At 32.3% G+C, this 140,425-nt stretch overlaps 19 protein-coding genes and 1 long non-coding RNA gene across 29 annotated transcripts; 9 read left to right on the forward strand and 11 right to left on the reverse strand.

The window, feature by feature from the left end:
* Nucleotides 1–627: 627 nt before the first annotated feature.
* LOC108452007 (uncharacterized) lies at nucleotides 628–1,683 on the reverse strand. Its single transcript, XM_017749735.2, has 3 exons — nucleotides 1,189–1,683; nucleotides 982–1,026; nucleotides 628–734 (listed from the first exon to the last, which is right to left on the reverse strand). Exons 1-3 carry the CDS (start codon nucleotides 1,569–1,571, stop codon nucleotides 677–679), a joined length of 486 nt encoding a protein of 161 aa, XP_017605224.1. The 5' UTR covers nucleotides 1,572–1,683; the 3' UTR covers nucleotides 628–676.
* Nucleotides 1,684–2,083: 400 nt separating this feature from the next.
* On the reverse strand, nucleotides 2,084–8,286 carry LOC108449937 (protein HIGH CHLOROPHYLL FLUORESCENCE PHENOTYPE 173, chloroplastic). The gene is made up of 13 exons (XM_017747329.2): nucleotides 7,432–8,286; nucleotides 7,004–7,216; nucleotides 6,430–6,634; nucleotides 6,223–6,298; nucleotides 5,959–6,094; nucleotides 5,719–5,823; nucleotides 4,257–4,337; nucleotides 3,704–3,793; nucleotides 3,536–3,601; nucleotides 2,902–2,958; nucleotides 2,740–2,817; nucleotides 2,617–2,664; nucleotides 2,084–2,523 (listed from the first exon to the last, which is right to left on the reverse strand). Exons 1-13 carry the CDS (start codon nucleotides 7,981–7,983, stop codon nucleotides 2,452–2,454), a joined length of 1,779 nt encoding a protein of 592 aa, XP_017602818.1. The 5' UTR covers nucleotides 7,984–8,286; the 3' UTR covers nucleotides 2,084–2,451.
* A 344-nt stretch (nucleotides 8,287–8,630) lies between these two features.
* LOC108453179 (histone acetyltransferase HAC1-like) lies at nucleotides 8,631–19,568 on the reverse strand. Of its 3 annotated transcripts, none has more exons than XM_053028303.1 (18): nucleotides 19,192–19,567; nucleotides 18,487–18,900; nucleotides 17,446–17,560; nucleotides 16,990–17,284; nucleotides 16,444–16,908; nucleotides 14,517–16,306; nucleotides 14,042–14,338; nucleotides 13,658–13,936; nucleotides 13,014–13,142; nucleotides 12,676–12,876; nucleotides 12,401–12,543; nucleotides 11,989–12,298; nucleotides 11,666–11,805; nucleotides 10,622–10,700; nucleotides 10,111–10,503; nucleotides 9,492–9,709; nucleotides 9,272–9,365; nucleotides 8,631–9,191 (listed from the first exon to the last, which is right to left on the reverse strand). In XM_053028303.1, exons 2-18 carry the CDS (start codon nucleotides 18,705–18,707, stop codon nucleotides 9,177–9,179), a joined length of 5,184 nt encoding a protein of 1,727 aa, XP_052884263.1. In that variant the 5' UTR covers nucleotides 18,708–18,900; nucleotides 19,192–19,567; the 3' UTR covers nucleotides 8,631–9,176. The 3 variants fall into 3 exon arrangements, with proteins under 3 accessions (XP_052884263.1, XP_052884262.1, XP_017606623.1); XM_053028302.1 differs by having other exon boundaries at nucleotides 9,265–9,365; XM_017751134.2 differs by having other exon boundaries at nucleotides 8,631–9,365; nucleotides 19,192–19,568.
* A 1,779-nt stretch (nucleotides 19,569–21,347) lies between these two features.
* LOC108450236 (uncharacterized) lies at nucleotides 21,348–24,039 on the reverse strand. Of its 2 annotated transcripts, none has more exons than XM_017747769.2 (5): nucleotides 23,613–24,039; nucleotides 22,996–23,213; nucleotides 22,101–22,229; nucleotides 21,715–21,846; nucleotides 21,348–21,620 (listed from the first exon to the last, which is right to left on the reverse strand). In XM_017747769.2, the coding sequence occupies exons 1-5, from the start codon at nucleotides 23,953–23,955 to the stop codon at nucleotides 21,507–21,509; spliced, it is 936 nt and encodes a 311-aa protein (XP_017603258.1). In that variant the 5' UTR covers nucleotides 23,956–24,039; the 3' UTR covers nucleotides 21,348–21,506. The 2 variants fall into 2 exon arrangements, with proteins under 2 accessions (XP_017603258.1, XP_017603259.1); XM_017747770.2 differs by having other exon boundaries at nucleotides 22,996–23,196; nucleotides 23,613–23,862.
* Nucleotides 24,040–25,238: 1,199 nt separating this feature from the next.
* On the forward strand, nucleotides 25,239–27,955 carry LOC108452137 (tubby-like protein 8). Its single transcript, XM_017749891.2, has 8 exons — nucleotides 25,239–26,025; nucleotides 26,243–26,357; nucleotides 26,563–26,739; nucleotides 26,835–26,890; nucleotides 26,968–27,064; nucleotides 27,199–27,288; nucleotides 27,384–27,479; nucleotides 27,640–27,955. The coding sequence occupies exons 1-8, from the start codon at nucleotides 25,547–25,549 to the stop codon at nucleotides 27,781–27,783; spliced, it is 1,254 nt and encodes a 417-aa protein (XP_017605380.1). The 5' UTR covers nucleotides 25,239–25,546; the 3' UTR covers nucleotides 27,784–27,955.
* A 4,399-nt stretch (nucleotides 27,956–32,354) lies between these two features.
* LOC108451875 (AP2-like ethylene-responsive transcription factor At1g16060) lies at nucleotides 32,355–35,396 on the forward strand. The gene is made up of 8 exons (XM_017749573.2): nucleotides 32,355–32,785; nucleotides 32,959–33,041; nucleotides 33,184–33,192; nucleotides 33,353–33,441; nucleotides 33,548–33,621; nucleotides 33,757–33,807; nucleotides 33,909–33,985; nucleotides 34,628–35,396. Exons 1-8 carry the CDS (start codon nucleotides 32,637–32,639, stop codon nucleotides 35,158–35,160), a joined length of 1,065 nt encoding a protein of 354 aa, XP_017605062.1. The 5' UTR covers nucleotides 32,355–32,636; the 3' UTR covers nucleotides 35,161–35,396.
* Nucleotides 35,397–36,399: 1,003 nt separating this feature from the next.
* LOC108453473 (probable folate-biopterin transporter 3) lies at nucleotides 36,400–40,878 on the forward strand. Its single transcript, XM_017751590.2, has 5 exons — nucleotides 36,400–37,069; nucleotides 37,353–37,612; nucleotides 38,415–38,510; nucleotides 38,591–38,761; nucleotides 39,398–40,878. Exons 1-5 carry the CDS (start codon nucleotides 36,682–36,684, stop codon nucleotides 39,986–39,988), a joined length of 1,506 nt encoding a protein of 501 aa, XP_017607079.1. The 5' UTR covers nucleotides 36,400–36,681; the 3' UTR covers nucleotides 39,989–40,878.
* On the reverse strand, nucleotides 40,457–43,296 carry LOC108453474 (aspartyl protease family protein At5g10770). The gene is made up of 2 exons (XM_017751591.2): nucleotides 42,762–43,296; nucleotides 40,457–42,096 (listed from the first exon to the last, which is right to left on the reverse strand). Exons 1-2 carry the CDS (start codon nucleotides 42,916–42,918, stop codon nucleotides 40,826–40,828), a joined length of 1,428 nt encoding a protein of 475 aa, XP_017607080.1. The 5' UTR covers nucleotides 42,919–43,296; the 3' UTR covers nucleotides 40,457–40,825.
* Nucleotides 43,297–45,054: 1,758 nt separating this feature from the next.
* Nucleotides 45,055–49,343, reverse strand: LOC108450759 (uncharacterized). The gene is made up of 8 exons (XM_017748519.2): nucleotides 49,004–49,343; nucleotides 48,851–48,916; nucleotides 48,736–48,778; nucleotides 48,598–48,652; nucleotides 48,385–48,433; nucleotides 47,890–47,957; nucleotides 47,137–47,245; nucleotides 45,055–45,462 (listed from the first exon to the last, which is right to left on the reverse strand). Exons 1-8 carry the CDS (start codon nucleotides 49,169–49,171, stop codon nucleotides 45,346–45,348), a joined length of 675 nt encoding a protein of 224 aa, XP_017604008.1. The 5' UTR covers nucleotides 49,172–49,343; the 3' UTR covers nucleotides 45,055–45,345.
* A 4,108-nt stretch (nucleotides 49,344–53,451) lies between these two features.
* Nucleotides 53,452–54,150, reverse strand: LOC108451514 (actin cytoskeleton-regulatory complex protein PAN1-like). Its single transcript, XM_017749197.1, has one exon. It carries the CDS (start codon nucleotides 54,148–54,150, stop codon nucleotides 53,452–53,454), a length of 699 nt encoding a protein of 232 aa, XP_017604686.1.
* A 1,901-nt stretch (nucleotides 54,151–56,051) lies between these two features.
* On the forward strand, nucleotides 56,052–57,187 carry LOC108452757 (uncharacterized). Its single transcript, XM_017750550.2, has 2 exons — nucleotides 56,052–56,794; nucleotides 56,905–57,187. The coding sequence occupies exons 1-2, from the start codon at nucleotides 56,487–56,489 to the stop codon at nucleotides 56,921–56,923; spliced, it is 327 nt and encodes a 108-aa protein (XP_017606039.1). The 5' UTR covers nucleotides 56,052–56,486; the 3' UTR covers nucleotides 56,924–57,187.
* A 2,030-nt stretch (nucleotides 57,188–59,217) lies between these two features.
* LOC108452388 (uncharacterized) lies at nucleotides 59,218–60,197 on the forward strand. Its single transcript, XM_017750172.2, has 2 exons — nucleotides 59,218–59,575; nucleotides 59,651–60,197. The coding sequence occupies exons 1-2, from the start codon at nucleotides 59,434–59,436 to the stop codon at nucleotides 59,923–59,925; spliced, it is 417 nt and encodes a 138-aa protein (XP_017605661.1). The 5' UTR covers nucleotides 59,218–59,433; the 3' UTR covers nucleotides 59,926–60,197.
* A 2,972-nt stretch (nucleotides 60,198–63,169) lies between these two features.
* Nucleotides 63,170–67,696, reverse strand: LOC108453565 (shikimate O-hydroxycinnamoyltransferase). Of its 4 annotated transcripts, none has more exons than XM_017751734.2 (3): nucleotides 67,567–67,696; nucleotides 66,432–66,893; nucleotides 63,170–64,354 (listed from the first exon to the last, which is right to left on the reverse strand). In XM_017751734.2, the coding sequence occupies exons 2-3, from the start codon at nucleotides 66,837–66,839 to the stop codon at nucleotides 63,467–63,469; spliced, it is 1,296 nt and encodes a 431-aa protein (XP_017607223.1). In that variant the 5' UTR covers nucleotides 66,840–66,893; nucleotides 67,567–67,696; the 3' UTR covers nucleotides 63,170–63,466. The 4 variants fall into 4 exon arrangements, with proteins under 4 accessions (XP_017607223.1, XP_017607224.1, XP_052884103.1 ...); XM_017751735.2 differs by having other exon boundaries at nucleotides 67,369–67,641; XM_053028143.1 differs by lacking the exon at nucleotides 67,567–67,696 and adding an exon at nucleotides 66,973–67,094.
* Nucleotides 67,697–75,113: 7,417 nt separating this feature from the next.
* Nucleotides 75,114–83,405, forward strand: LOC108453423 (probable protein phosphatase 2C 21). 4 transcript variants are annotated; one of them, XM_017751516.2, is made up of 12 exons: nucleotides 75,629–75,853; nucleotides 75,957–76,071; nucleotides 76,554–76,673; nucleotides 77,924–77,987; nucleotides 79,475–79,583; nucleotides 80,110–80,263; nucleotides 81,247–81,372; nucleotides 81,811–81,934; nucleotides 82,011–82,087; nucleotides 82,351–82,403; nucleotides 82,815–82,869; nucleotides 82,951–83,405. In XM_017751516.2, exons 3-12 carry the CDS (start codon nucleotides 76,557–76,559, stop codon nucleotides 83,101–83,103), a joined length of 1,032 nt encoding a protein of 343 aa, XP_017607005.1. In that variant the 5' UTR covers nucleotides 75,629–75,853; nucleotides 75,957–76,071; nucleotides 76,554–76,556; the 3' UTR covers nucleotides 83,104–83,405. The 4 variants fall into 4 exon arrangements, 3 of the variants coding, with proteins under 3 accessions (XP_052884365.1, XP_017607005.1, XP_017607004.1); XM_053028405.1 differs by lacking the exons at nucleotides 75,629–75,853; nucleotides 75,957–76,071 and adding an exon at nucleotides 75,114–75,254; XR_001866555.2 differs by lacking the exon at nucleotides 75,957–76,071 and having other exon boundaries at nucleotides 75,656–75,853; nucleotides 82,351–82,496; nucleotides 82,951–82,995.
* A 900-nt stretch (nucleotides 83,406–84,305) lies between these two features.
* Nucleotides 84,306–85,058, reverse strand: LOC108453424 (uncharacterized). Its single transcript, XM_017751518.2, has 2 exons — nucleotides 84,913–85,058; nucleotides 84,306–84,769 (listed from the first exon to the last, which is right to left on the reverse strand). Exons 1-2 carry the CDS (start codon nucleotides 84,963–84,965, stop codon nucleotides 84,541–84,543), a joined length of 282 nt encoding a protein of 93 aa, XP_017607007.1. The 5' UTR covers nucleotides 84,966–85,058; the 3' UTR covers nucleotides 84,306–84,540.
* Nucleotides 85,059–104,003: 18,945 nt separating this feature from the next.
* LOC108450558 (chaperone protein dnaJ 8, chloroplastic) lies at nucleotides 104,004–105,259 on the forward strand. The gene is made up of 3 exons (XM_017748236.2): nucleotides 104,004–104,425; nucleotides 104,542–104,610; nucleotides 104,912–105,259. The coding sequence occupies exons 1-3, from the start codon at nucleotides 104,219–104,221 to the stop codon at nucleotides 105,080–105,082; spliced, it is 447 nt and encodes a 148-aa protein (XP_017603725.1). The 5' UTR covers nucleotides 104,004–104,218; the 3' UTR covers nucleotides 105,083–105,259.
* Nucleotides 105,260–106,319: 1,060 nt separating this feature from the next.
* Nucleotides 106,320–108,520, reverse strand: LOC108452044 (12-oxophytodienoate reductase 2). Its single transcript, XM_017749774.2, has 5 exons — nucleotides 108,282–108,520; nucleotides 107,892–108,032; nucleotides 107,666–107,796; nucleotides 107,142–107,318; nucleotides 106,320–107,040 (listed from the first exon to the last, which is right to left on the reverse strand). The coding sequence occupies exons 1-5, from the start codon at nucleotides 108,347–108,349 to the stop codon at nucleotides 106,442–106,444; spliced, it is 1,116 nt and encodes a 371-aa protein (XP_017605263.1). The 5' UTR covers nucleotides 108,350–108,520; the 3' UTR covers nucleotides 106,320–106,441.
* Nucleotides 108,521–124,707: 16,187 nt separating this feature from the next.
* Nucleotides 124,708–126,714, forward strand: LOC128292848 (uncharacterized). The gene is made up of 2 exons (XR_008282799.1): nucleotides 124,708–124,788; nucleotides 126,258–126,714. It is a non-coding gene; the product is annotated as an uncharacterized LOC128292848 (long non-coding RNA).
* A 1,531-nt stretch (nucleotides 126,715–128,245) lies between these two features.
* Nucleotides 128,246–129,245, forward strand: LOC108450339 (lamin-like protein). The gene is made up of 2 exons (XM_017747908.2): nucleotides 128,246–128,565; nucleotides 128,776–129,245. The coding sequence occupies exons 1-2, from the start codon at nucleotides 128,397–128,399 to the stop codon at nucleotides 129,123–129,125; spliced, it is 519 nt and encodes a 172-aa protein (XP_017603397.1). The 5' UTR covers nucleotides 128,246–128,396; the 3' UTR covers nucleotides 129,126–129,245.
* Nucleotides 129,246–131,881: 2,636 nt separating this feature from the next.
* On the reverse strand, nucleotides 131,882–134,536 carry LOC108450290 (putative receptor-like protein kinase At1g80870). The gene has a single exon (XM_017747848.2). The coding sequence runs from the start codon at nucleotides 134,284–134,286 to the stop codon at nucleotides 132,130–132,132; it is 2,157 nt and encodes a 718-aa protein (XP_017603337.1). The 5' UTR covers nucleotides 134,287–134,536; the 3' UTR covers nucleotides 131,882–132,129.
* Nucleotides 134,537–140,425: the final 5,889 nt, after the last annotated feature.

The raw sequence follows: 140,425 nt of genomic DNA on the forward strand, positions 1-140,425 counted from the left end.
GATGAAACTCAATGATTGCCTACATTGATTAAAATAATTCACTGAACAATGTGCGACAAGAATATCAATTTGTATAAAAAAAAATTTCTGAAGTAATTATCATCTCCCTTTATACAAGCATAGATATCCAATAAATATCTATTTAGATATTCACATTGCTTAACAATAAACATCTTCAAATAATCACAACTCTTTATTAATAACAAAGTGATATAACTATTGGTAACTAAAAGACATATATCACTTTTGATCCTTCCCTTATAATTTTTAGATCATTTGTAAGTATTAAAATGTTCTGGTCTAACAGGTCTTCACCCTCCCACCCCTTCAAAACAGTGTCGGACTGTCTTTGGTTAATACGATTCCAGATTGATTTCGACTAGTGAGATACAATAATCCAGAGTGAATATTAACCAATTTCAAATCATTTCAGAACACGCACAAAAAAAGAGTTAATTATTCTCTTGAACAACCATTCTCCTAAATTGCCTCTATCACAAGCTATCTAACATGTCTCAATGCATGAATGTAGGTTCAGTTGCATGTTATAGATTTTAACATTACCGTCTGACCGATGGTTACTAAAGTCAGCAACGGGAATTCACATAAAATCGAATCAAGAATGAATGAATGAAAAATCTTTTTATGTTGCTGTAAAAGAATCATCATATACAATTCAAGGTCCATCATCCCAATCTCCAATCAAATTACAAATATCGGAACACTCCACCAAGCTGCACATGAAAAGATGAGTCTTCATAAGTAGATTGAAATTATTGGACCAGAACTTGGAGAAAATTAACATCCAAAGCACAATTGAACTATGATGCAATATTCTCTGCCAACGGTTATTAAGAGTATAGGCAGTTTGCATGCAAAACTATTCTTTCATTCGTATAATTGATATAATTGAATAGTGATGCTGGTAATAGTATTAAGTATATATAGTGAATGCTAATATGAGAAATAAAGAAATGGTACCAGTAATTCCGACTTCGAAACCCTTCCTTAAAAACCACCAATGGTCTGTCGAGAATGAAATAGACAATCAAATTTTCACAAAAGTAATGCGTTAATGCAGAATAGGAGTAGTGTAAGGAACCATAGCAAAGGTTGTATTGCAGCCAGTGGCTCTTTAGGGCCTTGAGCTAGCAAAATGAGATGGATCCTTGGAAAGAATTCAAGTACCTTCTTATATTAAAAGGACCTTCTCCAGGAGAGCCATCACCCCCTCTAATGCAAGTGGTAACACATTTGATAGTGCATGTCTCAGCTTTCCTAGACTTTGGTCGCTGGATTCTAGGCTTTTTGCAATCCTTGGCGGATGAGCACTCTCCTGAAAGTGTTTGGGGTATGTTGGATAGTGTTTCCGAGTCTTGAGGCACTTCAGCTGGCGTAGCTGCGGAGACTAAAACAGCAGCAGCCGCAAGGAAGCTACCTGCAAGGTTGCATCTGCGGCTGAATCTGGTGAGGTTGTTACTACTTTTGCTGGAAACCTTCTTGTTGTTGCTGTTGACACAGTACAATGAAGTTTTAACACGGAAAGCTGCACCAGGGCCATAAATTAGCATTATGGTTAAATAATGTTTAGCTCTTTCTTGCTATCAATTCTGTTGCTTCATTTTAGCAGGGTTAAAGAGAACAAGAGCTGTCACATTTCCCTTATCTCTTGAGCTATATTTTCATGTTGTTGGTGGTCCTTGCTTGCAGAGTTATCATGTGTCACTTTGTTGATCCACGTGTTCACCTTTGTTTTTGTGGCTGGCCTGTAATCACCACACTAAGATTAGAGTCACCGCATAACCCATCCGTGGAAGTATAAGATTTGGGCCAAGTTGCACGCGAGTATGATCCCATAGCAAGCAACATCATCAATCTTCAAGCATGTGGAAATGAAAGAATAATATATATTCCTTGAATTTGATCATTTTCATTGCTAGTTCCCTGTGTCACTTGGCTTATTGAGATCTTGTCATAGGAGGAAGGGATAAAGGATCCAATGCATTAACATTATAATCAAATTAATATGTTTTTTAAAACATCACAGCTGAATGAATTCACTGACTATTTTATGCACATCTCATTCCAAAGAACATGTCAACACTGTTCAATTTGAATTATGTAACATTTCATGATGGTTTACATCACAGTGAACCATAAATTGGAAAAAAAGACAACTCATTATTTAGAGCTTTTGCTCCATGTACACTATATGTTATCCACCATACATACATGCATACACATTTTCTATACGAGACTACACACGGATTTACAGTAAACAAAAACTATGCGTAACATTGAGGACAAACATCATCTGAGCAAATGAGAACATAAAAAATTTGTTGCTGACTTCCAAAGAGATCATTATGGGACTTCCATCTTCTTGTTTAAGCAGTTCCGACAGGATGCCGTTTCTCAGAGGTTGATAACATGTTATCCCTTAAATGAATATCAAGTGTTTTTTTCCAAAACAGACAAGGCCGGAGTTAAATAATTATTTGCTTTGTCAGGCAAATGGGCAACCTGTAGAAAGGGAAAGTATAGCTGCTTCAGTTCAACTCAGTATGGTTACTAATCAATTAAAAGCTATTATGCAAGGTTTTATTTTGTCCTCACCAGCTCATAAAGTTCCCTCCCTTGCTCAGCAACATATTCATGACAGACCTGCACACAATCAATCAAGTTTCTGTTAGTTCTGCCATTCTTGAAATGAATCTTGTGTTAATCAGCGTTACCCACATCAAAGCTCTTATTTCTTGCTGTCGAATCATGCAATGCTTTCACGCATATATCAGCCACATCAGCACAACTAATTCCCTGATCAAAGGAAGAGAGTGGTAAGGCAGAATGGTAACTTTGTAGCCTTTATTACAGTCTACAACAATAGTAGTACATTCTCACCTGAGAAATCCTGTTTCCCTGATCGAATATAAGTGCACGTTGGCCACCAGGTTCTTCCTGTAAGAATGAAACTTTGATTCAGTACATATTTTGGCCATTAAAAAGCCAAGATTAGATATGGACAAAGTTTGAAAACATTTGGTAGGGTAGACTCCTACTTGGCCACTTCCCATTGTAACATGCAAGAGTTACTTCACAGATTTTCTTTTGTAAAACTAACATACAACCCTCTAACCGCTATTTGTGAAGGGACTAGAGCACATTAGCTAGTATAAACACCAATCACACACTGATTTGAAATGTTCCAAATTGTGCACATGTAGTTGGAAATGCCTCAGGACATATCTTGGAGACTCTGTTTCATTGCAAATTTTTTACTGCCTTATGCCCTTATCCTTTTTCTTTTCGAGAATAACACATACACTGAAACAATGAGCTCGAGTAGTATATAAGCATGTTCAATGATTCAAAAGAGTTAATATTATAATCACATTTGTAAAGGGCTAGCCAAGATAACCACCACCTTCACTACCCCCAGAATAAACTGAAACAAAAATAAAAGGAAAAACGCCTTAGGTTTACACCATTACATGTAAATTTCGACAGGTTGCCAAGAATGATATAGCAGCATTACCATTAGTGGACCAGGGCGAATTATTGTGTACCCGAGACCAGATCTTCTCAATGAATCCTCACCAGCCTGAACAATACTCAATCATGACAACATAATACGTAAGAAAAGGATTACAGATAAGGAATTGTTCTCGCATTAATAGAAACAGAAGCATAAGACAAGACTGACCCTCTTGGCTTTCAAAACTTGCTCCCTTCGGTTTGGCTCAACTCCTAATCCCGTGCATGATACTAAAATAAAATCTGTTTCCTGTCCAGTCTGCAGAATATCAGGGTAAATTTATTTAGAATTGGGGAAAATTGCTGATTTTCTTCAAAATACAGCATAATTACTAGAGCTTTAACATTGTCCTTTATAATATGGTAACCACTTTCATGCATGTGCACACAGGAATGTCCCAGCTTGCACACAACACACAAGTGGAATGAAGCAAACTCAATGGAAAGAGCAAACTCAAGAACACTGATCTTTTGCAGCCCAATCCGTATTTCCTTAACATAAATATATTACAGGCAGAGGCTCAAAGCAACAATGCCTTTTTTGCAATTAACTCATCAAAGTTCATGACTACCATATCACATGATTCATACCAGGACAAATGTTACCAAAAAGGTTTAACAGTGCTCATTTCTGACGTTATAGCACAAATGATGGTATAAACAACAAAGTACCACTGAAGGTCCATCTGTTGACAATGGATGAATATACATAAAACACTTACAGGCAAGGCTTTTATATATTCTAATATAAGCTTGAAACTTCGGGGGTCTTGCTTCATTCCTGCTGATCCTTCAACAGGCCTCTGCAGGAAGGATATAATATTAGAATCTTTAAAAGCAGAATAGTGATTATTTGATGAAGGGGAACAAGAAATTGATAAATCATCAGAAATCACTGCCACAACAGTATGAATGCTGATGTGGGGACAGTGCTGATGTTGCGCTAGAACAAAAAAATGGTCACTAAATTCAATTGTTAATCATCTTTAAGACTTGATTACACCACATCTTGCCCAATTAGGAGATGTTTATGGAATAAATGAAAACAATAGCTAGATTTTCGTTAGAGTGTGGCAGAGAAATATGGGAAACAAATAAACTCTCACGGTCTCATCAGCAAAAAGAGAGTGATGGCATGAGTCATTAAAAATGTATAACTGCACTCTTCCTAGAGACCATAAAACCTGAGAAGCTATCATTAAAAAAAAGTCATAAAACTGCTAAAACAAGAATAGTTAAAAAATTAGGTAACAAAAACACAGAGTTTCCACTTGTAGCAGAAAGCAAAATTTCTGCACACAACTGTAACATGCATAAGACATAAGTTTTCAAGTAAAACTTTTTGAGTATGTTCGTGACCACAAAGTTCCAACATGCAAGCTCATGATATCTTATCTAAGTATTAGTGTCCCGTTCACATGGTGATATGCAAGCAGAAATTATCATTCAAGTCGATTAGAAACTGAAGTTCCTACATCAAGGGTTCATAATGTGTGATAAACTCTCACTACACAGTGATCTACATGTTTCAGACAGTAATGAAAATATCTGTCCCAGGAAAGATAACATTCAGTGTTCACCAAATTTAGTCCACACTAGTGTAAAATCATAACATAGGAAAACAAATCCTTTTTCTGATGTATTTTTGATAGATTTGTGTTTATTATATGATTCCGTAAATTTATATTAAGTTCATTTGACACTCCACAATGGATGGCCATATAGATTTTCAAGAAGTAACAAACAACAGTGAGACCATACAGATGATTAAGATGCCATGATTTCTCCTTGGTTCAGAAATCATTTACAACATTCAACATGATACCAAGCTAGCACTCACAAGACCATAGGCATCTATTACTATTAGCTAATAACTTTTACTGTTTTAACCCTCATATTCAGCCACAAATAGAGAAAAAAAAAAAAAAAGACTCCACATGACAAGACCTAAATTAACATTTCCTTAGGCAGATTGTGGAATTCCATATGACAAGTACGAACTGGCAGCCCACTTGATAATAGTAAAAAAAGTCGATCTTGAAAATCTGATGATCCAAAAACACATCCGTTTACCAAATTACCATTCAAATAGTTATTACTTTGAGAATAAATGCAGGTAAGGGTCCGATATACTTTTACAGGTGTTTACTAGGTGAAATAGTGCAATTTTCAAAACATACAAACCTGTCTTCGTGGCTCAAAACGTATAGTTAATGTATGTACAAGGAATGGATCTAATGGTAGATCATCTGGTTTCACAGGACGGAAGGATGAAAATGGTACTCTGACCTGTCAATCACAGTAAAAAGGAAAATGTGTCATCCAATTGATACCTCTCACCACAATGTTAAGAAAAAGAAGATCTGATGCATAGAATGGTTATAACGGAAAGCCCAAAGGTTTCTCAGGATGAGAGATCATTACCCTACAAAATCCTATTTTTGTGTTTATTCTGGCAAAATATAATTTGCTTTGAGTTGTATCTGCTGAAGGACCAGCTTCAAGAATTACAACATATGATCTTCCATTACCACCAACAGATAGAACAAGACCTTCATACCTGAACACCGAATTCACTTGAGTGAGGTGCACTTAAAGGTAGAGTCAATGTATCTGTTAATAACAAATCAAATAACAGCCAGCTTCTGCTAAGAAGCAAGGTATATAGATAATAGAACTATCATATACCTGTCAAGTGTGGAACCTAAAGGAAGTGAAAGCTTTTTCGACAGTTCAACATACCCACCTCTGGTGAAAACGTAGCCTTCATTTGAGAATCAAAAACAGAGTTAAAGATAGAATAACCAATATTTATCACAGGTAATAACCACACAAGAAGGGTGTAAATCTTCATTGCTTCAAGCTAGGCGAAATGAGATTGTAACTGCAACTGACCTGAGAAAACAGCTTGTCCTGTCTCAGTGTACTCAAATTTGGCATCCATTCCACCATCATACTTTGAAGCAATCACATCCTGGAAATAAGTACCTTGACGTACTTCCCATCCATGTAATGAATCTTCAGATTTGAACTTAGTTATCAAAAGCTTGCTTTTGCTGCTTTTCCCTGCCCGAAGTTGTGCCAGTTTATTATTGTAGTCCTGCAGAGAACGTTAGATACCAATTCACCAAAGCTACTTTTGGGAAGAAACATAGATTGACTATGAATCAATCCACCATAACTAAAAATTTTATCAGAATCCTTGCTGAACAAGATAATCTAGCCGCATAGACAGATAATGTTAAAACGAGTTCACTCGAGAAATACCCAAGTGTAGGACCAGCAGAGGAATTAAATTTATCGGGAGAAAAAAGGGTCATCTACTGCCTCTAGAGTAGTGATGATTTGTTTTGAGCATTATGAGGCATGGAACACCACAAAAAAAAAAAAAAAGAGCTAGCCTTGGAAGAATCCATTGCACTCAAATGTGCATATAATATTAAAGATGGAGTAGAAAAGAGGGACAAACCTGAAGTGCTTTGGTAAGGTTTGAAACACCTTGATGGTCAACTCTATAAAGATCCCCAGTAATAGTGGACCGAGCAGTGGCACAGTAGATAATCTTGTTGCAACCTTCTACTGCAGCTTGAAGGGAGGAAGGGTCACCCACATCCCCTATTACTATCTCAACTGACCTGGGTAGCATGTCCAACACATCTTGATCTGCGTTCCTCACCAAAGCCTTCAATCACGGAATTAAAGGGAAGGCATTAATCAAAATAAAAGTTACAAAATTAAAGAATCCCCAATCTATAATCTATCACATAGTCTATTTTTACCCCTTTTAGGCATTGAAAATACGTGGAAAACTAATATTTGAAGTACAAAGAAATGTAAAAATAGCGTTTTATAAGAGGAATAGAAGAAAAGAGAAGAAATTGGTAAAAGCAAAGCAACCTTGACAGTGTAGCCTCTGAGCATGAGCTTACGAACAACAATGCGACCAATGCGGCTGGTGGCACCAACAACAAGGACAGTGGTGTTTTGAGCACCAGGAATGGCAAACTCACACATGGGTCCTTCTCTAATAAGCAAAGCATCCAAAGCTTCCCTGTCATCTGCACGAGTAGTCCTTGAAATCTGCCCCAACCCAGAAAACTTCCTCCAAACATCGTCGAATATTTGCCTGGATTTACGTCCCAACCCCACTGGATTCACGTCGTCCAAACTCAATGAAACTTGCTGCTGCTGTTGTTGTTGTGGCTGCGGCTGTTCCTCTTCTGACATGGATTCAGTTGTTGTTGTAACGGGAGTTGGAGAAGAAGGTTTTTTAACTTTGGGTTTTCTCTTCTTGTTGCCTTTGCCAGTGTCGGGAGAGGCAGCAGCGCGAGGGACAAAGAAGGTAGTACGCTGACAAGGAGAGGACCATTTCATCCAGTTGGGGTAGCTGTTAAGACTGTTCCTTAAACTGGTTGAAGGACTTATTGCTGTTGCAGTTGCAGCGCTCATTGCTGCTTTTTTTTTTTCTCAATTCAATCCACTGGAAGGTTAAAGAACAGGGAAAAAAGCCCTGAAAACAGAAATTACATACATATATATGTGTATTATTGCGAAGTGGATAATTATGAAAAGATGATATTTCTTTTTCTGGAAAAGAAATTAAGAAGAAAGGTCGGGTGGTGGAGGGCTGAGAGATCAAAATCAAAGGAAGAAGCCAAACAAAGGCAAATGAAAACCACAAAAAGAGTTTCGGGAACAATTAGTACGTAATGTTTGAGCCAATAAGCGCGCCACGTTGAGTCACTTGTTTCCTTTCATTCCTTGGACACGACATGAACCGGATCAAATTACGGAAAGCATTCAGATTTAATTTTTTTTAAAAATTTGTTGATAATTAAATTCAAATAATTTTATTTTATACCGATAATAAATAAAATTGAGTTGCAATCCCTAAATGCTGCAATTGAAAATGACAACTTAAGGCAGATCACATATGATCAAAGTTAATTTGGTTGATTACAATTTCACCTCATTTCAGATCCTGACGTTATTGCTTTACATTGAGTGACGGAATTGAAAAAAGAAATTCTTACGTTGGGCGGGCCATAATATAAACAGAATTCCATAGTACTCGTGTTAAAAATGAATTGATGCAGTTCTCCAATGCTTCTACTTATTTTTCCATCTTAAACATAAAGAAGCCTTTCTACAAAAAGGGGTGTCAATGTTCCAAGAACAAAAGGGAAAAAAACCGGAAAAAAAAAAAAAGATATTGAAACTAAGCTCCTTCAATCCAACATTCCTCTGTAAGAAGCAATTTCGACAGATTTAGAACAATTATAACACATTCGCCACCAAAGGGATGGCAATGAATACAAAAAATAAAAAACTAAAAATAATAACCAGATCACGGCATTGACACACATCTATAATTTGAGCTCCAAGGAGAGGCAAGGCGAGGCAAGGCGGCATAGTAAGCAACTGTTGCAGGCTGATCAGATCTATAAAAACTTCATCAACTTGGTTTTAGGGAATCTGGTCACGCGTTTTATGAATGAAAGAATTGTGCGCTAAGAAGCCATCACTAATCAATCTGTTTGTAGTTTTCTATGCCTGTATACCCTTCTGAGCTTCTAGAGATCCACCGGCTTTCCCCATCAGCGCCTAGTTGCAAGAAGTGAACCAATGGAGCAGCACGAAAACTATTTTCTACCTGCCTTTCTAGGAGGGAGCATTTTCATCAAAATCCAAATTTATATTTACAATTTGGTTTTAGTTACGCAGAGTTACCAGCAACCTCTGCTGCTCTTTGTCTCATCATCTCCATCACAGCAGCCCTTCGCCGAGAATCAGACTGCTGTTGAAGCCTCCTCAAATGTTCCTTTAGATCTCTGTATTCATTTTAAAAAATAAATAAATAAATAAAAGTGTCAAATTTAAATTATATCACTTAGCCTAAACAGAGAAAGGGGCATAACATATGGCTGCTCAAGAGGGTTAGAGGCTTATGCATGTACCTGCAACGTGGTACATGGCATTCAGATTCTTTGCATGCTCGAGCATGAAGTTGTAGTAGATACCACATTTTCTTGCAAAGTACACAACCACCAGAAGCACGTTTTTTGCATTGTATTCCATGGCGGAAAAGCCCCTTCACTTTCCGACAATTTGGGTATTGGCAATGTGCAGAACGACATTGTGATGCATGAACCAAAAGGTCAAGCATTTTCCTCAGCTGCAAATTTCAAGAACCAATCTTGTTATGGTCATATACTCAATTTTCCAGCCATCTACTCACCAAATCAGAAGGAAAATAATATATTTGGGGAACATAAATACATTACTTAGCATATTTCAATAGACAAGTGCAAGTGCCAATATCATCTCAGAAACATCCAGTTAGGGAGTTCTTTAGTCACACGTTCCTATTTTATCAAGTCATTTACAGACAAACACCATTTCTGATTTTCTATTTGATGTTGATATACACAATTGACCAGCAGGAAAAACAGATATATGTAGATGCATTTATGTTTTTATGAGAATTCCCCGATTAACCACACTCAACTAACCAAAGAGTTAAGACAATCTTTTTTATTATGGAAGAGTTCAATAAATTTATTAGAAATGATCTACCTGCACAACCCGTAGTTGCCTTGCCTCTTTATTTTGTGCATCACGTTCAGCCAAGGATGGATGATTCGTTAACTTATGAGGATGATCAATGCCCCCATCCTTGTAGTAACAGGAGTTGCACACATCATAATCAGGACACACTTCACAGCGCCAGCCTTGACCAGTTTCAATGTCCAGATGGCATACATTACAGGTTGTGACAAATGCAGGGGCAGTTGGATTGTGCAGATGGTAAAGAACCATCATTGAGGAATGTTTGGCCCGCCTTAGGGTATCATACTGATAATGATTCCCTTGACAAAGACTCAAAAATGCCTGCCTAGTATCGAAGAATTCACTCTCAAGAATTTCATCTCTATCCTTTGTATCAGTAGGTACATCAGTAATTTCAACCTGCACCGGAACAATTTTCCACAAAATTCAATTAGCAAAGAAATGACAGTCAGCATACAGAACCAGCATCAGGCACAAACACTCGAAGTAAATTACTGTAACACTTTGACAAACTTACTGGATAGAGAACATGTTTTTCCCTCTGATTGAAGGGATGTCTCTCTCTTTCTTCACGTTTCTGCTCTGTTTCATAGCACCTGTGAAGGGATAAAGAAGCAACCATCAAATCCATTTATCCAGGACATTTTCTCCTAGTTGACAGTAGCAGAGTGAAATAAGAACAGAAAAGATTAAAGATATGAATTGCGTCATTAAGCTTCTAATCAGAAGGGGAGTTGAATACTGAAACAGGAAATATAACCAGTTCTAAGAGCTCAAGGATCAGTCTTCTTTTCCCTAAAAGCAGAGGAACAAATAATCTGATTTAAACTGAGGGGAAAAACCTCTCTATAACATCAGTTGAGTAAATTCATACTATTAAAATCAACATGTCAACTGCCAGGACCAGGGTAATGGTAACTACCTAGACATTCTTTTCTTTCTCCCCAAAATATGAATATTCTCTTTTGCCAAAAACATCATGAATGACCAGCCAACAGTGGGATCTTTCACAACTAAAATAGTGGCACCATGGGTTGAAAGTTTAGCATGCTTTCTATTACTGTAAAGCTGAGCAATCTAATTAATGCTTATATAGAATGTAATGCCCAATTCTGAGCAAAAATAAAAGTAAAAACCACAAAAATAATGCCAAGGAGTTATATGTCTAGCATACCAATGGATTAGTAACAATTCATGATTTGCATATGAAAGTGAGCTGCACTTGCAACCATCAGAATCAAATATAAACAAACATTTCTAGAACGCGGAAAAAGATTGAACCCTATCAGAGATTCAAGCTTGTAAAACAGAAAATAGAAACACTGTAATAGAGATGCTTAACTATGTCCTTGAAAGAGAGCATACTCCTCCATCGTGCATAGATCTGATTGAAAATTTAGTAGTTTGTGCTACAAAATCATAGTACTATTTATAGACCAACTGATAAAACCATTGCCTGCTAGAGTTTTACACGAGTATAATTCTACAGTCATACACAGGCAAACAGAGGAGTCAACTATACGAGATAATAATACAAAGCCAAACAGAGTAGCAGCCATACCTATCACAAATCTGAAAGTTCTTGCACTGATTACAGACCCAGCGGCTTCCAGATACCATCAGGATACAACAATGAGTGCAACAATGCTGCAAGTGAACCATGATAAAATCCTCTTTCATTGGAGAAATGGTCTCACCAAGCTGAGTGCAGGAAAAAGGAGGGGAAAGAGTAACATAACCAGTTAGAGTCCCTTGGGTCATGATATGGAAAGGTCAAGACTAAGATAGCAAGATTGTAATTTCCAAATCTACCGGTTTAGTGCTTTACAAAGAACAAAATCATAGGGGGGAAAAGGCAGAAACATTAGGAAGAAAAGAAATTACTTTATGCATCAGCAGCAGATCCTTTGATGCATTAGAAGAGAGATCAGCCTGACCAGATGCTTTCAAAGCCCTTTTTGTTAGGGTCTTTTTGATTGTTCCTTTTTTATTCAGCTTTCTGCCATCTTCTTGACGAAGCTGAATAATTAGATCTTCAGCAGCCCCAGGCCAGTAATCACCATCAAAATATGGCAGCCTAGCTGCTGTTACCTTTGCCTTACATTCACCCGTAGTTTGGAAGAAATGATCATATAAATTAGTAAGATCAACTACAATGTTTTCCTTGGAAGCTTTCCTTAACATTGCTAAATACCTGAAACAGCATTCACAGATACCAGGGAAATTAATAATAATGGACTAATAAAATATAACATGTGATGAAAAGGAATTAAAAAAAACAAACTATTTGCCTCACCATTCCCGCAGTTTATCTGATTTGGGTGTTTTCTGAATTTCTGGATGACAATATATGATATAATCTTCACCCTTTAGTGGAGGGCAAGCCCATATATAGCAACTTGTAAAACCACGCTTCTTGCAATATTCAAGGTATCCAATCTGAAAAATTGAGGCGTAGATCCAACATGTTAGACAATGATCTCAACCAAATAGATATCACTACTATATGTAGAAATGAAAATGGTGACAATAATTATCACCAAGCAGAATCCAATAAGAGTTTCAACTTACAAGGATTTCATGGTAAACAAATGTACGGAGAGCCTCTCCGGTAACTGCTTTAACCTCAGGACGGAAATACTTGACTGAGTCTAGGTATGACAGATAAACACGGCGCTGATTAGGGAATGCACATTCTGATCCAAATTCTTGAACATACATCCCAAACAAGCATACTTCAACCCCTTCAATCTTCTGAAACAATAAAACTACCTAAAAGAGAAAAACATAACTTGATAAGCATTTGATAATTACAACAAAAGTGCCATTTTCAGCATACAAGCATCTTACAAAATCTATCAAAAAATGTAAATAAAGCATACATTCAACTTAATTAGTTAAGGCCAAACCTTTGATTTATATGGAAACTCTAGCGGATAATTCTCTTCTTGAAAGATTTCAAGAAACCGTGGCTTCACTTCCAGCTTTTTGTCAACCGATGAAACAACTCTAACCACAAGTGCCTCAGCACCAGGAACCTGGAAAAAACAAAGAAAAAAGGAAATAAGCTTGTTATGCATCCCAAGTCCATGAGAAGTCACTGGAAGTTATTTTGAAAGACCAGAAATGAAATCAACAATAAGAAGAAATTCCATGTAAAGAAGGAAGTTAATGGGCCCAAGTTGAAGAAATCAGAAGTTTTAAGTTCTCCCCCTATAGATAATAAGCTTAGTGACTATCTGACCTATAACTGGCTAGTGGATTGCAAAAGTTGGTAAGATCCAGTCACCCCCTTTTTTTAAATTCTCCTAACCATACAAAAAACAAACTTCATGCAGAAAGCTCAATCAACAGCAAAAAATATGCTTCAACTTGTATCATTTCTACAGCTTTTGTTTCTACAGCATATAACTAGGAACAAGCAAGCTTATTTGATTATGACCACATTTCTTCTTCTGTTTTTTCCTTATTCATCGTTTTGTCAGTACGTGCGTAGCAAAAGGATAACCACATACAACAAAGAATCAACTGCCATCATGAGAATATTAATCACCTCATCATAACTCTTTCCTTGAACTTTGGCCCTCTCTTGTCTTTCCTGTTTCAGTCTCCTAAATAATCGCTGCTCTATGTGGTCACTGAGGATTGTTCTTGGCAAATCTTTGGCGCCAAGAACAGCACTCTGAGGTAAGGGCTTCCGCTCCCCTCTTTCAACCTCTTCAATATAGCAATTGGGGCATGTATATTCAGCTTGCCCACCATCATTCCTTCTACCATTAAATAAAGCACAAATTTGATGCTGCCAAGCCTCACACTTATCACATTGAACCCACTGCACAATTTTATTTAAGACAAACAAAAATGTAAGAAAAAATGTTAGGGCTGACCATGAAACATAATAATAAAGTATGTATTGTGTTGTTACTATCATGCATACCCATTCTTCAGTCTCTTCATCATTTTTCTTCTTCTCAAGCCTTGCCTTAGGAATGGCAGTTCCATCAACAACAATGCTATCTCCACGAGATTCATTGTGGCATGGAATACAAAAATAATGTCGTGTATCACCAGCACCCACTGTGTAGTACATTGCATTGCGCTTAATGCGAGCACCACAATGGCTACAATAAATAGGTGGTGGTTCAAAAGTGAGTCTCTCAACTGCACATAACTGACAGGAGTTCTCACTCATAGAGTGCTCCATTGCTTGATTCTTTTCAGCTTTCGCTTTACTCTGTAAAAGAAAAAAAAGAAAAATGACTATCATCAATATACCATGTTCAGTCACCAAGTCCATTTCTGGCCTACCAAGTAGTATGCTTGCATGTATATAACCTCCTAGAGCTTGCAATGATCTACATAATGCTACAAACAGTATCTAAAACAAATCGCAACATTAAAATATAGTATACCTGGCCAACCCATTGTCTGAGACCTGTAATATGCTCCCGAACTTGCTCCGGGGTGAACAGTTCAGTCAGTGACACCCCTTTTATTTTTGGTTTCCCAGACTTATTTCCAGCTGCACCTTCAGAAGACTGTGTAACATTCTCTGGTTTAACCAAGTCAGGTTCCTTCTCAATCTCAGCATTTTCTTGCTTACGAAGACCACCAAATTCATCACTTGTAATAGGCTCAGCATCAGATTTCTGTTTGCTAATGTCTTCCAAAACATCCTTCATCTCAGTAATAATAGGACTACCTTTAACAGAACTCATGGGGACATCCGTCTTCACTTCCATAGGCTCAGATTTAACTGGCATACGCCTGTCAACATATCTGTAATCTTGACGCTGGATATCCTGAGATATGTGAGTTTCAGTAACAACACAACCTGATGCTAAAGGACCTTCACTTTTAGCAATAACAGATTGAGAAGATTGTTCTATCTTCATGCGTTTTAATGAAGGCTGTATGTCTACAGAAGTGTCAATTGCTGCAGATGTAGAAGTTATTCTAGTTGAAATGTCTCCCGAACTAGATGTTTTCGTCGATATACTGTCCGATGATGGCAAAACGGAAGTAGAGTTTAGACAGGCACGTGCCTTCTGAGCCTGTACATAATTGTTAACAGGAACACAAACAGGGCAGGCTGGATATCTACAAGTCTTGTGATGACGGATCAATATCTTGGAGTGATGGCAACGAGGATAAGAACATTGAGATGATTGACATGAATCCATATGAGATAACAATTTTCGTACAGTAAAGCAATAGCCATCACACTTGCCCTCAGATGCTTTACATCTACGAGCATGGCGCAGTAACAAAAGCCACCTCACTTGATTTCGGAATTGCCTGTCATGGCTCCCACTTCCAGATTTAGAGATAGCACCCCTTGAATTTGAAATATCTGATGAGCTTTTAGGAATAGTGGATGCATCGGCAGAAAAATTATTACATTGAGCTTCATCCTGCCCAGATATTCTCTGCTGGAAATCCTCTTGGACGTGCTGCTCGCGTGACATGTTCACTGGCATTTGAGACTGCTCTTGTGAGTGAGGGAGCCACTGGCCCTGCACAGCTGATTCTGGCGGTGCTCCAGCTGAAAGTTTATAATCATTTTGTGACTCCGGAACCAATTGGTGTTGGTGCAACATCTGTTGCATTTGTTGAGAATTTTGTGGAAGTGATGAATGCATATCCTGCTGACTAGAGATCTGTTCAGCATGATTCTGCAGGAATTGACTCCGCGATTCAGGAAGCTGAAATTGTCCAGGAGCTTGTTGATGTAGAACCTCACCATGGAGTTCCGCTCCAGGCTCATGCTTCACTTGACTACCTATATCAGAAGCCATCTGAGGCTGACTATAACCACTATTATTGCTTATCAAATTTTGATGCTGCTGATTTTGCTGTGGATGGTGTTGCTGTTGCAGAAACTGCTGTTGCTGGAACTGAAGGGACTGCTGCTGGAACTGTTGCAGCTGATTAGCTTGAAGGACATTGTCTCTTGAAGAAACCGGAGGTTGGAAATTCATCTTCTCAAAATGATCCATGGACTGCGGATTCATATGGGCAGCCGATTGCATACCATGTAAATTCGACTGATTGCTTATCAAAGAAGAATTTGCTCTGGATATAGAGTGCAAATTGACTGGATCTGAATTCTGAGAGTTTGTTATAGATCCAACAGATGTTGCAGAACCATACAAGTTTCCAGACCCGAAAGAATCAGCATTGTTCATTCCATATCCATCACCTGACACAAATCAAAACAAATATATATTTGCTTTCCTTAAGAAAAACGTGAATATTTCAATAATAAATCACATATTCAGATTCATTATTACTAAATTAAAAGGTGATAGAGAGGAAGAAATAAATTCATAAGGTTACCTTGCATCAGGGGTCGCTGATGTTGATCAAAGTGTTGTTGCAAAGGTTTTGGTGAATTAGCAAAAGGCGTGGTAGTCTGATATCCTCCAGAAGTTCCTGGTTCATTAATGATGAGCATATTGTTGCCCATCATCCCCAATGCACCATTTAGGGAAGCATTAGGAAACCCAAAAGTTTTCTGCTGCAAACCAGACCTGATGCCACTACCTATTTGGCTGCCAAGGGTGTGCAAAATACGACTGTTTTGACCACCATGTTGCTTTTGCTGCTGTGGCTGAGATGACATCGTTGATTCAACAGTTGAAAGTCCAACATTATTGCAAGACTGATTATTAATGCTATTGTTATTACTATTCAATCCAGGAGTGGGAATCATTTGGCTTGCCATTCTTTGCACACCAATTGATGACATTCCACCAGAAGCAATATGAAAATTTGCACTTGGATACCCATTAGATATATTTCCTACAAAAGTACCAATCTGTTACCCTCGGAAAAAAATGGTATTAAAATATAATTGTAAAAGAAGGTAAGGCTCAAATTTACCTTCAGATCTACTGAAGGAACCACTATTCATGCCAGCAGTAGGCAACAGACTTCCTGTATTGACATTCGTAGGAGGTATACTTGCATTGGCAGCACTGATAGATGTATCTATAGAAGATGTAACCATGAGGCTAGGATTGCCACTGTGTGACATGCCAGGGGTCGGTATCATTGTACCAACTGGTGCTGATCCCGAATTAACAAGCTGAGCATGTCTTTGGTTGTGCACATTTCTACTATTCCTTATTAGAATCTGTAGACGTTGCTCTAAAGTACTCAAATTGGTGTAATCCTCCTAGAAAACAAACTTCAAGTGTTAAAATTCGCCCCGGTTTTTTTTCTCTTTCGGGGGATTAAGAAAGTTGTACTCATACAAATAAATGTGATCAGATGAATGCAAAGTAATGTGCTTCTACAGAGTGAAACAAATAAATTTACAAGTGTAATGGGTCCAACCTTTGTGCGAGCAATCTTAAATAAACCTTCTTCCAACCGTCTTGCAAAATCCTGAAACTTGATCATTGATGCCTCGGTAATAGGATGTTGCTGGCGTGATTTTAAAAACTTAATGCTGGAAAAGAAGAGATAAAAATTGCATTAGTTAACCAAAAAGAACGCTACACATAGATATTATAACAAAAATTTCTAAGATGGAAATGCCCTCCATCTTGATACATAGATTGATCGTATATAGAAGCTAAATAGCAATAATGATGATATAAAATCAATGACAAAAGAAAATTTCTATTACATGTAATATAAATATTCATCTGCATATCAATGAGAAATTATATAATAAAGATAGGATAATAACATACACAGACGCCACGTAATTGAAGTCTTAACACACACACACACACATGGAGATAGGTAGAGAGAGGGAGAGAGTTCTACAACTTGGAATTGAACCAGAACATCAATATATATCCCAAAAAGAATCAACATTATCAACAAAGTCATAATATCCTACACAAACAGATGGACAACTATTTAAACCAAAAGATCTTTGTCAGTCTTTCTTCGCACTACAAGCTGACCTATGAATTTATGTGAAATGTCAACATCTAAATCCTACAGTCTTCATGCAATTGAGTTATTTTGTATGGTAACTTTTAAGCATATTTAGTAGTAGCAGAAAATCAAATACAAACATTATCTCAAGTCTCAACTAAATGGTGCAAATTACACTGGTATAGAACTAACAAAAACAAAAATGCCACCATTCATAACAAAAGAATGTTACTAAAAGGCAACCAAGCATTCAGCAGCAAAAGCAAACCCCAAACATGTACAATTGTATCTGCAGACACACAAAAAGAAAACAAGGAAAGGCATACAAATGTTGGTATTAAACAGCACTCAGACACCATTCACTCAACGCCCAAGACAGATTATATTTCAAATTTCTCCTTAATTCAAAATGAATCAGATAGCATATACCAGCATTTAATACAACACAGAAAAAGAAACCAAAACTATTGGTATACAAAATCTTACATTTCTCCCCGCATGTAATCACGTGTTCTCATCAGGTCAGGATCCATATTCAACATATTATGTGAAGGACCACTAGTGCCAAGAACACCAGAAACACCTCCAGCAACCCCTAAATTCTGCATCTGGGAAGGCTGAAGCAGGTTCCCATTTTGCTGGGGTAACCCCCCTTGATTAGGAACCTGTCCAGATATCTGTCCTGACATATGCGTCTGCACATTCATTTCTTTCTATATTCCTTCTTCGTTTTCGCCTTGCTTTGGTAACTACCACTACTAGAAAAAAACCCATAACTTATTCCACAATCTTGCTGTAAAATCGTACCATCCACCACCACTCATGCTTACTTTTTTTCCCCCTCCTCTAATTGTCATTTCGAATACTGCAGTTTTACAGCATATCTGTATCTTATGTACCCTGCTTATAGACATACAGGAAAATTGAATAAATTAACCCAAATTTCTATGATTCAATCTCAATTTAAAAAACTTCACATTGTTTAGCAACATTGAAACTGAAATTAGCTAACAATGAAAATTAGGGGAATTTCGATCAACGAAGCAAGAAAATCCCCAATTTGGGAATTCCTGGATAAAATGCAATACTAATTAGTGAATTAAGCACTAAGCAATAACTAACCCTAGGTTAATATATGAAAAGATAATAATTTCCTAAAACAATCAAGAAAAGAAAACCCTAAAAACAAACCTGAGGAAAAATACAAAATCAAAGCAGAAGCAAGAGAAGCTACGAATGAAGCCTCAGGAATTCCGATGGTAAGACCCAGAATCGCGAGGACGATGATGGCGATCGGAAAATAAGAAGGGAACAAAACACCGCCTGAATCGCACGTGCGTTCAATACCGAGACACAGATGAAGAAAAAAAAAGATCGAAAAGAGAAAGGGAAAGTACGGGCGACCGGAATTAATTTTTCTGGGGTTGGGGTCTGAAATTTTTTTAAAAATAATAAATAATAATTTGAGATTAATCTTTTTTTGTTCTTTTTTCCTACAGCGAAAATTGAAATTTTAAGTATGCATTTATAGCTTATTTGACGATAAGTTTACTTATTTGACGTCGATGATTTTTTTTTATTTTCTTTTTGAAGTAATTTTTTTCTTTTAATTCCTTCAGGGTTCTTTTTAAAAATATTTTTTAATTTCTTAATTTTTTTAAAGGAGGATAATAATGATAGTTGTAAGTTGTAAATAATTAGACGCGCGGCTCCAAAGAAAGCTGCCGCAGGTGAATTTACTTCAATGCTTCATTTTCTTTTTCCTTTTGATATTATTCAATGGAAAATAGTAAGTAGGGGTAATATTGAAGATGCATAAATTATAAGAAATGAAAATGGAGGATACTAGATTAATAATTAATTATTAATTTTAAAAATAATTAATTGATTAGGCCCAATTTTCCTTCTTTTTTTTTAATTACACCTTTTCTCGGACTTTTATAGAGCTTGTATGCCACATTCTCATTTGTTTCTTCTTCTTCTTTTTAAATGATTATCATTTACTCCTTAACTCCATTCTATTTAATTTTGTATATTTTTATTATTTTCAGTTAATTTATCCCTCTGAGTTGAATCAATACATCATCAAAATTTCAATAATAATAATAATTGATTCTTAATTTAACTAATTTTTATTACCAACTAATTAATTCAACCAATTAATTCCATTTTAATTATATTGATTTCATGTTCATTTGTAATTACACGTTAATAAACTTTATAAACTAGTTTATTTTCATTAATGTTAATTCAGGGGGCATTTGAGAAAACAAAACAATAAAGAAAACAAATAAATAGAACATAAAAGAAAATATTTGATATGTCGATTGAGTCTTAACTCATTAAAAATATGTATTATTGTCAGTGCAGGAGTATGCAAATTTGATTGCATTGAAACGTATTACCCTCCTACTTAAGGATTTGAGAGGGACTATATATCTACATATATGATAAAAAAACTATAATATTTGGAATTAAAAGACTACTAATAAGTTGACTTATTTTTCTCGCATGAGTTAAATCCATCAATGATAGAAAGAAACATGTAATTTTATTTTTTGAAATTTTTGATATAATAAATTATTAAGAATTTTTAATAAATTAATTAAATAATTTAATGATGTTTATTTTCAAAGTGTTACAAAACTCAAAAATAAATTTTAAAATGCTTTGATTTATTACCAAATTTCAAACAAAGAGTTTTAGAAGGGTAATGTATAATCTTGAGTTACCGATACATTTACTAAAGTATAGATAAAACAATCTAAAAGACAAAGTATTGATAATAAAAATTTTCGTGCTTTTTACTTTTAAAAATATAATCTCAAACATTATCATTATGTTTTTTTTATTAAATTCTAATAATACCAAATAATTTTTAGATTAAATATAAATTATTTATATTTACAACTTGACACTTAAATTGTATTACTATTATTAAATTGTTTATAAAATTGTTATTTAAAAGCAAAAAATGAGTTTCTTTTTTTCTATATGATTTATGTTTATTTATTAATTACATTACATTAAACTATTTATCGAATTTTAAAAGCTATAATTAAACCGTGAAATAAAAATGTAAAAAGGGAACATCAATAATGCATATTCATGTGTTGTGTACAAGTTCAACATATGTGATTTTATATGTTGTTTACTCTTAACTATTAACGGGATCAACATGTACGTACGTATGTATGTATGTATGTATGTATATACATGAGGAATTAGTGTAAAATTAAGTAGTTTCCCCAGTGACAAGTTAAGCAGATTAACCAAAAAAGCAATGAAAAGAATCTTCTATTAAAGAAATGAAGAGATGGTGAGGGAGTCAAGAGACTGGAGAAAGCTTTGATTAAAAGCTCTGTAGATTTGTATATAATATATAAAGGTTCTCTTGACATGCAAAAACAAGTTAAATTCGCAAAACAAGTCATATTCTGATTATACGGCTCGTAGAAGCAAAACTACGATCGATGATTACCCTTACAAGTATGAGAGTTCATCTCCTACACAACATTTAGCTCTTTGAGCCATGCTGTATGCAGAGGGCATGGATCTGGTTTTCCCTCCACAACTGCCTTCTCAGAGATTGAGTAGAACCATCCATTCCTCCACTTGAACTGTATGAATATGAACAATAATGTCTTAGAAAGGAAAGCACAAATTATGATATTCATAAAGTATATTCCTATATCGTGACCTGCAGTTTTTTACCTCTTTAACTGCTGTTGGGAAGTGGGCCACAGCTCGAGAATAAGCACATAGCCTATCCTCCATAGCTTCTTCAAATGTTATACCTTTCTCCGCTGCAGCAGCAGATGCGAGCTCTGCAATGAGGCTTGACACCTGTAAACTTAGATTTCAGGTCTTACGGTCAACTTATAGATACATAATCAGCAAGGCTGAGAGATTTGAAGAACAAATAGTTTAAATAACAATATTTCTGTATCTATTCACCTCATGCCATAGTTTTGCCAGTTCTAAAACGATTGAAACGATATTTTCGTTTGAGATTTTATTTTTAGGAAATAAAATGGGAATGGTGTGCACTTCCACAAAATTAATGATCCAACTATATGCTACTGAAAAGAAAGCTGCACCTCAGAGCGGTATTCCTTCTCTACAACGCCTACAGTTGCCCCAGGATGACGAGCTCCAACAAGCATGAATGCACAAATCCATATGAGCTTCTCCAACATCTGCTTCTGAAATGCTTCTTTGTCAAGAACCTGGTCAGACAAACCCGAAGAAAATACAGAATAAAATTTGTTAGTGGCACTTAAGGCTTGCTCTCAATAGTCAATTTATTTCTCCAATGTGATCTCTAAAGTCAATTTATTTCTCCAATGTGATCTCTAAACTTACAACTTTATACTGCTTTAATCCACTAGTTAGTAGAACCATCCACCATGACATGAACACTCTTAATCACCAATAAGGAAACAATCCCACAAGAACAATAATCAATTGGCCAAATCAAATAATGATTCAATTATTGCCCAACTTCCTCTTTCACCATGCCTCCATCTATATGAATGTCAGAAAATTTCAGTCCCTTTCTTGTATCTATGGGTGTTGCGTATTTCCCTTCCTTCCAAAGGCGGGAGGAAAACACTCTTTCATTTCACTTAAATTAATAATTTTATTTTGAACTTTACCCCTAAATTTCCTTCCTCTTTTTCCTTTTTTTTTCTTTCCTTGCTTTTCTCCATTCCTACCAAAAATAATACCCTTTGGCCAAAAAAAAAATGTTTGAGCATGAACTTGACATGAAGAAAATGTTCATTAGCCAGTAGTGCACCTTTTGGAGGATAAGACTCATGTTACCCGGGCTTGTATGTTTGTGTCTAATACCTGAGTTCGACACAAATTTCGACATAGCTATGGAAATGATGCTCCAAATACATTGAAAAACTTTAAAAAAGAAAAAGAAAAGAAGAAGGTATAACTGTGTCAGACAGTAAAATAGGATAATAGAAAAAATATATCTTTTACCTTGCAAGAGAGGCCTCCAGCATTTAATCTGGTAGCTATAGCAGATGCCCATATCCCATATGCTGCAGTTAGACCTTCAGGATTTGTGTCAGTCTTGCCATCGATAGGAGGTTCTCCAAGCTTCGCTACAGCAAAATATGCCAGCACCTGCTCTGCATCATTAAGACCTTTGCTTTGAAGCCATGGCTCCAGCATGCCATTCTGGAAAAAAACCAAATCTGCTATAGATCATCAACACCCAGTGGTTGATCAAATAATTTTGAATTGAATAAAAAAAACTGGAAGTCAAATGAGAACGAATAAACATGGCATTAGTACATAAATTACGGAGGAAATAAGCACGAATAACAACGTAAGTCAACTATGTAATGATACTCAATTTTCATCCACTTGCTTTAAAAAAGTTCATTGAAACTTGAAAGACCAACAAGGAACAGAGCATTATTAAATTTCCACATAAAGCTCCAAACTCCATTGAAGCAACTGTTTATAAGGAATATAAAAAGGGGATTCCTCATAATCATCCATAGACAATTAATCAAAAACATAACAAAAGATGAAACCATTTTAAATTAACCAAAATGAGCAAAGAGCAGGTATGATTGAGGCAGAGGTACCGTTCCAACGAGATTTAGGAGTAGCCTCAAGCACAGCCTCAAGATCATCATTCCTAGTACAAACCAATATAGGACCTTCAAAATCAATAGGTACAGCTTCACCTCTCTTCACCAGCAAATCATCTCCCTTGCCCATATCTTGCAATGCCTTTCCCACTCTTCCACCACCAACAATAATTGCTGGCACCACCTCGGTAGCAGTAGTCGTAGGGGGAGCAGCCATAACAATGGAGGTGGACTTCTTTGGAGTGAAAAAGCGTGTAGCAGTGAAAAGAGCGAATTTAGGAAAAATAGGTTTGGGCGAATGGATCCAAAGGAGAGAAGAGGTAGAGAGTGTGGCCATGACGGTGGGTTGGTTGGTTGGTTTGGTGGTGGGCTTAGAGGCATGGGTGCTTTGTGGCTTTTGTTTATTGAGTGATAAGCGACAAGAAAGAAGAAGAGAACCACTCGATTCATGGGGTGGCCTTATCGCTTCCTGAATTCTATCCGAAGTATGAAATTCGGGAGGTAAGAATCAGCCCCGGGTGCTAGTGTGCTTATGGCCAGACAAAAAGCCTCCCCAACAAACCATGTCGGATCTCTGGACCGGGCTACTTGCTTGGCCCAGGAAATTTGATCTTGGACAAAAGTTCTTGAACTCAGCTATCCGATTTTAAATAAATTTAAACTAAAATTCATTTTATGTGTCAAAATAATAATTTAGCAACCAGCAGAACTTTAGGTTCTATAGTCTCTTTTAATGGCAATAATTTTTTAGTGGACTTAGGTGTACTCATAACTCAAAGATTATTCTAATTCTAAATAAGTTCAATTGTTTCAATTTGTTATGATAATTCTTATTACTAATTCGAAATCTAGACATAATCTTAAACTATCGACCCATGCAGAAGAATCTGGGTCTCATAAGTTAGAGACATTAAGGGCTCATGGAGAGAGCTTACGAACTAGGTTTACATGCATGTTACTGGGAGTTTGTAGATTGAGAGTGCGAAGTCAAATATGTGATATGATAAATGTGTTAAATCTAGAGAAATATACATATTGACTTATATGAAACCTACCTAGAATGTCATTTCGATAAATAGTAACCGTCTTTTATAAATACTTGATTCCTCTCATCATGAGGGCACACAACAAAAACACTGAACAAATATAAAATAAATGTAGATGGTTATTACTCATTACACTAGTAAATATATTATAATAAAAATATTATTATTCGTTGTATTTTATAAAATTGGTTTTTTTTTCCCTCTATTTGATGTTAATATTTTTGTCTAGGTAAAAGTAGAGAGTTTAAAATATTTTCCATACCTGATTGCTCCTGTGGATTATGCCTAGCATAGAATTTAATGAAGTAGTGAACAGTTACATCTCGCAGTCCCTGTTCATCCAGAACTCTTGAAATGGCAACCAAAAAGTGACCCCATTTAACATTCAAAACCCAATAGCTATTATAGGCCCTTAACCATAAAAATCATATTTCCTTTTTAGAATTTCAAAAGAATTATTTATTTGGAATCATAAATTGGTAAAATAGACCAAAAAATGGAGTAATTGATTCAGTCCATCCGAATATTTCCTTACATTTTTTATATTTAAAAGTTTCAAAACTCTGTTCCCGCTTCTTGTCCATGTAAACAAAATAGTCAACCCAAATAATCAGTAATTAAGAACCGGTTGTCTTTCTTAATTTCCACCGTAATCCCTCCATACACAAAGGGACAACGAGCTTTAAACAGTTACCGTTAACCTTTACCAAACTGCGCATCTCAAATTCCACACATTTCCCTATACCTTTTTCTTTTTTCAAATTCAAAACCCTTTCCTTTCAATTCAGTTTGAAACCTTCATTTCTCAAACAAAGGACTGGCTCTCAAGCAAGCTGACCAAAACCCAGAGTTCTAAATCTGGTCCTCCGTTCTCAAACAACAATGGGTGAGTTGAAGGATCCTTTAGTTCAACGCCAAGAATCATGCAATGCTCCGTATGTTAATCCTCTCATTGACCTCAAACACAACCGCAGCTGCAGTGAAGGGAACCCTGCATCATTTTCAGACAACAAGGAAAATGTTGTCTTTGGTGCTGGCAAAGAAAATGCAGCTCCTTCAACAAATAATGGGTCTTCTTCTTCTGAAGTTGCTAAAAAGACTACTACCCATTTGAAATCGCTGTCCACTATTGGTACTTTCGATGCTTCCAAAGAAGTTACAAGTTACAAGTCTCTCTCCACAGGGAAGGTCTTGAAAGAATCGTCCCTTCAGTTCTGTATGCAAATGAATGAACCTGACAAGGCTTTTGGGTGCAAGTTATGGGACCCCATAGATTCAGACAATTCTGCTTCTTTGAATATTTGGGATTACTCGGATTCCGAAGCCGCCCCGGCTTCTTCTTGGTCTACATTGCCCAATAGGTCAGTCTCTGAACATAGCCTACTGCTTTTGCTGCTAATTCATGTCATGTGTTTCTAACAAGTTTTTCTAATCACTTATAATATGTTGGATGGTTAAAGTTTCAAGTCTAGTTGATATTTAGTTACATGTACAAAGAGGAGAAGCTTGTTTAAACTGGGAAAGATGTTTTGTGTACCCTTTTTATTGATGTGTTGTATTTGGTGGCTTTTGTTTTAGGGCTTTGTTGTGCAGGCCGTTGCCACTGGACATAGGAAGATGTACTTGCGTTATTGTGAAAGAACCCTTACCTGATGGGTTCCATGGCGGCACTCTGTATTCACTTTATACCAATGTAAGATCTCTTTTGACTTGTTAAGAACCCTGGTAACCTTTTTCAGTTTTTTTCTGTAAGATCATCTGGATCACCACTTAGAATCCTTTCATTTTTATGTAATGAAACATATAATGAGCTGCACTAATTCTTTAGTTCAGATTGTGCAAGACGCATTTACCAATACTCTTTTACATTTGATCTATTTGGAATTTCAACACGACAGGAAGGTAAAGGACGACAGGATCGGAAGCTAGCGGTGGCTCATCACAAACGACGGAATGGGAAATCAGTGTATGCCATAGCTCAGACTACCAAAGGAATACTGTCTAATTCTGATGATAGTTGCGTTGGACTCATGACGGCTAACCTCCTTGGATCAAAATACCATATATGGAATCAGGTTTGATCTCTAAAAGGTTAAACCTTCTATAAAATGGCCATCAAATATAGGAAACAATCCTTGCTTCAATTGGTTAATAACTTGCTTGGTTGCAGAATGGTCGAACCAAGTCATCAAACAAACAATCTAATCCTCTCTTAGGTGTTGTAAGGTAACCCTAACATCCCATCTCTGTCTAAGTTCATTTCCTTTTCATTCTCTCCCTTTTGATTTTATTTACTTCTTTAGGTTCATGCCAACCATAGCGACATGGACCGGGAGTTACCGAAGCATGAAGGCATATATACCTAAGCACCAATCAATGCAGCTCAAGAATGTGGCTCAGGTAGCTCAAAGGATTCACTTTCTCGATCATCCTTGACGGGGTGTTTATTTCCCCTGTGTTATTTTGGATACTCTATTACTATGGAGTTAAAAGAGAAAATAAGATAGATAAATCTCTTTGCTTTTTTTATGTAGATGCAACACATTAATGGACTACCTAAGGACTGGGAGGAGAAAATGGACAAAATCCACAAGTTGTTCTCAAGGATTCCTCGTTACAACAAAGTAAGAGTGTGTAAACCTGTATTTCTCATCATAGAAAACTGAGGTTTCGGACTTGGGTTTCTGTCTAACCCTGTTATTGCTTTCTGTTGAGTCAGATGTTGAAACAATACGAATTAGACTTCAGAGAAAGGGGAAGGGCTGCTGGACTCAGAATTCAAAGCTCAGTAAAGAATTTTCAGCTGACATTGGAGGTATCATAACGTTTTTAAACACTACTATTAGCTATGTATATACTGCAAATACATTTGTACACAAACACTTGCAAAATGACTTAACGCAGGGATACATGCAAAATATGCATGCATGTGATGGGAAACTTATATAAATTTAACTCTGGAATTGGTTTTCTAGGAGAACGGAAGGCAAACAATTCTTCAGCTTGGAAGAGTGGATAGACACAAGTATGTTATGGATTTCAGGTATCCACTAACAGGTTACCAAGCATTTTGTATATGCTTGGCTTCAGTTGATTCAAAGCTTTGTTGCACTATGTAATTGAAGAATCCCCCAACATTTTGCTCCTAGTTCAACCTCTGAACCGAAGTGTCTTTCCTAGTTAAAAAAAAATTGACCATTTTTTGTAAGAAAGTGACAAGCTATGTAAACAAGCTTGGATGATGATGCTTCAGGTTTTTAAGAATCATAGCTCGAATCCTAATTCTACGTACTCCATTTATTACTAAGGTAGCATTCGGTGCTTTTGCATGTTATAATTCCAAGGGAATGTAACTTTTTTGGAATATAAGTACGACTTACTAGGAAGGTATTAATTAAAATCTTAAAAAAATTAGTTTATTAAGAATACAATGATAATTTATGAATTTACTCATATTAAATAAAAATAATGTTCATGGATTTAATTATTTTTACCAAATATTTAATAATAAATATTAATTGTTATTTTATTTTTCTTAATTTATAATGTTAATTAAAAGGAAAATTGTCCTACATATCTTTCTTGAATGTAAGTAATATATATATAACTTATTTTGGAATAAATTTTAAAAAATTATGTATATATAATACTTAGAAGAATTTATTGAAGTAATAGAGAAAATGGAGTAAGACAAATGGTATCCTAAATCAATAAGTTAATCTTATCTTAATATTTTTTAATTTTATAATTTCACATATTTTATAATGAGAATTACATTAATATATTTATAAAAAAGTAACTCTAATAAAAAATTCAAAAAAGTAAATTAAATTTGACATTTCAAATGTTAGGATCACTTTTCAACTCATTAAATTATTAAGAAAATGATCATTTTCTATCGTACTAAACGTTAAATAATATCTAGCAATGTCATGTTTCTCTCTAATTGTTTTGTTTAATTTGGATTAATTTCTTCCTTATGTCGATGAATTCAACTCCCACTTTGCTAAGCAGTCACCATTCTTCCCATGCTGAAGTAATCGCCATCCATGCTCAAACTATTATTTTAATAAAAATAATAATAGTTTTATTTAAATTTAATCATAATATATAAATATTAATATTAATATTAAAATATTGTTTTAATAGTTATAACGAACTATTGCTATCCATTCACGGCCCAACCCATCCTCCTGACCACATATATCGCTACCGACAACCATAAACCAACGACCTTATGAAAACCAATTCAACAAATAAAACGACGCAACGTTTATCTGAAAGAAAAAAAAAAAAAACACCCCAACAACTAGGCAACGTTAGCTTGCAATTTGCATGCCTCACAACTTACAAAAGCAAAAATGCAGACCCATACTTTGAAAATAAATAAAAAGCACGCCCAAAATTAAATAAATGGCTCAGGCTTGGCAACAGCTACCAAATTACAACACTGATGTTTCCTTTTCTTTAATTAATTCACTTACCCAAATGCTTCTCCCCTAATTTCCTTTTTTTCACTTTAATTATTATCAATCAAGTTTCTTAGCCATCAAACGTGATACACCAATAAATTAGATTTATTATATTTAATGTCGATTTTATACGTTCCTTTTCTTTCTTTCTTTTAAAAAAAATTAAATTCATGAGTAGAGATTGAGTTTACAATTTCCTGTTTAGTTCCAGTTTCTTTATTTACTCTTTACATGAAAATAAAGAATGAATAATTATATTTAAGAAATACATAAGGTCGGTAAAAAAGAATTTACATATCAATATTAATTTTGAATAACTAAATATTGTAGCTGATAGATGGACAAACCATTAAAACGTGATAATAAAAATATGATTTGACGGAAAATATTAAACACAATATAATATATCAATGTTTTAAATTTTATATAATATGAATTATTAATATATATATATATATTTTGAAAGAATGAATTATTAACCCATTAGAATTTATTCAAATATAAAATAGGTGGATACAGAAATTATGATATCTAACCTTTGTGGGCATTTAATTTAACAAGAAAAAGTAGATGTACGCTACCTACCTAAGAATTTCCATTTCATTAATTAACACCGCATGCGTAGCGTTTTCAATTTTCAACCTTCAACTCCTAACAGCAAAAATTGTTGGTTTAACTGGGCAGCTCTCATAGATGTCATTTGGTCTTTAACACATGCAACTCACCATGCATGCATCACACTGCAAATCATAATTCCCTATTTTCTTACTAATGAAATTAGAGATAGATTTAAATGTTTATAATAAGCAGCCTTCTTTTGAAAAACAAAATCATAAGATGTGGGTTTAAAATGAATTTTTTTTTCATCTTCACGTTTTACAGATAAGGACAAGGTTTGGAATCTTTTGAATGGGACCAAAATAAATATATATAATTTCAAGAGTCAAAGTTAAAATTTTTAACTAAGCCAAAAAAAAACTAAATAATATCTTTTAACAATGTAGTGTAGAAGAACCTTTTATTTTTCATATATATCATACCAATAAAAGAAAATATATCTTCAATGTATAATTGCTACTTATTTTGCATATGTAAATACTAAAGTTTTTTTTTTTCTCGAGGTTCTAGATGTTTTAGATTTATTCTAGAATAGTTATTTTTACGTCTGTTCTTTAACATTTATTTATAAATTGATAAACTTATAATTTAATGAGCTTATTGATTTTATGGAAATTTACTTTATACAATACTTCATAAATCAGTTAATTTTTTATTGTATTTATTATAATATTTTTTATAGAATTCGTTTATTTATTATATCGACCTATTGATTTTTAAATATATATAACCTAACAAGAGATATTATTATAACTCTCTAATTCCGTTGTGAAATTGAAAAGTCCCATTAATTAATAGTATATTAGAGAAACTTTCAAAGTTTATTGGGATTTAGTAACTGTGATAAGTTATGTTGTTCTATAAGAAAATAATAATAATAATAGTTTTAGGATCCGCCACTCTCAGCAATAAAAGAAATAGAAGAAAAAATGCAAGTTTATTTATTTAGTTATTTATTTCACGTAGTTAGAAAAAGATGCGCAAAACCAAAAATCGATTTTTTTTAAATAAACATTTAATAGTTATAATATAAGACATATTACTTGTGTAATAAATATTGAAGTTAAAATTAACCACTAATTAGTAAGATATGAAATGAAATTTAAACATGAGTACGTGACATAAAAATCTAAAAATAATCCTATAAAATCAAAACACATTTTATAGTTAAAAAATGAAAATTATATAAATATCCAAATATATCCAAGTCCATCTGAAACAAATTATTAATGTATAAAATTTTACATAAATTGATTAACTTTTAAATAAAAAAATGCCAACATGAAAAGAAACATATATTTTCTCTAGAATCATTACAACAAATAATGCAAAGATCCATAAAGTATTTTCTAAACTGAAACATGATAACAATTTTTATAAACAGGAGCTTGATTGAGAAACAATATAATGATATAAGCACACAATTTAATTTTAAATTGAATCACTTTAATAAACTGTGCAAATACAATACAAAAATGATATGCACAAAATTGTATATATCAATATGTCAAAGATTTATATAAAACAAACTAATTACGCAAATAACATTAACACAACTCAATTACAAACCATGTTAGAATTCAACATAAAAACGAATCATTATGTTTTCAACACAAAAAAACTTTGTAATAATTTCCACTCGAACAGAATAAAAAGTTAAAAACACAGTTTTTTTTTTTTTAAATGACTTTCACCTGAAAATACCAAAGAAGGTAATTAAGAAGGTAACTTTTAAGTTCTTGTATAGATTTCGCTTTTTGAAAATACTTCGAAAGAGAAAATACAAAAAGGAAAGACGTATTTGATATGCCACTTTCATTCTTAGTAATGAAAACCAAAATTCTTGCTCGTGAATCATGCGTCATCTATATATTTTTTCTGTATACAAGGAAAAATCGTGATCTTGAGTTCTGGCTATTATTTATTTATTATAAATTCCATTTTTTTTTGAAATTATTGGAATAAACCGTATGTTTCTTTTGAGAGAAAAAAGGTTTTATACGCATTGGAAAACAGGAAGCAAATGCCCATGAGCAACAGTCAAATTCCACTTTAAGTCCCTAAAAGTTTGTGTCCCTTTCCATTATAGTTCACTTATAAAGATAATACTTTACATAAATAGAAATGTCGATTAAAAAATATGATTATTAATGAAGCAGTATGTTTCCATTCATAACTGATTTATTTAATGGAAGATTAAATTTATTAATATATAAGAAAAGCTTGAAGATAATAATAAAAATGTTGCACTAATTAATTTATGTGAACGAGTGCAGATAATATTTTTTAATGAATTTTATATTTTTAAAAAATGCTGGGAGAGAAATGTTAAACAAAGACTAATTTCAACTGAGGACTTAGAGGTCAAAATGTGAATTAAACACAATTTGATGCATTGTTCAAAAATTCTAAATCATTTCAGATATTAAGGTTTTTTTTTTAAAAAAGAAATGATCAGTTAACTCAAATTAAATCTTTAAACTGATTGTAATCAAATAAGTCTAAATATATAAATATGGATAATCACACAAAATCAAATAGTCAAAGCAAGCTAAAGTAGCAGTGTCAATCAATCTCAGTCAAAAAATAAAATTAAAAATAAAATGATGATATTATTTATCTCGGAGAGCATAACTTCAAACCGAAGCAAAAAGAGAGTAGAGAAAAAACCGCTTCAAGACGGCCAACACATCCTTGTATCAACACTCTCTCTCCCCTTCTATTTTTTTTTTCCCCTCAAACAAAGACCTCAACCTTTGTTTTGTCCTGGATCCTTTGAAATCGTATTCTCATTCTTTTGCCCCACCCATTCTTAAGGTTTTCAGAGTGAGGGTGTGTGTTTGTTACTCTTGACCTCAGCTTTTTCTGTTTTTAGTTTTTTGATGGCGAAAATCTCACATCAAAACCAGAAGAACGGTTCGGATAATGAAAAAACTGCTGCACAACCTACAACCAAACTCAAGCGCACTCGTAAAACTGTTCCCCGTCACTCTCCTCCCCAACGTAGCTCCACCTATCGAGGCGTTACTAGGTAATTATTCATACATATACATATATAGTTATAAGGGATTGGTGATCTTTCTTGGCGATTTTGTTCATTCAATATATACGGACAGTCTCAATTCTAATTTTATTTTTGCTTTTTCTTTTGTTTTGTTTTTTCTTGGCATTCTGTTTTGATTTCTCGATGGTTTCATTAATCAGGCACCGATGGACAGGGAGATTTGAAGCTCATTTGTGGGATAAGAATTGCTGGAATGAATCGCAGAACAAAAAAGGAAGACAAGGTAATAATAATAACTATCCTTCTTCCTCACCCAATTTTCCTTTGTTTTTCTTTATACAATCAAACTAATAGTTCAAATTGAATTCTGTAAATTTCATGGTTGGTTTGGCTTGATGACGAGATCGAAACTGAAATTAATGCAGTGTATTTAGGTGAGTTTTGATCACCTTGATGATCTTTCTTTTTCCCCTCACCCTGTTTAATACACTTGTCATTGTCAATAGCTATGTCGAAATTGTAGAATCCATTGATTTTTGCCTGTATCAGAATTTGATGGAATTCATTTTTTTCGATGTATTGATATTTGATTAGGTGCTTATGCGGATGAAGAAGCGGCTGCTCATGCATATGACTTGGCTGCATTGAAGTACTGGGGACAAGATACTGTCCTTAATTTCCCAGTATGTTCATTTCAATGTTGGATTTTTCTTCTTATATACACAGGCTTTATATGTTTCTTTTTTGGGCAAAAGATAATTCACTTTTGGTTTACTAATTCTGTTGTAGTTATCCACTTATGAAAAAGAACTCAAGGAAATGGAGAGTCAATCAAAAGAAGAATACATTGGATCTTTGAGGAGGTAATACTTCAAAAAAAAAAAAAAAGAATAGTGTAAAGAATACCATTAATCAAAACTTTATCGTTTAGAGAACATATATATATATATATATAAAATAATTAGAATTTTTAATTCATTTATATTTAATATTTAAAGGAAAAGCAGTGGATTTGCTCGTGGGGTCTCAAAATATAGAGGCGTAGCCAGGTTTGATCCTAACTCATAGAATTAGATTTAAAATTTAAATTTGTGGGGTTTATTATTATGGCCATTTAAAACTTAAAAAAAAAAAAAACTTAATTTTGTAGGCACCACCACAATGGAAGATGGGAAGCTCGGATTGGCAGAGTATTTGGCAACAAGTATCTCTATCTTGGGACATATGGTAATTTTTTATTAGTTAATTGCTTTCTAAATTGCCAAATAAATTAGTAGGAGGCTTTACGTTATAAAATCAAAATACATGGTTATATGTGTGTAAAAGGAAAACGATGAGAATGAATTGTAATAAAATCCAGTTGGTTGAGATATTGTTTACCAAACTTCAACAGCCTCGCCTACTGAGCTATTTAAGATTTGAAAAAGTCAATTCAACTAAATCTCCAACTCTCCACCCATATCTGCATGCATATTTAGTTCTCCTTTATTATATACATTAATTAATTTAGATGGTTTTAGTTGGTTCGTGTCTTCTTTTCTAAACATTTCACATCACTCTGCAGGTTTGGTTATCAAATTTCATCATCTATACCATTTTTATCCCTAAATTACTCTTACTTTTTCTTTAAAACTTTCATATTTAATATAAGTTGATATGTTGTTAGTCAGCTATAATTCGCCAATTGCTAAAACATCTAGTCATTATATATATATTTTATTTATTTATTAATTTATTGATGATGTGTTTTAATATAATTCATTATACTATAAAGTGTAATAAATAATTATTTATTTTTAAAAATATATTATTATGTGTCATAATTTGTTATAATTCTTTCTGTAATGTTGATATTTGTTTATTTTTCAGCAACACAAGAAGAAGCAGCGATGGCATATGACATGGCTGCTATAGAATACAGAGGACTCAATGCGGTTACGAATTTTGACCTAAGTCGTTATATCGATTGGTTACATCCAAATGACCAAAGTGATTCCAATAACTCTTCAAACCCTCAACAAAACTTTAATGGTGACACTAATTCAACCCCGAGTCCTAATCATGACACGAAGTTAGAGATTTCCATCCAATCTCAAACTTACTGTACAAGTGAAACGCGACTAAACGACAGCAATAGCAATGGCAGCAGTAGCTCAGCATCATCGGCACTAGGGCATTTGCTGAAATCATCAAAAATTAAGGAAATGTTAGATAGGACATCGGAGGCTGCATGTCCATCAACGCCGCCGGAACCTAACGTACCTCGTCGGAGCTTTCCGGATTATATTCAAACATACTTTGATTGTCAAGACTCTAGCAGCTACACTGAGGATGATGATATTATTTTTGGCGACCTAGATTCATTGGCGATACCCATGTTTCATTGCGAGCTTGATGGTTAGATTTGAAAAAGAAAAAACAAGTTAAGGATTTAGTGGCAATGCATAATTAAGTTTGCAGGAAGGGAGTTTGTTTATTTGTATTGGTTCATTAAATGTAGATAAGGCTAGGAGATAAAGACATTCATTTTATCAAATATTTTTAAATAAAAAAGAATTGGCACCATGGAGCTTGAATTTTACATAGTTCTTTCTGAGTTATGTAAAATTTTCATTCCTTCCGCTAGTGAGTTATCATATTTTATTACTGTTTGAGCTTATATAAACATAAAAAAAATTATATTTTTCATTTTTATGTTATAAGAAAATAGATATAAAATATATTTTCAAATAAAAAATTATTCTTAAAAATAGAATATAAAAATTATCAAAATATATTAACTTTAAATATATTTACACATATTATATTTAAGTCTAAAAGTTACACCTATTGTAAGATTGAAATTAAAAATCACGGTCTAAAAATAAAAATTTACCATTTCAAAAAAATTATATAAATATTTGTCATATATTAGGAGATTGGTGGAAGCAAAGGGGTAAAAGCTTTGGACGACAACACTTTTCTATTGATAGTGGTGTGCCATACTATGCGGTGTATGCCTATATTTTCGGCTAACAACATAAAGGCTTGGACTCTCACGTACTTGAAAATTGAAAAGGTGTAAAACAAGAATATAATTACACGAATAATACGAGGCAACTCCCCCTTTATCAAAGGAAAGAAGAATCAACTCTAATTGCTGTGAAAAGGTTAGGTTGGGATAGGGTTGTTATGCCAATTACTCACCCTTACCAAATTAAAGGGACATTAAAGGATTAGTCTATTTTTCTACAATTTTATTGTGGAAGTGGGCTTGGGTTTATTGGGCCTTAATTGGGTCCAAGTTTTAGGCCCTTTCAACGCCATGACATTGTCTAGTCGTGGATGCGGATCTAAAGTGCCAGAAATCAATTTTATATACGGAAAAGAAAGTGGACAACGGGTTTTGCAATTTGCAGAAGTTATAATGTTGCACATATAGGTGACACCAAGCGTAGTATCTAAAACACATGTCAGACATTTTGGAGGAGTTTGGTAAGCTTTAATTACAGGGTATTCATAGCGAGTGGTTTTGAGTTTTGACAGGTGCAAGCTTGATTTTTTATCTAAAATGTAATTTTAAGTGATAATGTGAATTTACTTACATCTATTAAACAACATATTTATAGTTTTAATATATAGTACTATTAGTATAAATAAATTATAAATAGGAAAGCTCACAAATTTGTTATGGATATATGGGAATTACGTTAACAACACTACCGTATTATTCAAGACAAGAAAAGGACATTCAAAGCAGGACATCCCTAATTCAATTTTGATTTCCTTGTTTACATATATTGAACCATCCACCTCCTCCTCTTTCATCAAACCGTCCAAAATTCTCGGGTCTTGTCTGATCTTTCTCCAACTCTGGGGTCCCAAACCCCCCATGTTTTGAACAGATTCATTTGCCCAAATCAAAACAGAATCCAGTTTTTGCAATGATGGAAGAACGGGAAGACAGCGAGACAAAGCCACTTCATCAGGATGCAGGAGGTAGCCATGTGAGAAGGATTAACCCCAAGAAAGGTATTCTGGAAATGATGTTAAGACCAATACGATGGTTAAGAATGTTGAGTGAAGAGTTGCATTGGAGCTTTGTGTTGGGAGTGGTGATAGTTTACGGAATCAGTCAGGGTTTTGGTGTTGGCTTGAGTAGAGTTAGCACACAGTACTACATGAAAGATGAGCAGAAGGTACAACCCTCTCAAGCGCAGGTCTTGATTGGGATAATCCATTTTCCTTGGATTGTTAAGCCTCTTTGGGGCCTCCTTACTGATATTGTCCCCATTCTTGGTTACCGGAGACGGCCTTATTTCATTTTTGCTGGTAAATTATGAATAACCCAAGCCATAGTTTTTCTTTTTTCTTTTTGGTTATTTATTATTGGATTTTTTTAATCTTCTTGTCCATGGCGTCCTGTTACCTGAATTTTTGTTTCTGATGGGTAATGGATATATCATGGAATCTTTCCAACTTCTTTTTATAATCCGGCGTAGACAAAAGAAGGAAAATAAGAGCAAAGAAAAAGGATGGAAGATAGAAAGCCCGATGTACCTTATTATATATGATCAGTGCAATTTTTTGACAGATTTATTTATGATTATTTCAGGGTTTCTTGGTGTGATCTCAATGCTAATTCTATCACTCCATAAGAATCTGCATCTTGGTTTTGCCTTGTTATCGCTGGTGGCAGGAAGTGCTGGTATTGCAATTGCTGATGTGGCTATTGATGCCTGTGTCACACAACATGCTATAAGTCATACTTACCTTGCTGGTGATATGCAGAGCTTGTGTGGGATGAGCTCTTCTATTGGAGCATTGTTAGGATTCTCGCTTAGTGGCTTCTTTGTTCACCTAGTTGGAGCTAAGGTTTCCTTTCTACCCAGTATTTTATTAGTAATTGATTTGCGTTATTCTAGATTTGATGGTTTTCAGATTATTTGAAAAATTCAATACAATTAACTGAATTGGGCATTTGATCAAACAGTTCCAATTGAATTATTAATTTTAACTAGTAAATCTTATGCTGCATTCCTAGCATTTAAGTAATAGATTTAATTAAATTGTTTGGGAAAAATGAAACCAAAACTCGTTGTGCCATTGAATTTCAATTACCTCCATCTTTACAATACTAAAATTATTTATAAAATTTGAGAGTAGTTGATTAATAACAGAGCATCATAGAGAGGAATTCTGAATAATATTAAGGGTTGATAGGGTCTATGATGAAGCCAATATCAAGTGACTAAGGAGTTGAATCTTAATTTTCAAAACTTTGTCCAGGCATAAAAGACCTCACAGCCTTAGCCTGGCTTATTTTCTCTTCTTTGAAAGCTACTAATTATTCAAGGCATGTAATCTCACAACTTGATTGAAATCCAGACTTTGCTAACCTCATAAGAATTTATATTTTCTGTCTTTCTCTGTTTTTATGTCTCTCTTTCTCTTTTCATACAATAATGCAGAATCTTTTGTAAATATTACCGATGTTGTGACAATATATCCATAATAGAAGATTTTACACAATAAAGAAATTTTGATATAAGAGTTATTTTTCATCAGTAACCACTCAAGTTAGGATAGGTTGACAAGGTATTCTGTGTACCTGTTATTAGGCCATAAAGTTCTTTCTGTATTGCATGAGTCATTGAAGGTGTTACTTTTCCTACAGGGTGTATTTGGGTTGCTTGCAATCCCTGCTAGCCTAGTTGTTTTGGTTGGAATCTTGTTGAGAGAATCCCAAGTGCGCAACTTTGCTTATAGAAGAGTAAGTATTTTCTTTGCAAGCTCTGCATTAATCTTTCAGTTCTTCCCTGGATATATTGAAATGTTGGAAATTGAAATTAGGTAAAGGAGAAAATTGTAGATGCTAGCAAGGCTATGTGGACAACACTGAAATGCCGGGATGTTTGGCGACCGTGTTTATACATGTATTTGTCTCTTGCACTAGGCTTACATATCCATGAAGGGATGTTCTACTGGTATACAGATGCAAAGGAGGGTCCATCTTTCTCACAGGTAGCACCATTTCTTTTTATATTTCATATGGTTCAGTAATAACACTGCCTTTGGAGTTGGCAAGTGGGCTCTTGAGCTGGATTCAAGTAGCAGTTTGTTGCACCTAATTTCAATCGTTGGGCTTGTTTGGGCATCAGGGTGCCCAAATTTAAGTTATGTTAGGTTGAAGTTATTTTCATGTTGACTTTTAAAGTTGATTCAGCATTCATTATGTTGGTTATTTTGTGGGTGAAGTCAGGTCATCCTTTGACAATTACAGTAGCAGGTATTGGTATTGGTTTGGTCATTTTGGTTTTAGGTTGCTTGGTTTTATGTTATTTAAATTCAAGTTGTTAATTTCTCACTTTTAAAGTTACTTTGGGTAGGGTTGCGTCTAATTAGTGATGGATCTGCTTACACCACCTCTTTAGGTACATTTCACAGTTAGTCCATGTGTATATTATTGGTTAGTGTTTCTTTGCACCTTCTACCTTTGTGATCTTAATGTTTTCATTATTTAATTTATGCAGTCTAGACTCTGGGAATAACCTTAAGTAGTCAACATGAAAAAGAAAGTGATATAAGCATTTTGACTGTTTTTTCCCCAATATCTAATAAATCTCTTGGTTGTAAGCTGCAATTGTATGCATTTTGCAGGAAGTTGTTGGATCCATATTCTCTGTTGGTGCCGTGGGCTCTCTTTTTGGGGTCCTTCTGTACCAAAACTTCTTGAAAAACCATCCTTTTCGTGATATACTTTTTTGGGCCCAGCTGTTGCATGGTGTTTCTGGATTGCTGGATTTGGTATTGGTGTTGCGTATAAATTTGAAACTTGGTATGCCAGATTATTTCTTTGTGGTGGTTGATGAAGCAGTTTCTCGTATGATTGGGCGTATTAAATGGATGCCTTTTCTCGTACTTAGCTCCAAGCTTTGCCCATCTGGTATAGAAGGCACTTTCTTCGCTCTAATCATGTCAATTGATCATATAGGATTGCTTTCATCAGCCTGGTCAGGAGGCCTAGTGCTCCACATGTTGAATGTTACACGTACACAATTTGACAACCTTTGGATAGCCATTGTTATCCGGAGCCTGTTAAGACTTATTCCAATCGGGTTCCTATTTTTGATACCTAGAAGTGATCCGAACTTGTCCATCCTTCCATCTGAGATGTTGAGGACAAAAAGGGGCAATGATGTACTTGAACCTGAGAATATTGAAATGGCTACTCTTGTCAATAGCATCTGACTTGAACCTGGGCTGGTATTTAAGGCATAACCTCTCCAAAAGTGAACATCGTTTTTCTTTTTGAGAAGTTATTGTAACAATTATGTTTTAGAATGTTTGAGACTTAGACATGCGAGGACGTCTTCTTTTTTGTCCCTATGCAGTATTATGTTTCCGGAGGTATGGTTGCCTTTGAATCATTTGCTGAAGCATCTGAACCTGTGCTCAAGGGAGTTCTTATTATCTGGAAATTCTGGCTTTACTCAGTTGCCACTTTGCCTGTAGCATTAGAAATGTTGAGTCCGGACAGTTTCAAGATATGTTGCAGGTCCTCTCTCCATCTGTCTCTCACTCTCTGCTTCAACTTAATTGATTTCATCTGATCTCTGATTCTAGTGGTTATGTGTGTATTGTATAATATGTGCATTTCGGCTAAAATGGCAATGGAATTAGTTACATTGTCATTGCTTTGTCAGAGACACAAACTGATTTACACACTGAAAATCTTTCTTCATACATTGAAATAAATAGTACAAGGATATTCATTTAACATGAAAATTAAACTCTTGCCTCTGCTGTCGAAGTAGTGTTATTTCTGGCAATAGCTGCCAACCCCCCCAACCCCCATTTTTAACATTTACTAACCACTCAGGAAATCTTGAGTGGCTAACATAATCTGTACCTTCAATTCTCCCTGTGGAGTAATATGTATATAATATGAATTAAGAAAGATGGTAGGGTATAGGTATTGTTAATTGCCAACACATCACTTGGCTTAGAAAAGATGATGGTTATATGTGTATATATATATATATATATGTATCTCCAAAGCTGCCAACCATTGCTATTTTTTTCTGCTCAAGTAAAACTGCAACTTTCCTGCGCAAATCCCAACTTAGACCCCTTTGTATCATATATAACCCTTTGGTTTCTTTGCTGGTAATTTGCAATGATACCTATTTCGTCTTCGAATGAGAGGCTTGCAAGAGCCAAACAAACCTGAGATGCATCTGTCTTTACAAAGTAAAAGACCCCGGTGATATCCACCTTCATCTCAGCATTACCCTCAAACTGCAATTTTATTGTAGGAACATTCACTTCTTGGTATGCACTAAGGTTAAAGCAAGTATCCAAGATCGAGAAAGCCGGTGCAGTAGGAAAACTGGAGAATTGTTTCTGAAACTCTGCCTTGAAGGCCCTGTACATTGTTGGAGGAAGCCTTGTGATAACCGTCCCGGAATCAATAAGCATCGAGCTTTTGCCAAAGCTTAAATCTTGCAGTGTCACCCCACCAACACTGATACCAGTAAGGTTGAGGAAATAAAAAGTTGATAGCTTGGGATTTGGGATCATTCTGGTATAAGAAATGGGGCTTGAAGTATTGTAAACTGATGAATTGCCTCCCAAAACTAATGAACCTGATGCTCCAGATTGTGTTGATGGCAAACAATAGGAGAAAAACCCACCAAATATTGCTTTAGTTTGAGAAACCAGAGAGATTGAACTCCTCCCTAGACCCAACAGACCTGAAGTTCCACCGAACAGACCATTATTGTTCCGGCCGCACCCAAATATGAAATTGTCCACTGGAGTCTTCCCTAGATTGAGTTGATCATTAGCTAATTCACCACGAGTGTAGGATCCGTCGCCATAGCTAACAACATAGTTACAGGTGGGCGGGTTTTCCCCACAGATTCCGGTGTTTCCAGTAGCAAATGCAAGTGATTGACACTCAGATGAATTGCATGGGACTGTTCGGTAGGAAGGAGATGCAGTAGGGTTGAAAAGAGGTTCTTTTTGGCTATAACATGATTTGCAAGGCTGGCATTGAACCCAAGTCAAATCACTTCCGGTATCAACAATCACCGTCATTTTCCGACCAGCTATTTCGACTGTAACAATGTAGTTTAGCGTCCCGAGTTCGACTCCAGAAGTTAAGGGAAGTCTATCATCGGAAACATCATGTGTTTGGGTAGAGGCCATGTTTTTGATCCGGGCTTGCAATGACTGAACTCTTAGATCATCCAAAATCAAGCGTTTTTGAAGCAACTTGTTCCAGTCTTTGACCCCTCCTCCGTAACAATAGTCCTGGTGCTTCATTTCCAATATGGTTGCACCTTTCTCCTGTCCTAAACATCCATAATGAAAGGGGATGTTACTATGCCCACCCTTAATCAAACATAATTTTGCATGAAGAAAGATCAAAGCATTACAATGCCAAAAAGGCAAAACCAATGGAATAAAAGAAAGCAGAAGGTTGATATGCAAGAAAAGAAAAAGAGGCACGTATATATGGATTTCAATGGTTTTCAATCCTGTCCATTGACCAAAAGCAGTCAACACAATTAGGTAATATAAATTGAAAATTAGAGATATTTATTTTTTATATACGGAGAGTATTAAAAGAGAAGTGAGACTCTTCAAATTAGAAGCACATATAAGCCAATTATAGATTAAATAATGTAATGAAAACCAAAGTCAAGCTTAAAGTACAGTTTAAATAGTTTTCCTTCCACTATATGGAGTAAATAAAAAGAGAGTGATAAAGAGTAAGGCAATAATGGCTGTCTCCCGCAAGGCATGAAGCCATGATAGCAGTTATGGGTCCTTTTTCCTTTCCTAGCAGGATAAAAAAAAGAAGAAGAAGAAGAAGCTGAGACAGAGATACATATCTCTCCAAGGTGGAAAATAAAACAGGGGTGAAGCTTTGGCTAGCAATGTAATGTAACGAATCCTGTTCATTTCGTTTGATAAAAAGTAAGAACATACATTAAAAGAAAAAGTAACTACTTACTTGATTTATGAGACAAACAAGTAGAATCAACAGTGTCCCATGGAAGGTGGAGAAGCTGCTTGTCTCCATAACAGTGAACCTCATTGTGATAGTGAAGGAGGAGTACAAGTAGTGAAAGCATAAAAGGGAGAAGAGCCATTCCTTTCATTAACAACATTGCTGAGCTGAGAGTGATGAAAAGAAAAAAGAGATGAAGAGGAAGAGGAAGAGAACAAAAGAGGAAGGGCTGGCTAAAGGTCCCACTGCTGCATCTCGAATTATTGGGGATTCACATGCTTATACTTACCAACACACTAACACCACCCCCTTCTAAACTTCTTCTCCTTTCTTTGGATTTAAATAGATTCAACTCCAACCCCATATTATTATATCATCCTTCTTTCATAATTTTTTAAATTTCTTTTGTCCCTCATATTTATGAGATTAAACCAGTTGCATGCGACGTAAGCGAAATTACATTCTCTATTATATTCGAAGGATAAAACAATGCCTGCTAGCCTCATGTAGACTAGACTATACTTAAGTTATTAGGTTGAGATTATGACTACTTATATTCTTTTAATCTTAATTATAACATTTATAAACTTCACGGACTAAATAATAATAATAAAAAAAAAGAAAAAGAAAATTGGTTTTTTATGCTTTAAAAAAGGAAATTGTGAGATTGTTTGTTGTAAGAAAGGGACTTATCTCTTCACGGAATCTACTGTAACAGCTTACACCCTTTGAGGGACAGACAGGCTCTTTTGGTGCGTTTTTTATGTTCCCCGCCTTTTATTATTTGCTGTTTTCTGCAAGTGGAATATTTTATTTTTATTACTGAATATCATATATGGATTCTGCCTTCAAAAAAAAAGAAAAAAAATTGGATTCCAAATTTATATAATCATTTTTGGATAAGAAGATCAGATTAATTTGCTGCTATTACACTAACACACTTCTTTATATTAACCTTTTTATTTACACAAGTTAAAATCACTACTGATTTTGAATGTTATGCTACTATAATTTATTTGAAATTTAGAAACATAACTTTACTTCCCTTTTCTATAAGAAAAAACAAAACCTTTCAATTTTACGGTTTTATTTAATTTAATTATATATTAAATTATATAACACCTATGTTATTCGTCCAAAAGAAATTTTATTATATATTAAATTATATAACATCCATATTATTCGTTAAAAAAAAACACCCATGTTATAAATGAAAGAGAAAATTTACATAAAATATATAAAATCAACAAGTTTGAACATACAACTAAAAAATTATAATAAAATTTTCAACTTAACTATTTATCTATTTTAATTTTTTAAAATAGTAGTTTAAGCTAAAAGGATATAATATTCTTATATTAAATTTATTGTTTTCTTAATTTAATTTAATTAATATCGGATTGACTTGTGACACTAACTTAGTCAAACATTTAATAATAACAAAATATAGATAATGTACAATAGTATGATTTGATTGAATTGATCACCAATTAAATTTCATCGATTGAATTGATTCATTTTGTTGATTGAATGTGTTTTTTTTAAATCTAATTGCTTTTCTTTTATATATAAAATGACTATTGATTCATTTCGTTAATTGAAAATTTATTTTTTAAATCTAAAATGCTTTTTTTTATATAAAATGTCTATTTCTACCAAAAATTTCCAACTCTTTTATCACAGAAAATACACATTTAAATACTCTCAAACATATATTGTTTTGATTATTAAAATAGAAATAATGCCAATCGAGCTAAGATTTAATATTTTAATTAATTAAAAACAAAATATTTATTTTATATAATATAAATCCTGTTCAAATAATTATGAAATTTTAAATTATAAATTGAAAATAAAATAAAAATTTTAAATCATTATCTTTTGTTTTTGATAAAATATTAGAATATTGTAGTATTAGATGAAATAGAATGGAATTGAATACGCGGCGGCTGGTAATAGGCGGAAGCTGCTTTCACCGCTGCCCAAGTGTTTTTCAATTCAACCATGATGAATGGTGTGAACAATTTGACTTTTACAATATCTTATACAAGTGGTGGTGGCGGTGTGTATTCAGCCTTTTGTGGATCCACATCAAATTCACTTCATCTTTTTCAGATTTTGTTCATAACTTGAAATGTATTTTTTATTAATATTTCAGTAAATCCAATCTCAAAACACTTTAATCTAAGGTCCGGTCTACATAAAGTAAACCCGTGAACACATAAGGCTTGAAATGGAGTGATGATGGTGATTGATGTTGTACCACAATCCACCCAATAGCAACCATTTAATCCAGTTGTTTTAACATGATTCTTTGAGCTAGTGTTTGTACATCCAAATGCCATCATAAAAACTAGCACAGGCTTTCTTAGATACAAAGAAAACACATCCATCCATCAAGGATTGCAAGGTTGTAAGTTAAATTGATATTATCCAATAAAGAATAAACTGATTTAGTATATTTTTCAGCAACTTAAAGAGAATATATATATATATATATATAATCGCAAAATCGGACAAAACAACTATACCAGTCATTGCTTCGTAGCTCAGCAAAGGGGAAACTGAAACGGAAAAAGAGTACCATCTACTCTGCTTTGAGTTGCTTTCGTCCAGTATGCATTATTAGTGCAAGACCAAAGGATCCCACCATCCCAACCACGTAACCAGCCATTGCTCCATAACTCACACAGATTGGCCAATCCTATCAAGGAAAGTAATTGAGTACGTCAAGCCTCTAATATATTTATACATATAATCGCAATGCTATATCCAAACAAACATGTCAAATTTGCAATACACTCAACAAACATGAATAGTATCTTATATACCTGACAATATAAAATAAAAGAAAAAAATGTTTTGCCAAAGCTTAATGGTTAGGAGGGAGAGATATAGATCAATATCCCACTTTCATATTTGCATAACTACAGCCATGTGACAACCCTTCTTCTTCATGCATAATTTGTAAGTCATAATAGAGGAGGTAGCCACTAAAGGTAGAAATGTCGGCTTCTAAGGGGCTGCCTAATGTCAATTGCACATTAACAAAGCAACAAGAATCAGCAAAGCTCAATGCAGATAGGATGTTTCCGAACACTAGTGCTTTACAAGTATTGGGTGCGGAATGTAAGGGAGACAACAATCCTTTTTCTTTGTGAGAGTACATCGAAGCAATATGCAAAAGATAACCACAGCTACACAGAGTAATGCAGTTCCATATAAAGCCCTGAAGTGCAATGTCATTTGGTCCGTATACATGAGAATAGTGATGGACATAGATCACAAGATACAGAGTGTAGAAGATAGACTCTTGAACTTCGTCTATGGAGTCATGCATCTTAAATCCCTCAAGACCAAGATCTTCCGCCACATCCAAAGGAGATGAAATGAATCATACACAATAAAAAACCAAAAATAACAGCAATCACAAGAATATGCCTGAATATATCTCATACATTAGGTGAACAAAGCAAAAGTACATCACTCATTGAAAAAAATGCTACACAAACAAGTAAGATTAATATGAAAGGAAAGGAAGTAATATTAATATGAAAGGAAAGGCATACTTTGATTATCCCAGAATTAAGTTAAGACTGTAAACAAGGATATAGGCTCAGGCATGCCACCAAGATACGATTGCAAATAAAAAATTTAACCAAATTGACCAAGTGCATCTAACAAGTTTTAAAATTTTCCCAACATTAATGTTCGACTTCATCTGCACCTGGAGGAACAGAAATTATTCAATAAATCTATTCGACAGAATGCATACAGAAGTTTGGGCATAACTCCAGATGATTTTAGTAATTTGTGCAATGTCTCAACCTCCAGTGGGACTGGAATCTGTTGTCACATTCTATACAAGTTTCATTCAATAATACATTTGTAAGATCCACTTGCTTAACAAAAACACCTGATGAAGGGATATCAGCTCTATTAATTGGAAAAATGTCTTTGAAACATAAGTGTTTGTAGGAGACATGTTGAAGTAATATATACAGAATCAGCTGGTTGCTCCACCAGCAGTTAAACCCACTTCTCCATATGCCTTAACCATGTTAGACTCGGGGCAAATATTGAATATACAAGTATTGGTTTATTATAAGGACTAGTTTCAAAATAATGATTCTAAGGTTTGAATTCATTAATCCCATCAAAAACTTAATGAAGAATCCAATCGTAAATGGAAAGGGGTTCGACGTATGGAAAAAGGGAATAGTATATCTAACAAGTATGCAAATTTTGAGCACAGGAATGAACAACGATAGCATGAGAAATCCTTTTCTGTTTTACTCATTAGCGATAAAGAAACATAAGAACTTAATGTGAAAACGAAAATTGTAAGTCACAATGAATTATAGGGGGGAGATGGTACCTGCCAAGGGCGTTCCCAATCAAGTGGCATAGGCCAAGCACCAAACCAAGCTCCAATTACAGCTCCATGTGCTGGTAGACAAAGCATAAATTCCAAAGGTCCATTTGGCCTAAGAGAATGATATCAAACATCTATATCAACACATAGTAAAACCCATGCACAAATCAATCAAACATTATTCAGGTAAAAATGAGAATCTAGATGGACAAGACAGCAATCTCTTTATACAGATAACCAAATTTTCTATTGAAACACTCGCCTATTACTACAATTTATGTTGCAAACCTAACTGTAAGTACCATAAAGCTTTGATACTAAAAACAGTATGCTCTGAAAATTTACTCTCATTTCAACCTGTAAGCTCAAGCTTTAGGTCCACAAATATGCCATAACATAATTAAGCCGGAAAATTGCTAATCAAGTTTGAAAGGCCGCCCCACTACTATCTCTTTGACTCACCAGCCCTCTTCTCCAAACATACAAATACACCAAATTAAAGGTAAAACTTTCAACGTGGCTATTTGAGAAGATTTATCTCTCTGTATAAAAGGTTGTAGATATTGCAAACAATGAAGCTAGCTGTTTCACTTGTGAGTTGGTACACAAAAACTAATAAAGTAATAATATGATAAAGATAAAAATGGTTACTGATGCCAAGTCCCATTTACCATGCAAAATGAACAAACATATTAAAACAAGAAGCACAATGCTTATGGAAAATGAGGAGCCAGCATTTACACAAGAAACGCTTACTTTGTACATGCAAATATGCGACACCAATCTGTCCAACTTGAACCATAAACACAAGCTGTGGGCACAAACTGCAAAAAGGCACCAAAATGTAATTTAGTGCGAGTATGGAATATAAAGGTTCATGTTACTAGTAATTTAGATGAACATAATACAACTAAAATTCAAATAATTAAGTCATAACAGAAACTCATCAATACTGCCTATTGACTAAGAGGAAACATGAATAAAATATAAATCAACACTGCATCCAAGATACAACTGCAAACATGGAAAAAAAAGCGAATCACAGCGATGATATACCTTTGGGATTTTATAAACAAAATTAAATAAAATAAATCTGTAAAAGGAAACATATTGCTATATGAGTATACATGTCGAACACCCTATGGAGTTGAGTATTAAGCATTCAAATATGTAAGCTAATGCTGAAAGTTCCTAAATGATGTCACAATATATACTATAAATAGACAGTGGTACTAAAACTTGGAGACTTACAGTGAATGAAGACATCAGAAGAGACCAGTTAACTGTCTTTTCTAAGTATCTGCATCCAACAAGAGAGGAACATAATTAATGCCCAATTTCGCAATAACTAACTTCTAAACCATGATGAAAACTGAAAAGTAAGGCCATTGGGCATCCTTAGATAATATTGTCGCAATCGTAGTAATGCTAAGGTGTGGATTATATCCACCCTAGATCACGTACTGCAAGCCGACGGGTGCACCCAAAGCTAATGCTCCAAGCGCATTTAATAGAGCCCCTAGAAATTGAAAGACACACAAATTACACAACTATATTGCTAAAATTATAGTATTCAAGTGTCATTATCAGCTTAACACTAACCAATAGGAAGTCCCAGCAGACCTCGGGCAATAGCTGTGAAATACTGTAAAAACCCAAAATAAAACAATTAAAAAACAGTAAATAGAAATAAAATTCATCGAAATTATTGACTAACCGAGCATTTCTCCGGTTTCTGTCTACAGCAACTGAAAAGAAGGATAACAACTGGGAATTCAATAGCCTAACAAAGAAAAATAAATCATTAGAAACAAAAAGAAACTAGCGACAATGAACAAAGTAAAGAAAGTTGAGGGGGAAAAAAAGGTACCCAGATCAAACAAAGAGTTTTTGTAGGATCAAAGACGAGATTGAGGGAATAGACATGGTGGGCCACCCAAAACCCAGCGACCAAGGCTAGTCCGCAGCAAACATGGATAAAAAATACTTGGGAAGATGATATTGTCGATTGGGGATTCTTCTCCAACTCCTCCTTCATTTCCTTGTAAGATCTTTTCCTTTTCTTTGTACTTCTTTTTTACTATGCTCTAATTGGAAATTTAAAATATCCCGGGGTTTGAGACTTCGACTCGGCCCGGTTTTGGTCGGGACAGACTTCGGATCGTCTCTAATTGCTTTGACTGTTAAATTGTTAATACCATCATTAATTTTTAAATTTTCAGCCAAAATTTATGATATAATTATATTTATGTATGAAAATTTAAAAGGTTCTAATATTCTCTAAATTTTTGTATTATTTATATATTTAAAATTTGATATTCCTACTTTTAACTTTAAAAATTTAATCTTTTTATGTTTTTGAGTTTAAAATGTAATTCTATTTGTTAATACTATTAAAATTTATTTATTAAATTAATTGGTATAACAAGTTAAAATTTTAAAAAATTTATTTGGTATTCATGTAACAAAATGATATTGTAATTAATTTGAATTTAATAGAAAATTTTAACAGTGTTAAAAATTTTAAAATTTATACCAAAATTTTGATCGAAATAAAGTATTTAGATTAACTAATGATATTATAAGAGTTGAAGTGATAAAGATTAAATTTTAGATTTGAGCGAAGTATAGAGATCAAAACTGAAATTTAAGTATTTTTATATAATCTCAAGAAAGTAAAGGGATTAGAATTGAAAATTAGCCGTAAAAAAATGGAAAATGAACAGATATAGGTATTGGGCGGTACTGTTGTGGGAGTATAACTTATTATTAGGGATTATTTTGGCCCAACAGTAGAATGCAATTGTGGGTTTAGTAGTACATGTCATTTGTGAAAGTTAGGGCGTTCCCGCTCGGAAAATCGATTAATATCCAGTTAATGAACAAATATGGGTAAAGGTAATGTAATGATGATGATAGCCAGCCTTATGATTGTGGCGGCAGGAAAGATTTTTCCTTTTCGCTTGGTTCTTGTAGTTTGATTGCTTTAGGTCTGTTTTTTCTTTTGTCTAACACAATCTAAAGTACTAAATACCTTATTCAATGTCAGATTCTAGTAGGAAGATCTACCATCAGTCCAACGTTTGAATCGGTATAATTAATATGCTGTACATACAACAATCTTTGAACAGATGTAATTAACACGTTAATGTTATATATGCTTAGTCTACTGACACATACAACAATCTTTGAACAGATGTAATTAACACGTTAATGTTATATATGCTTAGTCTACTGACACACTTTTATTGTATATCTATATATTTTTTGGAAGCAAGTGACAAATATAACTTCAATTTGTCTCCATTATATACCAGTTTATAGTGCTCGCCCAACTCGAATTCTTTATGTGAATTTAACTTGGTACATCTAGAATAAGTAAACCCTATTTGGGATTACAGTAGCCAATACATAGAAACAGTACTAAACACTAAGCTACTATTAGAACATCGGGCACTTCCTATTTGTCATCACATTTTGCTATATAGAAAAGCTTTACTGGTTGTGGGTTTAGAGAGATGATATGCTCAAATATTCGGTGAGAAATTGACACCTGAGAAGCGCTGGTTAGGGAGTGGAGGTAGGTAATGAAAACTTGAAGACGTTCATTTTGGGGGTGTATTTTCAATATCATGGATATGCCACTACCAGATGGAGTAATACTGCCGATCCCATTATTATTCTTTGATGATGGTCGTATTGGGGGAGGATGCACTGAGCTCTGTATTGGCGGAATTGCCTTCTCGGGAGATGCATGTAATGAGGTTGATGATGGCACCATTGGAGGAGGATGCATTTTCTGTTTTGATGGAACTGCTGGTGTAGGAGATGCATGGAATGAGGTTGGTGATGGCATTATTGGAGGAGGATGCACTGAACTCTGTTTTGATGGAACCGCTGGCATGGGAAATGCATGTAATGAGGTCGATGATGGCATTGTTAGAGGAGGATGCATTGAGATCTCTCTTCTGATGGAACTGCCGCTGTAGGCGGCAACGGCACTGTGCCTAGCGGTGTAGGAGGTGAAAATAAATTTGATGAAGGTATAATTAGCTTAGCGCATGGATTTACAGTTTCATCGTTGTGATCAATTATGTGGTCTACTTGTTGCTGCTCAGTTGTTGTTGATCGATGCTTCCTTTGGAGTTGGAGCACTACTCGTAATCCATCCAATACCCTCAAACATCAATTCAAAGATTGCTGATGATGATGACAATCTTATTGCCATGAGTGGTTTTGGTGATGATATTGTTGAAGATGGAGGTGGTAGGCTTGAGATCCTTCCACCAATATTCAGAATTATCAACTCATCGTTCAAGGACAGCCCTGTAGCAAGCATCCTAAGGGGAAAATAAATATAAATAAATAAACCAATAATATTAAATTCCTTGTATATATATTACCAGGAAAAACTCTTGCTTGAACATCAATAGGAAGAAAGTAGTGAGAGAGCTGATTTTGGAAGCAGGCAAAAGCATTAATTATGATAAGAACAAAATGAGTTGTAAATAAAGTATTTATATATATATGAAACTATATTTACGCATTTACATAGATATTATGTCAATATCAAGCTAATTAATTTTATTTTATTTTTACATTTAAAAAAAAATACGCCTTTGAATACATGTTGTAGAGTCATGAAAAGGGCAGCAGTGTTTAACTAACTTAAGAGCATGGTTAGCCAATAGGACAGCAAAGGGGAACGGGGGAGAAAATGGTGGTGGTGTGGAAAAGTAATAGAGAGCTGAGTTTAGTCATCTCATATGAATCCTATTTCTCCATTATTAATCCAAAAAAAAATTACATGCATCGACTTCACGTGTTAATATGAAAGGAAGAAAAGTCTTGTTCTCACCTCCGATTAAATCATTTATATTTTTTAAACCAAGCCTATATATGCATGAGATGAATGGAAAGAGTCAAATACATTGTTAACTCTCTTAGCTGTGAAGAAGACTTCAAATATATATATATATATATATATCTACGGAAAATTAATTTTAAATTATTTAAGAACTTTCTTGTTGGGCCAAAGTAGTGATATTACAATCGGGCAGTGCTACCGGGTTTGATAGTATTATAATTTGGGATTTGGCTCAATGGTGGAACGCAGTTGTGGGTTTCCAGTTCGTTGAAGGTATGCATGCTGATAGTCAGCCATCTGGACTGTGGCCATGGGGAAGACTTTTCTTTCGCTTGATCTTTCTACTTTGATATATGTCCGAATTTTATTTCTTTATTGAGATTTAGTTTTGATCCAAATTGTTAAATATTTTGTTCAACATTTTTATTGTATATATATTTTGAAAGCAAAGTAACAACACTATAAACCCTGTTTGAGATTATAGTACAAAGCCCGACACTTACTGCACTCATAACATTTGACACATTTTGCTATAAAATGCGTTGCATGTTTTAAGTTAAAATATGGATAAATCAGGAATTGCCACTATGCCCTGGGAGTACATAACAAAATTAAAAGATTTTTTTTTCTTCTAATTTTATTGATAGAAATGTGATAAAACAAGGCTATAACGGGTCATAAATTACACCTTACAACCATAACACGGATCCTAAAAGATAAATGATTGAGAGAAAGAACACAGTGAAATCATCACAGCAAAAAGAAAACAGAAATCACAAAGAAAGACTCGATATTCATTAAGCTATGAAACAGAAAATTTATGGAAAACTGGACACCTGAACTAGCGCCGGTTTGGAAGTGGAGGTGGGTGATGAAATCAAGAAACTTGAAGATGGTCATTTGAGGGTGTGTTATCATGGATATGACACTATTTCCGAATGAAGTAGTACTTCTGATCCCATCAATCATCTGATCCTTATTCTCTGGTAATGGCATTATTGGAGGAGGAGGATGCACTGAGTTCTGGTTCGGTGGAACTGCTGATTTAGGCGGTGAAAATAAATTTTCTGGGAGGGGAGTTGCATGTGGGCTGGTTGGTGATGGCATTATTGGGGAAGGATGCGCTAAGCTTTGTATGGGTGGACATGCTGGAATAGGCGACAACAACATGGCTCTTGGTGCTGGTAGTGTAGGGGGTAAAATTAAATTTGATGAAGGTATCATTATCTTATCGCATGGTTTTGCAGTTTCATCGTTTTGATCACTTTTGCGGTTAACTTGTTGCTGCTCAATTGTTTCTAGGAGGGGAGTTGCATGTAGGGTGGTTGGTGATGGCATTATCGGGGAAGGATGCAATAAGCTCTGTATGGGTGGACATGCTGGAATAGGCGACAACATCATGGCTTCTGGTGCTGGTAGTGTAGGAGGTAAAATTAAATTTGATGAAGGTATCATAACTTATCGCATGGTTTTGCAGTTTCATCGTTTTGATCACTTTTGCGGTTTACTTGTTGCTGCTCAATTATTTCTGGGAGGGGAGTTGCATGTGGGGTGGTTGGTGATGGCATTATCGGGGAAGGATGCACTAAGCTCTGTATGGGTGGACATGCTGGAATAGGCGACAACAGCATTGCTCTTGGTGCTGGTAGTGTAGGAGGTAAAATTAAATTTAATGAAGGTATCATTATCTTATCGCATGGTTTTGCAGTTTCATCGTTTTGATCACTTTTGCGGTTTACTTGTTGCTCCTCAATTGTTTCTGGGAGGGGAGTTGCATGTGGGGTGGTTGGTGATGGCATTATTGGGGAAGGATGCACTAAGCTCTGTATGGGTGGACATGCTGGAATAGGCGACAACAGCATGGCTCTTGGTGCTGGTAGTGTAGGAGGTAAAATTAAATTTGATGAAGGTATCATTGACACATCGCATGGTTCTGCAGTTTCATCGTTTTGATCACTTTTATGGTTTACTTGTTGTTGCTCAATTGTTTCTGCTGCCTTTGGATCTGGAGCACCACCCGTAATCCATCCAATAACATCAAACATCATTTCAAAGATTGATGATGACGATGATCTTCTTAATTCCATAAGTGGTCGTGGTGATGATATTGTTGAAGATGGAGGTGGCAGGCTTGAGATCCTTCCACCCATATTCAGAATTATCGACTCATCGTTCAAGGGCATCCCTGTAGCAAGCATCCCCCCAAAAAATAAGTAATAATTATATATATTAACTATAAACAATATTTATATATCTCCTATAAAAAGAATTAACTTAAATTAATTCTACATACCATTAATATTTTATATAAATCAGTTATAGGAACCAATAGCCGTACAATTGAAATTTTTTTATATTAGATAAATTAATAATTAGATTTTTTTTAAAATTTTATTCAAAATGTGACAACTACGAATATATAACAAAGCATGAATTTGTATAAACAGTTACAAGGAGAAGATAATAGTAAATTCCTTATATATATATATATATATATATATTACATTTACCGGGCATAAGTCTTGCTTGAGCATCAATAGAAAGCAGAGGGAGAAACAGCAAAAAGAAGAAAGCAGTGAGGCAGTTCATTTTGGAAGCACAGTTCAAATAAATTTAATGTTCCAAAAGTATTAATTATGATACGAAGGAAGTGAGATACAAAATCAAGTATTTATAGATACGCGAAACCATATGCATATAATTACGTATTAGATAATAGGCCAATGGGAGCAGTAAAAGAAAAACGGCTTTGAACATATCATAAAGTACTGATGTAAATGGGTGCAGTCAAATTAATATATTTGATTAAGTTCAAGTACTTCAACTAACATGAGAGCTTGGTTGGCCAATAGGAGGGCAAAGGGAAAGAGGGAAGAAACGGTGGTGGGTGTGGAAAAATAAGAGAGGGACGAGTTTAGTCAATTCAGGACTCATTCCTCCATTAATCAACATCTCCAGTTAATATACAAATTAGTAGAAAATTCTCCTTCTCAGCTGAGTTCTCACCTACTCAAAATATTAGGAATTTGTAATTATATTTGTTTCAGTCATACTTGCCATATTTGTCTGTTTGCTTTTATCTTATGCATAGGTCTAGAATGTAGACCTCAACACAATAGCCACAAATAATGATGGTAATTTTAAATACAGTGGTCACAAGCGACCAATGTATATTCTAAGTTCATTTCGTTTACTAATGTGAAAATTATAATCAGACACAGATGACTAAGTCATCCAATCAAAACCTCTGCCTGTCAACTCCTCTCTGTTCCTATACCCAGATCCCAAGAAGCTGTCATAATATGTAAATATTAATTTGTTAAGATTGTAATAATTTCTATTACTTTCTCGCAGGGTATATTACGAATTTAATCGCGCTGGAGTTTATATATTTTGTATGATTACATTAGTTTAGCTAAAACTTAAATAGCAAAATTTCACATTAATTGTCTTATTAAAATTACCTAAAAGTATCAGTTTTAATTTAATTATCTATATACTATATTCTATAAATTCTTGAATTTAAAATGATTAATCAACTAACACCAATTTTATAAAAGAAATTACATAATTAAACTCAAAGATTAATATAAAAATGTATTTAAATCTCATATGATAGTCGATGGTTAAATATATTTACCACCTTAAGTGTTGCCTAAGTTTGAATCATGCTAGTCACGTTTGTTATTCAATTTTATTCTATTATTGTAATACACTCAAAATATATATAAAGAAAATGTTTTCCATATTATTTTTTCTTATTTTGATATTTTTTTTGTCAAAATTGAAGTCTAAATTAAATCCTTTTTCATAAGTTGGTAACTTCGTTTGTTAACTAAATCAATGATTGATATAACTCAATCATCAAGTAACAGTAGCAAAGATGCCACGTAAGCAATATCATATCATTATTTATGTCAAATAATTTCAAAAATAAAAATAGATAAATTAAATTAAAATTTAAAATTCTATAAAAATTATAAATAAGTAAACCATATATAATTTTAAAAATAGGTATATTAATATTTTTTTTTAAAATTCCTCTCCCCCGCTCTCAGCTCCCTCAACTTGCACAGATGAACTGGAACTCAAATTACTAAACTATTCAATTCTCTCAACAATGCAACAAGGTAGAAATTTCAAGGGGGAGCTTTTAGGACGGTGAAACACTGGCTTGCATTCTGAGGGTAAACCTATTAAAGGTATCTGAGATAATATTAATTAGGGTAATGTCTCTTGAGGGAAAGATGTTGCTGACTTGGTTTCTATTGGAACTACTTATAATTCTCAAAGATACTCTGTAGGAATCTAAGAAGTCAATTAGCTTGATTGGGTGGCCAGCCAATTGTCCACCTTCATCCGGCTAATGAAAGCCACACAAGTCTCCAACTAGATACTCCGCCAACTCAACAACACCAACAACGGGACCACCGTTTTTGCACCGACCGACAGTGCTTTCTGAAAGACAAGGTTTCCTACACCGTAGATGGAGCTAAAGACAGTTTCAGAAATTGTGCACGAGATTAAGGATAAGGTGTTAGAGACTGCACGTGAAGCCAAAGACGAGGTCATAGAAACAACCCGGCAAACGAAGGGGCTATCGATGGTGCTTGCGGCAAAGAGAAAGAGGAACAATGCTGTGGAAACAGCGAAAGACACAGCCGAGACGCCCTGGTGTCAAATGGTGAACAATGGTTTTGGTCAATGCACCAGATGCTTCAAGCTTTTAATCTTTTGTTATCCTTTTTCATGGTTTTGTTCAATTCACTGTATTTCGAGCCTAAAGCCACAAAGGTACTGATTTTCATATAGCTTCTTTTGCTCAGTTGTAGTAGTTACAATATTTAGCAATTCATCCCAGCCAGTTTTGCTTCTTTCTGCAACTGATGATATGGGTGATGTAGGTTATGTTGGAGAGAATAGAATGGAAAAGGAAGAGGGAGAGATATCATAGCTTTTTCTAGGTTCGTTGGACTGGGTGGAGCCGGAGATGATGTCAGAGCCAGTACCGGAGCTAAAGACAGAAGAGGCTGTGGTGGCGGTTCCAGAGAGGGAGGAGACGTTCACCTTTATTTATTTTTAATATTTTTTTAAATTTTTAATAAATTTATTTTTTTATTTTTTAAATTTTGTTGCTATGACATACCATGTCATCATTGTTAATAGTTAATTTCGGTCAACTAACAATTTCTATTATCGATTTAATTAATTATTTTTATCATTAAAATTCAATTCGACATGACATGATAAAAGATTCCCATGAAAATTAAGTTTAAAAGCTTAATTAATTTTTCATTTTTGTTAAAGACTATTTTCACCTTAAACTTTAATTTTATAAACAATGGTAAACAAGTAGTAAGCGAAGGGAAAAAACTATTTGGGGAAAATTATGACATTAATTATTAAGATGTTAATTTTATTTTTATTTCATTTATAATAGTAAATAAAAAAATCTAAATTGCATGGGATGGCTCATTTTAATTTTTAACTTCTTTAGTGATTAATTGTGAGGCATCTTTGACATGTCATTAAATTTATTTTAGGATAAGAATGTTATTAGGTCATGTTAAATATTTTGTATCATTTTATTTGATAGTAGAAAAAAAAAGATGTATGTTATGTTAATTTTATATAATATTTGAGTTACTTCGTGTATTTAAAGTATTTTGATTTTATATTTTAATTTTTAACATAATTATAACTATAAATTTATATATGCGATTATACTTTGATATGTTCTTACGTAAGTCGTGTGCTTATTAATCTTTTGTTACTTTATGTTTTGCATAGCCTATTATGTATTAACTTATAATATATATTTGCATTATTTTGTTTAATGATTCAATTTAAAGAAAAAGAATTAAGTGTCTGTACTATGTTCTGATTATTTAAAGATAAAATTTTATATATTTGTTTTATGCTTATATATTTTTGGTGAAAATGTTAATAATTAATTATTTTTAATGTATATCAATTTTTATAAATGACAGAAGTTTTGTTAAATAATTTGATATTTTAAATTTAAATTTAAATTATTTAAAATTTGAGTTGTTAATATAACGAGGGATCATATTCTAACCATAATAATAATTAAAATTTATCCAACTTTAAAGGAGAAATGGTGAAAAGTGAAGGTTGGTAACGAAAAGGTGCAAACTTTTGGGCTAATGGGCGGTGGTGGAAACAACTAGCTAGGCATCTTATACTTATTCGATTGCTACTTTTGCTTAACTACCACTAAATTACCTTACCTTCTTAACCCATTAACATATTAATAAAAATCATCTCTATTATATTCTCCATAGAAGTGGGTGATGATGATTAATGCCGGTTCTATCCAATAAATCGAGTTGGTGAATGAAGAGTAAAGAGAGATGGACAAAATGAGTTATTTGTACTTTCAATAAAAAAATTTTATTTTTATTGTAAATAGGTATGCAATGTTGTGTTGTTTAATTCTATTTTTATGAGGTATAAATAATAAATTTTATTGTAGAAAAACTAATAAAATTTCGTGAAAATTTCATAAAAGGTTAATGTATAAACAACAGGCAAATCTCTATAAATTGTCTCTGAAGATTTCAGTTCTTGACAAAAAAATTCTCCTTTTTGGTGGGGGAGTAAGTGAAATTTACCTAAATACCCTAGAGTAGTGTCCCTATTATCTAGCGTAGTTATAAAAGGAGACGAATGTTTTTACGACGAAATATCTTAATGATTCCCGTTAAAATGTTTTTATATGTAGTAATCTAGATTTTAATACGATATGAAAGAAGTGTTTTTTTTTTCGTGAATGATATGAGAATTTTAATTATTTTTATTGTGTTTATATTTATAAAATGAAAAAATAGAATGTATATATAAAATTTGTTTCATATTTTTTATATAATCTTAAAATGACCCAAATTCGTATCCCTAAAAGGAAGATATTAGGCACTTAAAATTAGTTTTCATATATAAATCTGTTTGATACTATTTTGGTTTGTTCCTGAGATTAATATATAAAATTATTCATATTTAATCAAAATTAACAAAAACAATCACATGAGTTATAAGAGAAGGGACCTAATTAAACACTTTATGAGTAAGTAGTAGATAGTGACATTACAGCAAAATGCCTAAAAACACACCACATGAGAACTGATCCAAGTGAATTGGTTTTGGAATTTGCTTTTTGCAAATTAAACAGCTGTTCATTTGCTCCTTTTTAACGCTACCTTTGACTCTTGCCTTTTCTACCATTATCTTCCCCTATTACTATTCCCCTGCATAAATAGGACCACTACTCTTCCATGAAGTTTACAACTGTCTATCATTAGAAGATCAAAAAGAAGAAGAAAAAGACCCTCTTTTCTTCTCTTCAATTATATCAAAAGAAAACATTTTTCTCTTCTTTCGTTTTTTTCAATTCATAGAAACTATCACCAAAAGGAATGATGTTGAAGTTTTTTCCATGGTTTATAGCTTTCTTATGTACAACTGCCCTTTCATGCAGGAAGGTTGAAGGTTTTCCTATATTAAAATCTCAAGATTCCTATCCCTCAAAATCCGTAGCTCAAGGACATGACATTCATGGTAATAAGGATTTCATTGTTTGCTTGTCCTCTTCATATTACTTCCCCTGAAACACAGTTGGAATTTGAGATGCAGATGCAGGTCTAAACCGGACAGTTAGCTCGGAATCGGAAGCAAAAGGCAACGACAAAGACGAATACTACAAGCAGCAATATCACGAATTTTTTGAGTCAGATAAAGCAAAGAGTGGAAAGGGCGCATACGGTGGTGCAAATGTCCCCCACCACCATCAAGGAAAAAACGCAGCTCCGTCACTCGTCAGCCCAACTTGCTTTCTGTTAACTGCTACGTTGCATGTAATATTGACTGTTACCCTATCACTTCGAGGTTTACTTCCCAAGCTCTTCTAGGCCATCATATATCTTCTCCCTTATTCATAACAGTAATAATCATGAATCACCAACATCCCCCACAAACAAATGAAACAGGAAAATAGACAGATCGAACTTTCTGCCTGTTTGGAGTTGTAGTTTTTTTTTTTTTTTTTTGTGTGTGGATTGAGTATGTTGATTTCAGTAAGGAATTTGATTATTAGAAGTCTGTCCATGTCTTTTGTATCCGTTCCAGCTTTTTTCTACTTTATATACAGGTTTCTCTATTATATTACCTATGAAGTAACAAATGTCTATCGGTAATTGGCTATGCCCAGTTGAATTGGGATCGGTTCTAAGTATAGCATCAAACACTATATTTGTTTGTTTAAGGGACAACTATTTGGTTAACGGCCGACGGCAGGGATAACAAGTTGTTGAGATTTTTTTTTTTGGTAGAAAAAGAAATAATTAAACAATTACAATAGATAAATTATACTTAAGAGGTGATAGACTTGTGGCGATCTCTTTCTAATAAAGCTCGTAATCAGAGCCGGTAAGACTCTAAATAAGGAATCTTGTTTTACTGATTATTTATATTGTACAAATTATTTAGGTAAAAGAATCTCTCTAGTTAAATTGATTCTTTTCAAAAAAATTAAAGCAATTTAGCCCCAATTAATTTTCAAAATTAGCAACTAAGAATAATTAAACACAATGTTAATATTTTTTGTCAATTGTACATATCTTTTATTGGTATAATAAAAATTTAGCCCTCAAAGTTTACACGTTTTGTCAATTTAGTCTTAATTTAACAAATTTAGCTTACAATATTTACACATTCGACAAATTTGGTCCTTGATTTAAAGCCTGCAATATTCAATATTTTGTCAACATTTATCCAAAATATATAAACATCAAGGGTTAAATTATTATATATACCAATAAAAATATGTATAATTAATTAAAACATTAACATTATGATTAATTTTCCTTAGCTACTCACTTTCTAAATTGTTCTAATTTTTTTAGAGGGATTGAAAAAGTGTTGTTACCAATTTTTATAATTTTATAAAATTTATAAGTATTTGTTAGCATGACATGAAAGATAAAATAGTGGCTTAATGGTATTTTTGGCCCTTAAACTTTTTTTAGAAAAGCAATTAAGTTCCTTTGAACTCATTGCACCCAATTGAGTCTTAAACTTATAAAACAAACTACATTGGCCATTTTGACTAACGATCGATGATTGTAACAGAGTTGACACCACCGTTAAAAGTTCTGACATGGTGTTCTATGCCAACGATAATTGTTGACGTCAACAAAAATAAATTTTTTTTTTTCTGGAATGAACCTAGATACATATGGAATTCTGTGGAAAACCGTATTCGTTGTATATACAGCTTGGAGGAAGATCTTTCACACCTTTCGAGATCCACCCTACAATATCGGGTCAAAAAGCCAAAATAAATTATTTTACCCTTGTAAAAAGAAAATAGATTCTTGAACCCCTTTCACACTCATGCCACGTCGAGGTATTGCAGAAGAAAAAATATGCAAAATTTGTTCCAATTTATCGTAATTGATTAGTTAACATGTTGGTTAACCATATTCTGAAACACGAAAAAAAGTCATTAGCTTATTAAATTATCTATCGAGCCTTAAAAAAGATTCAACAAAAGACAAACAAATTCACTATCCATTTTACGTCAAGCAATACGTAGAGTAACTCCTGATATAGCAGTAAAAGCAAGACGTGTAGGTGGATCGACTCATCAAGTTCCCATTGAAATTGGATCCAGATAAAGAAAAGTACTTACCATTCATTCATTTCAAAGCTTAATTTTTTTAATTTAGAAAAATATTCTTATAAATTTTTTAAAAAATATATATAATTTTATTTAAAAATTACTTAAAATTTATAATAATATTAAATAAAAATCAGAAAATTCAAAAAAATTAAAATTTCATAATAAAAAAACCATTTAAAAGTTGAGTTCAAAATTCTAGACAATTTTTCTAAATTATATAAAGTTTTAAAATATATAAAGTTTAAAAGTCAACTTTTGAATGATTTTTATAATTTTAAAAGTTTTATTTAAATTTTATAAATTTTAATAATGTTTTAAAAATTACAATTTTAAAAAACAAAAATTTTAAAACTAATCTTTGAAAAGAATGAACTAGGACAATCATATATCCAAGTTCATTCCAACAAAAATTTACCAGCCTGGCAGCTTTTCAGCAACTGTGACTGACATGGAGTGCCATGTCTGTATTGTAACAATCAACACTAATTAAAGAACTTATTTAGCCAATTTTATTAATTCATGGCTCAATTGAGTATAAAAAATTTGCAACAACTTAATTGTTTTTTTTTTTTAATTTCAAAGGCCAAAAACACTTAAACCTACACACAGTCCATGTCAACTTACTAAGCCATATATACGGTCATGTATAAATAAAGTGTCACATCAATATAAAGTAATTGTAAAATAATTAAGGGTAAATTATCTCGTTAAACACCCTAAAATAGGGTTGTTCATATTTTGGTTGCTTTAAATTTTCTTTTTATCAATTTAATCACTATCTCTATAAAAATTCTTCAAAATTATCATTAAGTCGTTATCTCATCAACTTATTGCTGATTAGACCTACCACATCATATTTTTTTTCATGATATTTTGTTGAAAATGTTACAAAATTTTAAGTTAATCCTTAAGTCTCCCCACTATCTTTTTTGTCTTCTCTTCCAATCTCAATACTGAATGAGTATGAGTTTTTTGGCCATTACTTTCCGAGCTCCATCACGGCATAACCACCGCCTTCTTCTCATTGGAACTGAAATGCTCTCAGTTAATAATAAATAAGTCGAGTAAAGAACCAAAAATTAAAAAAGTAACCAAGGTGTCAAAATGGTTACCAAAAAAATCTGTTAATGAGATAAAGATGGGGTCATCATTTTAAACAATTTTTTTAAAGATAATAATTAAATTGAAAAAAGAAAATTTAAAATAATCGGAATAATAACGATTCTATTTTAAAATGAAAAGCATGGTGAGTTAAAAAGCAAAAGTATTATTATTGGAGCAAAAATAAGGAGTGGAATAATTAAGTGTGCGGTAGGATTAATGCTCTACCACAATGTAATTGAAACACGGATTGCGGTGAGATTAAATTAAAAACGAATGGTGTACACGCACTACAACGTGGGTGTAGGGATGCGCAAACCTTGTATCCTGTTTACCCAACTTTGCATGCACAGATAAAAACAATCCACATGTAACTAAAAGGATACATCATATAGATGTTAGTTATTTCCAATTTTCTCCCCTCCTCTTGTGAGCTAACGTTGTCACAATATTCAACAACATCGATATTGAACCGAAATTAGTAATACAACTTGTCCAAAGTTTTTCTTTTTTCTATGCACAAGCATATGGCTTGTGACCAGTGAAGTCTGAATTTGAGGTACATTTCAAGTGAATGTGAGACTTTATAACATAAACAAGTATTAAAAAAATTGGGAAAAAGGAACGTTTAAAGACTACATGGACTGTATACGAGGTTTCCTCTTCCTTTAAATGTCATAAAAGAGCTTCTCAAACACTTTCATGTGTTCGGTTTGCAAGGAGATGGCAACTGATAAGCTCCCATCATTGTTTGGACTTGGTAATACGAAAGATAACCCTTCATAAGGAATTCCACCAGGGCCCATAAATATGGGCCTGCCCCACCCGAAATCTGCATCATGGATTGGTAGCCTAACCCAGCTAGTAATCCCAAGGTTCGGACACCTGAAAGTATGAGCACCACGTACAAGTGCAGACAAATCTGGCTGAAGTTCCAGGTAATCAAGGGCTGACCTTAGATATTCATCATCCATCCGAACCAATGCATCATGAATACGGCTCGCAGCGTACCATGTTGGCTTTGACAGTAGATCCCCTGCCACTGCTATTGGGGTAGCAGTGAAGATCACATTCCCAAAGTAACCAGGTGGGAGTGGGGGGCGCAACCTTGCCCTTCCATCAGTGGCAATGTACAGTTTAGTCCCTTGATCATCTTCAAGTCCACGTGCCTTGCAGACTGATCTCCACACATGACCTGACAACATCTCGTATGAACTATAGTTAACATCGTTACCATCTTCCTTGCACTTTGCTTTGAGTGCATTGAGTTGATCCCGAGTCAATTTGAAAATGGAGACTTCTGTGCTTTCAGAACCGGTGGACACGGGTGGAATCTTCATTGCCGGTGGTGGTTGATATTCGATGTGGTGAAACACAGGTTGTGGGGGGTCCCGGGCACGAAGAAGGGTCCGATCAATGAATGGTGGAATTGTAAGGTCAAGACCACGAGCCATATCAGACCATGTGTTGATGAAGTGAAGACCAGAATATCCATCTGCTGCATGATGTTGCATGCCAACACCTAGTGATGCTCCACCACATTTGAAATATGTGACCTGAACGGAGTCGAAGCCAAAAACCACATTTAGATAAACTCCACTCTAACTGTAGGTAAAAGCTTCTTATTACATATTTTGTTTCCAAGGTTCAACAAATACATGCACTAGAGCGTGAAATATAAGTATATTCAATGCTGAAAAATGGGGATTACCCTAACTTCAATTAGATCAAATCCCTGGAAATATACAATTAGATTTGACCCTATTGATCATAAACCTCTGGTTATTAAAGGTCAACCAATTTTGAGCATGCAGGATGCAATTTAATGGATCCTTCTCAAAGATAATAACTACAAGTATGACATAAGTCATTCTTATCCAGGTAAAACTAAAAAGGCTGTTTAACAATCGCTTCAACCTATATCCTTGAATTCAAAGCTGTTTAAGTAGGTAGATCTCAGTTACCACTTTTCATGTTTCAACTAGGGATTTATTAGGTGGTCTGCAACCACCAAAGAACCCTCAGCCTATAATGAACACGTTTACTCAACCTTTTTAGTTGGACCGCATTTATCCATGACCTACAAGATACAGGTTCATCTTTAAATGTGAGCCAAGTATTTCCACCGAAATAGAACTAGGCTTTTGCTAATTACTTCACCCACTCCACTGAGGTTGCTGCATATTCTGTTTTCTCCATAATAATGATCACACCTTCTGGACCTGACTTCCTAAAATATGACCAAATGAAACGTTTCTTCTAAGCATCACCACAGAAGGAAACAGAGTCTCTAAACGCTCATCTACCTAGAATTTTAAACTGTCAAACACAGCATTGAATTGCCTATCTCTTGTCTGCACAGTACCATCTATCATAAGGTTATGCCGGAAACCATGTAATGTTGGGCACATACCCATACATGAAGACTACACTAACTAAACACACCAAATTATGATCCCTCAATCTCAAAATGCCGAATTCTTATGCAGGGCAGGCAACAATAACTATTCAACAACTTAAGAAAGTTATGCTATGAAAAATAATGGTCCATGTATACAAGGTACATAGCTAACATATTCAAACTCAGACTTAGGAAAGATTATTATGTAAACTTACGTTATACAGGATATTCCATGCTCTCTCACATCAAAAGGCCAAAACTAAATGCATAAACACAGTGGGATGGTTGGATGCTGCCCGCCAACTACAACAATTTATTTCCTTCTCTGAACATGACTTTCATTCCACTAAACTTTTACCCTATCAACCAAGCAGGCAGTTGGGACTCGCCCACCAATATAGCTATCTTGTTTAATAGGTAAACCCCAACATAGCAACTTATAAAAGGAATTCTAGGGGTACTGATTGGTGATGTATACTCTTTTTTTGATCTTGCATTTCGTAAAACTTTTATGGTCCTCCTAATTGGTGTTTATAAGTCATGCTTAAGAAAAAAACAAGTCACAGATTGCATTTTTCCGACCCTTGAATAAATTGACACTGGTTTTAGGTTCCGTTTAGATTACACTTTTGCTATTTTGCCTTTTGCATTCTTCTTTTAAATAAAACGGAAAAAAAAAAGGAAGAAGAAGAAAGCAAAAACAAGCAAAGAAATAATTAACCAAACCAAAATAATAAATTCTTTGGGATAAATAAAGTGGTTTGTATTTCATACACAATCCCATCCCATCCCATTTTATGTAAATCTATAGAAGGTTAGTGAAATATAAATCCTAGGTAAATTTACAATAAATATTTATAACATATTGTTCTCCTTTCCTGATTTTTTATCATTTTAAATAGTTATATTTAAATTTAAATTTTGATTGAATTGATGCCACAAACACCAATTTAATTGAGAAATTATTAAAATATTTTTTATATAAAATAATTTATATTATTAATAAAATATTTTTTTCTTTTTATATTTTACATATAATAAATAAAAATTTAATCAGATTTAAACTCGTTACATAATAAATTTTAAAGATTCAACTTTGTTGTTTCAATTTTTATCTAAACTTTAAGCCTGTAAACAATGGTTTAGGAAAACGCTATAGCTATAATCAGACCAGAAGATATGGCTCCACTCAATAAAAATAAATAAATAAGAGATCAGGTGAAAATCATTACCTGCAAAACCAAGAGTGGATACGTGGAGATGCCACCGGAATAATCAACGGTTGGGATGAGCTGCCTGAGCTCCAAGGTGGGTGCAAAATCACCAAAATCGTCAATAACAGAATTAGTTTCAGCCTCAACAAAGAGCACCCCTTCGCCATTGCAATCGATCTCGATCCTTCCATCCTCGTCCCTCTTCAGCCGCCCCGCCATGGGGTAAAATGGCACCAGGGCCTTGCTCAACGCCTCCTTCATCACCTGCGGATCGAAGAAATTGGCCGCTCCGTTCGGCCTGTAGAAGTAAACGCTAGGGGTGTGGAACCTTGGTACCACCAAGTCCACGTTGGCGTTCCAGAGGCTCCGCCGGGGAGTCTCCCCCGCCGGCCTTACCATTGTTGATTCTTTCACATTCACAATCATGGTTGTAGTGCTGGTGGGATCCACTGGGGGGAAAAAGATTGGTTTGCTTTTTGCCTACAAAATGAATGCCAACTAAGTTTCAGTTTCAAATTCAATGTTGCATCAAAACACAAAAGCAGATAGATTAATATACACTAAAAGGGACAAACAGGCCGCTCGGACTTAATTGTCTTTTTCTGAATAAACAAAAGCGTCACAATCTCAAATCTACTAAAACATGAGAGATTCATAATCTGATCAGAGACCGGGGACTGAATTGTAAAAAGATAGATAGTTCCGTATTCAACAAAAATAATTTATTCGTTAGTCCTTATTACGTGGCTTTGAATAAGAATTAGAGTTTTCACCTGATTCAATGTATTATTGAATATTAAACTAATAACATCAACACCACCAATTCATCTTTCTCCCGAAAAAACGAAACCATATACTTAGTTCCATGTACCACACACACAGAGAGTATAAGAAAAATAGATATTTTGAAATTGAAATCAACAGATAATCGCCTTTCCTCGGTAGGATTTGATACCTTCTCTGGTCTCTGAGTTTTTTTTTAAGAGAAAAAAAAGTGTTCCAGTGCATTCAGAATTCCAACTCAAATAACCATGGCTATTGAAGAATATATACATATAGAATATAAGCAAGCAATGAAACAGGATGGAAAACCCAGAAAGTAAAACAAATAAACAAAAAGCTTGATTACTCAAGGGAATCGGAAAAAACGAACCTACAAATCAGAAGTAAATGCAAAGGAAGAAGAAGGGCAAGAAAACGGGAGAGGAGTTGGTGAAAAAGGTGGTGAGCACTGAGGAGAAAATTGGAGGAGAGCTTGAAATAATATAAGCGTGGAAAAAGGCAAAGCGAACAAGAGCGGCATTTCATTTGTCACTCACCTACTCCCGCCTACTTAAATTGACCACTCAAAATTCGCCACCTAGCTTCCTTCTTTGGACTTTGACTACTTTTCTTATCTCGCCCGAATACCCGAAAAATGGATTTGAAGAGAAAAACAAGGCTCATATATTAAATGATTCGGGTCTCCTATAACAATTTTGTCTTAGACCCGATTCAAATTAGTTGTTTTATTGTAGTTTTATTTGAATATTATATAATTTTTATTTTATTGTTAATTTTTTATTATTTTAGAGATATTTGTTTATTAAGGTATAATTATCTTAATATTATTTAATTATAAATATTTTAATATATTTTTGATTTATTAACAAATATTTATTTTAATATTTTAGAGTATTTGATATATTATTTTTTTAAATGTTTGTATAAAAATAATTAAAAAATTTAATATGAATGAGCCGAATCGAGCTTAGATGTAGCATTTTAATCTGGGTCTAACTTGAACAAAATTTTAAACCTATTTTTAAACTCGACTCATTATCAAATCTATTTTATACTTTGTAAATATCAAAATTATATTTGAAGAAAAATAAAATATTTCATTTTAAAAGAAAGGTTTAGGTTAATACGTCACTTCAAAACTTAATTTATTATTTTATATTTTTATTTTATTTAAATAAAGAGATTAGTTAGTTTACAAGGTAGGGTTAGATTACTTTTTTTTTTTTTTTTTAGATAACACGCCAGGCAAACGAACTGTAAAACTTAAATGCAATTTTTGCCAAATGTATGATTACTTGAGTGAGTTTTTGAAAATTAAAAAAGAAAAGTTATCAAAATATGAATTCTTTTAATCTAAATATTAAAACTAGGAGTTTAAAAGATGAATAATATACACAAACCTAACAATTGGCAGCAAACCAAAGTATTGGTTGCAATTTGCATAATACTTTTCTTTGCGCCTTACTTGGAAAGTCCTTCAATTCAATTTTACCGGGGAAAAAAAGGAAAAAACACAACCAACCAAGTTTGCCCTTTAACCAGAAACTCGGTCAACTCTCCTAGTATTCCTGTTTCAAAGGGCTTAAGACTAATCCAATTTTTGTGCCCAACGTCAAAGGTGTGTCACCAAATATGAAATCAAATGAGATGAAAAGTTTAATATAATTTTCTATTTTTTATAGTTAAAATATTAATTATGTAAAAATAAATAAATAAATAATTTTATATGGATGTAATGAATTCTTATTAATATATATAAATGCATATAAAGAAATAAATCAACTTTATGATTTTCCAACCAAATTCCTTAATTTCAAACCAAACTAAGAAAATCATAAATGGGCATCTAAATTTGTTAAAACAGTTAAACCATTTTTAAAAGATAAATTACTTTAACATTAAGCATGCTATATTTATCAAAACAATTGGTTGAAATATTTCATGAATTCTTGTATTTTGCATAAAATTGAAATTTAGTTAATTTATTTTTATTTTAAAATTTTAGTTATTTATTTTTCAGATTTTTAAATTTAAATCTAACTTTTAATATTGTTAAAATTATTTTATTAAATTTAGGTTCATTATAATATCATTTTTAGTTTCATTGTTAACAAGGAAGGACTTTTTATTTGAAATGTCGGTAAATTTAACAATATTAACAATTAGAGCTGAATTTTGAAGTTTGAAAAAGTAAAAAGACAAAATTCCTAAAAGTATAAGTACAAGCAACTAAATTTGAATTTGTGATTAATACAAAGACTTATTGCAAGTTTTAACCCAAAAAATATGTAACAAATATATTTTTAAATTTCATATAAAAGCTTAGTTAAAATGATAAAATTAAATATTTATTATGTATGATATTTTGGGTCCAAATCACGTTATGATTAACTTTTACTGATTTGTTAAATAAAAAAAAGATAAAAATATTCTAAAAAATACAATTTTGATGAATTGCAAGAGTAGAAGAAAACCCTAACAGAAATGCAACTCAAGTCGAGGCTATACTTTGAGCAATGAACATTTTAACCATCAAGTCAATATATAAGATTCATTAAAATTTATTATAAATTATATATAAGAGAATAATTTAATAAATCTACAATTGAATTGATATTTTATTTATCGATAATATCACCTCAATAAAATAATTAATATAAATATAAATAAATAACTCTTTCCATCTTATGTATTAATCTTTCTTTTCCTCGCACCTGTCAACAATATTTCTTTAAACTTTAGAGTTAAATATTTCAATTTTTATAAACCAGTTATTTTAGTTCTTAGACGATTATATATATATAGTGGTGGATTTTTAATTTTACGTAAATTTTATTATTTATTATTAATTTTTAAATAGACATAACTTTGCTGTCTCTTTTTTATGTATCGAGTCACCATATTAATTTTATCTTAACTAACGGTTTAGGATAAACACTAATTGATTGTTAAAGCGATATTAGCTTTAATCCCGTTGATTGATGTGGTAGATACGTGGCATGAATGTTGGTATATGTGACCTTTCTACCTGATCCGCAAGATTACAATATATTATATTAACAAAAATAATAATAATTAAATGACAATCATTACATGGGAAATGGAGCTTAGAAAATAATACAATATTTAAAAAAAATGAAAATGCTTTTAAAAGTAAGAAAAGAAGAAGTTGGTGAGATGGTGACACGACAGTCCAATTGGTGCTCTATTTCCTTCCAAATCCCTAATGGGATTCACCAACTCTTATCTATTTAGACACTATGTTATTTCTTTTTTCAGTTGATATAGTTGAATCATAAACGTGGTGGGTCCTACGCTCTTCGTAGGTTTGCTTTGTTTGCCTTCATTTTGAGTGAGTATGATTCTGCTGGAAGGAAGTCAACGTTGCGTTTGCTTTGCGGTGCGGTTACCCTACCAGACATTGGAGGGTTGGTGAGATGTCTCCAACCTCATCCGGTCATACTATAAATTAAGAATCATTCATTAACATTAGAATAGTCATTTATAGACTTCCTACAATGTCCATTAATCTGGACAAACCAAGTTTGATTTCTTTTTAAAATATATTGTCCACTCAAGACCAATATTTTTAAAGGACAGCATTTAAAAATATTATATTGAATTGTTTTAATTAAAATATATCTAAATTGAGCATAAATTTATAAAACTTTGCAATGAAAATCAACATTCGTCGATTAATATAGTGTGTGGCACACACATTAGTAAAATAAATAGTAATATAAAATATTTATTTAAATCACAAGATCAAATGAAAATAATATAAATATATATAATCAGAAAATGATAAAAATAAAAACGGGATCAAAATATTATACTAGTAGGTAGGCAAGAAAAACAGACTGGTAGTTAAGGCCTGTTTTCACAATTTCCTTAAGACAGATACGGCCGCTCCTTTGGTGCCGGAGAAACGTTGGTCAACTCTTTCCCAAGATTCAACAACAATATGAGCACATCAGTAGCCTTACCTTCGTCTATCAACAAAATTATTTGGTTTAAAATAAAATTCAAATGAACCCAACAAGTTTATTTTAACACTCTTAACTTGTAATAAAAAATATTAGTTTAGTCATTCAATAATATTAAAGTTGGTTCACATATATATAAATATATTCCACACTTGATATTTAACCAATGTGGGACTAAGCTTTCCATTTTCCTCAACATAATTCACAAGTGAGTTACTTTGAGCATCAATTTCTCATTCATCATTCAACTATTTTGAGCATATGATATACCATTGTAAAGGATGGAGTAATCGAGAATATGTCTCAAAGCTTCCAAAAAATTCATTTTTTTCCAACATAGTGAAATAAAAGTATATTTACAATACTCATGATTTTTTTTCAGTAAAAAAGTACAGCATAAAGCGAAAATAATAATCAATTAAAGCTTAGCCCGGCATTGACACAATACGATCAACTATCAATAAGTTTTGAACTATAGTCGGGGGATCTTCAAATATCTATAGACTTAAACTTCCTGTTACAATGTATTTAGCCATCTGGTTAGCAACTCTGTTATGAGTCCTTGATATGGGGTGGATTCTTACTTTCCACTTTTTTCCTAGGAGTTGATGCAGAAAACATAATTTGACCAATTTGCTACTATCTCCCGCAACAGAGAGAAGTAAATCCACTAGTAGAGCATTATCACATTCAGCCTCGACATATCTAAATCCCTTTTCCCAAGCAATAAGAAGGTTTTCCAGAACCACTCTTGCCTTTACTTTAAAAACAAACTCCTTACCAAACATCATTGAAAATCCACACAGGTATTTGACATTCGAGTCTCTAAGTACACCTCCAATAGATGCAATAAAACTAGTGGCTGAAACTACATCATCCGTGTTAAGCTTTATCTATTCTCTCTCCAGTCGAGACCAACGCAACAGCGTACACATAGGATTGGGTTGAACCAACTTCAATACTAGCTCAGCATAACTCCTCTCCCAAGAATAATCTGTATCCATAATGGCTTGAACACAATTATGACTATTAAAAAAATAAAGAGATTACAATCCTTCCAAATCAACCAGCAAATTATTGAAATTAGAGTTTACGAAATCGTCTCATTATTGCAATAAAATTAGGAATTATTTAAAAAACGAGAATTTCAAGCACAACATGGATAATAGAATACAAACACAATCATTGTATGAATATTCAAATAACTAGTCAGATAGATTTGGAGTACGTTCGAATGCAAGCATTGTGATAATTACTAATAACCCAGCACTTAGATATTTCTATTTATGAAAATGAAGTGTACTTTTATATAGGGTTTTGAGAGTTAAAGAGTCAGATTTTGATGGACATATTTGGATTTGAAATTTGTACATCTGTTATGTAATAATGATGTAGCATGATGTAGTATATTAATTTTCTGTTATTTGATTATTGATGAGAACGGTGGGGCTCAAAACCAGAATTGGGCTTAAACAGAAATGGAAACATAAATAAAGGTCCAGTGACTAAATTAAAACTCCAAAACCAATTGATCTGCGATGGTGTGTGGGAGATGGAAGGAATGGATGAACCAGGTGGGTTAGATTTATTACTCCAACTCTAAAAATTATATTTGTTTAAAATATGAGTGTACTTAACCGCTTGTTTTATATTTTTGTAATATATTTCTATTTTATTTTAATATATTATGCAATTTATATAATATAATATTTTTACATTAAATTTATGTTTATATTTAAATTTTCAATAAAATTTTATTTAAAAATTTAAAATTAGGTTAAAAATAACATATATTGAATAAGATTGAGTTAATCACAGACAAAAGTGATTGAATGAATTTTAATATGATTAATGACACGATTATATATTTAATCATTAATAAAGCAACTTTTGTTCTTAAAAATAAACTCCAAAACCAGTTACCTTAATTTGTTCAATTCTGTTTCCAAATAATTCTTTATATATCCGTATAACATGTAGACAATACATCACTCTATATAAGGATTCCTTGAACATGATATTTTAACTAAAATAATAAAATGGTTTATTTAAATTAATTGTATACGCAAGAATATCAATATGAAATAATTTTATCATTTTTATTTTAAAGATAAAATGACTTGACCGGCTAAGCTTCAGCTTCAGCTTTCCTTTTCTGGCTAAGCTTTAAGTTTTTAGAAAATAAAACCAAGGCTTAAAAGGTGCTTAGGATTTAATTTTAAAATTAATTTAATTTTAAAATTAACTTTTTTTTACCATTAATTATTAAATGTGATAATAAAATACATTGCATTTTCAATAAAAGAAAATTTAAGTCCGACCATTTGAGATGAGGAGCAACCATGTATATATCTTTTCTTTTTTATTATTTAGTAAGAAACAAAACTAAAATATTTTTTAAGCAAAAAATACTTATCATTAAAAAGAATCATAAATAATGAATACATAAACACAATACATAGCACATATAATACATAAAAATTATAAACTTATGCACGAATACCATTGTTTACAAAAAAAGCTCAAATAAAGGAGGGAAATTAACAATATCGAAACATTAAAAAGAGTAGGAAATAATCTAGAAAAGAGATACATTAACTTGATCAAATCAGTTATATTTGCATCTTAACCTTCCTATCTTAAGACGAACCTGATGATACCAATCAATTGAAAAATCATTATCAAAAGTCCCAAGTAATCCACTGCATCAGTGATGCACAAAAATCAAGTATCTAATAATCTATCTTTCTCGTCATCTTAGAGTTTAATTTTACAAACACTCTTCTAACGTGATTTGTTAAGAATAATTTCTAATAAATCTAATAATAATCTTACCTTAACAAATTTCATATGTACCACAAATACAGCTAAAAGACAAAAGGAATAAATGAAAATTAAAATCATCATTAGTTTGAGAGAAAACATGATGGAAAAGAATCAACTTTTAAAAGAAAGTAAAGTGGGTTGAAACTAAAAACTAAAAATTAAAAAAAAAAATTGTTGAAAAAGTTGCAGTCGATAACCAACCCAAAGGTTGGCGCTACCTTCGGCAAGACCAAGTATTGGTTTAAAGAAAGTTGAGTCGCAATAATTTTTTAAAATAGAAAAAGAAAAAAAGTGGAAATTTAATTAGTAATACTAATGTATTATTAGTTTTAAGTAAATATTATTATAAAATTTATATAAAAAATGGTTCCAACAATGACCACATTCTTTATTTTGGTCACTTACTATTAAATTAATAATAAAAATAATAGCATGACATTTTTCTAACTCACATAATAACATATTTAATTCTCAATACTAATATATTCTATCAATTTCATCATAATTTTAAATAATTCAATAATTTAACTCTTCACATTTACAAATTTTATTAATTTTATCCTAACAAAAACCTTTTACTTGTAAAAGAAATGTTTACAAATTCCTACTTGTTCTTTGATCAAGCGTGTCAATTTTGAAACCAAATAGCTACTTGTTAGGATTTTAGTCCAAATTCTTTTGCTAGTCACAACTTCTTATTTGATTCAAATTTGTCTCAACCTCTCAAGAAACTCAACTTGAGTTACCGTAAGTCGTCTTTTCTTTACACGATCTACGCAAATTATTATCTCCTCCGTTAATATACTCATATTTTATGATTGGCTTTTCACATAATTGATTAAATCACAGGTAAAACAACATAAAAATCAGATGATTTTACCATGTGAGTACCAATCATCCAATCTTTTACAAACTTCATTATTGAGTATTCTCAAGCAAGGGATATATGTATATATAGTAACTGTAATATCCAAATGCTAAAACAACAAATACTGCAAGAAGGTGATAAACGTTTCCGCTTTAATGCTACTCAGTCTTTCTAAAACTATAGCGCGACTCTGTTCTGGACAGTATAATGAAAAAAGTAAAGATTTTGTTGTTGACAATTAGCTTTCCTACTGGAGGACAATCATTCTTTCAAATTAACCCAACATACAACATCATAAACATATGAGCAAATACAGAAGGAAAAATCAAAAGCTTAAAAGTAAAGAGAAAGAAACCCCAAGTCTGACACAAAACAAAGGTCAGTTTTTTTTAATCTCTTTAATTCCCTTAAATTCTTCTCTTCTTGTTCGATGATTTTATTTTATTATTTATTTCAGGGTTTTTTCTACTCTTAATATTAAATTGTTGTGTGTTCTTTAAAACCTGAAAAAAGTAAGTTATCCTTTCTTTTCTTTCTTCAAAATTTTTAAAAGAATTTGTAAATATGAAGTGTTAAAATTATTGAATTATCTAGAATTAGGATTAAATTGATAAAATATATTAAGGATTAAATATGTTATATACCAGTTAGAGAAAAGGCCACCTTATTATTTCCATTATTAATTTAAAGGGACCAAAACAAGAATGAATACAAGCATTAATGGTTATATTAAAAATTTTAAAGGTTGAGTGACCAAAATAAAAATATATGCATTGTTGAGTGACAATTTGTACAGTTTATCCAAACAAAAGTGCCCGAAGTTAACGCAGTACGTGTCGTAGCCACGGTTCATTTGGCTCGAAAAATGATTATCAAAGAACAGATGAAAGAAAAGAAAACAGTAACAGTGTCTCTAACAGATCCATTCTCATCTCTCTCGCTCTGAAAACCCGTACGGATTCTCAAATTGCCAACAAGTGAGTTTCATTTTCGCATCGATTATCATAAATACAAATTTCAATTCGATCTCCATTGGACGCGTTTTAGTTTCAATTAATTTTATTTATTTTACTTTGTTAGATCTGTTTGGTACCTGGAAAAACCAAAGAAAATGAAAAGAAATGCATGTTGATTGACGGGAAATTTTTGTTCCTCTAGGCTCGACTTTCTGCATCATCAAAACGGGAGAAATTAGGTTGTTATAGCTGCCTTGATGTTGATTTTTGATTCGGACATGTTTGCTCCAAAACGATTTTGATTATGAATAAATCTTTTGAATTAGAAAAAGGATAGTGATATTGTTGTCCTAGTTTGATTCGATCTCTTTTAACATTTATTAACTGTGTTTTGACATGCGGTTTTGTGTTAATCTATTGAAATGTATTACCATTTTGTTAGTTAATGGAGTTAGGACCGTGCGCAAATGTTAAAGAATTAAGCTTGCCATATGTTCATACCACACAATATTCGCATATATTATATCTACAAGCTTTTGTGCGGAGTGGTGAGGAATTGTGCGTATATTCTACATACTTTAATGTTTAAAGATATGTAAGGCAGAAACAATTGATTTCTTTGTACAAGCATATGCATGTGCTTGTGTCATTTGTTTCAAGGTATGGAAGTAGAAATTTAATATAGAATATGTGACCTGATAGTTTTTATTGGTTTATTCAGGAAATGGGGGTATATCTCAGCACCCCAAAAACTGAGAAGTTATCAGAAGATGGTGAAAATGACAAGCTTCGATTTGGATTGTCGTCCATGCAAGGATGGCGTGCATCTATGGAAGATGCTGTAAGTTCTCTCTCTACCTTCTCATTGTTTGACTTAATATACTATCTTTGAATCATTAACTAAAGTCATAGGACTTGCCTTCTGTTAACGACAAATCGTAATATCTGCTTTTCATATATCTAGTATACGTTTCTTAACAAGGCATTAAATAATATCTAGTCTTGGCCAATATCCTATATCTAGTCTTGGCCAATATCCTATGTCTAGTGTATTGAATAAATACTAATAACTGCTTATCTTACACCTATTACATGCTTCTTGACATGGTATTAAGAATCATATAACTTTTAAGCTGAGTGTTAAGATCGCATCATCACAAGGCAGTGAGAAAGCTCCTCAGTGTTTTACTGATTCTATTTTTTTGAATATCAAATCAGATTATAAAGATTTCAAAAGTTAATCTGCTACTTTCTTAAAGTTTTTTCACATTGATTGGAATGTTGTGAGTCATGACAATAAATTGACATGTAATTTCTTAAAGCTATTTCATATTGATGCTAAGGAATCAAATTACATGATATACAAGCTAAAGATAGACATGAGACTTAGCTGGTAATATTATTCTGATATCTATGGCATAAGGGATTTTTTTTTGTGTGTGTGTGTCTCGGCGCATGCATACTTGGTGCTGGTTGGAGAGGGGGGGGGGGGTTAGCATCTATGGTACCCAACCTCGAGGATGAGTGTTTGATATGGGTATATGTCCAAAACTGGCATGCTCTATTTTTTTCTAAGTTTTTTCACATGTTTGGAAGATCACACTTCGATATCCATGTCTAAATATGTGCCAAACACAAGTGTCAAACATGCATATTTGGAAAATGAAGAGTCTAGGTAACATAGGACAGAAGAGTGTCAGTTTGGCCTTTAGAAATATTTATCCCAGGTTACACTTTTCTAAAATTTTCCATTTAGTCCTGATAACATGGGAAAATGAAGAGTCTAGGCAACATAGGATACAAAAACATGTCCTTTTAATTTGAGCTCCTAACGTATTTATCTCAAGAGATAATTTTTGCTTCTTATGCGTGCACACATGCTTTTTTTTGGAAGTAATTGCTTGATGCATATCCAACTATGTTGGAAACCTGTTATATCTATGGTGTTTGAGGGATACAGGTCCTTGTTAAAAGCATGTCTGCTATAATAATTGATGATTATTTCCATTTAACTACAGGCCATTTTTGTACCTCTTGATAACTCAATTTGCCTTCAATGATGCCATGAATTTGTTTTTATGGTGTTTGCAGCATGCAGCATATCTGGATCTGGACGACTCAACATCATTTTTTGGTGTTTATGATGGTCATGGAGGTAAGGATTGAGCTCTTTTTCTTTTCTTTGTTCCTTTAATTTTTATCACATCACTTTATTTTTTCTTTAAAAAGTTCACAAAGTTTAGATTTCAGTGAAGTTTTTCTTCCCTTTGCTGGTGCTGTTTGTATTCCTTCTTCCTAATATAATTTTAGTTATTCCTTTGACAAACCTTAACTGACCAGTAAGTGTGTTGGTCTTGCCACTGGTAAAGCTACTAGAGCAAAATTATGTCTTTAAATACTGAGGTTTTATGATATTACAAGAGACCGACCTGTTGACACCTGAGTGTGTTTAATACATATCATTGGAGGCATTAGCTTTCTCTGTTTGTATGCGTGTGTCCTTTTCTTTTTGGTTTTGTGCAAATATTATTATAGAACTTTTCCTTAACTGTAGGCGAAAGGTGCAACCTTGCTTGTTTAGAAACGGTTATTGTAACAACTTTTATGTTTTCAATTCATAAAAAGGAGACAAAGAGAAAGCTAAAAAAGTTGGATCTAAGGATGTATGTCATCAAATCTTGTCTTTTCTTTTCTTGGTTTTGTTTTTAGCACTCTTTCGGTACAAAATAATATCTGAAGATAATGTTGAGTTGGCAGTTCAGTCCCATATGGTATACAGTGCCTTAATTGGTTGAGCTATTTTCTTTTATTTGAAGGCCACTTGTAGTGTCCAGTTGAGCCCAATAATCCTTTTAAAATTTGACTTGCACTGACACTCCAATGACCTCGTTAATGATTCTGAATATACCATCACACTTTGATGACCAGTAGAGAGCAAGCTGCATTTTGGGCTCGCTTTTCTTGTATTATGATGATATTTTCTATTAGAAAATGAGAAAGGGATTGGAGCTGGTTAATCACATTACTGGATAGGTAAGACCTGCATGTACAGGCCATGCCTTAGTTGGCAAAAAGGTCGTCAATTGTGAGGATAAGGTTTTGGCTTTCAAGTTCAGCTTCCCCTGCAGTTAGGTTCTTAAGATGCTTCTTTGTAATTGATAGAGTTAAGGGCCTAGACACTCAACTCATTCTTGAGTTTCTATGCAATGAATGCTTATGTCTGGCTGCAAAGTTTCTTCTTGATTTTTCTGCTAAAATTGGATTTGAATGCTTTGAAATATTGATGCATCTTGGAGAGTTTCCGGGATGGAGGGTACCTTCCTTTCTCAGGCAGCTTTTGATAAACTGAGATTATGTTCTGCATAGTTAATACTATTTGTAACATTTCATGTTTGTAAACTTATAGAGAAAGTTTTTAGTTCATATCAGTTGTGTAGGTAAATATTGGTTTCTGTGGAATGTTTTAAACAAAAAAGTTGAGCTGCTCACAACAGAATTGTTACTTTTGCTCTTGTTCCCTTTTTTCTTATTGATGCTTTCATGATTTTCACAGCTTTTATACATAAAATTAGTTGTTGATCTGATTAAATTCTTTGTACCTAGTCATTTAAGCATATTATATGTGGGTCCATTTATCTGTAGGTAAAGCAGTGGCTAAGTTTTGTGCCAAGCATCTTCATCAGCAGGTGCTCAAGCATGAGGCGTATTCAGCTGGAGATATTGGGACTTCAGTACAGAAAGCTTTTCTCAGGTTCCTTTACTGGATTTATTTGTGTATTCTTTTGGTAGCAATATACGGAAGATATGTCATAGCTCAACCACAAGGCAGCTGAAAAATTGCCTTTGACAAGTAAGTAATATGTTCCAAGTTTCCTGGGAATCAGGAAATGGACCATGTGCTTGGAGCTCCATGATCATTGCCACTCAAAATATCTTAATGCCATACATGGTTGTTTAAAGTTTTTCCTTTTCATCTAATGAATCCCTTATGACACTGATGAAATTGCATTTTGTTATTTACATAAATGTTACTGTTTTTAATGGATAGTTTATTTATAGCTCCATTCTGGCATATGCTAGTGCCACTGCATCTTTGACTGTTTAGGTCATTGTTCTCTAGCATCTTTTGCTTTTTTCATTCATGAACTTGAAATTTAAGAGTATGATCAACTTCATTTTACTGGATAAAATATGATATAGTAAGGCTGCTTCTTGTTAATTGTTTCTCCTGCTATACATGCATTCAACTGCTATTTTTTTTTTTTTTAATCATACAGAATGGATGAGATGATGTGTGGACAAAGAGGATGGAGAGAATTAGCAGTCCTGGGAGATAAAATGGACAAAGTTTCTGGTTTTGTTGAAGGGTTTGTATGGTCTCCTAAGGGTGATGAAGCCAATGACCATTTTGATGATTGGCCTCCTGAGGAGGTATTTTTGTGATAGAAAACTAAATTTTTGTCTTAGGTGTATGAAGCAATTTCATTTTGTATGTGACTAGAAAATGTTTCAGTAAGATCTAAGCTACAAGACCTTAAGTTTTTCTTAAGTTGCTATGCTCGTTCATGCCAAGGAAATATGCTCTAGATTTTGGTTTTAGGTATATTCTTGCATAATAAACTCTTTATAAATTAGTTTTGTTATTTGCTTATTTGGTAAACTGGAAAATTTTTATGGGAATACCAATAACAGAAGCTTCGTGTCTTGTGAACTTTATACAAACACTTTTTATACTATTTTTAGTGAACTTAGACGTATTTAATTTTACCAATCAATACTTTTTTAGGGAAATGACTTAATTGAACCAACTCTATGAAGTATGCTAATTTTAATTGAGGTAGGATATAGTCAGGAATTGAACATGATTAGTTAAGTTCACTATATTGTTTTTAGGGCTAGATCAAGAGAGGGCTGTTAACAAAGGAAGAGGAAAGTTATTAGAAACTTTTTGAGTTCTATGAGCCTTTGAGAAGCCTAAACAACGGAAAGTGGATATAATTAAGGAGAAGGAAGATCTTTGCTTGAGGTTTTAAGATTTATTACAAGGATTTTGATACAAATTGGATTGGAAATAATATAAAAGGGGCATGTGGACCCTTCTTATGTTAAAAGGGGTTGGATTTCTTCTTATTTTGCCCTATGATTCTGTAGAAGAAAATTGGAAAACATGAAGGAAACTAGCATTCTGTCGATAAGTACACTCTGGTTGTCTGTTTAAGAATTTTCTGCAGGTTACCTAGGACTGTCATTTACTGTGGTTACTTGAAGTATCATTTGTGCTTGAGACTTTACTATGATTCATTTAATTCTTTCAATGCAATACCACTAAGTAAGAAGCTTTTGTTTGATTGGTCAAATATGTCTATTTTACTTATGAGATTCCGATGTTGGCTTTTCTATTGGTTGCAAACTAGGGTTCTCACTCCGATTTTCATGGACCTACTTCTGGATGCACAGCCTGTGTTGCAATAATTCGAAACAAGCAACTAGTTGTTGCTAATGCTGGTGATTCCCGTTGTGTAATATCTAGAAAGGGGCAGGTACAATTTTCTTTTCTGTAGAACCCTGAAAACAGAATTTCAGAATTTTGTTTATTTCCACGGAACCTTTCCTTAAGGCCTCTCAAAGTTGTGAGCTGAAAGGATGTCCACGTTGAATGACAAGTAGTGCTTTTGTCATAAGTTAATACTCTAGCACTTTTAAGGGACTGTTGTTCTTGCCCTTTTAACTGCATGGAAATGGTTGTAGAAAGTAGCACATGCTTTTACCATTTTCAATTTTATTGATGATATGAGAGTGAAAAACATTTGCTTTAAGTGTAATAGTCACTATATAGCATGTAAAGCATTTATTAATGCTCCACGTTCAGATTCCTTTTTTCTTTTACCTCTCTCCTTTGGATACACAATATGGTTCCTCTTTAATACGGCGTGGCTTAGCTGCTGCATGCTTTATTTCTTAGATGTCACTTTTTACAGGCATATAATTTGTCTAAAGATCACAAGCCAGACCTTGAACTGGAGAAAGATAGGATTCTGAAAGCCGGTGGTTTTATTCAAGTCGGACGTGTCAATGGAAGTTTAAACTTGGCCAGGGCTATTGGTACCTTCTAGATCCAAGGGGGCAATGGATCTAATATTTATTTGCTTGTTGGTTTATGATTGTCTTTCACTTGCAGGAGATGCGGAGTTCAAACAGAACAAAAGTTTACCTGCTGAAAGGCAAATTGTAACAGCTAATCCAGACATCAACACTGTAAGTGAATTGCTTTAGCCTTTAATATTTGTGTTATATTCTAGCTCTTTCAGTAAAATTTCATGCTGGTCAATTGATTTAGTAAAGAGACTACTTTTGTAGTATTCTTTAAGCAAAATTAAAAACTTCTTTTTGTATTTTTTAAAAAAATCAGATGCATGTATAAAACTTTTGCTGCCATTTAAGCAAAAGATACATCATTCCCAATTAGTATCCATATTTATCCACATGTTTATAATCTGGTTTTACCCTCTTTAAAATAGGTTGAGATCTGCGATGACGATGAGTTTCTTGTTTTAGCTTGTGATGGGATTTGGTGAGTCTCCTATTGTAAGAACTTGCATTCCTTTTACCCTCCTGCTCTGAAATCAACCTTCGGTCCTACCTGGATACTATTCAGAACACTTAGGTAATTTGCAGTAGATGGTTCCAGGCCTGTGACACATTCTGGATGCACACGTGCCTACTTGCTAATCATTCTCAAAGATTAAATATCAAGCAATCTGTCATAGGAAATATATACATAACATATATATGCTTTGCTTATATTTGTTTATGTATGTATTATGCATTGACATGTGTATATATTAATTTGCTAAAAAGATAAAGAGAACGTAGTGTACCATTTATAGATTCCCTTGGGAATTGGGAGCTTGTAAGATGGCCATTGCTGAGGATGTTTGTTTTCATTAATTTGAAGATAGCATCGTTGTGTTTTGTTGATTAGGGACTGTATGTCAAGTCAACAACTAGTGGACTATGTACGAGAGCAGTTGAACTCTGTAAGTTCCTTAACAAAACATTATAAACCTATCAATATAAAGATTCCATTAATTATCTACAGATCTCTTCCCATGGTGCAGGAAACTAAACTTTCAGCAATCTGTGAGAGAGTATTCGACAGGTGCTTGGCTCCAACAGCTGGTGGGGAGGGATGCGACAACATGACAATGATTCTTGTTCAGTTCAAAAAACCTGTTGGTTCAGGTACTTCTTTGAGCAGCACCCAGCATTGAAAGATCGAACACCCACGAACCAGGTAAAACGTACATTTGGATTTTGGACCTTAAGAAGCATTAGTCTCTTCTCCCAAGCAAACACGTAATGAATATTACACTTTCTTATTATGTAAGTGATTTGCGGTTTATGATTTGTAAATGATCCAAGGTTTTTTATTTCGCGACTCCGCTATGTCGGGTTTTTCATTTTGTAAATATGGTGTTAATTGTTATGTTTTTCCTTTGAAATGTAAGGGGTTTCCCGTGACACTACCAACCTAATAAGTTCAAGCGTGCCTATATCTTGTAAGGTCTAACAAGGATCCGATATTATTATTATCATCATCATTGAGTTTTAGTTTGGTTTGATTGATATTATTATTGTTGTTACGATTTAAAGAGGCGAATCCAAACTTGGTTAAGTGAGTAGAATCCTCTATTTTAGATGTTGAAAATTATAAATAACTTAAACATTGTATAAGAGAAAATTTTGAATGAAATAAAAGGGAAATTTTAAAAATAAATAAAAAATCAAAGACGCTGACTTTGGAAATGCTTATGTAGGGAAGGTGGTCAACAAGTAATAATTGGAGAGAGAAAATAATATATAGATATAATGCAATCAGTACACTCGCAATAGCTTTGATAATGCTGTCTCTACAATTGTACGATGAATTGCTAAGTTGACACTTATAACGATTAATGTTTGAAAAACTATATGTTATTTTATGTGAAAAATGAACTCGTTTTTTTCAACATGTTGAGGTTCGAAATTTCTCTTGTTTTTTTTTTTCATTATTTTATCTAAGCAAGTATTTTTTCTAAAAGATTTTTAAAGCTTTAATTAAAAAATGAGATATTTGCTCCAAAATATTCGTAAAACACATCGATAATATGTATTTAGAAAGAAAAAAAACTATGCATGTGCAACTTCTTTATCCATTTGTAAAATTAGGGTCAAAACCCAAGAATGAAATTGAAAATTGAATTCTAAGGTTTATTTAGGAAAAGAGAAGTGTAGGGAGTAAAGAAAAACTCTGGAATACTAGAGATGTGCTTGTTCTCGACTAAAAACATCAGCCACAGTGAATAAATAATAATAATTAAAATAAAATGTAAACCCCTCTCCTTTTTATTTTACTATGTTCCCAGCGATATACCATTGTTGTTTAATAGAAATATATAAAAATGAGTTTTGTATGTTCTTAAAGCTCAAAGAATTTTGTGCAATATTGGAATTTCTGATGAAATTACAAGTACAACCAAAATCGAGTATATAAGAATTCACTGAATTAAATCAAACTAGAAAACTAAGAACCAACATAAAAATTAAACTTCAACAAGTTTACTTAGATTAACATATAAGGTTCAGACTATTAAAACATTATATTTTAAATTCTATTTAATATTGATTTTAAGTTATAATTCTTAATCCGATCCCACTTATAAACAGCTCTAATCATAGGAAAACCAATGAATGGCAGCAGTATCTTTGGCAGCAGGTGCAGGAACATCAGCCATGACCTTTTCTTGGCCCTTGGGGTAATAAATTCCAGTTCGGTCATGAGGAACCCAGCAGCAACTCCCTTCCATGCTACTCCTCTTCTTCACTTCCTCCGCCTCCATTTTCATCGGCTCTCGAACCGCATCCGTGCCCTTTGTGCAATATTTCCTCATTATCGGCCTGCATTCTCAACATAAACACACATACACTAATTATCGAGTCTAGAAAAGAGTAAATCATTTTTTCTGGATACAAGGATGCACGTACTTATTACGGAGTCAAAAATGCATTAAAACTTTAAAGGGATGAATGAAACGACATACTTGAAAAATAAGGAATTGATTGAAGGTGATCCTCTAGTAAACGTTGCTGCCATGTGGATATTACTATCTTATCACCAAAGTCCCAAATAGCGGGGAAGTAATGGGCAAATCATATAATGCAATGAAATGGGATTATATAGAGGGAAATGAGGGATGGGCAATTGAACATCTTATCCATTTCTCTCTTTTCGATGAACATTTCTGTTGGGGACCTTTTCACTATTCGTCATGTTTTGCCTTTTTCTCTATTAGGATTAGAAAACATCTTACCTTACCTTTTTCTCTATTCCTTATTATTGTTTGTTGATGTCAATGTAAAATTTTATATTATTTAAGGTTAAATTCACAAGTTGATATATAAATAATATCATTTTTCCATTTTGATATTCAAGAGGTATCTAAATTACTTTTTTATTTTCAAGTCGATACTTCCATTAGTCAAATGGTTAAGTCTATTTAAAAAAAAACTTAACCTAGAAAATACTATCTAAATTATATCCTTTTTCGCAACTTTTATTTTTAAAAGTGTTACCTAAACTATTTTTAGTACTCATTTTACACCAAAATGCTATATTTATTAAAAAAAAAGTTCTAGCCATAATACCGTCACATCATTTAAAATTTTAAAAATAATTTTACTTTATTTCTCTCTTTATTTTTTTTTCCTTTTTCCTTTTTTCTTCTTTTATAATATATGGAAGTAAACAATGCTCAAAATTTACACTCCAAAGGTCAAGATGTTAATGATTAATTTTGTTTTTGAATTTCAGTGCTTGTTTCTCGACCTGAGGGGATTAAAAAAGTTCTTTCATCAATGAAAATTTGTTTTTTCCAAAACTAGATTAGATTGACTTGTCAAACCGATTGAACAAGGAATCAACCTAGGTAATAAGGGTTGAATCAATTGACTTGTGAACTAATATTTGTCGATTTAATCATGTTAAAAAAATTGATTTAATCGATTTTCTCTATTGTTAAAATGTTATTATTTTTATTTTATATTTTTTTAATAATTTAGTTGAACAAATTGGACGAACCATTCAAATTGAAAATTAGTGGCCTAATTGATTCAACATCGGTCCAGTTCTGAAAACCTTAATTGGCTAACAATTGAATTAATAAAAGGTAACAACTTTGGGAGAAAAGTAATTTATGTTGTGACCAAAAAAAAGTAATTGGCCATAGTTAAAGTATCAATTTGTAGGTTAAGTTTTTTAAAAATAAATTTAACAGCTAGAGGAATAGGATACCGACTTGTGAAGAAAAGGGTAGCTTAGGTATCACTTGTCACAAAAAGAAATTATAATTTCAAAAAACAAAGTATAATTTAGATAGATGAATATAATACTGAGATTGAAAGAAAGATATATGATTGGTTCAAAAAGCAATAACAAAATTTTGTACAATCCATGCTATTGATCCAACTGTTTTTTTGGGCTTTATTCGGTTTCTACGTTTTACTTCACTGGTTTTTAATATTTATGTTGGGTTGATTATTTGTTTATGTCAAAATTATAAAGTAAAAATTTGAAGGTTAAAATATGTTGTAAGTCTCCAACACCTTGTACATTTAGAATTTAGTCCCTATTTTTATTTATAGGAATTTAATCTCACTATTTTTTGAATTAAAAATTCAGTTCAATTGTTATCACTATTAAAACTTCTCTATTAAATTTATTGTAGTGACATTTTAAAATTAATATATATATATTGACTTGGTAGTCATGCAACAATAAAAATAATATTAAAAATATTAATTAGGATTTTTTCTTAAAAATACTCGCTTGAACTCAATCAATATAAAATAATTTTTTATCATAATGTTCCTAAGAAAAATTGACTTCAACATTTGATTGAAATAATTAACAATATTAACTATTTAAACTAACTAATGACACTACAAAGTAAACGAACCAAATTATATAAAAAAATTAAAGCATATATATTAAATCTAAGTTTCGACAAAGTATAAGAGACAAAATTGAAATTTGACCATTATCATATAAAGTAAATAAAAAAAAAACAAAAGGCATACTAAAAAAATGGGAAGCCACTCGTCAAACTCTAAGACTATTAAGACATTTAAATTATATACAATCGTGCAATATTTTTGCAATGTCCCCCTACCCGAGACCATCGCCGGAGTCGAGCAGGAGACATTACAAAACTTATCTTAGCACTTAAACAGTTTTCGTAGTAAACTATCCATCTGCTTCACGGTCGCTAAAAAAATCATATCTCGAGTTACGAAACTCAAAATCTAATTCCGTAAATTTTCCCTGAAACTAGACTCATATATCTACTTACTAATTTTTTTCTAGAATTTTTGGTTAGGCCAATTAGTACAGTTTATTAGAAAAAGTCTCCCCTGTTTCAGGGTTCGGCTACTCTAACCCTTATGCACTACGAATCAAATTTCTTCCTGTACAGAAATCCAATGACTATGCCATTTGTTTCAATTAAAAATAGACTCAATAAGGAATCCATACAAATAAAGTTTGAGTCCTAATTCTTAATACACAATTTATGGTGAATTTCTAAAGTCAGAATAGGGAATTCACCAAAACGTAAATATCTCATAAAATACAACTCTTTTACCTATTTTATTTCTTCCATATAAAATAGATTCATTAAGCTTCAATTAAAATTTTATTCATTATCTAATTCACTTTATACTATTTTTGGTATATTTTCAAAGTTGGACTACCGCTCTTGTCCAAATCTGTTTTAGTATAAAATGTTGATAACTAAGTTTATAACATCTTCATTTCTTCTCTCTACAATATTTACCAACACTTCCTCTTATTACTCTTCACTAACATATCAAAACATACCATACTTAAGGTTTTGGTAACATTTACAAAACATACCAAAATATCACTTAACAACTTAGATACTTTCAAAATGACCAAAAGACATCCTAGGTACAATGCCATTTTCCAAAAAGATAGAAACTTCACCAATTTGAGTTTGGGGATCGGCTTGTATGCTGAGTCCTTATACTTTCGTACCTAGCCTGCGCACGGAAACAAACCGTCTGTGAGAATACTCTCAATGGTATTTCTATAAACAATAGCTTAATCAACTTTAAAACATGGTAATTCAAACACATTATTGCTATTATTCAATATCAATCAGTACTTTAATAACCTTTACTTTATTTACCCTTATTAACATAACTCGGACACTGACGGATACACGGATCCAACCCACACTCCGGGATAAGCACATAGTGCTTCATCGGAATAAATCCGGAACTTTAACATTATAGTACACAAAGTACTTCATCGGAACAAATCCGAAACTTTAACAGTAGTCGACACATAGTGTCTCATCGACTCAATGTCGGAATATCCCAATACTTCCAATTCCTATGACATGTCAACTATATCCGACTAGCCCGACACTGTTAATAGGGTATTCAAAATCACATTCATTTCAATATGGTAAAAATACTTACCTCATTCACATTTTCATACAATATAAATATAAAATATAGTAATAACGATTAAGCTCGGTTTATAGAAATACAAACCACTATTTATCGAATTTAATCGATATCTGTAACAGCCCAATTTTGGCCCTAGTCAGAACAGTAGTTTTGGGACCACTATTTCGAGGCCAGAGAAAATTATTTTAGTATTATTTTGTGTTATAATATAATTTTATAAGTGCATGTAAATTTTGGTAAATTAATTTTAGCGATTTCTAGTCCAATTTCGAAAAAGGACTAAATCGCGTAAAAGGTAAAAGTTGTGTGTTAATGCCTAAATGTGTTAATAGACTAGAGAACTAAAATTGGAGGCATTTAAAGGGCAATTAGACCCTTTTTAAGTGTGTGGCCGGCCAAGGGGAGACCAATTGGTCAAAAGGCCAAAATTTGTGGCTTTTATGTGTTTTAATTGACTAATTAGTAATAAAATAAAGAAAAGAAAATATCATCTTTTCTTCATCTTCTCTCCACCGAAAAATGGCAGCAAAGAAAGGGTTTAGAAGCTGGAAAATTTCAGCAAAGAAACTCCCTTTATAGTAAGTGATTTTAATGTCTTTGCTTGATGATTTTTACATTTTTGGAATCCCTAAAGCATGAGCTTTCATAAGAGGGGATTATTTTGCAAAATGATGAAGAGTCTAGGGTTTTACCATGAGAGTAAATGTGTTGTTTTCTGTGTTTTTATGGAAGATTATGAGTCCTAGTTGTCTAATAAACAACTTTTGTGAAAGAAATTGCATGAAAATACCTTAAAAAGGGCTAAATTGCTAAGTTGTAAAATGAGTTGTAAATGTGTAAAATAGTTGAAATTATGAGCTGCTGTAGTTATGAAAATGGTTCATCTAGACTCAAGGAGTAAAGAAATGTGATAAAAATTAATTTACGAGCATTGGGGCAAAAGTGCAAATATGCAAAAGTTTAAGGGTCAAAATGAAAATTTGTAAAAATATGATTTTTAGACCCATATGAATATTGTGACTGATTTTTAGGCTAAATTGATGTTATAGATGATGAAAATTGAGATTTGGACCTAGAACGGAAAGAAATCGATTTATGGACGAGTATGTCTTTTCACCTTTGTGGTATCGAGGTAAGTTCGCATGTAAACAATACCATGCTATACATGTATTTAAATGTTATCATTACATGAATTGTACAGATATTAATGTGTATGTGATTAATAGAAATAGATAAGACAAAGCCTTAATAGGCAAGGAAAAATCCCGTTTGAACCTTAGGAATAAATTAGGATACGAGTGACATGTCACTAGGAATTATGAGTCTAGATGACTAGCTCGATAGTGAGCATTGAAATGTCATGAGATATGAGATAGCTTTCGCTACAATTGAGGCACTTATGTGCAAAGGCTTTTCTGAGTATCCAATTATTATTCCAAGTGTTCAACGGGCAATCCAAGGAAAGAGTTGATAATGGTCCCAATGAGGTAAGTCATTGGTGAGTATGCACTCGAGTTATGTTACGAGTTGTGCAAGTATGTATACTAAGCCTATGAGAATGCCTTGATATGTGATGATCTATGATGCATAATATGTGTTCTTACCATGATGGATAAAATGGTGTTGTATTAATATTATGAACAATGACCATGAATGAGTAACTTAGCCTTGACAGATTTGAGTTACTGCAGTAGTGTAACTTTGAAAATACACTAAAAATAGTGGAAAATGAATTAAAGGTAGAATAAAATATGGGATTAAAGCTTAATGAGTCTATTTTCACATGAAAGAAATAAAGGAAGAAAAAGAATTCTATATTGTGTGATATTTAAATTCTCGTGAAACAGGGTCTGAATGAATTCGAGATCCCCTGTTCTGATTTTATAAATTCACCATAAATTGTAAAAAAATTATTAAGAGTCATACCTTACATGCATGGATTCCTTATTGAGACTATCTTTAAGGGAAACAAACGGCATGATCATTGGAATTATGTACAGAGATAAATTCGGTTCGTAGTGCATAGGGGTCAGAGTAGTCATACCCTAAAACAGGGGAAATTTTAACTAATAAACTGTACTAAATGGCTTCACCAAAAATTCTAGAAAAAAAATTAGTAAGTAGACATATGAGTCTAGTTTCAAGAGAAATAGACGAGAACATTATTCGAGTCCTGTACTATGAGATAATTGAACTTTAGTGCAGAAGTGTTGAAACTGTCAAATAGTGAATCAGGAGCAAACTTGAGGAATAAACTGTACTAATTGGCTAGGTCAAAAATTCTGGAAATTTTATCGAAGAAAGATAAATGAGTCTAGTTTCAGGGAAAATTAACGGAACTTAATTTGAAGTTTCGTAGCTCTAGATATAAATAATTTAGTGACTGCTGCTCAGGAAGAGAGCTTGTAGTGAACTTGAGAATATGTTGTAAACATTGATAAAACAAGTTAATGAGTTGCTTATTGTTTTAATATGAACTTACTAAGCGAAAGCTTACCCTCTTATTTCCCATGTTTTCTAGAGTTTCCAGGTTAGCTCGGGTTGGAGGCTGTCAGAGATATTATCACACTGTCGAGTTAACGCTATCGGCGTAAGTAAACTCAAGTGATTCTAGTCTATGGCATGTATAGGGTTTTAATGTGAGTATGTAATATTATGATTTAGCCAAAGGCATTGGCTTGTTATTAAGGTAGTATTGTAATATTATGATTTAGCCAAAGGCATTGGCTTGTTATTAAGGTAGTATTAGTCATGTAAATTGGCCTATGTCGGCTAATATCGTTATGGGCCCATATGATTATTCTTATGCATGTATGTTATTATCTCTTGTGATGTTGCTTACAACATGTATGCGTAGAGATTGAATTGAGATTCATTGATGAGCTAATAACTAATGCAGGATTAAGTGATTGGTAAATAGTTAATAATGCTTCATGAATGGTTTGTGGATATGATTATGCATGCTTTGTGATGGACAAGAGGTTTGATGACATGTTGATAGCTATAGCATTAATATGGTAAAGATGAAAGAAAAACTTATTGTAATGGTTGCATGTGAAATTACCATGGTCATGTCATGTTAGGAAGGTTTAAGTGCCTAATTGTAATGACCCGAATTTTACCGTTACCGAAAAAGTGTATTTTTGGGTCTCTGTTTCTGAAAAATGGATTCGTAAATATTTATTAAAAATATTTACGAAGTAAAATGAGTGGTTAATTAGAGTTTAATTGAGTGAATTTAATTTAATTAAGAGTAATTAAGAAAAGGACTAAAATTGAATAAGGGTAAAAGTTGAATTATAGATTAAAAGAAAATAAAAAGGACTAAAAGGAAATTATACAAAAAGTATAAATTGAGGCGGTTTACCGTGAAGAAAATCTAAGATTTTTTTTGTGTTTAGTATATTATTATATAATAAAGATATTTTATGTTTTAATTATATTATATTATATAAATTAAAGAAACAAAAGAAAGGAAATAGAAACAGAATGAAACGAAACAGAGAGCAGGGGAGAAAAAGAAAGAAAGAAGGGGAGAAAAGAGAAAATTGAAGGTTTGAAGCTTTAAGCTTTAATAGGTAGTTCAATCAAGCCCTTTTTACTTAATTTTGATGTTTTAGAAGTTTTAGAACAAAGTTTTGATGAAATTAAGTTGATATTTTGATAGTTATTAGATTTCTAGATATTTTCCATGTTAAATAAAATGATGAATTAAGGGCTAAATTGATAGAAATTCAAGTTAAAAATGATACAAGGATTGAATTGTAAAGTGATTCATAAGTTTTATGCTTTAAGGACTAAATTGAAAGAATTTCGAAATTATGGTTTTATGATGAAAAATAGATAATTATGTCTAAGTTTGGTTAAAAATTGAGTAGGAATAAAGTATGAATTAAGATAGAAAAGTAAGTGAATTTAGTTAGGATTAAATTGAAATTAAAGTAAATCAACATTTTGTACTAAGACTATTTTGGACAGAAGCAGTAGTCTAAGTTTGAAAAATCGTAAAAAATTTTAGAAATTGAATTAGAGGATGAATAAAATATGTAATTAAATATTATTGAGTCTAGTTTCTTATAGAAGAAACGATATAAGCAATTGAATTGTAAATTATGAGATATAATGAATTTTGTGAGACAAGGTCAGAATGAATTCGGGTTTCCCTATTCTGACTTTGGAAAATCACTAAAAATTGAAGAAAAATAATTAGAGGCTTAAAGTTATATTTTTAGAATCCCTAATGAGTCTATTTTCAGGAGAAATCAACGGGAATGTTATCCGAGTTCTGTATTGTGAGATAAGTAATTTTTAGTGAATTTAAAGAATAGGGGTGAATTTAAAGAATAAACTGTACTTAATGGCTAAACCAAAAATTCTGAAAATTTTATTGTAAGAAGATTTGTGAGTCTAGTTTAAGGAAAAATTAGCGGATCTTAATTTAGAATTCTGTAACTCAAGATATGAATTAGTAATGTATTAATGATTATGAATTGTATTAATTTGGTAGTCAATGTGGTACCGGAAATCTTGGCTAAGAAAGGACAAGACAAAGTCAATGGGAGTTAACTCGAAAATTACGGTTTGTATTTCTATAATCCGAACTTAGTTATTATTTGTTATATTTATATACATATGGCAATTGTTAGTGTTAGAATTATGATGTTTTACTATTGGAATGGATCGATTTTGGTATGCGATGAATTTATTGAATTTATATTGATTGAAATTATATTGATTGAATTATATAATATATATGAATTATGTAGAAATTTGAATATTGAATGAATGTTATATTGAAAAATATATTGATTGGAAATATGAGGAAATTGATATGAATATATGAGATTGTGATATTTGAATATTTGGTATTGAAAAGTGAATTGAATTGTATTGAATTATGAATTAATGTGCATAATTGAAATATATTTGTTGAATTGAATGAAATTGTATGAATTGTGAAAATGGGTAAATATGTGTAATTATCGGAATGAGATATTGATAAAAGAATTATTAAATTGAGAAAGTGAATGAAATACCCTATTAACTAGTCGGGCTGAGTCGGATATAATTGGCATGCCATAAGATCCGGAAGTGTACGGATTTGCGGCTTTATCGATCGAGCACTTTATGTGTCATATTTCAGGCACCTCGTGTGTCGTATCAGGCACCTCGTGTGTCGTTTTAGGCACTTTATGTGTCGTATACTGATCAGGTACTATGTACCGTTTTAGGCACAATGTGCCGTACTGGTGTGTTTGGGTTGGAATCCGTGTATCCGTCAAAGTCCGGGTTTGTTAATAGGGATAAATAAGTGAAAGATAAATCGAATAAATTTGATTGATCAAGCTATTGAAATGAAACGAGAAATTGAATTGAGAATTGAAAATTTAGATATGAAATTGAAAATATGAACCAAAGGTTCATGAAATGATTGGAGTTCGAATTGATGATATATGATGCCACTTGATGGATTGAAATGTGATTTGAGATATATGAATCGTATGTATATACTGAAAGCTATCAGGGATAGTAAGTTGATATGATATAAATGAAATTGATTGTTATTGAAATGAATTAAAATGGAATATGATTGATAAGTGTATAGTTGAATATAGTTTAATGATATTGAATTGTGAGTAAATTAAGGAAAGCTATACCGAGTAGTAAGTGAAAGAATGGAGTAAATAATAATGGATTTAGTTAAGAATTGAACAATTATGTTATTGTGTTTATTATATGATTTGTATAAAATTTATATGGTAAGTAGTTGAAATTTATCTATGAATAAATAATTGCATAATTGTAATTGTTATTATGATCTTAAGTATTTGTTATATTATAAATTGTTCGGATTATAGAAATACCACTGAGTATACCATACTCAGCGTCACGTTTGTTTCCGTCGCATGAGTTAAGTAAAGATAATACGTTGAATCAAGATCCTAAGACGATCCCGAATTCATTAAGGTAAAGTATGTTGAGTATTGATAATGGCATGTACCTAGGACGTTTTATGAGAGTCATTTAGGTTATAGAAGTATTGATGAAATGAGTAAATTATGGTTGGCAGCGGTATATAGTATGAATTTTGAAATTTACTAAAATTCGTAGTGATTCTAAATTAGTCCTGAATTGAATTTCTGTTCATATTGAACAATGAGGCCCATTAAAGGGACGACATCTTAAAACTAGGATGTGTGTGAATATTTATTTTAATTAATGACCGAAATTGGACTGTACTGATTGGTAATGTCTCGTAACCCTGTTCCGGTGACGGTATAGGGTTAGGGGACGTTACACTAATTTTGTCATGTTGTATGCTATTGTATAAGTATGCGTGCATGTGTTGTGAGTGTGACAAAATGGCTTGGAAAATAGCCTTGTATTTGTCCGTGTTTTTGGACATGGGTTCGGACACGGCGTGTCCTTAGCACCCAAGTGTGCTCTATACCTACACAGGCGTGTGGAGCCTTGATGCAAGAGATTTCCTAAGTTTTTTATGAGTTCTCGGTTGAGTCCCGAACCACCCCGAATGCATGTATTGGGCCCCGTAAGCTCGCATAAAGGACAGATTACATGTGAAAAGAAAAGTTTTTAATTATTTGAGATTTCATGGCCTTGTTTAGTATGGAAGTGTTAGTAAAAGTCAGGTAGCACCTCGAACCGAGTCTCAACGTCGGATGCGGGCGAGGGGTGTTACAATATCTTCGTTCACTTTCTCTTTTCCCTTCTTTGATGACGTATCCGGTGCTACGTTTGCTACTAACAATCATACAATTAAAAATCATCAATATATTAATTCATAAAACACATTTTCACTTTCTACCAAACTTTTACAAAAATTCCAATTTCATCCTTTTTCCATTACTAATCTTTTTTTCTTTAACTTAAGCTTCATATTCTCTTTTAATCAACTCATTAACAATTTCTAACTCATAAAATTCATTATAAAACATAAATTTTGAGCTCTATTCAACTTAGTCCCTATTTAAACCTAACTTAGAAATTCCTTTAACTAATCACTTTTAACTTCAATTTATTCAACTAAATCAATATCTAAAATTCTCTATTTTTCTTCATTTTAACCTCATACATGTAGAACTTTGAATTAGGCATCCATAAACATAAAAATCATAAGAAAATGAGCTAAAACAACTTACTAATCAAACTTTAGGGCCTTAATCCTCAAATTTCCCTTTTTTATTTCTTTCTTTCTTTCACATTTGCTCTCAGTTAGTCTTTCTATCTTCTTTTTCTATTTTATCAATTTTACTTATTATACTATTATTAACCTATAATAAATATAAAACTAACATGTGTAATAGCTATAACATAAAATATCTTATAGCTATTACACATATATACCAACTATTACACACGTTATTCAATATTAACACACACATGGCACTTAGGGTCTAATTACTAGATTAGTCCCTTTTACTTCTTTAATCTATAATTAAACTTTTATTCCTTATGCAATTTAGCCCTTTAAACTAAATTCAAGCTACTTCACTTAATTAAACACTAAATAACCATTCAACTATAATTCATAAATATTTCTAATAAATATTCATGAATAAATTTCACGGAAACAGTACTCAAGACTCAATTTCCGAAACCGTAACTTTTGGTTCATTACAATTTTAATTTTGTGAAAATATAGAGACCAAATTATGTTAGAAATTAAAATATAGAGATTAAATCACAATTTTAAGCATAGTAAAAGGATCAAATTTGAAATTTAACCACCAACCTATAACTTAAAAAAAGAAAAAAAAGGGCACCATGAGGTGTCATGCGTCAAAAGAAGAAAGGTCCTTTCGGACCTTCATAGGAACTAAATTTGAAATTTAATCATTAATCTATAATGTTAAAAATAAATAAATAAAATTGGAGGGCACCATGGTCCATGTGTAGGGGTCAGCAAAATCTAATTCGATTAGAAAAACTCGATAAAAATTTAAATTTTAAATTAAATAGTTCGAATTAATCGAGTTATTTGGATTAACTCAAATAAATAAAAATTCAATTCTTTTGGTTTAACTAGAATATGAATTATATAATTTGAGTTCTTCGAAAATCCAAATAAGAAAAAACAAAACTATGTCGTTTTGATAAATGTTTACCTTTTTTCTAAATTTAAAAGTCAAAAGCATTAACTCATGAGCCTTAAAGTCAAAATCAAGAACCCATTAGTCTTACTTTACCTGTACATTTCCTTTCCTTCCCGAATCCCTCCACTTTCCCCTTTTCCTTTACTCAAAATTAACTTAAAAGCTTTTATTTTTCACTTTGATATTCCTTCCCCCATGCCCTCGCTTTCTCTTTGGCTTCTTGTTTAGTCCCACAATCACGGTAAATAAAACTATGCATGTGGTGTAATAGCTTATGTAGCTAACTTGAATTATGATCACAATGATCATCTTGTAGCGTTATGTATAGTTACTTTGCATGCCTAAAATTGTTCTTTATATTATTAAGTAAATTGTATTATTTATGTAATTAAATAATCTTAAATTTTTTTTATTAATTAAATAATCGGTCCATATAAACGTAACATTGAATATAATAATAGAATTCATTAACTCTACTCGACTTGACTCAAAACGATTTGACTCGATCAATGCTCACCCCTAACCATAGGTGCCATTTGTGTAATTTGGGGCATTTTCATACCTAGGATAAATTTATTCCATTAAGCTCTAAGTTTTAAGTGGACTTTTAACTTCAAACCCTAGGCCCCCTTATTACACTGATAATCAAAATGGGTCACTATTATTATTTCAACTAATCTTTTAAGTGCATGATTGGATTAATATCACAAATTAATCAAGTCTTAATTTAATTAAAATTTATCAAAAATAATTTTTATAAAACAATAAATATTATTATAAGATTTTTTGTATTTTTATATTTTATATAGATTAAAGTATGTTTTTCAGTCTCTATACTTGAACAAAATTTGAGATTTAACTCATTTACTTGAAAAGTTAGTTAAATCTCAAATTTTGTTCATCTAAAATTTTAGTTTAATCATAGTTATTTTTGTCAATATTTATCAACTTGACATGATGATTAAGTTGTTCTCACGTAATTTGTCACAAAATTGACAGAAAATAAATATATTAACAAAATTATCAATAATAATAATTTAAGTTTTTACTTTTAAAATATAATCACTAGTATCATATTTTAACAAACTTAAACCTAAAACATTTTACACTTCAATATTTTCAACTTACCATTTTAACCATAAACTCATCTCAAACTATGACTTTCACACGCAACAAGAGTTTAGCATAATCTAAAATATGCATTTAATACACTTTGAAATTTAATCACACTAATAATGCCTCTTTAAATTTTTTAAGAAATCATTTTAAAACCTTAAAATGACCTAAAATAAATTAAAACTTTTAACGGTAATATCATATAATTAACTCTTAACGTATAAATTTATGCACGAAACTAACACGACACGATATTAACTATGAATATTAAATTAAAATTATGTGTCCGAACATAGCTCCAATCGTACAAATTTACAAGGAGTTTCTCGTAATATTTTTATAAAATTAAGGGTTTTGTGAAAATAATATTATATTTTAAACAAGTGATATCTCTTGTATTATTCTTACCATTAAAAATTAAGGCTATCATAATCCTAAACAACATTATTTAGCACAATAAATAAAACTAACAAATGTAATAATTTATACATTATATTCAAAGTCATTTATCACATATTAACATGGCAGTCACATTAGTTTTTTTTTCCATTGTAAAAATTAATACCATTATATTATGTTTGGTTAAAGTATTATTTTTTACATATGTTTTAGTATATAAATTGATAATATATTAATTTCATTGTAAAAAAATCACTTATTTTGAGGAGGCCTTATTTTTACAAAATTTTTACTTATATTTTTCTAAGTTTAAGTTTAAAGTTGTACTAACTATTTTTTATTTTATGTGTAACTATTATAATAAATATGTAATAAATAAGTTTTTTTATTATGTTATAACACTAGTAATTAAATGAGGAATTAGTGTTTTAAGTAATTTGTATAATGTTTAACAAGTTTAGGTCAAATTAAACCAAAAACTTAATTATCAAATTAAGAAAAGTGTTAAATTCATATACTAATATAAAAAAAACTTAAATTTCAATTAAAAATTATAATTTAAATATCAAATATTATATTAAGCTTTGTCATTTGTTCTATTAAAAAACCTAATCCCTTAGAATTATTAAATTAGAAAAAGACATTAGTATATAATGATTTTTCTAAGACGTCTCAACAACCGAATTTTGAAAAATGTTAAAAGTAGTTTGTATATAATTTCAAATATATGAAAAAGTGTCTATATAAGTATTAAATATTAGATTAAACGTAAAATAAATATTAAAAAATTAAAATATGGTAGAGCTATTTGAAATAGTCATTTACACATTTGGACTTAATTTTATGTCAATATTTTAAATTAAGTTTTAACAAGTATAAAATAAGTTACATTTAAGCTTGATTTAATTATGAATATCGTTTAGGAGAGAGTACAATTTCACTTTAATTATTTGAGTAAAATCTTTGATAAGTAGCATTGAGAAGTAGGACTTCAAAAGTAGTGCAAATTAAATAGTAAACTATTTAAAATGTAACCCTCATTATTATTTCTCAAATTCATGGATTTAATATCCTTAAAATATATTTGGTTTTGGCAAATTCATATTTTTATACTTTTTCTAAGATATATTAGATTAAATTTTAATTAATTTGACTATAATATATACAAATTATTCTACTATTTACATAATAATTAAAATCCAAATCCAATTTTTAAATAAAGTTTTATATAATTTTTTTATTTATCATAATTTAGCATATACAATGCACTACTAAAGTTTGTTTTAGAACTAAAGGGTTAAAACAATTAAGATGATTCGAGATAGAGTAAAGGGTGCCTTTGGTTCTCCGTTTGGCATCAGTCCAGGGCGTTTTTTATTGATTTTTGTGCAACTACAGCACAAACCTCCCTTTGGATGATCAGATTTCAATGCAGTTGAAGGGAGTAACACGCACCACACCCTAAAATTTCCACTGCTCCATTTATGCCCAGTTGAAAATTCAAGCACCAGTTGAAAATAGCAATATGTATGTTACAGCAGCATACAAATGTTAAAAATAATAAACATTTTTCTCATTATTTTATAATAATAAACATTTTATCAAAAGAAATTTTAATCTACCATTCCTTGAATTAACTAATTTTAGATTATTTATTTTAATTTTAATTATTTTAATTTAAAAATGTTAAAATTTCTATTTTATATAATAAAATATAGAAGATATATTTTATATTTTATTAAATGAATTTATAAATTCATATATTTTAATAATTTCATAAAAGTAAAATAATTTTAAAACTTCTATTATATATTATTTCTAATATAATATCCTTAATAATCATTTTCTATTTTCACCTCACCGCTATAGCTGCGTTGCGTTTGAATCCAAACACACACTCCACTGCTGTTTCAAATCTCACTGCTACAGTATCCAATCTCACCGCCATCGCTATTTTTAACCTCACCGAAGGTAAACACACCGCCCATCCAAACTAAGTTTTCGTCAAGATCGGATAACACGCACCAGCCAACGTGTGTGTTTACCGGTGGTTGGCGTCTTCCTTTTAAGAGCAGGAACGGGTATTGGTGGTAAAACTATTTTTACCGACATTTAGTTTTAGGAGTTGACGAATTTCTCGATATTACTTATTTATTGACAAACGATTATACCATGTTCTCTTGTTTATTTATTTATTTATTGTAAAGCTTATGTTTCAAAATTTTAATTACAAATCAAAAGAAATATTTGGTATTTAGAAAAAGTTAGTTGGAGTTAAGAGTCAATAATTGTTTCGTATAGTTCCATCTAAACAACAGGGACATGATGAGGGTGTTATGCGTATGTAAAAATAAAAACAATGGAGTTGCTTGAATAGAATATAAAGTTATTTTAATTTTGAAAAATTCTTGATGATGTTGATATTATAAAAAGTTTATGTGGATTAAAGTGAGCAGGGAATTGGTATCATTACAAACACATAATAGGATATTATTTTTCAATTTAAGATATAAAACCGAAACAGAAGTCCCAACCACTGAAGAAGACTGTTTTTGGCTCATTGTAAAACCTTTTCCCTTTTTAATAAAATAAATAAATCTCCATCTAATTCTCAATATCTCTTATCTATTTCAGATATTATTATTATTATTCATTTCCAAGATATCAGTTGTAGAATCAGCTGATTCCATGGCAGGGAATTGTTCAATTTTGATTTTTCCCCTCATTACAAAAATATTAATATTTAATATATCATAAATATTATTAATATTTTAACCAAGGAAAATAATAAGTTATATTTTCTCTTGATGGAATTTTTAAATGGATGAAGAACGTAACGTTAGGGGTGTGGATCCCAAAACCTACGTTATGGTTCAGAATATCAGATGCCTTCTAAATTTGAACTTTTAAGCTAAGCACGTGAAAACAAGTAAATAAAAATAATTAATGTCCAAGTCATATCATCAGTCTTTCTCCTGACCCAATTTTTTACTACTTTTTTTTTTTTTTAATGAACATTTTAACAAAGTGGTCGAAACGAAACTCTCAGTCATTTTCAGAGCATATAAAATAAATATGGTTTTTATGATAGATGCATTGCACCAGATTTTTTTACGGATTTTTTTTTTTTTAGTTTTTTTAATTTGGGCAAAACATTTCCCTCCATTTATTCCATTCCGTTGATTGGAATCTCGGTTTATGTAGAGGCCAAATTTGATTGAGATTTTTTTTAAGGGTTGATTGAGATTTTATTAATTCAAATATTTTCACAAATCATTAATTTTAAGTTTAATTAATTGAATAGATTATATCCTCGATTCAACCCTTAAAAAAATGAGACTTAAATTTTTTATAAATATAAATAAATAGTAATAACTACATAAACTTCACTTAAATATTCCAAATGTAATTAAATATTATTATTCTTAAATCATAGTTAATATATGGAAAATTTAAAATTGAACAACAAGAAAACAAGATGTCTAACCTTGAGGCTCGAGTCCATAACTATTGAGAATATTTTAAGCAATAAACGTACATTAACAAAGTCCACAACTAAAACACTGAAATAGAAAATTATCTAATTAAAAACATATTAACAAAGTTAAAACTGATATATTGAGGTTCTGTTTTTTTTGTTTTTCTATTTTTACAGTTTTGTTCTATGTTGGGTCATTGGCCATTGAGTTTTAGGTTTAGGTTTGGCTAAAAATATGTTATTTTGTACCAAATTTTCATCAATATCAAAATGAATATAATGATTTTTTATTATTTTGTCTTATTCCAATTCCCACTTTAATAATGGTATTTGCTTAAAAGATATTTCGATGACTTTCTCTAAATTAGTATTCCTATTAAATTAGTTCAACATTATTACCATTAAATAAAAAGTTAAAATAACTTTTAACATTTCAATATATCCAACCGCATGGGTAAATCCATCTTGAGGTTGAACAGGCACAGCATCTCACCCAATCCATAACCTCTAAACCATAATACATTCTTAATAAGGATTATTGAAAAAACAGTGACAATTAAAGATTTTTTTATATTCAAATGTGAGTTAAAATGTGAAACTTTTTACTTTACCGTAAAACAAATAATTTCTTAATAATTACATCATTAATTATTTTATATATTTTTATTTCTAAATGTACACTAATAACATGTTTTTTAAGCCAAGTCTTGCAACGATTCAATTTAATATAAACCGTGTCAAACGATTTCAAGTATTTGAACAAATCCTTTTAGAATTACAACACATAATTTTAACGTGCAGAATGACAGCCGGGGAGAAAAAACAATAAATATAAACTAAATGAAGGTAAAAGCTGACGGCCAACAAAAACAAAACGAGTAATCCCACGTGGTAATGTGTAAGCAGTGGATACCATCATTCAGATTTAAATCCTAAATGAGCACATGCATGCCACGTGTTAAACATAATTCTTCTTATCCACTCCTTTCAAAAAAATATTGTCAGTCACTTTTAGTGTTGCTAATTAACTCATTTTATTTCATACAATTTTAAAAATTATTATCACTTTCGTATATATTGACTAATATTAAATTTTGTTTTAACTCGTTTCAATTCAATTTAAATTTTATTTTATATTTTTATATTTTTTAAATCAATTAAATATTTAAATATATTTATTTAAAAATATTTAAATTCAAAATATATGAATCTTTTGCCTATTTTAATAGTTATACATATAAGGATAAAATAATAATTTTATATCTTGAAGCGAGGAGGTAGTGGAGCAAACAATTATCATAACTGTTTTATACCCATTGTTTAAAGGAAAACATTCACTCACCTCGGTCCACTTATTTAAAAAAACTTTACTCTATTCAAAATGAATTAATTCAAAATTTACCGAACGATACAGATTTTGCCGCTAATCACTTTACGTTTTTTTTCTTTAATTTTTCTAATAATATTAAAAAGAATAATCAGGTGTAAAATTAGACTGTTTCCATCTTTTAACTAAATTTTATTTTTAATATTTTAATGTAAATATATTTGATTTAATAATTAAAATTAAATGTTTACTATTTATAAACAACATTTAAATCAACAATAACAAATTTTAAATATGAATGATAAAATTAATATAAAAGTAATAGAGTTATTCACTTCGGTTTTAACTAATATATAGTGGATAAGATAAAATGTAAAGTTTTTTCTATGATATATTATGGATAATAATAAATCATTATAATTTAAATCAATTTATATAATCTTAATTCTAATTTTAAATTTTATTATATTATTAAGAAAATTACTCAAGAATCTTATATATATATATATACACGTAGCTTCATCATTTTCAAATAAAAAGATTTATAATTCATGAAAATATTACCAGCATTTTTCTTTCTTATATAAATGTCAATGGCATAAACTATATAAGGGTTTTTTTTTTTATCATACTTTCAACTTGGGCTGCTAGGCTCCTAACTAATACACTAATATTATATTTACGACTTTTTTTCTTATGTTCTAACTGTATTTAAATATTACATTAATAATAATTTTTATGTATACATTGACTTTTTTTGTTTAATTACACATTGACATGTTATTTATTCATGAATGAATGAAATTATTTGTACAAAATATTTTAAATTATGGTCTATATGATCCTAATAAATTTAGATATATTTAAATGGATGAAGTTGAATAAAATAATTTTTCGAAATTGATAAAATTATAAAATATAATTAAAAATAAATTGATGGGGGTAAACTAAGTCAACCTTGAAATATTAGTTATAGAATAAAAAAACAAATAAGGAGAAGAAATAACAATAATAAAACGTGTGGGATGCTGACGAAGCAAGCAATCAATAAAAGAAACAAGATAAGTTTGTTCTGACCGTCTCTCTCTTCGGGTCTTGGGCAACCCCAGGCACCACCCATTTTCTACACGTCACCCCCTCAAAGCCCGGCCCTTTGGATTTGGATAAGGACCTTTCCCCCTTCTCTCTCTCTTTCCTCTTCTATAAATAATCTTCTCTTTTATTTAAACAGTCCTTCCGTATATTAACTATTATTATTCTATTCTATTCCCCAGTCTCAATTATTATCAATCAATACCAGCTTCCCTTATCCGCCCTTTGTTTTTATATAGCTTTTGGATTCAATCTGAAGATTGGAGCCTCGGGTTCTGTTTTGATAAGGGGCATTTGAGTTTAAGAGTTGATCTTTTGTTTGTCCGACAATGGCGACTGCTATTGGGATGATTGGTGGGAAGGGTTGTTCCTCGTGGATGCAAGTTAAGGAAAAGGGAAAGAAGAAGATGGCCAACAGAGTTAGAGTTTATTGTTCTTCTGCTCCGTCGGTGATGGATCCTTATAAAACTCTCAGGATCCAACCCGGCGCCTCTGAATCTGAGGTCAAAAAGGCCTTCAGGCAACTTGCCCTTCAGGTACCCTTTTTTTTTTCCCTCTTTTTTGTTCCTTTTTTAGATGGAATATTTTAAAAAAAAATTGGTTTGATCGTGGGAGTTGGTTGATTGATGGGTTTTTTTGTTGTTGATTTCAGTATCATCCGGACGTTTGCAGAGGAAGCAATTGTGGGGTTCAGTTTCAAACGATCAATGAAGCTTATGATGTATGTTTTATTTCTCTTACTACCAGATAGTAGTTTTCCTTTATTTAAGGGGATCTCTAAGATTTTAGTTTTATTTTCTTTCCCTTTTCAGAAAAGAAACTTCAAAAATTAGGGGTAGGCAATTAATCATGAAATATAATGATTCCAGTTAGGGTGAGACGAGATAGCTCACTTTGGTGTTTGGGGTTAGCCTGTTGGAAACACACACAATAAATAACTGAAATCCTTTTTCTTACGGCTTCAAAATATATGCACTTAATCTATTATTGTTGCTAATATTTTGAGGAATATGGGTATGCAGATATTGATGAGTAGATTGAGAGGAGAAACGAAGGCAGCAGAAGTGTATGAGGAAGAGATAGATGAGCCAATGAGAGGAATGGATTCAGATTGGGATTTGTGGGAAGAATGGATGGGATGGGAAGGAGCTGGTATTCGTGACTATTCTTCCCATATCAATCCCTACATTTGATCCTTCAACTGTACATTACCTCTTTTTTTTCTTTGTGGCCCTCCCTCAGGCTTTACTTCAACCCAAATACTACTGGTGGTTGTGCCCCCCTACTGTGTATATAAAAACAACTCTAATTGTATCAGTTTCTCATGAAAAAAAGCATCACAAGTTAAATAAATAAATTCGATTTTATCATCTTCACCTCTTTTTATCTTCTGTTGGTACTTTGTGCTCGAAATCTCATCTCTATATATTTTTTAAAACAAGGACAAAACAACTTTGATGGTTAATAATTTTTATTTTGGATGAATCATAAGTTTTATCCTTATTTTTCATAGTAATAATTCTAAGCCCCCCTACCCAAATTATTTCGTAGAATATGGGTTTTGATCGCACAATTTGCCATCTGAACCGGCGATCTAATATTTGGGATAACTCACGAGAGAATTTGTAAAAGAGAAATTGAAATTGGGAAATCCTTTGGATAAGATTAAAAGCGAAGATGACAAGCCAGACACAATGGCCCATTGCCATTACTTTTGTTTTGGTTCATTGGCAGAGACTGACTTTATTAAAGGAACCTGAACATCAACAATCACTTGTCCAAGACTTTTTTACTTTGAGTAGTGTACGGTTTAAGGTCTCGTGAGTGATCCGTTTATAATACCTTCAGCTAATGGCATCTTTATGCTATATTCCATTTTAATATTAATATTTGTTTGAACAATATTTTAATTTTATCCGCAAGACTGCTATATGTTTTCAGATATCATGTAAAAGAATGTGGATGATTTATCAAAATTTTGATTAATTAGTAAGATTTAAGGTTATTATGGAAGAAAAATATTAACAAGTGTCTTACATAAAATATTTTTAAAAAGAGGCACATCATATTTTTAAGATTACTTGGAATAAAAAATTATATTGAAAACTTTAGTTTAACTACAAAAAGTTGGTTCTTAAAAACTGAAAAATGTTAATCATTAAATTAAATTATAAATGAGATGATAAGACTATTTAATTGACATTGATCTCTAAACTATCCTTTATTTAAGAAAAAAAATGTCTTGAAGAAGAAATGAAAAATATGGTCAAATTTGGACTCTTGACTCAGATTAGTAAGCAAATTTAGATTTTAATATTCAATATTAACGGTTAACAATGTTTTATTTAGAGAGAAGAAAAGTTGAAGTGCTTCACCATGTGAAAGAGGCGATGCAGGAGCATCTTAGTTGTTATCAAGCTACAGTCCAAATTGAATAAAATGGGTTTAAGTATAATTTAGATTTGGGCTTTCACATTTTAATGGGCCATAATATGAAGATCCAAACTTATTAAACAAGTAAAAACATGCCCCTGTTCTGCTGTTGGGGAAACTTAAGCATTGCCATTATCTTCAAGAAATGGGTAATCAGTGTAACCAATGACTGGATCAGATGTATAGAAAGTACTCCTGTCATACTTATTAAGTGGGGCACCAAGCTCAAATCTCCTTGGCAAATCCGGATTGGCCAAAAACAATCGACCGTAAGCAACAAGATCAGCTCGGTTCTCAGCCACAGCATCGTTTCCATCATCTCTACTATAGCCCCCAGCAGCGATGAAAGTGCCATTAAATGCCTTTCTCATTGGCACAAGACTTTGAGGACTTTCACACACTTCCATCCCTATTTTAATTCTTGGCTCCACCATATGGCAGTAGAGAATTCCGTATTTGTTCAAGGCCTCAACCATGTAGAGGCCTAATGCTTGTGGATCAGAGTCCACTGACTCCATGAATTCTGTATAGGGAGATAGCCTTATTCCGACTTTATCTGCTCCTATTTCGTTGGCAACAGCTTCAACTATCTCTAAGGCAAACCGGCATCGGTTTTCTAATGATCCCCCATATTGATCTGTCCGATCATTCACTTGATCTTTCAAAAACTGTTCTATTAGGTAGCCATGAGCTCCATGAATCTCAACTCCATCAAAACCTATAAATCAGCGACCAAAATTAGCACCCATTTTATAATTTTAACGAATCCGAGACATCCTCTAAGTTTTTTTTATTCAGAATCTAGGAAAAAGAATATACCAGCTTCCATAGCATTCCTTGCTGCAATTCTGAAATCATTGACAATCTGGGGAATTTCATCAGTCCGTAATCGCCTCGGAGGTGAGAATTCCACAACATCTACTCCACTAGCTTGCAGTTGTGGTGTCAACGCCTTATCAGTACAGGAGATTGGAGCTTGTCCATTTGGCTGAAAACCTGTAAACATTTGCAAATAATAAACCATTACATGATGCCCAATGCCAATTCACCAGAAAAGAATCACGTGAGGCCATGCTATCTGGAAATAAAGTTACAAAACAAACTTTGGGTATCAAAAAGTAGTATTTATCTGGATTCAAAAGCTACGTTTTCCTTTTCTATAATTTGGCTAGAACCCTTACATCATAGCATGCAGCAATAAAACATCGGAGATAAGAATTCAGACATTAGGGCATTGATTTTTCAATCATCCATTCACTATTGAATTTTCATGTAAATGTCACTGAATTTGGTCACAGAAAGAGAAGACTAAATGGAGGTGTTGTAAGAGAAGAAGAAGAAACCTGTATTTGAAACCCTTCCAACATGCAAAATCTGACAAAAGAAAATTCCACCTTTCGCATGAACAGCATCAACAATGGGTTTCCAGGCCTCAACTTGCTCTTTCGTCCATATACCAGGTGTATCTTGATACCTTCATTAATTTGGGGAAGGGGTGTGTCATTAAATTGATTTTTGAGGTTTAGAAAAGAAAAGAGAGAAAAATTTCAACTTTTTAAGATTGATTACCCTTGAGCTGTATCAGAAACTCCAGTAGCCTCAGCCAGCAAAAGACCTCCTTTGGAAGTCCTCTGGGAATAGTAGAGAATGGCATGTGGTTGAGGAACATTATTGTAAGATCTTTGTCTAGCCAATGGAGCCAATACAATTCTGAAAAAAGACAAAGAGAGGTGAAATTGTGAAGCTAGTCAGTCAATTAGCTCTAATATTTTACAGAAAAAAAAAGTTACGCGAAGTGGGATTTTCAACTAAACAAAAATATGCTGACTCGGTAGGAAATGAGGGTTGAGATTTTGCATCAGAAATTATACAAACAATATAATGGGAACCAAAAAGTTGGAAGAATGCAAAACTTCTGTTACTGAGAAATCAGAAAAAAGGGATTGTTGCAATAATTACCTATGAGAAAGATTGAATTTGCCAAGTTTGTAGGGGGTGAGAAGAGGTCGAATGGTGGTATCTTCCATTTCAATTAAATTGAATAAATGGGTATAAATTGATTCTGCTTGTAAGGAGTTAAAACACTTGTTTTGGTTATGCAAATTTGCCTAGATATGAAATGGGACAATGGGTGGAGGGGTATATATAATACAGCAGGAGTAAAGGTAATGTAGATGATGACGAGGGAGAGTACGTTAGCAGTGTGTTGTTATTTTGGGTTTTGCATCTTTAAGAGGGGTGACCAACGCTACACTCCGTCGCCCCTGCTTCCTTTAAAACCTTTACCCATGCTTTTAAAATCAAACAGATGGTAATCATCTATTTTTTTAAAAAATCGGATACAAATTAGGCTGTGTTTATTTTACTGAAAATAATTTTAAGAAAATTATTTTTAAAAATAACTTTTACACAAAGTAACATCTTAATATGTTCATAATTTATAAAATTCTCTATAAAAAGATTACAAAGGCTTTTGTACTAATAGTGCAGTTGTATTTTACTCTTTTTATTAAAAATATATTTTTTATGTTAGATGCAAAAAAAATTGATTTTTCTTAAAAAATTTTATCTATTTTTACTATAAAAAAACTTGCATTGTTCACAAAATAACCAGATAATTAAATGTGGCTTGCCAATGTATAACATTTTGTATAAAGAACAATTTTTAACCGTAGATTGCATTGTAGCCCCACAAAACCCTCTATACTATATTGTGAATTACATTTTAGCCCCTCTATTGAAAAAATAGACAAATAAACCCATGCATGTTAGATGAGGTAGCAAAACGACCATTCCGTTAAAATTTGATGTTTATATATAAGGTACGATAACAAATTTAACCCTTAATCTTAACACATTTATTCAATTTAATCCCGACTCTTTTGTTGGAAGTAAATTAAAAAAAATTAAACTAATAAAACTAAAGGGTCAAATGGCCTTAGCACAATTTTAAAAAAAAATAGTTAAGCCCTTTTAAAATTTAAAATGATTGAAAAATTAAAAATTATTAAATATAAGATTTAAAAAATTGACTCTGTGTTTTTATTGGATCGGTATTATTATTTTTAATAAAAATTCTATAATTTTTTATAATTTTTTATATTTTTATGATTGTTTGAATAATTTTAATTTTTAAAAGGACTTAATTGATTTTTTTATAATTTGTTACTAAGGTCTTTTTGACCTATTGGTCTTATTAGTTTAAAAAATTTTAATTTACTTCCAATAAAAGAGTAAAAGTTAAATTGAATAAATTTATAAAGGTCGATATTTAAATTTATTATTATACCTTATATATAAACACTAAGTTTTAATGTAGGGTTGTTCTGCTGTATTATCTAACATACATGAGTTAATTTGTACCGTTTTTAGTAAATGATATAAGGGTTTTGTGATAACTTCACCAACAAAATATAATCCAATAGAAAGATGAACAGTCGAATAATTGAGACAACTTGAGGCTCATAATAAATGTTTTTTAAAATATTTTTAAATCTAAAAATTAAATAATTTTACCATTTTTACCTTGTTTATATAAATTTTAATTGTCATATTAATAATCCTATGTATCTATTCTATGATAGGCAAGCCTAACGTCATTGGTGAGATAGTCCATCCATCCCTTAGCCGCCAATGACCACCTTTGCTTTTGTGATCGCATATAATTCAACTTCATTACCACACTAATGTAAATATGATGAAATTCTGACTTAAATTTAAATTGTAATATTTTTACAATTAAATTGATGGTGGAATTGGTTGAAATTACACTGAATTGATTTTAAAGTTTAAGTTTATATGATTTTTTTTCTAAAAAAAGACTTTGGCTTCATATTAGTTGGTATTTGTAGGTTTAAGGGTTTATTTTTTATTTTTTAATTTTGATTATTGTGAATTTTTTGTGTTGATAGACGAATCGATTTCTCTAGGATAAGTCATGTCTTCAAAGTGTCGTCTTTAGGGCAATTGACTTGAACCATCAACAATTGAATGTATTATCCTCGTGTCAGGGTTTTGTCTTCACCCTCCAAGAAGAGCCATATACGATTCATGAAATAGAGGCGTCGTGATCGATGGAGATCGATACCAACAAGACTTGAGATAACTGTTAGTATTGGATGAGTTAATAATTATGAAAGTACTAGGCATGCCGTAGCTCGAACCTGTAACATCTCGAAATAGGGCTTAAATGGAATAGTGGTTGCGAAACCACAAATCTGAGATAGAAAAGTTTATTTCGATTAATTTTTATGATTTACCGAGTGATTAGATGCATGTGTTAGAGTATTGATAAGAAATTTTATAGATTGCATGTTTAATTTGCCTATTAGGGCTTATTTGCAGAAGTTGCTGTAACAGCCCAATTTAGGGCCTAAACGGAACGGTGGTTTTAGAACCATGAATTCGAAGTCAAAAAATTTATTCCGATTAAGTTTTAAGGTTTATTTATTGATTAAAATATTGTGTAAAAATATCGTTAAGTAATTTTACTGATAAAGTGCTTAATTGGACTTTTAGGACTAAATTGCAAAAGTTGCAAAATATGTGTTCTAATTCATAAGTACTTGATTGAAATGAGGGTTTAAAGAGGATGTCCTTAAATGGTAATTAGACCATTATTTTTTTTTTGGACAAAAATGGGCATGAATAGGACAATTTTAAAGAAAGGCCTTAAGGGCATTTTAGTCATTTGGTAATTAAAATAAATAAAAAGGGAAAATAAAGCCAAAATTGACTCATCTTTTTCATGGAGGCCAAAATTAGCATGGGGGAAGCCATGGCTAGGGTTTTCAACTTTCCAAGCTCAATAGTAAGTCCGTTCTAGCCCCGTTTTTCAAGTTTTTTACGATTTTGGAATCCCGGTAACTTGATTAGGCTTATTCTAGCAATAATTTAAGCTAGGGTTCATATTTGGAAAAATACCCATAGGTGCAATGTGTTTATTTTGATGTTTTATGGTAGATAATGAAAGCTGAAATTATGTTAAACAACTTTTGCTAAGCGGTTTTAAGCAAAAATGAGTAAAACGGCTTAATCGGTAAAAGTTATTACTGTTCACAACTATGTGTTAGAGTGAGAATTTGATGTTTCCATGGAAGGAAAAAATTATCAGCATGTCATAAAACATAAGAAAAAGGGATGAAGTTTAATTCCCGAGCCTAGGGGCAAAAGTGTAAATATACAAAAGTTTAGGGGCAAAATTGTAATTTTTCTAAAGTTTGAGTTAAGGACTGTTTTGAATAGTACATTAATTAAATAAGTAAAATATGATGTTTTATATCCCGAAAAATGAGATTTGAATCTAGAATGGGAGAAAAATAGAAAATCGAGAAAGTTGGTAAAATGGCCGTTTTAGTATCGAGGTAAGTTCATATATATAATAAGCATTAATTTATGCATGTTTCAATGTAAAATTGATATATTTACTATGATTGCCGAGGTGTTGAAAGTAAATATAATTATGATGATTTAAATGCTCAATATTAATTCGACATGGAAATAAGAAAGTATGTAAGTTTGTATGTAAATAATACATTATCTTTTTAAGTTTTTGTATTTCAGCATATTTTATGTATTGTAGCTGATTTTTGAATCATAATTGACTATTGGAAGTATGGAATCAAATATTAGAAAGAGAGAGAAGAAATCCCGGTTGAACTTTCGGAAAGATTGGATGATACAGATGGTATGTAGCTAGGTCGCATGGGTGATACTATGTGTACACCATGTAGACAAGAGAGCTACGGGATATATGTAGCTAGATCGCATGCGTGGTTCCAGGTGAAAGACACCATGTAGACAAGAGAGCTACGAGATAAACTGGTTAGGTCACATGGGTGGTCTAAGTGTTCACTATGTGTACAAGAGAGCGAAAATTATGTGTACAATCGAGCTAGGTCACATGAGTGGTGCTAAGTGAAAGCCACTATGTGTACAAGAGAGCTTCAATTTTAAAGGTGGGTTGTGTGCGATACCATCTTGTATCTGTTATTATTCCGAAGTGTTCAACTAGGAAATTGATTAAATGAAATTGTGTATGACTTATTGATGATAAGTGTAAGTATATACGTGTGTAACTTATGAGAAATATGCTCGATATGTGATTGGAAATTAGAAAGATTGTTATGGGAAAGTGATGAATACAATTGAAGTGTGAAAGATCAAAATTGACAATAAAACTATTCTGGATAGTTGCAGTGACGTGAATCTAAAAATTTACCAAAAATAGTATAAATTGAATCAGAGACTGAATGAGATATAAAATTAGAGCTTAATAAGTCTATTTTATATAACAGAAACAGAGCAAGCAAAGGAATTCTATATTCTGAGATATTTAAGTTTTTGAGAGACTGGTTCAGAATGACTATGTGATCCCCTGTTCTGATTTTGAAAATTCATTAAAAATTGTACAAAAATAATTAGGGGATATAATTTATATTCCTGAAATCCTTAATGAGTCTAGTTTCAAATTAAATAAACAAGAACATTCTTTGAATTCTATACGAGGATAAAATTGATTCGTAGTGACAAGTGGTCAGAACAGTTAAGCAGTGAAACAGGGGTAACTTCAATGAATAAACTGTACTAATTGGCTAAACCAAAAATTCTAAAAATTTTATGGTAAGAATATATGTGAATCTAGTTTCAAGAAAAATTAACGGTTTGTAATTTGGAGTTCTGTAGCTGCAGAAATAAATAATTTAGTTGCTGGAACTCTGCTAGACAGCTTATTTTGAACCTGTTTATGATTGTAATAGTGAAAGTATGTGTGTTTGTGATGGTAATATTCTGGGAACATATTGTGACTTTGTTTAAGGTGTGATAATGTATTATTTATTAATATTTACATACTTACTTACTAAGCTATAATGCTTACTCCCTTCCTTTCCTTTTTCCTATAGTGTCGCAGATGTTAGCTCGAGTTGGAGGTCGCCGGAGGTTAAATCACACTATCAAACTATTGATCGATATATAAAGGTTTTAAAGTATTTTAAGTTTTTGGCATGTATGGAGACTCGTTTAATTGTTATTAAGTTGCTAGGAATTGGCTTAAAATGTTGACCTATGTTATTTGAAGGTCTCTATTGTATAAAGTCATTTAATGTAGATAGTCTTGATTATGTTATTAATTAATTGATGCAATTTATGAATGTGCATGCTTGCCTATGTATGTGGTTGAATTAAAGCATGATATGGGCCTTGTAAGCTCTTTTTAAGGGACAACTTGAATGTGTTTGAAAAAGTTTTAAATTAGAGTGAAATTATGAATCGGTTTTTATACGATGATTAGTGATTAAGTCTGGTAATGCCTCGTACCCTGTTTCGGTGTCAAACACAGGTAAAGGGTGTTACATTTAGTGGTATCAGAGCTATGGTTTAGTCGGTTCTCGGACTTACCTAGTATGTGTAATAGTTAAGCTATACATGCCATATTACTACCTGTGATACTGTGAGCCTCCCGATCCCAATGAAATAGTTCTGTTAAGACAGAAGTGTTTTCCAACCGAGCTACCATCGACAGTGTAAAAAGGTGTTAAGTAAGTTCGTATAATTTGGTGGATATATTGGTGTACTTAAATTGATCTTGGTGACTTGTGATGATATGTGTGAGATCAAGTGTAAAATGAAATAGACATAAGTGGAGAAATATAGAAAAGTGAAAAGAAACGAAAGTTTACCTCGTTATAAACTCATCCATGTTCGTTTGACATTAACATGATATTATGTGTCTAACTTATTTGACTAAGTGAATGCGATAAATAGATTTACTCAAATTTGTGGAATGTATGTTTGAGTGCATTTGTTTTAAAATATGAATATGTGTGTAAGTCTGTCTAAAGTGAATTATATAACTGTGATAATATTAAGATAAAATGAGACTCGTAAAAGGTAAGAGTACTAGTTCATGATGTTTATGTGATAATGAATGAGCCGTGAATAAGAATTTCTCTTGGAATATGAAAGATGAGATGAAGGGAAAGTTTATATTATGATAAGTGTACATGTTGATTTGCAATTGTGTGATGCTATGAGTGTAACTTGTGAAATTAAATGAATGTTATGAGTAATTCTATTTGAGAATTATGAACGCATGTATAAGTGTATTTGTTTGTATAAGATGATAGGAGGGTTGTGTAAAATGAATATGCATGTTGAGTTATTTGAAGCAAATTATATATATACTGATGAGTGTTAAGTTATATGCATGAATATATAAGAGGCAAGTTAGAAGTGTTACAGCCTCACCCCCTTCCAATAAGATTAATTGACAATGTGATAGCATTTAAGAATGGTTTAATAAATGAACTCAGTTGCAGAAAAGATGTCAGGTTAATATGAAGATTTTCTGAATTTTGAAATGTTACAGTTAAAGAAAGATTAGACTTAGTTAATTAACTCATGCAGGTATGATGCTTAAAGTATATGATTGCTGGATTTTTTTTTTTTAAATTCATATACATGTAAGCTCATATGAGTTATAAACAGTAAGCTCTTTCAAGTTCAATAACGGGAAGCTCATGCGAGCTGAGTATCGGAAAGCTCATAAGAGCTATGGTGTGCCCGCAACACATGCAGGACCCCAACCAAATCGGTAACCCTAATGACATGTCATTTGTATCCTATGAATTCTTACAGTTCAAACGGGACTCGGTAATTGTTGGATATACAATCGGTATGGAAATTATATAAATCACATACATATAATTCAATATAAAACATATAAATATACACTTTAATTACACGAACTTACTCGACAAATGTACGTAGATATGAAGGCGACTAATCCGATATTTTTCCTTTGCCTCGATCTAACTTCGTACTAGGTCTAATTGGATCTATACGAATGAATTTAACTCAATTCAATATAATTCATAGTCAATTTAGTCCAACACACCTTTTTTGACAAAATTATCATTTTCCTCTATACTTTTAATTCTTTGCAATTTCGTCTCTAGGCTCGGAAAATGAAATTCATACAATTTAATCCTTTCTCAAGCCTAGTCAATTTTATACATATTAATAACAACTCATATATTTCACAAAAAGCACAAATTTTACCATAAATTTATCATCTTTTTCAATTCAATCCCTAATTGATTATTTCATCAAAATTTTCTTTACAAAAATTGTTTATCTAACATTAACCTTTCATTTTCTATCATCAAACTTCAAAACTCAAATATGTTCATCAATAGAAAAACCCTAATACTTTAACAATTTTACAAATTAATCTCCGAGATAGCTAGATTAAGCTACTATGACCTTGGAAACATAGAAATAATAAAAAACGAGACAAGAATACATACCTAATTGAGCAAAATAAGCTTGCTAATATCTCAAGCTTCCATGGCTAGTTTTTCTCTTTTTTTCTTTTATTTTTTATGGAAAATGATGATAATAGTTTATTCTATTTTATTTAATATCACTTTAATCACAAACTTCCAAAATTAACTTTAATATTTCATGAAATTTCAAATGATGACTATTCATGCTTATCCACTAAGCATTTTAATGGTCTATTTACTATATAAGGACCTCCAATTTCAAATTCTATAGTTATTTATAGCTATTAGAACTCAACTTTTGCACTTAATGTAATTTAGTCATTTTCGTCAAATTAGGTATTTAAACAGTAAAACTTCTTACAAAATTTTTATGCGGTATTTCTATATACGATAGATCATATAATAATATTAAACTAAAATTTTTCCGACTTGAATTTATGGTCCCTAAATCATTGTTATGATTTAACTAAAAAGCAGGCTGTTATGATAATTGTGATTATACTTTTAAAAATTACTACAATTTGAATACAATAAAATATTTTCAGCTTTTTTCTTCTCATTTTATTGGCGAAACTTACATGATCTAAATATACTAAACTATGGATAGTTTTATGTGAATGTATCTTTGAGATCACTTTATTGTGAGGATTTGATCAAATTAGTTCTACTACTATTAGATAATCAATTTAGTCATTATATAGTTAAAAAGAATCAAATAAGGCAAAATTAGAATAGAGTTAATATTTATTGTTTAAAAATACCATTTGTTGTTTAATAAAGTTAATACTTTTTAAAACTTTTATAATTGTATAAATAAAATCTCTTAAAACTATATACTAAGAAAATAATTTTCAAAATATTTTCTATACAATGAATATTAACTTATTTTATTTTTTAATGCTACAACTCTTGAAATGCATAATTTGTAAGACAATTTGACAATTAGATGGATATTTACATTTGTTTATTTTAAGCTTTAAATCAGCCTAAAACAGTAGCCTACTTCTGTGGTTGAAGTTGGTTGCGAATTGTATTATCTATGCATAATATCTTAATGTCAAAAACATTAATGCATGGTTGGGGAAAATTAAAAAGTAAAAAGTAAAAAATTAATAATGTTGTTTGGAATAGCAATAAAATAAAAATAAGTTATATAAATGTTCACTCAATTATTAAAAAAAGTTTTATTTAATCATTCAATTTTAAAAAATTATAAAATTGTGTCAAGTCTGCTACCCTAGCATGAAATAGCCTGTCTCAGTGGCATGTTCTTAGGTTTCTTGGTTTATTTTGTTAATATTCAAGTTTGACGGCTGCAGTCTACCAAACCTCTTTTCTTTCTTCAAAATAGTCTTTTTTTCTCTTTTGCTCATAGTCAACTTGGACGACGGTAGTCTACCAAGTATCTCTTCACTTCCTAGGATAGTACGTACAACGGGGCTTTCTCACTGGCGTGCAACCATGGAAAAAAATTTGCTGAGTTAACACTTGATGAAGAAGAAGCAATTTTATAGGCACAAGTTGAGCCGAATCTGGAAAAGGATGGTAATTCTTTTCAGTTGGTGGGCTATTTTTTAACCGCAAGCGCTATTCACTTCCAGGCAATGAAAAACACTATGGCGAACCTTTGGCATCCAGTCCGAGGAGTTCAGATCCGAGATTTAGGAGAAAAACGATTTCTATTTCTATTTTTTCACGCTATGGATATGGACAGAGTTTTGAAGGGTTGTCCATAGACATTTAACAATTACTTGCTGATTTTACATGCGTTACAGTTGAGGGAAGATCCATTAAAAATCCTTTTAATTTTTTCTCCTTTTTGGGTACAGATCCATGATATTCCAATGGGGTTTTTCTCTGAAAGTTTGGCACAACAATTAGGTAATTTTTTGGGTAAGTTTTTGGAGTATAATAGTTCAGATCTGGGGAGACAGGATTGGAATTTCATGATAATTCGGGTTCAATTGGACATCTGTCACGCATTAAAAAGGAAAAAATAGATTATCTTTACCGAGAATTGTTCATACGTCAGATTTAAATATGAAAGGCTGACTCTTTTCTGTTTTTATTGTGGTCGGTTGGGTCACAATGATTCTTTTTGTGAGGCAAAGATGGCATTAGGGGTGGAAGTGACGGTAATGAGTTGGGATTTGTCTTTACGAGCGCAATCCAAGAGAGCTTTTGCAATGAAAACTATCTGGTTACGTGAAGATGGAGAAGAAGATTAAGGTAAAAGTTTTAATGGAGAACGCAAGTCAGAATACAAGCTATTGGAAATAAGGCGAAAGATGGAAATTGGAGCAACCATTGATCCTGTTTTAGGGATTAATTTAGAAGGTAATTTGCCTTCTTCCTCTTAATGGGGGGAAAATATATTGGCTAACCAGGCCTATTCTACAATGGAGCATAATTTGGAAGAAAAGGTGATAATTGGAGAGGAAGGACAAAAAAGACCTAGGGGAAAATGAAGATTCAATACACTTTTATCATCGGCGGCTACCAAAAGGCAAGCCGACTGGTCACAATGAAAATTCTAAGATGGAACGTTCGTGGTTTGGGGAATCCGCAGACGATTCGAAGACTTCAGCATACGCTGAAGAAATATAATCCCCAGGTGGTCTTCTTTATAGAGACAAAGATAAACAAGATTCAAATGGAACGAGTGCGAAGAAAATGTGGCTTTGCCAACGGTATTGATGTGGATCCCTAATGAACTAGAGGTGGTTTGTGTTTGGCTTGAAAAGGTGATGATATTATTACACTTAAGAATTTTTCAAGAAGGCATATTGATGTGCTTATTAAAGATCCTGATGATGGAAATAAATAGAGATTTATAGGTTTTTATGGTTCCCCATATGCACAAGATCGGGTTGAATCATGGAATTTATTAAAAAATCTATCCAATAACGAGGATCTTCCTTGGATTGTTTGTGGGGATTTTAATGAAATCATGTATAGCTTTGAAAAGAAGGGAGGAGTGCCTAGAGATGAAAAACGAATAGAAGCATTTTGAAATGTCCTAGAAGATTGCCATCTGATGGATTTGGGCTATTCTGGCAATTGGTTCACATGGGAGAGAGGTAATTTACCAGAAACAAATATTCAAGAGCGTTTAGATAGAGGAGTGGCTAATGAGAATTGGATGTTTATGTTCCTAGAAGCGTTCATTCAACATTTGGTGCATTTGGTCTCTGATCATTGCCCTCTTCTAATTACCAGAAAAAAATATGACAATAGGAAGAACTGGAAAACTTTTAAATTTGAGGCGTGGTGGGTCTTGGACGAGTCATTTGAAATTGAATTTAAATCCCTTTGGGAAAGGGCATCAGGAGATTTATTGCGGAAGCTGAATTGTCTAAAAACAGGCTTGGAGAGATGGGCTTTGAACATATGCTAGTCCAGAAAATGGAACAAAGAAGTTTTATCCTCAAAGCTATCTGAGTTGATGGAAGCTGAAAGGAGTGTTAATAATTTAGTAGAGCTGATTGACACGAAGTTGCAGTTGAATTTTGAGATCGAGAAGGATGAAAGGTACTAGGAGCAAAGAGCTAGAACTAATTGGCTGAAATTTGGGGATAGGAATACAGCTTTTTTTCACAGCCAAGCAACACAGCGACGAAGGAAAAATTGTATTCAGAAGCTGCAGAACATAAATAGCAGAGAAACAGATGATATCCAATAAATGTCAGCAATTGCTAGATCCTATTTCCAAGATTTATTTGAGGCTGGGAAAAAGAGACATTAGGAACATCTTTTATCGAGAATTGGGCGTTGTATTTCTGAGGAGGATAATCACAAGCTCACGGCTCAATATACAAAGGAAGAAATTTAGGAGGCGCTCTCTAGAATGGGACCTACAAAGGTATCTCGTGAAGATGGATTTTCGGCCTTGTTTTTTCAAAAATACGGGTACATCATTGGGGAAGAGGTTTCACTTTTTTGTCTTTAACGTATTAACGGAGATATGGAAGTTAGTCCAATAAATATGACTCGCACTGTTCTTATTCCTAAAAAAGCCAACCCGACTAATCTTACTCACTTTTGTCCCATTAGCTTATGCAATTTTATTTATAAAGACTACATAGATTTTGAGAAGTCTTCGAAAAATGTATTGATAATGCACAGAGTGCTTGTGCCAAGAAGATTAATTTTGAATAATGTTCTGCTGGCGTATGAAATTTTACATACTCTTAAATGGAAAAAATTTCGAAAAAATGGACTTATGGCAGTTAAACTTGATATGAGTAAAGCATATGATAGAGTAGAATGAAATTTTGTACAGGAGATGATGACGAGAATGGGTTTTGATTCTACGTAGATTAATTCTATTATGAAGTGCATCTCTACTGTCTCTTACTCGATGGTTTTTAATGGTCAAGTAGGGGAAAATTTTCAGCCAAAAAGGGGTTTACAGTAAGGAGATCCTTTAAGTTCATTTTTGTTTCTGATCTATGGAGAAAGCTTATATTGTCTTATGAGACTGACACTTCACTAAGGTCATTTAAAAGGGATTAAAACTAGTAGAAGGGGGCCACAAGTATAACATCTTTTATTTGCAGATGACTGCATTTTGTTTGAAGAAGCTACGGAGAAGGGGGCCTATCTTTTGAAGAAAATTTTACGTGAGTATGAAGTCTGCTGAGGAAGTACGTCAATATTGATAAGTCGAGTATTTTCTTTAGCACTAACGCACAAGAGGAAGACAGACAATCGGTTACTCGTATACTTGGAGTCCGAAGTGCAAATGATCTAGAACGTTATCTTGGTCTACCTAATATGGTGGGCAGAAAGAAGAAAGAATCGTTTCAAAATTTGAAAGATAGATTCAAGAAGCGAATTGACAATTGGAGTATCCGGCATCTCTCTCAAGGTGGGAAAGAAGTTTTTATCAAAGCCATTCTTCAGGCTATTCCGACGTATACAATGACTTGTTTTTTATTATCGAAATCTTTGTGTGCTGAACTTGAGGGTATTGTTGCGAAGTTTTGGTAGTAAAAGGATCGAGGTAAGAGGGGCATTCATTAGTGTGATTGGAAAGACCTTTATACCGTAAAAGACATGGGTGGTTTGGGATTTCGTGATCTTAGTTGGTTTAATTGCTTTATTAGCCAATCAAGGTTGACGCCTTATTAATTTTCCAATTTCTTTATTAGCCCAGGTTTTAAAAGTCAAATACTTTCCAAATTCAGACTTTGTTAATGCACAATTAGAAAATTTACCTTCACTTACCTGGAAGAGCATTTCGGCAGCAAAAGGGTTACTGAAAGATAGCTTATGCTGCCATGTTGGAAGAGGAGACCAAATTTCTATCTGGAGCAATCGGTGGCTACCGGGAATTGATATTGGCGGAATTAATGTCGATCCCAACAACACAGAAGCAGAGTTAGTTTCAGACTTAATTGATGTTTCAACAAGAAAATGGAAGAGGACATAGTACAAAAAATTCTGCAAATTTTTTTGGCGGAATAAGCACATGATGACTTTCAAGTCTGGTGGGGAAAACATTCCGGTGATTTTTTAGTCCGAAGTGCCTATAAACTATTACAAGAGGCTAGTATAGATCCTAGTTCTTATTTATTACAGGCCGAAACAAAGAATTTCTATAGAAAGCTATGGAATTTACATATCCATCAAAAATTGCTATTACTATATGGCGAATCTCATGGAATTTTATTCCTACTCTATCGAATCTCAAACTCAAGAGGATGGTCGCAAACAACTCATGTCATTGCTGTCATAATGCGGAAGAAGATGGTATCCATGTTTTCCTACAATGCCCTACAATTACAGAGACATGGCAACTTCTTAATCTTTCATGGGTCATTAATACCAATATTCAAGATATGTGGGAAAGGCTGACCTTGATCTTCACTATCAGTAGCAGCAAACAATGTCGCCTATTTTGTTGTGCCATTTGGATAATCTGGAACTCAAGGAACTAGCTCGTCTATGAGTAAAAAATAACAATAGGAAGGGAGCTATCAAACCGAATCCAAAGCTATATAGCAGAGATTAACGGGTTGGAATAAAAGGCACTTACCTTAGTTGTTGGTCGCGGACAGAGACAGAGAGAAAGAAGTGAGAGAGTAGCTATCTATTTTGATGTAGCCTTTGACGGTGAATCTTTCAGATCGGCCTTGGAATGGTGGTGTGGGGGATGACAGGTGAGCTCTTAGCTTCTAAGACGACCCTTCATGCTGAAATATCGTCTCCATTCATGGCAGAGGCATATGCAAGTTTACAAGCAGTGAAGTTAGGGCTTTTCATAGGGTTTCAAAAAGTGTAACGCCCCTAACCCGAATCCGTCACCGGAATAGAGTTACGGAGAATTACCGGAGTTACCGATTCATTTATCAGATATTTCATTAATCCGATATCTTTTCTTTTCCACGTTCAAGTCTCGTATTCAAGTCATCCGGATCTTTATAAAGAAATTTGATCGTCGTTTTCACTTATTTTATGTTATAATACATTCAACTAATGCTCTAAACAAAATTATCATTTTACCCCTAAACTTTTAATTAATGACGATTTCATCCTTAGGTTAAAATAAAATATAAGTATTACAATTTAATCCTTATTTCCAGCCGTTATTCTCACACAAATTGATAACAACCTATGAATTCTATAAAATGTTAGAATTTTCCATAATTTCAACACTTTTTAATCCTTAAAACATTTTTTCCCTAATCTTGAGCTAAATTAATAATTTCATTCAATTTTGTAATTTAAATAATAAAATAATCCATTTCATGCAAATTGGTCATTTCTAACATTTTTTTTACAAAATTGCCCATAAAATTTTACTTTTATTCAATTTAGTCCATGAGCCTAAAACATACAAATTAGCCATGCTAGCTGAATATTCATACATATTTTTCTCCTCCTCCTCTCCATTCCACATCCTTAATTTATATAACATGCAACAAGTAACATTATCAATAATTTCACTATTTACTTATGTATATTCAAAACTGTCCATTTGCATCATAGTCACTAAATTATTTATATCTTAAGCTACAGAACTCGAAATTAAGATCCACTAATTTTCCCTAAAACTAGACTTACTTATCTTATTACCATAAAATTTTCAGAATTTTTGGTTTAGCCAACAAGTACAGTTTATTCTTTAAAGTTGCCCCTGTTTGGCTATCTGATAGTTCCGACCCTTCTTCACTAAGAATTAATTATCTCATCGCATTTGAGATTGGATGATGTTCCGCTTATTTATATTGAAAATAGACTATTTAAGGATTTTAAACATATAAATTTAATCCCTTAATTATTTTTCTCCAATTTTGATGATTTTCTAAAGTCAGAACAGGGAACCTGAAATCATTCTGACATTGTCTCACAAAACTTATTATATCTCATGATTTACAATTCCATTGCTTACACCGCTTTCTTCTATAAGAAACTAGACTCAATAAGCTTTAATTTCATATTTTATTCATCTTCTAATTAAATTTCTAAAATTTTGGAGATTTTTCAAAGTTAGACTATTGCTGCTGTCCAAAACTATTTTAGTGCAAAATGTTGATTTTCATTTTGCCCCAAATTTCACAGATTCATACAATTCAGTCCTTACTTAATTAACCCTCAATTAAACTAATTTTCTCAATTAATACTTTTCCTAGACATTATAAGTTATTTCATAACTATTGAAATTCAGAATTTCCACATAAAACTCTAACTTCAAACTCTTTTACAATTTAGGTCCCAAACATTCACTTTCTATTCAATTCTTTCAATAAAATCAGCATATAAACAATTTAAAGCTCTAATTCTATATCAAATCATCATATACTTCCAGCACATATTCATAGAAACTTTCAATTTCTTTCATAGAATCAAGAACTAATGAATTCAACAAATGGACCTAGTTGTAAAAGTCACAAAACACAAAAATTTCAAGAAATAATCAAGAATTGAACTTACTTGCAGTAAAAATATGAAAAAACAACTTAAGGAACTCTTCCATGGTGTTTTTCTGATGAGAATGCAGAAAAATAAAGAGAAATCTAGATAATTCCACTTTAGTCCTAGCTTTATTAAGTAAATTTTGCAATTTTCTAATTTTGCCCTTATTTTCTTGGTGATTTCATGCTCTTTCCGTCCAGCCCAAATAGACCTTGGGTCTATTTTCCTTTAAACCCTCTTTTTTTATCATTTAATCTATTTAATCATTTCCTACAATTTTGCATTTGATACAATTTAGTCCTTTTATTCAATTAGCTATCAAGATTTTAAAATTTCTTGACGAAACTTTAATACTAACTTATTAACACTCCATAAATATTTATAAAAATATTTATGGCTCGATTTAAAATTCTCGAGGTCTCGATACCTCGCTTTCAATTCTAATTATTTTAATATATATATATTTTTTGTACATTTCACTATTTCAAAATTTTTCCTAACTTCACATTTAACTTATACTCACTAAATTAATAATATTTCCTACTCATTTTTCGGATTTAGTGATCTCTAATCACTGTTCCAACACCTGTTACAAAAAGCCTCTTTTTCAAGAAATCAACTTCCAGTTTGTTCAAAGATCTAGAAATGGCTTTACTCATAATTGTAACAACCAAATTTTTCAGCGGTGTCAGAAACAGTGATTCGAGATCACTAAATCCGACGAGTAAGTTTAGAAATTTTAACAAATAATAATTACAGGCCAAGCGCGAACTTAAAAGAATTATTTTTAATTAGTGAATTTTGCGATTTTAAAAGAATTAATCAGGTAAATTGGGTTGAAAACAAGGTATCGAGACCCCAGATTCATAAACCGAGCCATAAATATTTTTATAAATATTTATGGAGTGTTATTAAGTTAGTAGTAAAGTTTCGTTAGAAAATTTTAACGTTTGGTTAGTCAATTAATTAAAAAGGACTAAATTGAAAATAGTGCGAAATTTATTAAATTGTGATTAAATAATTTAAGTGATTAAAAAGGAGGGATTTAAAAGGCAATTGGACCCAAATTGTATGGGCTGGACGGTTGGACAAGAAAATCAGCAAAAAAGACAAGGAGAAACAAGGGCAAAATGGGAAATTTCACAAATTAAACATATAAAACAAGACAAAATTGAAAAATCTAGAGATATCATCATATTTCTTCAGCAAAAACGCCATGGGAGGTCTGAAAACTGCTGGTTTTTCATACTTTGACATATGTGAGTTCAATTCTTGCCCTTTTCTTTGAGATTTTTATTTTTTGTGACTTTTACAATTAGGTCCAAGTGTTTAATTCATTAGTTTTTGATTATATGGACAAAATTAAAAGCTATCATTGATAATTGTTGGCTGTTTATGATGAAATAAAATGAATTTTAAGCTTTGATTTTGTTATTTGATGATTTTATCAAGTAAATTCAATAGAAATTGATTTTAGGACCTAATTGTAAAAAAGTTGTGAATTAAGGTTTAGCGTTAAAATTCTGATTTTCAAAGGTTGCGTAATAGTTTAGAATGATGGAATAAAATTTTAATTGAGAAAAATTAGCTTAATAGATGGGCTAATTGAGCAAGGACTGAATTGTATGACCTGTGAAATTTAGAGGAAAAATGGTAATAAATATCTTGAACTAAAACAGCTTTGGACAGCAGCAGTAGGTTAACTTTGAAAAATCACCATGAATTTTAAAAATTGAATTAGAGGATGAATAATATGTGAAATTAAAGCTTATTGAGTCTAGTTTATCATAGAAGAAACAGTGTAAGCAATTGAATTGTAAACTATGAGATATAATGAATTTTGTGAGACAAGGTCAGGATGAATTCGGGTTCTCATGTATTGACTTTGGAAAATCACTAAAAATTGGAGAAAATTATTTAGAGGCTAAAATTTATATGCTTAGAATCCTTAATGAGTCTATTTCAATAGAAATCAACGAGAACATTATCTGAGTTCTGTATTGTGATATAATTAATTTTTAGTGAAGAGAGGTCAGAACTGTCAGATAGTGAAATAGGGGAAACTTAAATGAATAAACTGTACTAATTGGCTAGACCAAAAATTTTAAAAATTTTATGGTGGAATTATATGTGAGTCTAGTTTCAGGAAAAATTTACGGATCTTAATTTGGAGCTCTGTAGCTCAAATTATAAATAATTGAGTGACTATGACTCGTGTGAACAGTTTGATGTGAGCATTAATAAGTAAATTGTGAAATCGTACTTACAAGAATGTTATATACATTAAGGATGTGGAATGGAGAGAAGGAGGAGGAAAATAAATGATATATGTTTATAAGAAAATAGTATGAGAACGATACATATCATGACATGTATATATATGACTAGATTCAATATGATGCTTGTTGGGTATGAAGTTGGATTGAAATGTCTAAGGCAAGTATTTTATTCTGCGCATCTGAAATGTGGTATTTTATAAAGATATGATCTAGCTTTAAGTATGAATGCTTGATGATTAAGCGAAAATTTTTATAAGAAATCAGTTGAGTTCCGACTTGATTTTAATGTTCATGTTGGGCTTCGAGGGCCCAAATAAAGGTTGTTATATATATATATATATGATCTCAGAAAGTGAATAGTAATATTTTGATTAATCTGTAAATGTTTTGTATGTACTGATAACTTGTAACACTCTGTAACCCTGTTTCGACGACGGATACGGATTAAGGGTGTTACAATAATTTGGCAAGAGAAGCATTAAGGAAGCGAGAAGAAAAGTACCTGGAGGGAGCAGATCTCATTCATCTCCAACGCGACCGAGAGGGGAGAAGGCCAAGGCAACCAGATTGAAAAATCTCCGAAGAAGATATGAAAATATAAGGGTAGCAGCAATGACATACTTTCTTGGAACTTGGTATCAGTTGGTAAGCTGGTATAGAGATTTGAAAAGACAAAAAGTTAATAGGTACCAGCTATCTTGATAGTGACTGGATTAGGTTTCCAATTTTTTATTTCGTTTATTCTTTATGTTCTTTGTTTCTCTTGGGCCTTTTAAGTTTTTTGGGCTGTTTCTTCTTTTATTTGTTTTCTTTATTCGGGACTTAGTCTCAGAGTTGTAAAGGAGTTTTTAATTTTGTTTATTTGTTTAGTTTTAATAAAATCCAGTCGCATTTTTCAAAAAAAAATTATAAAATTGTCATTCAATTTGCTTTTTTTATTTTTGTAAGTTCAAATACATTAAATACTTAACCGTTGGCTGATGTGGTTATTAAATTAATGACTTGTTTTTTTAATATTTGTTTTTAATACACATCATTTCAATGTCATATACTAATTAAAAAGTTATTAACCCAAATTATCCACTCCGTTCCTCACTCCTCACTTGGACATTAGAGGTTGGTTCATGGTATTGGAAGTACAGGGTATTCAATCGATTAACTGACCCGAACTACTATTAATTGAATTAACCGATCTTTTTAAATTCTTAATCGTTAACCGAATTGAAATTTTTTCAAAAATAATTAACTGAACTGAACTTCTTTGGTTAATTCTGTCGGTTAATTGAATTAATCGAAATTTATATGGGTTACCTTAATGGTAAGAAATAAAAATCAAGTGAATAATAAAATTTCTAATAATCGAGTAGATATTTATAAAGTTTATCTTATGTCATGAAAAAATAAAATTGTTTTCAAATAATATTACTTTCTTTAAAAATATTATTATAATATTTTATTTTATTTTATTTTATTTTATTTTACATAATTTTAGATAAAAGTTAAATATAATAATATAGATATTTGACTTATTAACAAAAACAAGAGATAATTTGTTTCTAATGTATATTTAAATCAACTAAACCTTTTATAAGTGATTATTTACTTACTTTATCTTATTCAATATTAAAAAATTAATAAAGTTATGAAATCCATTTAAAAAAGTAAATGTAAAATTAAATAAAAATTATCAAACACACCGTGTGGTGATATCAATTTCATAGTTTTTCATGCATACTTTTAAATATTAATCTGCGAAAAGGAATACACAAATATTTTTTTATATATAATAACACTAAAAACTATTGCATTTACTCTGTGGGTGAAAAATAAAAATTAAATAGTTATTATTATAAAAATTAAAAAGTCTAAATATCCGAATAATAGATAAGATGGCCCGATTTTATCCGATAATCAATGTAACGATTGGGCCTTAGGTCCAAAATCAAAAGGTCCAAAACGGCCCAAAATTTCAAAATTAAGAAGTTATAGTTGATGAACTTTTATATTGTTAATGAATTATATAATGCTAAAAATAAAGTTGTTTGTATTTATTTTAATGACTTTTAGTATCACATTGTTCATATATAGATTGAGTTTACTTAAGGTATGTTTAGTATTTCTTTTAAAAATACTTTTGACAAATTGTTTTTGAGAGAAAAATTATTTCTCCTAAATTAAAAATTAATCTAAAAGTAATTTTTTTAAGCTAAAATTTTAACTTCTCAAAAATATATTTAAAAAAACAGTTTTTAAAAGTATTCTTAAACTAGCAATAACTAAAATGATTTAATCAGTATATAAAATACCTGATTAACCTAGAGGCCTTGTTGACATTTTTCTAGAAAATGAATGGAGAATGAATGCTCAAATTTGGATTTGAAATTGAATTTAAATACTAGGTATAAAGAGGGGCCCGCGATTTGCCCCATACTCCAATAATTTATCTTTCTTTGTTTTGGGGATCCCAGTGAGGGAAGCTCCACCAGCTCATTGTGGGCAAAAAAACAAGTTGCCATCTTGTCCTGCACCCCTACTACTTTCCCACTCCCCAAAAAGGCAAGGAGAGGGTAACCAAACCTCCCCCAACAATGTTGGTCTCAACCTCAGGCCTGCTCCTCCCGGTGTGCTTGTTTCTTCTAATATTTGGCACTGTCACCGCTACTGACCACATTGTGGGTGCTAACAAAGGCTGGAACCCTGGCATCAACTACACCCTTTGGGCCAACAATCAGACCTTCTACGTCGGAGACTTCATCTGTACTCTCTTTAACTCTCACTTCCTTTTCTATTTTGTAGTCTTCTATTATTTCACTAGTAGCGACCATTTTCAGTTTCCAGCTTTGCACTAGTTTTGCGAATGACTGTGGTTTATATTGGATCTAGTTTGGATACCTAGTTCACTCCCATTCTCTGCTTTAGAAAGTCCAAAACCCAAAGCTGGGTACTTTACTCTGCCTTTCCTTGCAGCGTTTAGGTACCAAAAGACACAATACAATGTGTTTGAAGTGAACCAAACTGGGTATGACAACTGCACAACGGAAGGAGCAGTAGGGAACTGGAGCAGCGGCAAGGATTTTATACCTCTCAACGAGTCCAAGAGATACTACTTCATTTGTGGCAATGGGCAGTGCTTCAACGGCATGAAGGTTTCAGTCGTTGTTCATCCCCTGCCTTCGCCCACTGCCTCACCCGCTGCCTCCCATTCATCAAACAGCTCCAACGCCGCTGGACTGGTAATTTTGCCAAGGGGTATAACTGGTTTCAGAACTTTGGTTGTTGCCTTAGCTTCTATTTGGTTTGGATCTGGGTGGGTTTAGCAGGACTTTCAGTTGGCTGTTTAAGCTTAGGGAACCGTATTTTTTATAAATGATTTGTGACACTTATTTTGCTTGTTTTTTATTTTTAGCGAAATTCGGGTGGTGTTTCGTTGGTGAAAATGATTAACTTGAATTTCACTAATTTGCATATTCTCTTTCTAGTGTATGAGGTTTGAATCTCAGAACCTGTCATTTTTCCCCTTCCCCTTATCTTTAGCATGTCAAATACAAGTCAATTGATTTCCAACAAACAAAGGAACACTCGTACATGTGATAGATGCTGTAATAATTCATCACTGTGATAACTAGTCTCAAGGAAAGTTAACCCACACATATGGCAACAGTTCATGGTGGCAGGTGGGACTCGAAAACCATGCATCTTTATTGTGCATATTGGGTCTTGAACACTCAAGACCTCCGTTTTTGCCTTGTGCCAAGGCCTCATTGGCCAAAAATCACATTTTCAAATACGATAATATCTAGTTAAATATCTCAATATGCGACCTTGAACACCAAAATAATGGCATATATATTTCTCGGGCAACTGCTTTTGATAGATCTGTACTATAGCAAACAACTTGGTACCAGAACCACCATTGGCTGTTTCACATTATGGTATATTCTGCTTTTCACCATATACGTTAGCATTTTCTTCTGTTGAATATATATATATATATGAAAGTTGGCCTTTTCCATTTCATCAAATTGCTTATTCTGAACTTGTACATATTTATTGGAAGAGAAAACATTACTTATATTTTTCATATTCTATATATTCAAATTCTCCCCTTATATTTGGTTATTAATCCATAGCTGTAAACAGGTGCTGTCAAGCAGATATTTCTAAGATATATATTTTTCTTTCTTCAAGGAGTTAGAAATGATATGATCATATATTGTTTCTACTTTAACCTACAAACAGGTACACATTCACTATATATCTAGAGTACTGCTTTTGGATCAACCAGCGGCTTACTTTTCTTCTGGTATTGACAGCGATATATGTCTACATATAATATATTCTGCTGGTATTGATGAGGATATGTGAAAAAAGAAGGGGAATAGTGGCAACTATACTGAACCTCGCTGAGGCAATGTTACCCTTGCTTGAAGCATGTGTATGGTTTCTTCCCCTAGAGAGCAGCCTACTTCACCTCATTCTTGTTTCATTAAATCAAAGAAAACAAAGGTTAGTGATAAGTAGAGTTTATCGGCCCAGAAAATGCCCACCACTACCAAAATGTAAAAACAATCAGGGTGGGAAGGGAAGGAAGAGGGGGTCCATGCCCATGGGGCTCATCCATCCTATTCTTTGCCAATGAGCCGAGCCAGCACCGCCTTGGTCTCCCTCTCGTTAAATTAAGGATTTTTGGGTATGTCCTGCATTCAGAATACAATCTATGTACTCCAAACGCGTCTTTAGATTTCAAAACATCTGTCATCCCATTCCCGACTTTGTTTTTATTTGAGGTTAGTATTCAGTACCTTACACTAGCAAATTTTACTCCCATAAACCATGTTCAAATATAATCACAAACTGTGGTCTATTATCTTTGTTTGGAAACACAATATTGAAAGAAGTCTTCTAAATATAAAGAATTCAATGACGGCATCCTAAAATAATCTTCGAGCTCCTAAAAAGTTGTTGATGGCCATGAAAAATTGGAAATCGCATCATTCCAAACTAAGCAAAACAACAAAAATATGGAAAACAATAAAATTCTTGAATATTCTGCCAAGTAATCTCTTTCATAGATATGTTTAATCTAATAAAACCCACTCCAATTAAATTTAGGAATTCCAAAAATATGTCATTTCATTAATCCAACTTATCTAATCTAATAATTACAAGTTGATGTTAATAGATTATGGCGTAGATTTATGTAATCCATGCAAAATGACAATGAACGAGATCTTCCGCGTTAACACTGTTTTCTTGTGAGTTCCCTTTGACTGATATCAAAGGTAATCATCACCTGGTTTATTTATCCTTTTCTATACCGTGATTAGCTTTAGGCCATTATTTGTTTATGAAAAGAAAAAAGAAAAAGGCTTTAGACCCATTTTGTGTGGTAACAATAAGTAGGAAGCCAGCAAACATGAACACCAAAAAATAATAATCAGCAATCATTTGTCCCAAAAGTGAGTGTTAAAGTTAAAAACTATCCAAGTAAAACAGAAAAAATTAAATGGGGTGTGGTCCAACATCAATTAATACAAGGCGTTGATTGTCCAAAAATATTGAACACCAAAACTCCAAGATATGTCCAGGAGCATTAAATGTTGAGCTTGAATCTTTCTTTTTGTTTCTTTTATAGTGTCGTCACCACCTACCCGTAATCTGTTAACCTAGTTCTATAAAAATAGGTTGTAGCTTATGATAAAAAGTATATCTTTATAATGTAATTTGTCGAAATTAGGTAAAAAAAGAAAAAGCGAAGATCCTTGCACCAAAATGCTTTTTCGGGGTCTGTGCACCGTGGATGAATAGTGAAAGCTGCAGAATGTAGCAGAGAAGAGAGGGACAGTACATAAAGAAGCTTCCAGAAAAATAAGACCCCATGCAATGCATTCTCTTCCACTTCCATAAAAATAAAGTTTGTACTGTGAGGAAATTAAATGGATTCCAAGAATACTTCACCATACCATTCTAGCTTGAACCCTTGTTCGGACCTCTTTCCTATATGCAACTTATAATGACCATACTGTTTTCCTACCTACTCAAGCATATGAAATGTCATACTTTGAAAAGCAAATTTGGTAGAAAAGGATCTTCACTTTAGGCATCAATATATGCCTCAAGTTAGTATGGGAAAAAAAGTTACAAGTAATTTATATAATATACATACAACATAATCATCATGACACACGCACCTTCAGCTCCCCCGATATGCTTTTTGAAGTAAAAGCTTGCAATCAATATCATCTAATCCTCTATTACACTCATCAATAGTCACCAAAAACTAAGCAGAAACAAAACTGAAAAAGGATTAGCAAAAAGAAACTAATCTGCATTGGCCTTCTGTTTTCTCCTTGATCTGTTGTACAATTTAGAAGGTGGAGACGGAGAAAACTCGATGGGAACTGGTGGGAGATCCATGTCCCCTTTCAAGATCTTTACAATCTCCACGATATCCGGCCGCAACTCGGGCATTTTCTGCAGGCAACTAAGTGCTAAATTTATGCACAAGCTAGCTTGTTCCTTGTTGTACTCGTCTTTCAATCTCTCATCTACCAGTTCCAATATGTTTCCGGATTGTGCTAATTGCCTACACCAGCTTATTAAGTTTGCCTTTTCGAGCCTCATAGGCGAAGCAAGCACATGCAATGGTCTCCTACCAGACACAATCACAAGGATCAAAACTCCTAAACTGTAAATATCGGCTTTCTCCATCAAGTAGCCACATCCACCGTACTCAGGCGCAACATAACACAAAGTCCCTCTCATGCTCGTCGTGCTGCTTAGCTCCCGACTGAAAAGATCCCCGCTCCACATGTCACTTCCGATCGAATTGTTGTTCTTTCTCCTCCATCCCCTTCTAAAACTGAATTCTCCATTCGCATCACAGTCATCTTGATTCGGTTCCCCGAACTTCTTGCTCCTGCAAAAATAAAACCGTCTCCCTAGATCAAAATGTGGCATTTTAAACCCTTTCTTCCACTTCGTCTTGAGCTGCTTCAGCTTACTATCCTTTTTGCTTACCTCACCCAAATGATCATCTTTCCACCATTCTTGCATCTTCCTGTTGGTCTTTTTTCGGTTTTTCCTGCCTTTCTGTTTCGGTTCTTCCTTCTCGAAACCCTTATCCAAAGCATCAAAGCCTAGTCCTTGCACCTGGGGTTCATTAACATCTTCAGGCTTATCCAACTGAGTTGAATTGTCCAGCTCAATTTTCTCGGGACTTGGCTTTTTGTCATCACCCCAATCAGGATTTGATGGACATATTTGGCTCCCAATCCATTCCATTACATAATCTTTACTGCACAATTCACCACTACCATCCTGCCTCCACCACCAATCCTTTCCCCATTGCTTCACACTCGTCGGCATCGCCACCGCTACCTCGTCAGCGCCCAAATTTGCACTAGAATTCAATTCCTTACTATGATCAATATTACAGAACTCATCATCATAAGGCACAAACTTGGTGTTCCAATCATCCACACAAGTAACCTCCTTCCCTTTCCCATTAACCCCACCCTTACAATCACTCTCACTGGCTAAGTTAGCATTATAATTCAAAGAATTTAAACTCAGAGCCCTAACATTATAACATTTCTTACTGTTTTTTGAAGAAGAAGAAGCTTGTAAGGCAAGTGCGAAGTCTACCTCAGTGTTGTTACTCTCCACTGGAGTTCCAATAGCAGGAGTATGTTCACCAGTAGTTCCTCCCAAAGTCCCAGACAACTCTTGGCTCCTCCCCAAATCTTGACTGAACAAATCCAAACCAAATTCACCCTCCACCTTTATTCTCGACAGTCCAAAATCCGAAATCTTTGCTTTATAATCACAATCCAGCAACACATTGCTAGGCTTGATATCTCCATGAATCACGGGTGGATCACAACCGAAGTGAAGAAACTCGAGCGCTTTAGCCACATCCAGGATGACATCAAACCTTCTTTGCCAATTCATGCTCAGATGACCATCTCCGAAAAGTGACTCTTGCAAGCTTTTATTGGGCATATACTCGTAAACAAGCAAACGCTTGTTTTTCTCGACACAGTACCCCAAGAGGGTAACCAAAAAGGGTGATCTTAACTCACCAAGAATCTGCAACTCGTTTTGAAATTCTCTCTCGGCTTGCAAAGAAAGCGTATCAAGCCTTTTGACTGCAAACAATTTACCATCTCTCACAATGCCACGAAAGACGGTACCTGAGCCACCTTTTCCTATGATATTTGCATCATCGAAATCATTGGTTGCATTCTTCAACTCTTTGTAACAAAACCTTTGGAGCTTAAGAGGAGCACTGGAGTCAAAAGGGATGGTTCTAGCTCGGTTCGAAAGAGAGTTCCAAAGATGATAAAGGAAGTAAATTATAGTGAAGAGAATAACAGCTGAAGATGAGATGGTTAAGACCAAGAAGATAACTCTTGTCTTGTTGAGGAAACTTGGTCTTGGCAAGTTTGGACCTGGAGGTAAAGGCCTAGAAGGCATGGTTTTCTTTTTTCTTCTTGTTTCAGTTTCTGGGTATCTCAAGTTTTCTTGATTTGGTCCGTAGATTTGGTGAAGAAAAAGAATTGGAAACGGAAATCAGGAAATGGGGTTGTTTTTCTTTAATCATTCTTATCGTCAAACAATGTGGTTTTTTTTTTTTTTGTATTTTTCTTGTAAATGAGAATTGATTGCCCTCTGTATCCAACGCGAGGTTGCTTTACAGTTGGATGATGAAGGGGAAAAAAATCTGATAATTGTAGTTTAGTGTTTGATGATTTTTATTTATTTTTTAAAAATGTTTTTTTTTTTTTAGTAAATGTTTGGAATTATGAAAAAGGCGAAAGGAGGGGGTCCCAAGGAGCTTTTGGAGTGTTTGACTGAAAGGGGATGTTTTGTTTGATGCATTGCAGATAAAGAAACTGGGCGCAATATGTGGACTACAGTATGATTTAAGCTAAATTCTTTTGTACACTCACGCGATCTATGTCGCGCGTGATTCATCTTAACTCAAACTACTCTTTTCTCTTTAATGATTTGGCCTTATAATTTTGTTAAGATAGTTATATCATAAACAAATTTTAATATTATTAAAAATATAAAAAATTAAAATAATCAGAGTGTTCCCTGTTTCAAGTAATTCATTATTAAAAATATAAAAAATTATTGAATTTTATTCTCCTCTTATAATTTATTAAATATATATCTATATATTTTTTATTTTTGCAATAAGAAAGGTTTATTTAATATGCGGTAAGCCTTGAAAAAACATGATTACAAAACATTCCCGTTATAGCCTTCACAAACAAAAAATATTCATTTGATTTCGTAATTCATAAGGACTCAAACTTTGGAATGATTTATTCATGGATGACAAACTAAAGATTAATTAACCACTATGATCATTAAACAATTTGATTCTTGTTGGTATAACTTGAATGCTTTCTATTATTTTCATAGTAATTACAATTATTGCAACTTAACCCAAACTACAATGTTTCTTTCTTCAATTTTATTCTTAATTATGGTAATTAAAGTCATAAAAATTCCATCCTAACTAAATTTGGTAAATGAGAATAAGAAATGTAGTGAACCTACCCTCTTTTTCCATTCAATTCTTATAGTAAAGTTACGAAAATAATATCATACTTAAACTCCGTTTGTTTCATCAGTAAACAATTTTTGAAAAATAATTTATTTTTCTGGAAAATTTAATATTTTTAGTGTTAAGATAAATCATGTAAAATATTTTTTACTTGTTTGGTAGATTTCTTGAAAATATTTCATTAAAATTGTTTCCATGTAATAAACATACATTTGAGATTTATAATAAAGAGTTTAAATGAAGTAGTAAATTGATTACAAAGTGATGTTAAGGTGAAATTATAGTAAATAATTAATCTTCATGATGTTAAGGATTAAACTATAAATTTTTAAAATTTATAACTGAAACAAGAGAAGTGATATGCATTAAAATTTATTAAGCGAAATAAGATATTATAATGCATTATTTGATTAAAGTGCTTATATGGTGAAAAATAAATTACACATGGCAATAGGGATCGTATTGAAAAACTTATAAAAGTTTAAGTGTGAAACAAGTAAATGTGTATAAGGAAATTATGATAAAAAGTTTAATGAATGTGTTATGTGGTGATAAAATATGGATAAAGTATTGTAAAAGTTTTTATGATGACAATGACTAAATTCTTAAACTTGAGAAAATATGTGGATGAAATAATAGAAGTGAAATACATGAAATTTGATATGTGAAACAAGATATTGAGGTAAACTATGTGATTAATTAAAGCATAACATGAAAGAAAATTGATTTAATATGATTAATTAGTAAATATTGAACTTTTATGACAAAAATGGACTAAATTGAAAAATTATGAAAGTTTGTAAGAAAATATTTGATAAGTGAATAATATAGTAGAGAATGTAACATTCTAGTGCTTTGACCCAATATTTGGGTTGGATATGGGGTGTTATAGTGACGAGTCTTATTAATTTAAAAAATGTCTTATGAAAAAAATTTTGGTATGACATTTTACGGAAATAAATGAGTAGTTTTACGTTAATTGAAAAGTCGTTTATGTTGACTAAAAAACCTTTATGTTGAACATTCTATTTTTTATGAAACAAACATAAAAAAAGACTGAAAATATTTTTCATAAAAACGTTTACGAAATAATAAATTAAAATTTAAATACATCTATCATCATCTTATATTCAATCCAAATGCAATGAGCATTATTGAGGTTTTGATGACATTGTAGAACTCTTTTAAGTGTAGTTTGAGTTGAAAGCAATTCCAATTTTCCAAACACAATGAGTAACTAAAAGAATATAGTTCAAATGTGTAACTTTTAGAAGTAGCAAAAAGATTGGTAGTTATGAAAGTAGAAAAAAAAAAAAAAAGTTGAAATGTCATTTTCTTAGTATACTTGATAAGTAAGGATACATTGTTTCTTGCGATCATAGATGTATATATTCTAACTATATTTTTCAAACCATATATATCACCAAACCTCCTGGTTATTAGATAAATTATAGAATTCAACCAGAGAATAATATTGGTTTTTCTTGGTTAATAAATGAACTTTTTTTGTTGTTGGAAAGATTGAATGGGGACATGTTATTATTTGAACTCATTTTTATTTTAAATAAATTTAGATATTTAATAACTTTTAACATTCATGTTATTTAATTTTTTAAATATAAAACGCTAGCATTAGATAAAAAAGAACATATTTATAAAGCAATAAAGAAAGCATCGAGTAATAGTATAGTCACACTAATCCTACAATTATTTAGACTTATCTAAAACAAAAATTTAAAAAGAAATCGATTGAGTTTTAGTTTGGTCGGTACGATATTATTGTTGGTGTAAGAAAATGTGAGTTTGAGTGCGTTAAAACGCATTATCCTATTATTTAATGGTTAATGAGAAGTTATGGGTAGTTTTAGGTATTGCATCAAAAAACTAAAATTAAGAATCATGCACACGTCTTATAATACTCAGTGTAACAGCTTATTTTCAGTGAAATCGGAACAGTAGTTTCGTGACCACAAATCCGAGCTAAAAAGAAAATTTTATTTTAAAATTATGGTAAGAAGATATGTGAGTCTAGTTTTAGGAAAAATTAGCGATTCTCAATTTGGAGTTCTGTAGCTCAAGATATAAATAATTTAATGACTATAACTCAGGTGGACAATTTTGTTATGAACATAGGAAATTTTTTGAAATTATGTGTAATTATTCTGTAAACTTCGATAACATCTTGTAACCCTGTTCCGGTGACAGATACAGGTTAGGGGTGTTATATTTATTGGTATCAGAGCTACGATTTAGCCGGTTCTCGGACTAACGTAGCAAATATGGGATTAGCTATACATGCCATTATTTATATTTGATAGTGTGATATTTCCTGACCATTTAAAATGTGTTTTTCTTATAGTAAATGTCTTCCAACTGAGCAATAATTGAACCTGAGGAAGCTGAGAGTACAGCTCAAGCTTCCGGATATCGAGCTGAATCTAGTAGTAGAAGATCTGAGTCTGAAGGCCGAGGTGATGAAGCTAAAGCAGCTTTCTTTGAAATGATGAATGAATGGTTTACACAGTATATAAGAACAAATCTGAATCCTGTTGTTACACTCAGTGAGTTATCAAAAGCTAAGGGCAAGTTAATTGAGTTGAAGAGTATTATTCTATCATCCTAAATTTTTTCAAATTGAGTCCAATGAAATGAAATTCGAGCCGAGTCAAATCAAGTGAAATTGTTCTAGTTAAATTAAAAAATTAAACATGTCAAATTAAAATATTGTTATAATATAATTAATTCTATGTTAGAGCACATAAAATTGATACCATATATATTTAAAAAAAATTCAAAGCAAAATAATAAAAAATACTCTAGTATAATAAATTTGTAATTTTTGTTAAAAGAGAGACCAATTTGCTCAGTTTCAAACTTGACAGGGACCAAAAGAGTATTTATACCAATCTGTTATTCAAATTATTCAACTTATTCAAATTGTAAAATTTAACTCGATTAAAATTTAAAACTTAAATTACTTATCTAAGTTAGCTTAAATAATTGAATAACTCAATTCTACTAACTTAATTTTTTTTAAATTTTAAATCGAATGGAATTTTAATCATATATATGAAAGTTAATTCCAGTGCTGTAGAAGATTTCACCGCATACAGTGATCCCACATCACGGAGTAACACCGAACAAACTACTATAACTTCCTTAGCTTGATTTTTAATAATAAAATAATACTCAAATTTGAATAATAATAAAAGTTAAAGATTTAAGATTATAAAATTTAAATTCAAATGTTACAAATATAAATATATATATATATATTTTTACCGCTATAAAAGAAATGATGAAAAGCCATCTGTTATGCTAGTTAATCATTTTTTTATGTTGGACCATGCATGTGTGTTGTAGCCACCAGGAGATAATCATCAATTTTTTGCTACCTTTTTCTCTCTACTTTTTTTTAAAAAAATAAAATAAAATTTCCCCTTTAATTTGGGATTCTGCTGCATCATTTATCCCATCTCTACTTTATTACTTTGTCTTCTCTCTATTTTTAGCTATTAAAAAATGAGGAATTCCTTTTTTCATTTTAATTCAATACAATTTGTTCATTTTTCCTTTGCTCACAGCTCACTAAAAACATAAATATTTTTCTCCTACTTTATATTTTTTACGATTATATTTAATCCCTAATTTTAACATAAGAATCCCATGTCGTTTAACAATACCTTTAAATTACAATATTTTATACATTACATATTCTTATTATTGATTTAAATACTCTAAGTATACATTTACGTATTCGAAAGCCTACTAAATTTCATGTTTTGGAAAGGTTTAATCATGCTGCAGGATCCAAATATAATGAATATAATACATTTACATATTCTTATTATTATCCTCCTATTAAATTTATAATAAAATTATTAAAAAAAAAGAAGAAAGAAAGATAAAAGATACCTTTGAATTATCAGTGTAATTGATTGAGATTGGCCCACGCTAGGGCCATCAAAACCTCTCACCATTGGTGGCCACATCCACAACCTCAATCTGAAGTTGTGGTTGAATTTTTGTAAGTGGCACATTACTATATTCTTCCTTAGGTGAAACCTAAAAATAAATTAAATCATCTTTACACTTTACACACCAAACGAGGTAATGGCTGTAATTTTCAAAAAAGAAAAATAAAAAAGCTGAGAAAAATGGGTGCAAAAATAGTGAAGTCATGGGTGGTGGAATGGTGTCTACTTTTTCTTTTCTTCCAACTCTGTTTTAGCCGATTTATGTCATATTCATGTAATTTTATTATATTTTTAAAAATACTAATTAATATATGTTATGTTAAACGGATGATGGATGCTGGTTTTGTGGGGACTTTGTTTTTAGCAAGAGGTTAAAGGGCGGTGGTGGGTTGGTCGGATATTCTTTACACTTAAAAATGCAAGAAGAGATTGAAAATGAGACTTTGGATTCTATTTTTTGGGTTGCTTTTCTCGACTTCTAAGCTATTGATGTCTTTGAATTTACTTTCTTTGCTTTTGACGTTGGGGCTTCATTTTCTTTCCCTTTCTTTTAATTTTTGTCGCCTTTAAGAACCACTATTTTTTTTTATTAATTCATTATTAACCGTGTTTTTAATCACCTGTTCAAATAAGTCTAAACATTAAACCCTAATTGTAGTTTATTAGATGGGTATTCACTTTCCTTAAACATGACTTAAGTTTGAATCTTCCTTCTAAAAATAAAGTCTAAACATTTGAACTTATCTCAAGGAAAAAAAATTATTATTGTGGTATAATCTATTGTATTAAAACTAACGTATTCCTTAAAAATGTTAGTATGGAATTAAGAAAAGTATAATGGTAAATTTAATTATTAATGTTTATATTTTTGTTAATTTAATTTTTTATTAGAAAATTTTGATTTTTATCTTTAAAAATGTTAAATTTGATCATTAATTTAAAAAAAGAGTAAAAGAGAACTAAAACATTAAAATATTTTTAATATGGCAGCTTACATGACAATTTATGTATACTTCATACTATTTTTAAAATTTTTGGGTTTTAAAAATTAAATTTTAAA

Source organism: Gossypium arboreum, chromosome 5, assembly GCF_025698485.1.
Source record: "Gossypium arboreum isolate Shixiya-1 chromosome 5, ASM2569848v2, whole genome shotgun sequence".
Classification (NCBI taxonomy): domain Eukaryota; kingdom Viridiplantae; phylum Streptophyta; class Magnoliopsida; order Malvales; family Malvaceae; genus Gossypium; species Gossypium arboreum.

Coding starts and splice junctions, on each gene's coding strand:
- LOC108452007 (XM_017749735.2), bottom strand. CDS start 1,571: ATGCTAATTTATGGCCCTGGTGCAGCTTTCCGTGTTAAAACTTCATTG. Junction 1,027..1,188: donor GGTCCTTTTAATATAAGAAG/GTACTTGAATTC, acceptor CATTCTCGACAG/ACCATTGGTGGTTTTTAAGG. Junction 735..981: donor TTTCGAAGTCGGAATTACTG/GTACCATTTCTT, acceptor TTTCATGTGCAG/CTTGGTGGAGTGTTCCGATA.
- LOC108449937 (XM_017747329.2), bottom strand. CDS start 7,983: ATGAGCGCTGCAACTGCAACAGCAATAAGTCCTTCAACCAGTTTAAGG. Junction 3,602..3,703: donor AAGTTTTGAAAGCCAAGAGG/GTCAGTCTTGTC, acceptor AGTATTGTTCAG/GCTGGTGAGGATTCATTGAG. Junction 2,818..2,901: donor AGGGAAACAGGATTTCTCAG/GTGAGAATGTAC, acceptor TCCTTTGATCAG/GGAATTAGTTGTGCTGATGT.
- LOC108453179 (XM_017751134.2), bottom strand. CDS start 18,707: ATGAATGTGCAGACGCATATGTCAGGACAGATATCTGGACAGGTTCCT. Junction 17,561..18,486: donor GATTACATGCGGGGAGAAAT/GTAAGATTTTGT, acceptor CTTCTTTTCCAG/CATTAAGTTTTTAAAATCAC. Junction 9,710..10,110: donor GGCAACTACGGGTTGTGCAG/GTAGATCATTTC, acceptor TGAAATTTGCAG/CTGAGGAAAATGCTTGACCT.
- LOC108450236 (XM_017747769.2), bottom strand. CDS start 23,955: ATGGCCACACTCTCTACCTCTTCTCTCCTTTGGATCCATTCGCCCAAA. Junction 23,214..23,612: donor TCCTAAATCTCGTTGGAACG/GTACCTCTGCCT, acceptor GATCTATAGCAG/ATTTGGTTTTTTTCCAGAAT. Junction 22,230..22,995: donor CTGGAGGCCTCTCTTGCAAG/GTAAAAGATATA, acceptor TTGTCTGACCAG/GTTCTTGACAAAGAAGCATT.
- LOC108452137 (XM_017749891.2), top strand. CDS start 25,547: ATGGGTGAGTTGAAGGATCCTTTAGTTCAACGCCAAGAATCATGCAAT. Junction 26,358..26,562: donor TGTATTCACTTTATACCAAT/GTAAGATCTCTT, acceptor TCAACACGACAG/GAAGGTAAAGGACGACAGGA. Junction 26,891..26,967: donor CCTCTCTTAGGTGTTGTAAG/GTAACCCTAACA, acceptor TTACTTCTTTAG/GTTCATGCCAACCATAGCGA.
- LOC108451875 (XM_017749573.2), top strand. CDS start 32,637: ATGGCGAAAATCTCACATCAAAACCAGAAGAACGGTTCGGATAATGAA. Junction 32,786..32,958: donor ACCTATCGAGGCGTTACTAG/GTAATTATTCAT, acceptor TTCATTAATCAG/GCACCGATGGACAGGGAGAT. Junction 33,622..33,756: donor TACATTGGATCTTTGAGGAG/GTAATACTTCAA, acceptor TAATATTTAAAG/GAAAAGCAGTGGATTTGCTC.
- LOC108453473 (XM_017751590.2), top strand. CDS start 36,682: ATGATGGAAGAACGGGAAGACAGCGAGACAAAGCCACTTCATCAGGAT. Junction 37,070..37,352: donor GCCTTATTTCATTTTTGCTG/GTAAATTATGAA, acceptor TGATTATTTCAG/GGTTTCTTGGTGTGATCTCA. Junction 38,511..38,590: donor GCAACTTTGCTTATAGAAGA/GTAAGTATTTTC, acceptor AATTGAAATTAG/GTAAAGGAGAAAATTGTAGA.
- LOC108453474 (XM_017751591.2), bottom strand. CDS start 42,918: ATGTTGTTAATGAAAGGAATGGCTCTTCTCCCTTTTATGCTTTCACTA. Junction 42,097..42,761: donor TTGTTTGTCTCATAAATCAA/GTAAGTAGTTAC, acceptor ATGGATGTTTAG/GACAGGAGAAAGGTGCAACC.
- LOC108450759 (XM_017748519.2), bottom strand. CDS start 49,171: ATGAAGGAGGAGTTGGAGAAGAATCCCCAATCGACAATATCATCTTCC. Junction 48,917..49,003: donor AAACTCTTTGTTTGATCTGG/GTACCTTTTTTT, acceptor TTTCTTTGTTAG/GCTATTGAATTCCCAGTTGT. Junction 45,463..47,136: donor ATTGGGAACGCCCTTGGCAG/GTACCATCTCCC, acceptor TTTCCTTGATAG/GATTGGCCAATCTGTGTGAG.
- LOC108451514 (XM_017749197.1), bottom strand. CDS start 54,150: ATGGGTGGAAGGATCTCAAGCCTGCCACCTCCATCTTCAACAATATCA.
- LOC108452757 (XM_017750550.2), top strand. CDS start 56,487: ATGGAGCTAAAGACAGTTTCAGAAATTGTGCACGAGATTAAGGATAAG.
- LOC108452388 (XM_017750172.2), top strand. CDS start 59,434: ATGATGTTGAAGTTTTTTCCATGGTTTATAGCTTTCTTATGTACAACT. Junction 59,576..59,650: donor TCAAGGACATGACATTCATG/GTAATAAGGATT, acceptor TTTGAGATGCAG/ATGCAGGTCTAAACCGGACA.
- LOC108453565 (XM_017751734.2), bottom strand. CDS start 66,839: ATGATTGTGAATGTGAAAGAATCAACAATGGTAAGGCCGGCGGGGGAG. Junction 64,355..66,431: donor ATCCACTCTTGGTTTTGCAG/GTAATGATTTTC, acceptor GACTCCGTTCAG/GTCACATATTTCAAATGTGG.
- LOC108453423 (XM_053028405.1), top strand. CDS start 76,557: ATGGGGGTATATCTCAGCACCCCAAAAACTGAGAAGTTATCAGAAGAT. Junction 77,988..79,474: donor TGTTTATGATGGTCATGGAG/GTAAGGATTGAG, acceptor ATTTATCTGTAG/GTAAAGCAGTGGCTAAGTTT. Junction 82,404..82,814: donor TTAGCTTGTGATGGGATTTG/GTGAGTCTCCTA, acceptor TTTGTTGATTAG/GGACTGTATGTCAAGTCAAC.
- LOC108453424 (XM_017751518.2), bottom strand. CDS start 84,965: ATGGCAGCAACGTTTACTAGAGGATCACCTTCAATCAATTCCTTATTT. Junction 84,770..84,912: donor ATCAATTCCTTATTTTTCAA/GTATGTCGTTTC, acceptor TTGAGAATGCAG/GCCGATAATGAGGAAATATT.
- LOC108450558 (XM_017748236.2), top strand. CDS start 104,219: ATGGCGACTGCTATTGGGATGATTGGTGGGAAGGGTTGTTCCTCGTGG. Junction 104,426..104,541: donor TCAGGCAACTTGCCCTTCAG/GTACCCTTTTTT, acceptor TGTTGATTTCAG/TATCATCCGGACGTTTGCAG. Junction 104,611..104,911: donor CGATCAATGAAGCTTATGAT/GTATGTTTTATT, acceptor ATGGGTATGCAG/ATATTGATGAGTAGATTGAG.
- LOC108452044 (XM_017749774.2), bottom strand. CDS start 108,349: ATGGAAGATACCACCATTCGACCTCTTCTCACCCCCTACAAACTTGGC. Junction 108,033..108,281: donor AAATTCAATCTTTCTCATAG/GTAATTATTGCA, acceptor GTCTTTTTTCAG/AATTGTATTGGCTCCATTGG. Junction 107,797..107,891: donor GTTTCTGATACAGCTCAAGG/GTAATCAATCTT, acceptor AAATTAATGAAG/GTATCAAGATACACCTGGTA.
- LOC108450339 (XM_017747908.2), top strand. CDS start 128,397: ATGTTGGTCTCAACCTCAGGCCTGCTCCTCCCGGTGTGCTTGTTTCTT. Junction 128,566..128,775: donor CTACGTCGGAGACTTCATCT/GTACTCTCTTTA, acceptor CTTTCCTTGCAG/CGTTTAGGTACCAAAAGACA.
- LOC108450290 (XM_017747848.2), bottom strand. CDS start 134,286: ATGCCTTCTAGGCCTTTACCTCCAGGTCCAAACTTGCCAAGACCAAGT.